A 144,179-nucleotide genomic window follows, 5' to 3' on the forward strand; every position below is an offset into this window, starting at 1 on the left:
CAGAAGTGATGTGCTGAGTCTTCATTTATTCACTCTAATTTAAGGTTTCGTGTGCCAGTAATACATTTTAATGTTTTTAGAAGATCTCTTTCTATAAGTCTATAATATATAACTAAATTATTGTTGTATGTAAAGTAAATAAGGTTTTTAAAATGTTTAAGAAACTTCATTTAAAATTAAATTAAAACGCATAGCCCTCCAGACTGGTGGCCAGGATCCAGCAATGTGAGTGCCACTAACAATTAACTTGCATGCTGCCTTTGGCACACGTGCCATAGGTTGCCTACCCCTGGTCTAGGAATACTTGGCAGTTCCAAAAATAAGGAGAATGGTGGAGAATATTGGAGCATCAGGGCAAAATTATTTTAAAAAATATATTTGAATTACATCCTTCTATTAGTTAGTTGTTTTCCTTGGAATGCTTGAGAATTTGTGATTAAAAAATTGATAGTGAAGTAAAATAATTACTTGTTGAAAAGGCAAATTAATTACTTGATCAAAATCTACAGAAGGGAGAACCCAGGGCTGATCTTAGGCAAGAACCAGTATAAATACGTATATGCAATATAGGGCTTGATTTTTCTCCATTAAATCAATAGACATTTGGATTCAGTGTGCACCTTTTTCATTTTTAAAATAACACTTGTTTAGTGCCCTGCCAAGGCTGATTCCCCACTCTGGCACGTCACAAGGATTCTAAAAATTAATGTTTGACACTCCAGGCTTGTTTTAAACTCCCAAGGTTACAGTATTTTTCTGACCTTGGATTGATAGATGCTGCCACCACCCAAGGGCAGAATTCCTTTGAGAGACCAGGAAGGCTCACTTGGGAATTCCTTCCTATGTGGTATCCTCAAGCCCTTTCAACAACCCCCTCCCCCCCTGCCACACCTCTCCATGAAAGAGCTGAGAAAAGGGAAAAAAAAGAAATCAGCTGTTGCCACCAGCTAATTAAACAACGTGCACAAATCTCTTAAGACACAAAAATCCAATTCTATTCTTAAAAAAGGTGCATTTTATTAATAAAAAGAAATAAAGAAAATGCATCTGGGAATTTAGGCATTTGCTAGATTTAAAAACAAACAAACAAGGATTAAGCACCAAGAATAGCTTTCTTGAGGTCCAGTTTAAAGGTTACAAGCAAAACAAAGAACACCTGGGGTTAGCTCAGAGGAATCCACAAGCCATAACAAAATAAAATGAATAAACCTAATTGCATCTTCCTAGATTTTTCCTTTGACTTATGCATAACAGTGAGACTTTTTAACCCTTTACAGGTAGAGCAATTAGAGAACAACTACTAAGAGGGATTTTATAGCTACTGGGTGGGTGAGTGTCCATAAAAGGGAGCTACCCCTCCCCTTCATTTATCACAGGCCCCAATTCAGCAAAACATTTAAATATATGCTTGCAACATGTTAGCTCCTTATGCTTAACAATCTGTTCCACCTATGCTTAACAATCTGTTCCATTTAGCTGTTACATTGGTTAATTTTCCCAAACCTGACGAGGAGCTCAGTGTAGCTTGAAAGCTTGTCTTTCACCAGCCAGAAGTTGGTCCAGTAAAAGATATTACCTCACTCACATTGTCTCTCTCTTGACATGAAGCACATGCATATGTGCCAGTCCTTTGATAGCCTGTAAGCGCATGCATAAGTGCTTTGCTAAGTCAGGGCCTAAGGGAGCTTCAGTAATAGTATCCCTAAAGCAAAAGCTGGTGGGTTTTTTTGCTTTTGCTTTTGTTTTTGTTTTTTTTTTGGTTGTTTTTGGTTGTTGGGGGGAGGAGAATTTCTAGGAGTAGTCTTCCCATGAAAAGATACCTAAGTGTGAGGAATCCTGTCTGAGCAAGGGTCCTTTAGAACAGCAACCTCTGGCACGTGGCTCGCCAGGGTAAGAACCCTGGCGGGCTGGGCCAAGGGGGTGGCAGAAAGCCTCCGCCAGCACATCCCTCACCCATGCCGCTTCCCGCTGCCCCCATTGGCCTGGGACGGCAAACCACAGCCAGTGCGAGCTGTGGTAGTCCGAACCTGCCAATACGGCAGGTAAACAAACTGGCCCGGCCCACCAGGGTGCTTACCCTGGCGAGCCGCATGCCAGAGGTTGCCATCCCCTGCTCTAGAACCTATTGGTTGAAGAAATCCTGATATCAGGCACCTGTGAAATGACTGTTTCGGGATGGTGGTTGCTCATATTCTGAGAAAATACTCTAAGAGATCGGTGAGGTTGCACCACTTGAATAATAGGTTAAGGTGCCAGATGACATTACATTGACATTCAAACAATTCTCTCTCACATTCAATCTCTTACTAAACCCTACCTGGCCCCTGTGATTAAAATAGGTTCAGCTCCCCCTGTGCCAGAGCAGGTGCTCCTCAGTGAGCTAGTTAAGGGAGCAGGGGCTGCACTTCACTATAAAGGACCCATGGGAGTTGAGTGAGGGAAGAAATAGAAGAGTAACTGAAGATGGAGAGAGAAATGGTCTGCTTCAGTAGTCCGTTAAGAAGAGTGTTGGGGCTGGGAAAAAGACTCAACTGAGACATTACCTCAGGGAGGAGGGGCTGTGCCCAACATAAGGCTGGATGGAAGATTTGTTTTACATTTGCTTCTTTTTGTAACTTTGTAAGTAAAGAAACCAGACCTCACAGAAGAACTTGATTGCATGAGGAAGACTGTGTGAGATTTGTTTAAAGTGCCCTGAAGAAGGGGGGGAAAAGGGTGAGACAGAGGCACAGCTGGCCATGAGAGGGCGCTTAGGTGGGAACCACCATGTTACAGGGGTAAACACCAGAGAGGGTGAAGAGCTATGTATGTTAAAGCTCTATTAATGTTTAATGTTATCACAAGAACAAATTGTTATAAACTAGCCATGAATACATTTAGACTGGGAAATTAGAGAAGGTTTCTAACCATCAGAGGAGTGAAGTTCTGGAATAGCCTCCCAGGAGGAGTTTTTGGGGAAAATAACCTAATTAGCTTTAAAATGGTACATTTATCAAGGTCTATAATTGGGACTGGAAGATGAAGTTGGCTGCAATGATGAGACACTAGGCTTTATGTTCCAGGGGGTCTGTTCCAGGCTGATGTTTTGTATTCCTAAGGGCTTGTCTTTACTACCGCACTACATTGGGGCCACTGCATCAATCGAGTGGTGCCAGTGTAGCATGCCTGGTGAAGATATGCTACGTCAACAGGAGAGTGCTCTTCCATTGACGTAATTACTCCACCTCAGGAAGAGGCAGAAACTATGTCAGTAGGAGAGCATCTCCCACTGACATATTACGGTGTAGACATCGCTTTAAGTTGATGTAACTTACATCGCTCAGGGATGTGTGTTTTTCACACCCCTGAGTGATGTAAGCTACATCGATTTAAGTGGTAGTGTAGGCAAGCCCTATGTGTCATGCTTCAGTCAGTTACCTGAAAAGGTCAGGAAGGAATTTTTTTCCATCTTTCCTCTGAAACATCAGAGGTGGACACAACTGGAGATGGGAAAGCAGATGGGATAGGATGGTGCTCTAAGATAGTAAAGAGAATTCTCTTTCTCAGATGGTTGGCTGGTGGATCTTTCCCACATGCTCAGGGACATACTGATAATTAAGTTTAATATCAGGAAGGAATGTTTCCCTCAGTCAGATTGGCAAAGACTTTGCAGGATTTTCTGCTTTCTCTGCAGCATCAGACACAGGCTGCTTCCTAGGATCAATTTGGATATATCTCACCAAATCAACTCCCTGCCATAGCAGGAGCCTTGAGTATTGGTGCATCTTGGTCCCTCATTCTCACGCTACAGTTTATTCTCCTGAGAGCTGTAATATTTTGTCTAATTCAAGGTATTGAGCTCAATCCAGGATAGACATTGTGGAGGTGGTTAGTGGTCTGAGATGCGCAGAAATTCAGATTAGATGATCTGGTGGTTCCTTCTGACTGTAAATTCTATTAATCTACATCTCTCCTCTGACTCCCTGCCACATCTTGTCTTCATACTCTTAGTTTCATTCATTCTTTCATGTATCCCTTATGCTTGGCCATCTCCCACTGTTGCACTTTCAGTTAACTCTAAACCCTCATCCCGCATCAGTCCTCCCTGTGTAGGTCTTCTTACCAATGAGTTTTCACCACCTCCCTTATATGAATTTTTAATCTGTCTTAATTATGAATTCTTATTAAACATTTTTATGAAGTGTCATGTTCATTTATGATACTATTTAAATGCTTAGGGCCAGATTTTGCCAACCATACTCCAACTGAGTAGTACTCAATTCTGCAAATAGTAACAATGAAGAATATTCAGGAACTGTCCAGTACAAGTAAAGGGGACAGAAGGTAGCCATTACTAAATTAATTAATAAAATTTAAAGACTAAGAATTATAAAACACTGTCAATACTGTCTATGAAAATCATGAAAAAAAAGGAGTGAAATTCAGATTTCAAATCCATTTAAGATTGAACATATTTATTTTGACTCTACCAGCTTCAGTCTCCTCATGGGTACATTGCAGTCATCTTAATGCTGAGTGGTATTGATGGTTGACATTAGGGAAAAAAAGCAATTAACTTGTATCTTAAGGGGTGAAAAGAAAATGTTCTTTACACTTCAATGAAAGCCACATTTGTGATGTTCAACAAGCTCCCGTATCTAGGGTATATGTTTAATAATGTACCATCCTCCAGTACCTGGAAATAATGTTTTGTTTATTTAGTTGCAAGAAAATAATTTTTTAAAACATCCTCTTGGTAATTCTAGATTACATGCACAACTATATCAATGCAATGCAAGCAATTTACAAATCTTCAAATCATTGAAATAAAGGATTTCCAAAGATGGTAACTAAATCAGTATTTCACATCAGAAACATCTGGTCTGATTTAAGTAGAACAATGATGTGAGATTTACTCACCTTGATGAGGTACAGTAAAGCATGATAAATGAATATTAGTGAAGCACTTCCTAGTTTTACAGCATTTTTCACCCTTGACACTAAAGGTATTATTATGAAGAAAAGCAAAACAATATTATTGTGTATCAAGAGACGAGAGGTACCTACTGACTAAAAATAAATAAATATTTGAATGAAAGCCATGCAAGTTTATGTCTGAAGTTCACTCATCTGTTGTCACATTGTTACATATTCTAGATGTTTTAATACATCTTTACACACAAGTTTAGTAATAATCTCTGGCAACAAGTAAAACTTGCATTTTTAAAAAGTTAGGAAAACACTTTAACAGAGAAAATTAAGAAAATTTTTAATAACTGGTGTTGTTATCCCTTCAGTAACTGAGAACCTACATTATATATAAATTAACTATCCTAAGCACACCTGTGGGCAAAGGTCTGAAAAAGTATGAGTGTTACCCCAAAAAACCCTTCAATAAGTAATGGAGCATCCATATGTACTCCTAGTTTATAACTAATTAAACTAAGTTGCATTTTAATTAACTTCTTGGAGAAATATACTCTGGTATGAACCCCTTGCTTTTTTTTTAAGAACATCCCATATATCCATTTAAATAGTTTACAGGATCAAATTTCAAAAATCATTGCTTTGTTTTATTGGCTTCTTGAATTAATTTAATCATCTGCTTTGGGGAATTGTCTTTGTATGTGCCTTTTGGACTACAGAGCAGTGTAATCCACTAGTTGGGAAGGGCTGATTAGCAGGCCATTACAATTTTATTGGCATGTAGTGGCATTTAATAATACAAATATGTGTCTTCATTACCTTGCACCTCACATTAACAGCTGACAATTTCATCACCTCATCTGTCTTACATTTGGTATATTGTACTGTCATCTATTTTGATCAGTGTTTTTCAAGCTGTAAGCCCAGCCTGTCTGGGGAACCTGGAGGTATGAGCAAGTCTAGGAAAGATGAAGGAAAAAAAATATTTTCTTTCCTCCTGGATAGTTTTCACTTTGTATTCAGAAAAAGTAGAAGTACTAAATATTCAGTAAATATGTAAATACTTGTTTTTATGGAGTCCTTTGTGGAAAGCACATAAAAAGGAGAGACTTGCCATGTGGACCTCCAGGATAGCCTATGTTTTCATGCCTTCCAAAAGAGTAGCTTTGGGAGTCTGAGAAGATTTGGGATAAATGGGCAAAAAAAGAAAAAAAAAAGAGAGAGAATGTATAGGTCTCAGCCCATTGTCAAGAAGATTCCAACCACAGGCATATAGCTGATGTAACTAATAATGAAAAGCATGTAAGCCTGTAAAATTTGAAAGCAATATATGAAAGCACGCTAAGGTCAAACTGTTAGAAAATAGGGCAGACACCTCAAACTAGTGGTATATTTTGTTAATAGTTTTCACCAAACCAGTAAGAAATGTGAACTCCTGGATCACTATATTTGTCTTATCATGGAGCCACAGACAATCTCCCTGAGGCTCTCAAGCCCCACCCAGACAAACTGGACTTTAAGATGGAGAGTCATTAAAACCAAAATTCACCACACATTAGGTTACTTCCAAGCCCAACGGGCCAGTCGCTTACTCCAGGACAATGGATACTCTTCATCTCATCAAAGACAACGCGGTAGCCAATTTCCCTAATAAACTAACTAAAAATGTATTAGCTAAGAAAAAGAAATGAATGTTATTGAGAGTTTAAAACAGGTATAATAGACTCACCTGTAATGTGAATTTGTAATGCAAATTATAGCAGTTATGAAATGTCTGCTAGTTCTCCAGGAATCTCTCAGGGATACCCAAAATGGCTTTGGGGACTTCTGCCTGATCACACAGGATTACTCCTGTCAGAATTGAATCAGACTAGAGATGCAGGATCATTCCCTTAAGCCAGTATATGTAGACTCTGCTCACAGAAGACAATCTAACAGATGTTTTAACCACATGGGTTCTGCCTTTGAGAATGAATAAGCAATGCCGATAGTCTATGAATTCCCATTGTTGAACTGAACAACGCTTACCTTGAAGTTACTCTTCTACTTCTTTTGGATTCACAAGTAACTTAGTTACAGTAGTATACATAATGCAAATGCCTGCCATTACATTATTATAGAGATAGATAAGAAAAAACAATACAAGTATCATTCATTAGTATTCATGTTCTAGCACTTGACTATACCCACACTTTGATCTAGGCTTATTTAACTACAGGGCCATACATAATATAATGCAATAGCAATCAACAGACTTATAGATAAGTGAAGATCATGCCTTTAACATTTTATTAGTTTTCATGAATTTAGAGAAAATGTACTTATCTGGGCATATGCCATGTAAATATAATGTGATAACGCCCCCCTTTATTCTATTTTAACAAGTGAATTGGCTTGAACACAGTATGACCTTTTAGCATTTCTTTGATATACACACATAAATGAATTGCCCAATTGCTCTAGCCTGAGCTAGCAAACTGTTACAGCATCACAGTATGATTTCAGCTTCACCTCAATGTTTCAACATCACATAAAGAAGCTCTGGCCCTCTGAAAGTACATGATTAGCTTATGAAGTTTTCTACTGTCCCTTCTACCCTTGTCAGTTTTTCACATGCTGGAAAGATGAACACTAATCTGCCTGATATGTGAAGCATCCTAAATGACATATATAATAATGTAAAATTGTATTGACTGGAATATGTGAAGCATTTAAACAATATGTGAATGAGGTCATTCTGGATCACATCATAAATTATAATGCGGAAGCAATGATCATTTGTTGAAGTTCTCACATACAATTAGTGCTCTGCTGTTGAAGAGAGTAGAATTTGATTTTTTAAATATAGTTTACTAGACACATAAAATACCTTTTATACAATAAAATTCTCTAAATCCAAGATAAATTCCTTTAATGGCTCATTAATTTGTTCCTCTGCTCATTTCATAACTGAATAGGTAATGGATCTTCTGGAAATCTTTGAAATATTCTCAGTGTCCTGGGTATGGAGCTAGAGAAAGATCCATCAGAACCGTAATCCTAATAAAACTTTAGGGCCATATTCTGCATGGGCCTTACACTAGTGTGCACTGAGAGGGGAGGGACTTGGTCATCTCTGGGCCTTGCATGACATACATAAGGTTCAGGCAGGATTCCAGTCCCTGAGCTCAAAAGACTGTTTCTATCCTGATCCCTGCACCTAATCCAGAAAGGGGACATGATGAGAAGAAGGCAGAACTATGGCTGCATTCCCTGACATGGAAATGGACGAAAACCCTAATGAGCTAGGCGCTGTACAAACACAGAACAAAGACTGTTCATGGCCCAAGGAACTTGCGATCTAAGCATGAAACAAAAGGCAAGATATGGACGCAGATAGACCAGCCAGAGAGAAAAAAGGGAGCATTAGACTTTACTGGTAAACAAGATAGGCAGTGATCAGAGCACAGCAGCTGCCTAACTCTTGTCAAGATTTTGTCATCACGGCAAATGAATGATCTAAGAAGAGTTTAGAAGGAGATATGATTGAAATATGACCATTTATATCATTAATATTGCTACTGCTAGACAATTGCAATAAATCTTATGATTTGTTGATTATGGTTATCCTATGCATGTTGTTGTTATACATAGGATATGGTATGCATAGGATATGGTTATCTTATGCATGTTGTTGTTATGGTTATCCTATGCATACTGTTGATCCTATGCATTTTGTTGATTATGGTTATCCTATGCATGTATCATTTTTGTATCTGAAGTTATGAATATTGACTATTTACCCATATTTCAAGTGTGTTTGTTCCTGGGGTAACACCCAAGACTTAGTTTACATCCAGTCTAGCCAGCACATAGTGAATGGACCATTCAAGTTGATGGCCCATTAAGGAACATTTAGCTCTCACAATGGATATAGAAGCTTGTCCCCACCAGGTGAGCCTTCCTGTGGATGCTTTAGCCAGGATATGGGTAATGGCTACTCCTATGAGTCATCAAAACATGCAAAGGCGTGTGACAAGCTCATGTGACCACGGACTCCATCTTGTAATTTCCCACAAACTAAGACTGAGAGCATCCCTCCACAGGAGTGAAGGTATCAAAAACCCTGGAAATGTCTCCATTTTGCATCTTTCCTACTTTGATCCTTTAACTATGGACTTACACTAAAAGGAGCATAGACTGAGGACCTTCCAATCTTTTGGAAGTTAACAGAGGCTTGACAAGTTTATTCTATCACTGCTTCAAACCTGATGCAAGAACTTTGTAATGATTGTATGTATTTGATTTCCTTAACAATTTTAACTATCTCCTCCTTATTTTCCCGTATAAATAAGTGTTTAGATATTAATTATAAAAGGGATAGCAAATAGCATGATTATTGGGTAAGACCTGAGTTATAGATTGACCAAGCCATGTGGCTGATCTCTTGGGATTAGAAGACCCCCTTGTTTGTGTCATAAACAGATAGCTAAGGGTTAATGTCTCTTTCACCTGGAGCACCTGACCAGAGGACCAATCAGGAAACCGGATTTTTTCAACTTTGGGTGGAGGGAATTGTGTGTCTGAGGTCTTTGTTTTCTGGCTGCCTGCTTCCTCTGAGCTTTGGAGAAGTAGTTCTGTTTTCTAATCTTTTGTTTCTAAGTGTAAGGACAAAGAGATCAGATAGTAAGCTATATGGTTTTTTTTCTTTGGTATTTGCATGAATATAAGTGCTGGAGTGCTTTGATTTGTATTCTTTTTAAATAAGGCTGTTTATTCATATTTCTTTTAAGCAATTGACCCTGTATTGTATCTTCTTAATACAGAGAGACCATTTGTATTTTTTCTTTCTTTTTTATATAAAGCTTTCTTTTAAGACCTGTTGGAGTTTTTCTTTACTTCAGGGAAATTGAGTCTGTACTCACCAGGGAATTGGTGGGAGGAAGAAATCAGGGGAGATCTGTGTGTGTTGAAGTGGCTAGCCTGATTTTGCATTCCCTCTGGGGGAATAGGAAAGTCCTTTTTGTTCCAGGACTGGGAACAGAGAGGGGGAGTCACTCTGTTTGGATTCACAGAGCTTGTGTCTGTGTATCTCTCCAGGAGCACCTGGAGGGGGAAGGGAAAAAGGATTATTTCCCTTTGTTGTGAGACTCAAGGGATTTGGGTCTTGGGGTCCCCAGGGAAGGTTTTTCAGGGGGACCAGAGTGTCCCAAAACACTCTAATTTTTTGCGTGGTGGCAGCAAGTACCAGGTCCAAGCTGGTAGCTAAGCTTGGAGGTTTTCATGCTAACCCGCATATTTTGGACGCTAAGGTCCAGATCTGGGAATAAAGTTATGACAGTTTGATTAAACTGTTTCTAAATAACCACTCATAATAAAGTCTCGTGTCTGATAAAAAGGGAGATGAAATGAATGCTGGAATACCTAAGGAGACTGATTTTTTTGCTTATGTCTTACCACACTGGTTAACAAGAAGTTTACATTTGTTACTTGCATGGTATATCTTATGGAAGAATAACCACCAGTCTGGGTTGTTTCTGCCCTATTTCTCAACAATTCATCCTTAATTTGGCATCCTCAGCTGTGACCCACTAAGGCCCCGTGACCGTAGCTTGCAGATGTCTATGAGCTCCTCCAAGTATGAGGGCAGCATTGGAGAAATCGTGAAGATTTTTGTTTGAAATCCCATTCCCTCCTTCACATTAACTACTGGTACCTCTGACCATCATTTTAAAATTTTATAATGAGATAATATATATAAACTGTCTTCTCTGTCACAAAGAAATGGCCAATACCTCACTGAGGGAAGAAGAGAGTAGACCACAGAATACACTGCATGTCTTATGATACTGGCTAGTATCTGTAAACCCAGTCATTGAATCTAGGTGCAAGATGTAACTAAATAATATTATGCATATCTAAACAAATATACATCAAGAAAAATATTGTCATTTCATATTCAAGATATTCCCTTTTACATAAGCCGATTTTTCTGCCCTTTTCTATCTAGATGGCATATTAAACTAATATGGATTACTGTGACACTGTAGCTCAGTAGAGGAAGACACTTTTGAAATGGACCAAAACACTCAGTATACAAATTCATAAAATATCCTTCAGAAAGGGAGGCAATACTTTTAAAGCAAAAGCACAGGAAAAGGTTAAGGAACCTGGTATAATGATGACATTCTTGTCTATTCCTATATGGGAACATTTGGTTCATGGGAATGTCATCATTATATATACAACTCCAAAAACAAATCTTGTCTCCAAATATGGTTTCACATGAAACTAGACTCTTATTTTCTGCCTTCCTCATCAATTATCCTTCCTGGCCTTTCATCTTAATCACAAGAAACATGTAAACACAAAAGAGCTATTACACAATAGTACTAAAAATCCCCACGGTATTGGAAGGATGGTTTTATGTGACAGGCACAGGCCTGAAAGTCACTAGGCTTGTGCTGTGTTCTTGGCTTTGCTACAGTTTCTCCATGTAATATTTTAGCAAGTCATTGTACCTCAGTTTCTTCACCTACAAGATGAGGATACTACAACTACTGACCTTCTTCAGAAGGATGTTATGAGATTGAGGGTGGGGTGGGGGTTGCAGTCACTAGGTTTTAGGGGGGAAAAAACATCCGTGGCTCATCCACTCTGTGGCATTTTCACAAACCTTTCACCCAAGAACAATGTAACAAGAATTGTGTAGAAAGCAGAAGAGGAATATCCAATCAAAACCCAGCTGGTGATTTTTAAGTTCTCTCTCTTTTTTTTCTTTTTCTTTTTTTTTTATGAAATATATGCTCGGTATTCTTGATATATCCCAGGCTAAGAAACATCAGCTCTGAAGTCAGAACACTATGCTCAGGTCAAGAATGTAAGATGTTTTTAATGCCTTCCCTCCATCAAACACATTCCTCGTGCCACATTTCTCCCATCACCTATGTTGTGTTCATTTCAATGGAATAAATGGGTCTAGAGAGTCAAAGATGTTACCATGACCCTTTGCTATACAATAGCAATTAGGTTCAGGGCTTTGAGTATAGAGACTATAGCCTTTTAGTCTCATGACAACCATCACCACTAAAAAAATCTTTTAAACCTTTGATTCAAAATACAGAAAGAGGAAAAAGCTAAAGCACTTTAAAACAAAAGCCTTACTAGATTCATAGAGTCTAGGGCCAGAAGGGGGACCATTATGATTATTTAGTCTAACATCCTGTATAACACAGGCCATAGAACTTCACAAAATAATTCCCAAAGCATATCTTTTAGAAAAAAATATTCAAGATTGATTTAAAAGTGGTTTGTGATGGAAAATCCACCATGACCCTTGTAAATTGTTCCAATTATTAATTAGTCTCACCATTGAAAATATTTGCCTTTTTTCGAGACTGTATTTGTCTACTTTCTGTTTCCAACATCGGATCATATTATACCTTTCTCTCCCAAACTGAAGAGCCCATTTTAAAATATTTGCTCCCATGTAGGTACTTATAGACTCATCAAGTCACTCCTTAACTTCTCTTTGTTAAATTAAATAGTTTGAGCTTCTTGATTCTATCATTACAAGGCATGTTTTCAATCCTTTAATTATTCTTTTGACACTTCTTTGATTGCTTTCCAATTTATCAACAGCCTTTGATTTTGGGCACCAGAACTGGACCCAGAATGCCAGCAGTGCTTGTACCAGTGCCAAATATAGAGGTAAACTTAGCTCTCTACTCCTACTCAAGATTGCATTTCCAGGATTGTATTAACTCTTTTGGCCACAGCATCATACTGGGATCTCATGTTCAGCTGACTATCCACTATGACCTCCAATACATTTTCAGAATCACTGCTTCCCAGGATAGAGTCCCCCATTGATATCATCTGTAAATATGGCCTAAATTCTTTGTTCCTTTGTGTTTACATTTAGCCATATGAAAACTGATCTTGATTGCTTGCTCCTAATTTACCAAACAATCCAGTATCAGAGGGGTAGTCGTGTTAGCCTGGATCTGTAAAAGCAGCAAAGAATCCTGTGGCACCTTATAGACTAACAGACGTTTTGGAGCATTCGCTTTCGTGGGTGAATACCCACTTCGTAGGATGTTACATCCGACAAAGTGGGTATTCACCCATGAAAGCGAATGCTCCAAAATGTCTGTTAGTCTACAAGGTGCCACAGGATTCTTTGCTGTTTTTACAAACAATCCATATCACTCTGAATCAGTGACCATTCCTCTTCCCACTCTCCCAGTTTGGGGATCATCTGCAAACTTTATCAGTGATGATTTTGTGTTTTCTTTCAGGTCATTGATAAGTGCTAAACAGTGTAAGGGCCACTCCCTGCAGGATCCCAGTGGAAACAGACCAAATCAATGACTATTCCTGTTCACAGTTACATTTTGAGACCTATAAGTTAGCCAGTTTTTAACCTATTTAATGTGGGCCATGTTGATTTTATATCATTCTAGTGGTTTAATCAAAATGTTGTGCAGCGTCTTACAGAAGTCTAAGTATATTATGTCAATTTTATTACCTTTATCAACCAAACATATAATTTAAATATGTATATACTTCAAGTTACTTTGGCAGGATCTATTTTCCATAAACATGTGTTGATTTGCATTAATTACATTACTCCCCTCTAGTTCTTTATTAAACGAGTCCCATAACAGCTGTTCCATTATCTTGACCAGTATTAGTGTCAGGCTTTGTCATAGCATTCTTTCTCAGATCTGAACCTTAGAGTTCAGAAAATGAGATACTAGCACCTGAATCCTCTAAGCTTAATTACCAGCTTAGATCTGATAGCACTGCCACTACCCAAAAATATAGTGTTTTGGGGCACTCTGACCTCCCCAACCTTCCCTGGGGACCCCAAGAACCCAGATCCCTTGGGTTCTTAAAACAAGGCGAAATAAACCATTCCCTCACCATTCCCCGTCTCAGAATTTCCCTCCCTGGGCTATCCTGAGAGATACTGATCCAACCTCTTAAATCACCATACAGAGAAGCATCTCCCTTCCCTTCCACAAAGAGGCAAACAGATTCAAGGAAAACAAAGAGAGATTCTATCTCTCCCCCTTCCGTCTCCCCCCCCACCCGTCCTGGTGAGTTATCCCAATCCCCTGGAATAACACAAGGGAAAAAAGGAAAAAAAAATCAATTAGGTTCTCTAAAAAGAGAAATCTTTTAATAAAAGAAAGGAAAAAGTAAAGAATTATCTCTGTAACTTCAAGATGTAAATATACAGGGTCCTATAGCTTACAGACAACAGAAAGAGACTTTCCCTCCAGTACCAATATAAATCAAAATATTCTCAGCAACTACACATATAAAAGTTAACCAGCCAGATCCATAATTGCAAATAGAGTAAAACAATTAAAAAGTCTAAACCGCCTGTTTTTACTTACTATATGAAAAGAAACTTAGAGAGCCTGTAGTAATGTCTGGTCTCTCTCAGACCCTCCTAGAGAAGAACACACAACGCACAAAGAACACACACAAAAGCTTCCCCCCGCCCAAGTTTAAAAGTATCTTGTCTTCTGATTGGTCTTCTGGTCAGGTGTCCCGTTCCCTGCTTGTAACCCTTTACAGGTACAAGAGACATTAACCCTTAACAATCTGTTTATGACAGGCTTACAGGCCCATAATTATCCAGGTCATTCTATTTACCCTTTTTAAAAAATGACACAACGTTAACTTTCTTCTAGCCATCTGGAACTTCCCAAGTGCTCCAAAGCTTTTTTTGGGGGAAAAAAGTTAATTTACATTTAACAATCTCCCATATACCTTTAGCTATAAAGAAGTTTTTAAATGGGGGGAACCTCTTGTCTGACAGTATTTTAGATGTTATTAAAGATCATAGAATCATAGAATATCAGGGTTGGAAGGGACCTCAGGAGGCCATATAGTCCAACCCCCTGCTCAAAGCAGGACCAATCCTCAACTAAATCATCCCAACCAGGGCTTTGTGAAGCTTGACCTTAAAAACCTCTAAGGAAGGAGATTCCTCCACCTCCCTAGGTAACCCATTCCAGTGCTTCACCAAAATAACTATGCTAATAACTATTCATTTACGGAAAAGAAAGAGACAGGTAAGATGGGTTAGACCTGTTGATAAAGCTCAATCATGCTCCTTTTAAGACCAAAACAGACAACAGCACACAAAAAGGGGAAAGAAAAGAACAGCAGTGTACGCAAACATTCATAAATTGAAGCCATTTTGTTGGTGGCATTTCCCATATTCTGCATTGTAGTTTACCATTCCAGCCCCAGCAATACTTCTCTTATCAAATAAGAGGCTCCATCTAAACTGAAGCTTCAGAAACATGCAGAGTTTTCAAAAAGTAAGTCTTATTTTTAAGAGTGGTGTTTGATTGAATCCCCATCATTCTCATGTATTACTTCATGAGCACTGGCTATCAGCTCAGCGCTTTACAAAACAGAGACAAACTAAGGCCCTTACAATCCAAGTTTGAAGGAACAGTTAACAACCATAAGACACTGCTCATTATTGCTTAATTGCCTGACTGATTAATTGCTCATTATTTGCCTAATGAGCAATATGAAAAGTGAGCAGTTAATTGCCTAATTGCTTAATTGCCATATTGCTCATAATTTGAACATCTACTGCCATTTGTGTCAGTGTCTGAACATTTTTCTATACTTTCTTCCTTTTTCTTGACCTCTTTGCTGTCTTCACTGCTTCCCATCATCTCTGCTCACTGTCAATGACTCAGGCAACCACTGCACCCCAATCTTAATCTCTTGTCATGCTTCTTGCTGTCTTCCCCACCATTTCTCCATTTCTCTTCTTTCGTGCTCCTATATTGCCACTTCTGTTCAATACTATTTATACTCTCTGACCTTCTCCCCATCCCTTCTCTTTTCCCATTTACTTTCCTACATTCTCATCTGCAGTGCAGAGGTCTATACTGCAAAGTGTCCAAAGTAACAGAAATCTAACTCAGACTATTATATAACATTGTTCGCAAGAGTCAGTAGAAGTTGGAGACAAATAGATTGGTACAAACTGGCTTGTTTAAGTTAAAAGAACAGTGATAAGGGGGTGGTTTTCAAGACTCCAGGTGAAGTTATGAATTGGCATGAAAATGAGCTGAAAGAGTCTAGAAATGGGAGGAAATGTGCTTTCACGACTGGTTAATTTTAGTGGATTGAGGTTGCCACCACTGCTTCAGCATTGCTTATGTGCATCACAAAATGAAAGCTGGCCAGAATGGAAGAAATAAGCTTTACCATAGTTGCTGTTTCCATCATCTTGTGGGACCCACTTCACTAGTTTGGGCCAAATCCAGAATAACATCTAGAACAGTAGTTTTCAAACTGGAGTATGCGTATCCCTAGGGGTACGTGAGATTTCATCTGGGGATACGTGAGAAAAACCCTGGCAACACTTCTTATATACTAAGACTAAATGCATGGTACATTTTATTTAGTAAGACTCAGATGGGGGGACACAGTAGACTACATTATTTGGAAAGGGTTACAGAGCCTAAAAAGATTGAAAACCACTGATCTAGAGTGTGACACTTGTGTTCCTCTTATCAACTCTCCCTCACCTGCCACGTTATTTGTCCCATTTTTTAGGTCTCTCCTTTTTGCCTTATTTCTAATAAGAGCCTGACTTAGTCACCAAGACAACTCCACCTATGGCAACACTGCTGTGAGCCTATGATGGGAAAGATGGCTAAAAAGAGTGCTTTACCCAACCTGATATTGGTGCACGTTTGCCAGGTAGCGAAGCAGTGTTAAGATCATAGGCTGGGCCTGTGTTTCTCCAACAGAAAAGCTGCAAATGAAAGTCAGCACCAGCAATGGAAACTACATTTTCTAACTTGACTATTTTTTCTTTCCCCTATTGTGTGCACAACAGCAGCAACTCAAGGCCATCTAACTTTCTCTTTTCCACCAGAAAGTATATTAACGCCAACTAAAAGATTATCACTGAAGTGCTTTCCCCTTTAGAAAACTCTGTATAGCTAAAAGGAAAGACAATAGGCATATTGTTAGATTGAAAGTCGTACTTAATACTTAACTCTTCAAATCTTGTAACTGTTTGTCTTTTCCTGTACCTGTAATAAGAAGTTGGAAGAGAGTTTTAGTGGTGTTTTTTATAATGAGAGTCACCAGAAAAAACTGACAAATCTCAACCACACTTAACTGTTTTGGGTTTTAACAGTGAACAAGGGTTTCATTAACATCCTGTCCCTTGCTGGGCCTGAGATGTTCCCTGTTCAATACAATAGCCTTGTCACAGCTTCTTCTCCTCTAACATCTTCACCTCACATCTTTCTCTCATTGCTGGTGAGATCTCCTTTAACTCCTCGCGTCATTCACAATCCTATCACCCCTTCTTGATCTATTCTCTTCCTATTTCCTCATTTCCAATCCTGTTCACTTCATTCCCAGCCCCCATTTCCCATACTTCCTCTGAAGTTCCCATTCCTGTTTTAACAAAATTAATGCTGTTTGCAGTCCTCTTCATGTCCCCTTCCCTCCATTTCCTCACAGCGCCCCAAGACTGGCTTTTTCTTTCTCTCATTAACTTTGCTGTTGTATTCCTTTCCTTGAGGAACTCTTCTCCCACATCCATATTCTGTTGGCCTTTTGTCATGCTGCCTTCAATATTTTTTTTTCAGTCTCCCATGCCTCACTGAGATTTCCAAGCACTCTACTCTCTTCAACTTGCATTTTTTAAAGTCTAGACTACTGATCTACTTCAGAAGGAATTTTTGTGAAATTATATAGGAGATCAGACTAGATTATCACATTGGTGCCTTCTGGCCTAGGAATCTGTGGGTATGTCTGCACAGGAATTAGACATCTGTGTCTGGCTCACGTCAGCTGCCTCACACTTGTGGGGCTAGGTCTGTGGGGCTGTGTTATTGTGATGACAATGTTTGGGCGGTAGCCCGGATCCTGGGACCCCATGAGGGGGGAGGGTCCAGGTGCCTCGCCTTCATCCCAAGCGTGCATATCTACACCACGATTAAACAACCCCACAGGCCGAGCCCAAGTGAATGACACAGGGCAACAGTGGGTATATAATTGCACTGTAGGCATATCCCTCCTGTGGCTAACTTTTCTTTTAACATCAGTTATAGTGTTTGTATTTCCTCTCTCTACAAATCCCACCCTGATCTCATATTATCTTCGTGGGTAACTGCATTTGTTTCCAAAGGTTTACTTATTATCCCTATGCTGATGACAAATCTATACCCAATCCCAAACTTCCATCCAGTCCCTTTTTGCTTTTCCAGTATTTCCCTTAGTATTATTTCCCTACCACCTTGTACTCAGTAGGCTACATTCTGCCCTGGTGTAAGTCCAGTTTAATCAACATATTTAGAATTCAGTCCAATATGATCAAGAGTATGTCTACACAGTAAGAGTTATGTATGGGCTAGCCTATCCTAGCCAACTTGAATCCAGCTAGCACAGGTAAAGGGGATGATGAAGACAATGCAGTGTGGGCTTTAGAGCGATCTAGCAAGCCAAACACATATCCAGGGCCAGTGCTAAGTTTTACTACCTATGCAGAAAACCAAACTATGCTGCTTTCATTGTAATTATTACCCATACTATACACTAAGACAGAATTTGTTCCGCTAAAGCTCTTCCATTGCTCCTTTCTCAGTCAGGCACTACTGAAAATATCACCATCCTTTCCATTATCTCATATCAAAAGCCAGGTTAAATCTTGCCAATACACATTCCACTCAATACTGAATCTCAATCCAAGCCCACACTCAAGTTTTAAGGTGTTTTACATCAGTAGGTGTCTCCTGCTCTCCAGTGGAACCTCATCCATAAGGAAGCCATGAAGAAAAATAGGCATCACTAGTCTGTGAAAGATATGGGGATGCTTCCCTCAAAATAAACCCTAATTAAGTTAGTAGTTTGCTTGAGGCCATAAGTACAATTTCTTTCTTTGAGTTGGGACTCTGGAGAGGGTGGTGGGTACTGTGCCAGACCTGACAGCCCGAGTTCACTTCTGTCAATAAGATATGTAGTAGCAGACATATCTAATTCCTGACCAGTTTTCATTGAAGTTTTCAATACAGGAGGCAAATTAGCATGTCGTGTATTAAAGCATGACACTCTTTGCATCTGACTGGGGTCACTGGGTGCTCAGTAAGTTTACTGACTCGGTTAACTTAACCTTATATATAGGATGTGTGTGAAGAATTTATAGGTGGGATTTTCAAAAGGGCCTTAGGGTACATCTAACTGTAAATGAAGGTGTAATTGTGGCTCAGATAGCTTAAAATTAGTACTGGTCTATATAAGTAATGTAGGTAAGAATAGCAAGGAAATTTCAGTTACACAGATCCCGGTGTGGGGGAGCAATCCAAGTAAATATCCAGAGTCATTCTTGGGCTTTTACTAGGACAGTTAGCCTATGCCCAATTTGCCACTTCCTCACTACCACTATTATCCACACCAGCTAGATTAAAGATAACAAGTATGCTTGCCCGTGCTGCAATCAAAACATGAATTTACGGTATAGATGTATCCTCTCTGATTTAAGGTCAATGAATGGGAGTTGTGTGCTTAAGCTACTTAGGGCCTTTCAGAAATATCATCCTAAATATCCTAAGGCTACTAAGCCTATTGGTTAAAGCAATATAGTTCTCTACATCTATGGTTGCTGCTTCTAGACTACATATTTAAGTTATTACTCAGTGGAGAAATAATTAAAATACAATTACACCTCTACCCCGACATAATGTGTCCTGATATAGACTCATTGACTCATAGACTCTAGGACTGGAAGGGACCTCGAGAGGTCATCGAGTCCAGTCCCCTGCCCTCATGGCAGGACCAAATACTGTCTAGACCATCCCTAACAGACATTTATCTAACCTACTCTTAAATATCTCCAGAGATGGAGATTCCACAACCTCCCTAGGCAATTTATTCCAGTGGTTAACTGCCCTGACAGTTAGGAACTTTTTCCTAATGTCCAACCTAAATCTCCCTTGCTGCAGTTTAAGCCCATTGCTTCTTGTTCTATCATTGGAGGCTAAGGTGAACAAGTTTTCTCCCTCCTCCTGATGACACCCTTTTAGATACCTGAAAACTGCTATCATGTCCCCTCTCAGTCTTCTCTTTTCCAAACTAAACAAACCCAATTCCTTCAGCCTTCCTTCATAGGTCATGTTCTCAAGACCTTTAATCATTCTTGTTGCTCTTCTCTGGACCCTCTCCAATTTCTCCACATCTTTCTTGAAATGCGGTGCCCAGAACTGGACACAATACTCCAGTTGAGGCCTAACCAGCGCAGAGTAAAGCGGAAGAATGACTTCTCATGTCTTGTTTACAACACACCTGTTAATGCATCCCAGAATCATGTTTGCTTTTTTTGCAACAGTATCACAGTAACACAAATTCGGATATAATGTGCTAAAGTAGCACTCTGGGGAGCTGGGGCTGAGCTATCCGGCGGATCAAAGCAAGTTCGATATAATGAGTTTTCACCTATAATGTGGTACGTTTTTTGGCTTCCGAGGACAGCATTATATCGGGGTAGAGGTGCATGTCATTTTTCTTTGTTATAAGCTCAGAAGTCTTTAGTAGTCAGCTATTATATAGAGAGGGAAACAATTTTTTTCAGCATACAGCATATTCCCTCTACAATAACATAATAATGATTCTGTGTAGAATGAGAACCTCCACAGTTACATTAAACTAGGATTTAAAAAAAATATAAGGATCATAAGCCGTCATTCTTCAGGGCATAACCTGACCACTAATGAATAGTTATTAGGAAGATATTTTCCTTATAGTGATATTATTTCATTATGGGGTTCCTTTTATTTTCATCTGAAGCATCTGGTTCTGGCCAGTATTGGAAACTGGAAACAGAACTACTGAGACCACTGCTGTGTCCAAGTATAGCAATTCCTATGCCTAAGGCCATGTCTACATCTAAAATTTTGCAGCGCTGGTTGTTACAGCTGTATTAGTACAGCTGTATAGGGCCAGCGCTGCAGAGTGGCCACACTTACAGCAACCAGCGCTGCAAGTGGTGTTAGATGTGGCCACACTGCAGCGCTGTTGGGCGGCTTCAAGGGGGGTTCCGGGAACGCGAGAGCAAACCGGGAAAGGAGACCAGCTTCGCCGCGGTTTGCTCTCGCGTTCCCGGAGCCACCCTGCAAACCGCAGGGAAGGAGATCTGCTTGCTCGGGGTTCCGGGAACGCGAGAGCAAACCGGGAAAGGAGACCAGCTTCGCCGCGGTTTGCTCTCGCGTTCCCGGAGCCACCCTGCAAACCGCAGGGAAGGAGACCTGCTTGCTCGGGGTTCCGGGAACGAGAGAGCAAACCGGGAAAGGAGACCAGCTTGATTACCAGAGGCTTCCTCCTTCCACGGAGGTCAAGAAAAGCGCTGGTAAGTGTCTACATTGGATTACCAGCGCTGGATCACCAGCGCTGGATCCTCTACACCCGAGACAAAACGGGAGTACGGCCAGCGCTGCAAACAGGGAGTTGCAGCGCTGGTGATGCCCTGCAGATGTGTACACCTCCTAAGTTGCAGCGCTGTAACTCCCTCACCAGCGCTGCAACTTTCTGATGTAGACAAGCCCTCAGTTATTTTTCCTGCCTCAGTCTGCTTACTAAAGCACACTAAGTCTCCTCCCTATCTCCCCCTTCAGGAAACTTCAGAACAGTAGTTATTGGTTTAATAAAGTACACTGAACAACATATTTCACCAAAAATGTGAAAATTTGTTAATAAGTTGTTTGATTAATACTGCTTACATTTTTGGTCACCTCCGATAAAACTCGTCTCTCCCATGATAAGCACAAGTTGTAATGGTTAAAGGGCTAGCCCCTAGTCGGTCTACATTGTGTTGTGATTTGTGTCTCCTTTATGACTTTGGAGCTCAATCCAATGGCAATGGGAGTCTTCAACTGACTTCAATGAGTGTTGCATCAGACCATTATATTGTAAGCCTGGCAGGGCATGGTCTGTCAGTTGTCAACAGAGTGCTTACAAAAACATCAGCATATCAGACCAGCTGATCAGATAGTCCACAATGGTGCAATCATAAAAACTAATTTTAGACCATTAGATAAATCCTTCCTAGAGGCAGCTAAACTTTGAGCCCAAACTGCAAAACTAATTGATTTCAAGGAACTCTGGAGTTGTGGAGAAAGGCTGTCCTGGGGGTTGGTATACAGACGTGGAACTTATCACCCTTATCACCATGTAGATCTACACGTAAATTATCACTCTCAAAGTCAGCTTGCATATCATGAAATGTTAAGGCAAATGTCCTTTAGTCCTGCCCTATGTTTCCCACAGAAATTCTTTTTTAGAGCTATAATTAGACGTTCTGTGGGTTCTTTGGAGTAGGTTTAAATGTATTTCTAGTTTTATATTGCAAAAGTGTAAGATATCAAGTCATACTGACAGAATGTAAAGCATCTAAAATTTTATTTCAAAATCCCATGAACCAATGTGTCACCTCGCCAGTACTTCATTACATAAATAGAACTCTGGCAACCAACTGAGGCATTTTGTGTAATCGCTACACTCCTCTCTCTCACTGCATTGCATTTTAAATATCAGGACAAGATATTTGTTTACTGCCTTGAAATAAACAAACATCCCTAATCCTCCCCATGGGATATGGGGCAGCAGTTTAGACAAATTTTAGTAAAACTTGATATCTGCAAACCTAGAGCAGACCACACACACACCTGACTCATTTACCATGAAGGAAATAAATCCCCCCACTGAAAATATTCATTTTGCTGTAGTCAGTCCCCATCTGTTTTGTCAGACCTGCTGTCTGAAGAGAGAGAATCTGTTCTTGCTGAAAGCTAGTGTATAACGGTAGGAATGTTTCTTACAGAGAGCTGGCATTTTATCATTATGAGAATGCTGCTGCATTTAAAACCTCAAATCACTTCAGACCTACAGTATTTCTTGCTAAGAAACCTGAATTTACACAGTAATTTTTCTTAGTGAAATAAGTGGTGAATCATGGAAGCTAGGGCTCAGGTAGAGTCATATGTAATAGAAAGCAGGAAAGGTTTATCAGCATCTGAACTGTTAGCCCAAGAGTCTTTCTGCTCACATTCCTTTAAAATCCATTTTACCAAGAGTTGGGTGAACACTAGACAGTTTGACTCAAATGGTTTGCACATTGCAACCTACAGCTTTGTTTCAAAGGGGCTGATACCAATCTAACCTCTGCTTGTTCAGTTGGAGATTTAAGTTAAGCCTTTAGAAGTTCCCTCGTGAGCTCACTAGACACTTTGGTCTCTCAGGAGGAGCTCTGTCAATGAACTAGCTACAGTAAGAGTTGAAGTGTTTGCCTGCTTTTACCACCCTTTATTGGGATTGCTTGCATCTCACCATTCCCTCTCCCACCGAAGAGGACATTTGATTAATTAGGAGCAGCAAACTCTTTTTGGGTGATCTTCTAAAGAGTCAGTGCAGGATGAAAACATTCAAAATCTCCTGACAGTAATCTGAATAAACCCATAATGGAGCAAAAGGGAGGCAGAATATCGAAAGTTCCTTTGAAGGTAAGGGGAGGATGCCTGGGCTCTCTGGGATAAGTTGATGGATGCTTAGAGAGGATGAAAGGGCAGCTGGGAGGAGGTGGGTTGTGCACACACAGAACTCTCAGCCTATGCTAAACTTGATAATGAATTTTGAACACAGGCTATATTTCAGCATGTGCAAGATTCACTGTAAGTATTTTACATAGGTTTCAGTTAAAAGTAGGCCACATGTGGATGCATGCAAGGCAGGAGTGACAAGACATTTGATGGGTTAATCATATTGGTAAGTTACTTTAAAAAAACTACTTGTATAAACTAAGCGCCAGTTTTTCTGGGTCCAGCCAAACTGAGGGCTTGTCTACACTACAGAGTTGCAGCGCTGGTGAGGGGGTTACAGCGCTGCAACTTAGGATGTGTACACATCTGCACGGCACTACCAGCGCTGCAACTCCCTGTTTGCAGCGCTGGCCGTACACCCGGTCGAGCCTCGGGTGTAGAGGATCCAGCGCTGGATCACCAGCGCTGGTCATCAGGTGTAGACACTCACCAGGGTTTTTGTTGACCTCCGTGGCATAAGCAGGTATCCCAGCATACCTGAAGAAGCCTCTCTGGTAATCAAGCAAACTCCACTGCCCTGGGCTCACCTGACCCCTCCTTTAAATGCCCCAGGAAATTTAAAAATCCCCTTCCTGTTTGCTCAGCCAGGTGTGGAGTGCAATTAATCTATCAATCACTCAGCGACCATGCCTCCACGCACCAAACGAGCCCCAGCATGGACCAATGCAGAGCTGCAGGACCTCATTAGTGTTTGGGGAGAGGAGGCTGTGCAAACACAGCTGTGCTCCAGAAGGAGAAATTATGATACGTATGGGCAGATATCGCAGTCCTTGATGAGAAGGGGCCATGAACGGGACGCCTTGCAGTGCAGGGTCAAAATAAAAGAGCTGAGGAGTGCGTACTGCAAAGCCCGTGAGGGAAATCGCCGCTCAGGAGCTGCCCCCACAACCTGCCGCTTTTACAAGGAGCTGGATGCCATACTTGGGTGTGACCCCACTGCAAATCCTAGGAGCACGATGGAGAGTTCAGACCAGGAAGCAGTGGGGGATGTTGTAGAGGACGGAGACAGTGAGGCTACTGGCATGGAGGGAGACACCCCAGAGTCCCAGGACACATGCAGCCAGGATCTCTTCTCAAGCTCGGAGGAGGCTAGCCAGTCGCAGCAGCTGGAAGCTGATGTTGAGAAGGAAGCTGAGGATCGTGCTCGGGGTAAGTTGATTTCTGTTTTGGGAGAGGAGGATTTTGGTTATGGCTGCCTGCATGCATGCCTAAACGTGGAATAGCCCATTGATTTGATCTATCATGTCTCTGTAATCTGCCTCGGTAATCTCTTGAAATGTTTCTGCAAGAGCGTTTGCAATTTGCTTTCTCAAATTGATCGGGAGAGCCACCATGGTCCCTGTCCCGGTCAGGCTAACTCGTCCGATCCACTGTGCAGCGAGGGGTGGGGAGACCATGGCTGCACACAGACAAGCTGCATAGGGACCAGGGCGGTATCCACAGTCCTGTAGAAGACCCTCCCTCTCTTCCCAGGTAACACGCAGCAGTGATATGTCTGGCAGTAGGAAACCCTGTTGAGAGTTTAGGGGTAATTGAGTGCAGGGCGCCAGATTCATGGTTCCCCAGCCCATGGCGCTCTGTTTTCCCCCCCACCCCCTTCCCAGCACGTAGGCAGCCACGCGGTGTGCTCCGGTGTTCCCCGACCCCCCACTCCAAGCAGGCACCCAGCCCCGCGGTGTGCTCTGGTGTTCCCCGACCCCCATCCAAGCAGGCACCCAGCCTCGCGGTGTGCTCTGGTGTTCCCCGACCCCCATCCAAGCAGGCACCCAGCCCCGCGGTGTGCTCTGGTGTTCCCCGACCCTCATCCAAGCAGGCACGCAGCCTCGCGGTGTGCTCTGGTGTTCCCCGACCCCCATCCAAGCAGGCACCCAGCCCCGCAGTGTGCTCTGGTGTTCCCCGACCCCCATCCAAGCAGGCACCCAGCCCCGTGGTGTGCTCCGGTGTTCCCCGACCACCCCCTCCAAGCAGGCACCCAGCCCCGAGGTGTGCTCTGGTGTTCCCCGACCCCCCCCTCCAAGCAGGCACCCAGCCACGCGGTGTGCTCCGGTGTTCCCCGACCCCCATCCAAGCAGGCATCCAGCCCCGCGGTGTGCTCTGGTGTTCCCCGACCCCCATCCAAGCAGGCATCCAGCACCGCATTTCCACCCCCCCCCCACCGTCAGGACGGCGTGAACGCGGACCAAAGAACCCTCCCCCCCCAAGCAGCTAGCTCACCACCTTCCTGTTCACTACTGACCCTTCTTCAGGACACCAGCTACCCCCTGTACCCATTGCTGAGAAACCCCAGGACCCAGTGGTCAATTCCCACTTCCAAGAGGAAATCGGGGCAAAACCACTCACCCCATTTCTCGCCATGACTTAGCTTGCCTGCCCTCTCTGTGTTATGTGAGGTATGTGAGAAGGATGCTACCAAAAGTCTCAAAAGTCCTTCAAACTGTGATCATAAACAATGATGCCTCTGTGTATTACATGGTTCTATCTCTGTTTCCTAGGGACCTTGACTACTGCAGCCGTATCACCGGCCTCACGTAGGTTGCAGAACTTGAGACGGAATCCTAGGAAATCAAAAGACGAATTGATCAAGTCTGTTATGAGCCACTACAACAGAGAAAGTAGGAATACAGAGGAATGGAGAGAGAAGACGTATGAATGGAGAAGCAATGTACAGGACTGGAGAAAGAGTGTACATGAATGGAGGCAAACAGAAAGCAGGAGAAAGGAATTGTCTGCCAAAAAAAACACAAAGCAGATGATAAGCCTCCTGTCTCGCCAAACTGAGTCTTTCGAGTCTCTTGTAGCCATGCAGACAAATATGTACCGTGGTAACCCACAGCCCTCCCAAAGACCTCTTCCTTGTTTCCCAGTCTTTCCACAAAACAGCTTTCTCCAGCAGCCAGTTCCATATTATCCCCAGCTGCCCCCAACACCTATAAGATCACCTACCAGCCCTGATAACTATAATTCTTCCCTGTTCACTCCACCCCCACTGTTCTGCAGCATAGTAATGCTGAAGTGCAGCAGACAGTGAATATTGATCAAAATAGGACATATTAAAACCTGTAAATGTACAGTCCACCACCCCTACCCCCTTGCCTGTTATGTACTGTTTGTTGAATAAAGTTTTTTCTTTCTATTTCTTTCACTACGTTTTATTGTTGCTGGAAGTGGGAAATATTACACAGCAAGGTAAAGCAAATGCATCAAACATTACTGTTGGCTCTCATGATCAGATTGCTCCCTTAAAGCATCCCTAATCCTTGAAGCCCTTTCCTGGGCCTCCCTATTAGCCCTGCTCTCTGGCTGAGCAAACTCATCCTCCAGGCGTCGAACCTCGGAGGTCCATTCCTCACTGAATCTTTCACCCTTCCCTTCACAAATATTATGGAGGGTGCAGCACGCGGATATAACTGCGGTGATGCTGCTTTCCATCAAATCTAGCTTCCCATAAAGACAGCGCCAGCGAGCTTTCAAACGGCCAAAAGCACACTCCACAGTCATTCTGCACCGGCTCAGCCTGTAGTTGAACCGGTCCTTGCTCCTGTCAAGCTTCCCTGTATATGGTTTCATGAGCCAGGGTATTAAGGGGTAAGCGGGGTCTCCAAGGATCACAGTGGGCATTTCGACGTCCCCTACTGTGATCTTGCGGTCTGGGAAAAAAGTCCCGGCCCTCAGCCTCCTGAACAGGGCACTGTTCCGAAATATGCGTGCATCGTGCACCTTTCCAGGCCATCCTGAGTAAATGTCAGTGAAACGCCCACGGTGATCCACAAGCGCTTGCAGAACCACGGAGAAATACCCCTTGCGATTAACATACTCTGATGCCAGGTGGGGTGGTGACAGAATAGGAATATGAGTCCCATCTATTGCCCCTCCACAGTTAGGGAACCCCATTTGTGCAAAGCCATCTACAATGTCCTGCACATTCCCAAGAGTCACAGTTCTTCTTAGCAGCTGAAGGAATAGCTCCACTGCCAAGTGCGATGTGCTGGCAACATTCATCAATAAGGTCGTCAGCTGCTCAGGATCCATTTATAAAAAAAATGGCAGAAAAAGCGCTGTACAATCACAATGCTGCCACACTGCTCCGAATGTGTACCAAAGCACCACGGGGCGTTGGAACAGGAACAGGAAGCGGAAAGACAATCACACTTCCTTCCCCTTCCCACAAGCCACAGCACCGATATGGGACGAGGTGTTCTGTGGGATAGCCGCCCACAATGCACCACTCCCAACAGCGCTGCAGCGTGGCCACATTTAACACCACTTGCAGCGCTGGTTGCTGTAAGTGTGGCCACTCTGCAGCGCTGGCCCTATACAGCTGTACTAACACAGCTGTAACAACCAGCGCTGCAAAATTGTAGATGTAGACATACCCGGAGTATGACCTAAATTGTGGGGGCAGAAAAGGTAGCCATAAGATACATTTACACACACCCTTCTATGTGAGTCTGGTGTTATTTGGTCATCAGTCCGATCCCTGAAGTAATTAAGAGCCTAAGGCTATTTACACCTTCAGGAATGATCCTGGATGGTACACTCTGGGTACGATGGAGCACAGGGCACTTTGGCTACAACCTCTCTCGTCCCTGGCCCTGACAAGCCCCTGTGGGAAGAGAGGCAAGTGGATCATGTGGAGGGAGTCTGCCAGTTTTAGCACATCAGCTGCCAGGTTAGAGCAGCTTTCTTGTTGCATTGCAGGATGGTGGCCAAGGAGCTGGCCTAAAGTTTTGAAGACTCAAACACCAATATAGCTTATATTAAAAACAAACCCTACATCACACACAAAACACACACATTTAGGTTAGGTTGCAGAGCCTGTAGGTACTTGGACATTTGGAAGTGTAAGATTTACTGTTGCCTGTGCAACCTTAAATCTGGCTCTTTGCTGGAGTCTTTTATAACAGCAAGCATTCAGCAACATAAATATACGGGTCGACCAGCTCCCTCAATATATTAGGAAACACTTGATTTTAATGTACAGTATTGTAGAGCAATTTAATGTGGAGGCACAGAAAAATGAAAAGGCTTCATTCTGGCATTGATCTCTGAATATCCCAGGTGAAAGACTTTGCTTGTTATGCTAAATCTAACACTAGTGTCAGGCAGGCTTTCAGACTCCCTCACTTTGCTCATCATGGTTTAATTAATTTCACTCGGGACATTCACTAGGAAACACTGGAACAGAGTTGTCTGCCTTGTGTAAACAAACTCTGTTCAGTTACTCCCAGTTCTCTAACGTTTAGAAAATATGCTGCATAATTCTGTTAAGTAGGCAGCATGGCTGGCAGCATAACACAGCATAAGATGTTTAAATAACCTTTGAAATGTCTGTTCCTAGCAAGGCTTGTGGCATTGGTGTTTATATATATGTTGAGTGGGGTGGGATGCTAACACAAACCCTCACTGTTTTAATATCACAGAATAGGGCTGGTCAATAAAAAAAAATCCAACAACAAAACCTTGTTTTGTAGAACCACTGAGAAAAAAAATTCCACATATAATTTTACTTATGTATTTACTAGACTCGTATTTAACCTCCATTGTCTTAGGCAGGGATCTGCAACCTTTGGCATGCAGCCTGCCAGAGTAGGCAGGGGCTGGGGGATGCTGCGGCCAGAACATCCCTCGGCCTGTGCTGCTTCCTGCCTCCCCCATTGACCTGGAACAGTGAACTGTGGCCACTGGGAGCTGCAATTGGCCAAACCTGCAGAAGCTGCAGGTAAACAAATCGGCCCAGCCTGCCAGGGGCTTATTCTGGTGGGCCACATGTCAAAGGCTGCCGATCCCTGGTCTTAGGGAACTCATCATCTTTGAAAATTTTTCCATGTGCTGCTACTTATCCATCAAGTTATATAATTCCATATACCAGGCCCTCAGTTGATTATTTGCTATTTGTGCTTCCCAAAATGTGCTAGATGCCTCACAACAAGTAAAAAAAACCAACCTATTTCTGCTATGAAAATTTGTAACTTATTACCCTGTCACCCTCCACCGAGACACCTCTTCAACTCTCACATCCAGGAAGTTACTAAAAAACCTGTTTTTGTTTATTTTGTTCTACTCTGCAACATTTCCAGAATTCTTCTTTTTCTCTATTGCTACTGCCAAAACTGTCTTCTACCTAGACTACTGCAACCTTTTCCTCTAGAACTTGCACACTTCCAATCTATCCAAAATGCTGTTGCCAAACTTGTTTTCCTCTTGGGTTTCAATGATTAATCAAACCCTCTAAGGGTTCCTTCATTTGTCCTCCCTCTGCATCAAATTCAAATGCCTCATCCTCATCTGCAAGGTTGCACTAGGTTCTATCACTGCTTGAATCTCACCACTTGTCTCCTGCTCAAGCCCTGCCCTCTACTAATTCTGCTTCATGCTATGCCAATTTCATAGCCAATTTCTCTCACAACACACTCTGCCTTTTCTATTACTGCCCCTGTCGCTGGAAAGCCCTTCCAAATCTTGTGCAACAGGTAGCCCCATATTCCTCCTTCTAATCATTGCTCGGAAATCGACCTCTTTAAACAGATGCTTTCACAATGATCCATATTCCACACCACTCTAAATTAACAGAACACAACAAACTAAAGGCAGAAAAGCAATTAACATAATGCAAGTAAGTGATCTCACCAACTTATTTTGAGTAAGCCTCTTTCTTTCTGCATCTGGTCATATCTAATCTAGACTATTTGGTATAGATGTAGGTATTGAGGAATTAGACACAAATGAAAGTTAGACACCTTTGAAAAAAATATCACCACCAGACTTCATTCTCTATAATATATGCACATCTGTGGCAACAGAGACCAACATTTAATAGTTTCCACTCTAAAATCCTTTTCAGTGTTCCATTTCTCTTTCCTATAGTCCAAAAAATCCCAACCATAATGTAAGTGCATGATTACTGCTGCATGCTGCACACACCTACAAAATGAACTTATTCTATACATTTCTACTGCATATTTCCTCCATTTAAAAAAGTGTACAGGAGCTAAAGGTGTACACTGATAACTGATCAGAAAATGGGACCACAAGACACCAGACTCCAGATATATTGCTGCAACATTATGCAGTATAGCTGAGTTCTCTATTACTGGCACAGATTAAGTCTTTATCTGTGTTAGAGATGAGCAAGTGAAATCTTTCCTGAAGTCTACTTTTCACTTATGTTTGATGGTGAAACATTTTCACTTGGGAAAGTAGGGAACACAAGCATTTCATGTCATCTGCATCACAAAGATATTGAAGGAAAGAAGCATTTGCTCATGATATAGAAAGTGCCAATGATGGTGTTATAATAAATGATAAGGACTCAAAGTAATTTACAGTGGTCACCATTAGAAAGTACATATTTATCTATAGCTATTACCAGTAGTATGTGAGATATAATTTAAACAGAAAACAACTAACAAATACGAGAGTATATTTCATGCCACTATAGGATAATTGTAAAAGCTTACTTCTTTATGGTAACTACTGAATATATCATATTTTGTTATAGAGTATTCCAAAGTTATCTACAACCTTTGATCACTATATTAATGATGATAAAAGTATAAATTAAAACCACATCCTAATAAGATCTATTAGGATCCAACATTTTAAGTGATCTGTTTAGCAGCATTATAAGGGCTTGTCACATAAACCTTTAACAAATATTTGTTTGCAGGTAGTACTATGGTAAATTTTCTGCTGCTTAGAGATACAGTATAAAAGAGTGTCCATGGGAGTGTCCATGGGAGTTATTAAAATAACTACCAGTGTTTAAAACCAGAATTCCCTGGGAAGCACAATTAGTTTTAGGAGATGAATGACATGTACACAACAGTTGGATGTGACTCATCCTATGAAAATTTGGTATGGCAAATTAAACACAGAGAGAGAGAGAGAGCTGTATGAAGAAGAGAGAAAAGGAAAACAAAATCAGGTGTCTTGTGGATTACTTACGTAAAACTACTAGTAATCCCCCACGAAGGATAAACAATATGATGTAAGAATAGGAAAGTTAACGGCTTTTAAAGTAAATATAATTAAAACAGAACATCTATTTATTAGCTTAAACATGAAAGACAGAACTCACATTAGAGTTTCAAGCACAGAGGGCAATGAGATACATAAAAGTTACCTGAAAGGCTTAATCTCTCCATTAGTTGATAGACAATATTACAAATTGTAAAATAAATACATATTAGAATGATTACATGAACATTTAAGGGTCTTTAATGGCTTTGTCTGGGTGTTCCTGTGCCAGACATCACCCTCTTGTGGCTGTGCATATCACAGCAACTCTACCTCAGTCTCCCCCATTCTGCCAAGAATCTTTTAGTCCCATGTTGGGTGGTTTCCTCTGAGGACTCCAGCCAAGTCATTCATAGTGTATCCCCTTCTGGGGACAAGTGAATCTGATAGACCAGGTGAATGGGTGATAACAGAGATGACCCATACTTGCCGATAGTGTGTGTGTGAGGGGGAGCAAGTGAACTCAGCCTGTGTAAGCATGCTCAGTACAAGCCAAGCAGCAAATCTATGGGGGCACATGCCACTCCTCCCCAACATGTTGCCTCTGGGTGATAATCCCAAATCCCATGGCATTGTGGTCCCTTTGCTCCAAGGGATTTTACTATCCTCTTTGCTGACCATGGAAGAGGAACACAAGCCTACCCACTCCTCTGAGTTCCAGTCCAGGGACACTGTATTAAGAAGCTGGACTGGTGATTCACAATCCTTTGCTGCTTTCTTCCTCACCTCTCTTGTAGGCTTTTTCCAGACTCATGTTCTATGATTCTTCTTCTTAGAAGCCTAACTTTCTGGTGACTTCCTCCAAGTTTGCTGTTGAAGGAGTCTCCTCTAGCGGCCCCCCTCTCCTCTGATCTGCAGCTTTCCTATCTCCCAGTGTTGCTGGCCCAGCATTTAGGTGCAGGTGAGGAGATAGCTAGCCTATTTGTTACCCCTTTAGTGGCTGTGATAAAATGGGGTCTATATAGCCCATGACAGACTCAAGCTCACATTGCTTGGGAGAATGAGTCTCAGAGTAAAACTATTACATCCCTTAAAGATGCTGCCTTTCTATCTCAACAATAAAAAGAGAAAAGAATTAGACATGCCCTGCAGAGGCTTTAGCTCTGATCCTATAGTAGAATCTGTGCTGGTGTAAGTCTCTGCCCATACAAATCCCATATCTGGGTTGGGGCTTTGTTTGGATCAGGTTGTGGTCCAGGATCAGTGACTGCAAAATTACAAACATAAAGCATAAAGTTATGTTCGGGCTGCAGTAAAGTCTGGGACACAAGCAAAAGTAGAGTCAGGGTGGATAGCAATTGATAAATCTATTATATCCCAAGTCACTTAATATTAACTCAGGGGCAAAATGTTCTCTGAAATTTTCTTCTGAATACTCGATAACTTCACTTTTCTTAACCTCTGAGAATTTACTTTTGGCATAAATAATCCACACTGGCACAGATAAAGCTTCCAATTATGATGATTTTAAGATGTGTTTGGTTAACGTGTCATGTTAGTTATACTATGCTCAATTAGCTATGCTCAATATATAAAATACTCTTTCTCTCTTTATACACACGCACACACACACAGAGACACACAGCATTGACTTCATAGTTACATTAAAGTGCAACTGCAGGGTGTTGATACTAATTTCTAAAGTCCTCTATTATCTAAGTTCTAACTACACCTTTCAGTCAGTATGGCTGGATGTAAGACCACCCAAAGGAAGCAGTGCTTTTCTGCTGACCTTCCAATTAGAAGTTAGAAACTTAGAATAAGAGTAAATTCTTCTGGTACATTGTGATAAGTGTAGTTTTTTAACTCCAGAGGCAGAGAAATAGGTCTTGCATGAAGACTTAGGAACAGCAGCAAAGCAAGGTTTACATTCAAAGAGTAACAAATAAAGCCAAGTCCCTTGGAAGGAAGTGAATTTTTCTTTAAATAAAGTCAATAGAAAGCAAGTGGGAACACCAACTATTCACATGACTTCTCAGCTAAGTGGATTCCAAACTTAGGAAATTGGGTCAAGTTATTTGGTAGAGGGTCTTCAGCTCTGAAATTTCCTTTCAAGTTTATAAATATTTCAGTGTATTGGGCATATTGTCAGGCCTATCCGTCACCTCAGGAAAAAGTCAGGGTAAGGTCAGAAGTGAAATGTTGGGTTTTCATGGTCAGTTCAGCTAACTGGTTAGATGTGCACTTGCTGGCAGTTGTGTGATATTTTGAAGGATTAAAAGTAATAATCCCCATGCACCATGTCAGAGTATGTCTCACCTACCCAAGTGTCATTGTAAAGAAACTATGTTAATTATGTAATAGTGTACAGCTGCCATATGAAATTATTGCCTAGTGCCACCTATGCATACATATATACCAGAGAGAGAAGATGGGTGAAGTAAGACCTTTTATTGGATCAACTTCTGTTGTCTCTAAAAGATATTACCTCACCCACCTACAGCTACAAAACCACTACATACATAAATACCATGATACCAAGACTCCAATTATATAACTCCCTCAACTGATATCACAAAGCCCATCTGTGTTAACTTATGCAAGGTACAAGGTACCCTTTCCTTAGATGGGCATCTGAAGGATATTTGTATAGATATGATGTACATCTGCTCTGAACTATGCATTTGGGCAAGTTTCATAAGTCAATCCATAGATAGATTTTTTGTATACTTTACCAGTTCCTTTTATTTTTTTTTGGCAAGCATTGTTCATATGACACATGTGCATAGCAATTCCTATGGTATATACAAGCAGTGGTCTACTAATTGCAGTATCTTGTCTGAAATAGTGGCTAGCACTAGATGCTTCAGAGAAAGGTACAAAAACAAAAGAAAAAACCCACAAACTATGCAGCAGATGGTGTTGGAAAAGCTTCCTCTAGGGGTGTCTAACAATTAATCGTTAGAATTTGTCATAAGCCCAGAGGCACGCATTTTTTAACATTCTTACTATTTTTTTGACCGTTTACTATGACAACTCTGGATATTTTTGTTAGCCACATAGATGTCCAATATTTTTGAATCCTCTTAAAGTCTTGGCCTCAGTGACACACTGCAGCAATGTTTTCCTCAGTCTAATTATTTGCACTGGGGGAAGAAAAGTATACTTTCTAGTCAATCTGGAATTTGCTGCCTTTAAATTCCATGAATATCCTTTTGTTCTTGTGTTATGAAACAGGGATAATAGAATGTCCTGCCTTCCCTTTTCATTATCATTTGAAATTTTGCATACATTTATCACTGTTCCCTTCGTTCATCTTTGCTCAAAAATAAACAACCTCTGAATCCTCTCTTCACCCAAGAGTTTTTGCATGCACCTAATCATTCTTTTTTTCTGAATTTGAACTGTCACTAATTCTACAATACTCTTTTTGAGACGCAGAAGCCAGTATTGCATACAATATTCCAGAGGATGCTGAACTATTGATTTATATAATGCAATAATATTCTCCATCCCAATTTTCATACATTTAAACTCTCCACCACTTCTTTAAATGCAGCAGTTCTTCACTGACTTGTCCACAACGGTGCCCAGGTCTTTTTCCTAATAAAGGCTGGTCTACACTGGGGAGAGGGAGGGATCGATGTAAGATATGCAACTTCAGCTATGAGAATAGCATAGCAGAAGTCGACGTATCTTATTTTGACTTACCTCTCGTCCTCACAGTGTGGGATCAATGGCCGTGGCTCCCCTGTTGACTCCGCTTGACTCCCTGTTGACACCTCTCACCCTGGTGAAGTTCCAGAGTCGACGCGGAGCGTGGCAGGGATCAATTTATCACATCTAGAGGAGACATGATAAATCGATCCCCAATAGAGCGATTGCTACCAGCCGATCTGGCAGGTAGTGTGGACGTACCTAAGATGATACAATTAATTTAGACCCCTTTAAGAAGTACAAGTATTTTTTCCTCTGCAATGTCCATTACTTTGCATTTAGCAACATTGAATTTCATCTGCCTATATGTTCCTCATTGACCTAGCTTGTCAAGGTCCTTCTGAAGTTCATCCCATTAGCCAATTATCTGATTATTCCAGGCAACATTGCTGTGACACCAGCAGACCAGGTGCCAGCTAATGTCAAATGCCCTAGGCTTCAACTGAACATTAACCACTACATGGATAGAAACCAGCCTGGCTCACCTGAGTGTTAGTATTGTTAAAATAGGTATTAGGTTTATAAAAATATGTTTACTGTTTAGACTTTATGAAAAGCTTGTAAATTGCTGCATGCATTAATCTCACTTATAACATCTGTATCCATGTTATAAAGTAATATTTAAGTGTTTGCTCTGAAACTGTAAAGCATAAGTCAGGAGAGAAGCATTAGCAGTTTTAAATACTGATTTCCCCCAGGAGGTATCTGCTGCCCATCAAAAGGCAGCCCATAGACACCAGACAAACCACTGAGGAACATCAGAAGACAAAAGAGTTTACTGATTGCTTCCACATCTACCCATGAAAAGGAGACATGCACGTGAACTCGTTACATCAATTTGAACTCTGGGGCAAGGGAATCAAATTCCCTAACAAGGAGAAATTGTATCTTTTTGCTACTTGGAGTTGGAGGGGCATGGATTACTAAGCATAGGCAAGAGATCCTCACTGCTTGGCCTGGGTTAGCCTTGAAGGACATATAGAGCTTGCTTATTATAGAAATTTCCATTACCTTTTGAAACTTAAGAATAATTCATTTGTGTGTGTGTGCATGTGTATGTGTTTACTTGTTTTAACCTTGTAAAGAGCACGTTTCCTTTTCTTAGTTAATAAGTCTTTAGGTAGTTTATTATAGGGTTGGTTACAAGCATTGTCTTTGGTGTGACATGTAAGGTGCAATTGACCTGAGGTAAATGACTGGTCCTTTGGGACAGGGAGTAACCCGAATATTGTGGTGATTTTTGGAATAGGGGACCATCTATGTTAAAGACAAGCTTTCCTAGGTGGCAAGATAGATTACTCTACGGCAGTGGTTCCCAAACTTGTTCTGTTACTTGTGCAGGGAAAGCCCCTGGCAGGCTGAGCTGGTTTGTTTACCTGCCGCATCTGCAAGTCTGGCCGATCACAGCTCCCAGTGACCGCGGTTCACGGCTCTGAGCCAAACGGATCTGCTGAAAGCAGCGCAGGCTGAGAAACGTACTGGTGGCCACCTCCAGCAGCTCCCATTGACCCAGAGCAGTGAACTGCAGCTGTTGGAAGCTGCGATGGGCCAGACCTGCAGACATGGCAGGTAAACAAACCGGCCCGGCCTGCCAGGGGCTTTCCCTGCACAAGTGGCGGAACAAGTCTGGGAACCATTGCTCTAGGGGACTGTCTGTGAGTCCATGTTATGGCTCTTATAGTGCTTGAGAAGTTCACACTTGAGGCTTGGATGGTGAAATTTAAGTCTAGAACTCACAACCAATTTGGGGTTTGTGCCCTGTTTCTTAACAGTCTGCCTTAAGGTTGGTACTCATGCTCTTGAGCCATTCCAGACACGTCGAAAATTGCAGATTAGTTTGTCAAATGAAAGTTTTTCACCTAATCAGCATGGAAACAATATAGAAGTATAGCAATTTTGTGCATTTGCATACATACACACTTAAGAGGGGAAATACCTATGGCCAGAAACATTCTTGGACTAAGCCTTCAAACTACATGGAGACAATTTTAGCTTAGGGAAAAACAAGACCATACCCTAAAAGTGCCTTATTCAGTACATCTGACTGCCACACATACCATGTATTTTGCAAGTTATTCTTCCTTAGCACCGTTGAGGAGACGGTTAAGGTTTTGCATTAGATACAATTTGACAAAACTGTGGTACATATTACTTTCAAGATATTTTGAGGACATAAGTGAAAGACTTCTGAGATGCATTACTCCCTTAAAATACAGAGGTAATCAGCTGGTCAGAAGTGTGATCTTGTACTGTGGCAGCTTTCTTATCAGATTAGTATTTAGTAGGTCCACTGTAGTGCCCATGTTTTTCACTTTTGCTAAAAAGTTAGCATTTTCTATGAGCAAACATTAATTATGTATAACTGATGTAATAGGAACCAGCACATGAGCAAAAAACAAGGCCAAAGCAGAAGTATCAGAATGCATGTACCCCTTTTGGAAGAAATCTAAAATTCAAGTGAGACAATCCATTGTGGGGGATGAAGGAATTGCCAAAAGGGGAGATTTTTTAAACTGATGTCTCTTTCTCTATCAATTTGGTTTGATGAAATGATGGAGTATTGATGAGAAAAAAATCAAATAACACTCAAAGTTTCAATTCTGTGTTTTAAGTTTTTGCCATTTTAATGTGATTTATTTATTTATAGAAACTGCCCTATAATCCATCCTTAACTATGGAGCAGCTACCATTATAAAGTAATGATGATGGAGCAATTGTAAGGAAATACGGTAGATCTAAGATTCCCTTTCATCAATATTTTAAAATACGGAATTATTTTACTAATGCCACTTAGAAAAGCATGGTGTTGCAATTGTCCTATAGTCTCTCTCCACCCCAATAACAAAGCCTGTGTTAGTAAAGGTTTCAAAAGCCCCTATGTGACTTACAAGCCTACATCCCATTGATATCAATGGGAGTTGGGTGTCTAGTGGGATTTTCAGAAGTGCATACATGTTTACCTTTAAAAATCTATCCCTGTCATTTCTGAAAATATGAGAAGTTCCTACATCACTTGGATGCTTTTGAAAATGTTACCATTCATCTTGACTGTGTGATATTGGCCTACCTTTCAAAAAGTGACTCATGATTTCAGGTACCCAACACAGATACCTTGAAGAGATCATATTTTCAGAAATATGAAAAGCTGAACAATCTACCTCTGAAAAATCTTTAAGAACTTCAAATGAAGCACACACAAATTAAGACCCCCTCTCCCTCTACCCACTTCGAGATCACCTGTAAACTTGTGTAAGTCCAAGTTATTTTTAAATATTGTGGATAAAACCTATATCCCCAGCACAGAAAGGCATAGAGTGCAGGTTTTGCTTTCTATATTTAAACCAGGCTGGGGGAAAAAATAGACATCTATTAAATCTCACTTCCTCAGCTAACATGGAAACCCAGTAGAAAATCTGTAATATTTGCATCCCACTCTGAAAGGCCTGTTGTATATCAGTTGCCCTGAATCTGATTTCCCCTGGAGTAAATGTGACAGTGTGTGTCATTTCCTCCGTGCATGGTGGTTGTGTGGTATAATTGTTAGTTTCCAGAAAAGAAGTTTACCAACAACTGAACACACACAGATTCTCCATTAATCTGGGACATGCAAACTGGTATTCTGCCATTTGGTGTTTGGTCGACAGAAAAGAATACTATTTACCTGGCCCTAACCCTCACTCAATTTCTGTTACAATTCACCAGACTAGTACCTGTAGCATAAAAGAATTTCATATATCATCTTAAAAAAGCAACTGGCTCCAGAATTACAGGATTGCCATGAATCTTACCATGGATTATGCTATAAAAGTCCATGGAACCAGAAAATCAACATCTGTTGCTACTGTTCCACCAGTTTATAACTCCATTTGTGTTCTCCATTCTGTAGATAGTAAAGGGATTTTGCCCAAAGTCTAGCCTGGGTGTGAAATGATAAAGGTGACATTGGAATTCTTTTATTTTATTTTCAATATCCTTCTATATACTTCTAATAAATATAGTTATTGAAGTCAATGAGGCTCCACTGTGGTTTAGCCATGCATAGCTTATCTCAGGATCCAGGACATGTATTCTAATCTTTTTCATTCTGCCATCATGTTCTGTAAAAAGGATGGGTCAAAATTGGTTCTTGTATTGGTGGTTCACTCCCATTTCCCCATCTTCCGACCATTTTAAGTTATGGTTAAAAAAGAAGCCTTTTCTTTGGTAACTGTCTTCCAAGTGTCAATGGCCTCTTTTTTTTGTAAAAAAAAATAAATAAATAAAAAAGCTGACACATATAGTTATGCGTCTAGCTATTTTGATTATAATTAAAGGTATCTCCATGAGCATCTGACAGAGTTAAAGGTACATTTTGTTTAGCCAGGGCAGGAAATACAAGTGTATGTGATGCATATTATTGTCTGCACAGCGTAATGATAAGTGTCACACAAAGTACGTCAGCCTACATACAAAAAGTAACACTACGCAGTTAAGTAAACCCCTTGATCCTCATAGAATACTTAGCATTTTGTTCATTTGTGATGTCTTATTTATAGTCTCCCTCAGTTCAGATGAAATCCTGTCTTCAAATTGTAAACAAGGAAAGAAAATTTACAGTGAGTAGCACCAGCTTTCCTATCTCCCTCAAACAATTAAATGTGTAATTTACAAAACTTTGATTGCTAAAAATTTCCAGTAATGCACCCGAACATGAAATATTGTGGAAGTCATTGATAAATAGATCACTATAAATTGAAACTACATGTGTGCAAATGAACAGACTCTGAAGATAGATGCCAGCTTTTGGTTACCAAAACAAGATACAGTTAAACTTAAGTAGTACTTAAGTACTTTGCTTCATGATAAATAAGAAGTACAAAGAAATGAATATTCCTCCATGGAGATGAGGCATCAAAAGTGCCCTGTGGGAAGTGGGGAGAATAAGTGCAAAATCTGGCCCTTTGCTTCATGGATGTACCCTGAGGGTAAAGTAATATATTGAATTCTTCAGTCTCCTGCATGGGCTGTAATCAAGGTTGAAATTTTTAAATCAGTCTTAGGGAGTTAGGTCCCCAATTCTAATTGAATTTCAATGAGAAACTGGATGCCTAGCTTCTTTCAAATTCCAGCCCCAAGCACTCAAGAGTGTGCTAAGTAAGGGAAGTGTTTCAACTAGAGCACTTTGTGGGGGATGGGGAGAGGAGGATGTGGTGGGCATGGTCACACACCCAGTTATCCAGCACACACATAATGGTTTGCAGCAAGGGGTAGGCAGTATGAGGTACAAGTCTCCTTATGAATGAATTTTTAAAACAGCAACAAGTTTCCCTGCTCCCATATCCCCCTTTCCCCATGATAACAAGCTGGCTGCACTCCATACTGTTGAGTGACTTACTGCTCTGCTCACACTAGACAATAACTCAATTTACTAAGGACAAAGTCTTCTTTTCTTAGAGAGTTTTCTTTTACCACTCAAAGACAACTTGGCAGAGAGGAAAACTTGTGCACTTATGATACATAAGAGCCCCAAAGTTCCCCATCCCATCCCATTTCTTGGGTTTTTTTAATCTTATTAGAAGTGGATCATGTATAATATGCAGCAAGAGAAGCTGATTTCCAAAGTGGCATGTGCTTTAAAATGAAGATGCTTCACCACAGAGGCAAACAGTAGAAACAATCTTCCTCTTTGTTGTGGACTATATTTAGTTGAAACAAACCCACAAAACCTCTCTAACAAAATCAGTACTTGATGTGGCTACTCTTAAAATCCAAATTGTTGTTACAGAAGCCCGGGCATCCTCCGGTTCAGAGGTGAGTTTTTGATCATCTGGCGTTATGATCACCAACTCACAGTATCTCACCAAGGCGAAGGAGGTGTATGGCTGGCTCTTGCTGAAGGGCCATGGGCACTTCACGATTGTTTGTACTTACCTCCTTCCCCTCATTTAAATATTACCTTTAATTCCAACATACTACGAGTACACCATTCTACTACACAAGAGAACCATGAGGTGGCAATATCACATCTCCACTACTTATTTAAGAAGAAATCTTTAGTTTTCAAAAGCATACATAAAACTGTGGTAGTGGAACAATGCTTTTGCACATATTGGGGATTTTCACATAAATATATCCACACAAAGACCTGACATATAACCATGCATACTAGATATTATCACCCAGATCCTCAAAGGTATTTAGGCACCTAACTCCCATTGATTTCAGTGAATGTAAGGTGCCTACATACCTTTGAGGATCTGGGCCTATGTGCCTGTTGTGAGTCAGGCCTGCGGTCATGGCTGTGCACCCCCAGCTGGGGCTGCTTGGTCTAGCGGCCAGAGTCAATCACTGCCCCCAGGCTTGGGGCTGCAGCTGTAGTATCCTGCCAGGCCCAGGAATTAGCATACCTGCCTTTTTGTTGAAGGTGTTGGGCAGTCCCATAAGGCTTGTATTTTGTCCACCAGGGGACGTAAAGTCCCTTGGCACACCATATACCGCAGATATGTTACCTCTTGCTGCCCATGGTGGCACTTGGCTGGGTTGGCGGTGAGTCCAGATTCTCCTAGGGCTTGCAAGACCACTGCGAGGTGCTGAAGATGTCCTTCCCATGTGTGGCTGTACACCACTATGTCATCTATAATGGCAACTGTGTATGGGTGGTGGCGTTGTAACAGTCTATCCATCAGTCGTTGGAATGTGACCACGGCCCCGTGAAGGCCAAAAGGTATGGTGACGAAGTGGTACAGCCTGAACAGGGTAGGGAAGGCCCTCTTCTCATGGGATGTGGGCACCCGGGGTATTTTCCAGTACCTCCTTGTGTTGTCTAACATTGAGATAAATGTCTCGTTACCCAGCTGTTCCAGTAGTTCATCCACTCTGGCCATTGAGTATGTGTCAAACCAGGATATTGCTTTGACCTTGTGAAAGTCTGTGCAGAATTGTACAGTCCCGTTGGATTTAGAGACTAATACAATAGGACTCCGGCATTCACTGCTTGATTCCTCCATGACCCCCAGAGTTTCTTCTGGACCAACCCCCACATCTCTGGCAGTGGCTGGTAGTTATTGTGGACCTTCTTGCCAGGTAGGATGGTGATGTTCTGACTCAGCAGTTCAGTCTTCCCCGGGTGAGGTGACAGCACAGGGGCAAAGGCCCTGACTAGCTGCCGCAACTCCTCCGGTTGCCCTGCGTCCAGTCCTACTCCAATCATGGACTTTTTTCCATCTTCCTGGCAACCACACTTCATAGACCACAGGTCCCACCTGCCTAACCACCTCAAATGGCTTGTCCAGCAGTTTGGATTCTGTAGAGGGTAGTAGTAACAGGACACTATCTCATGGTTCAAAAATGTGCAGTCGCATCCCTCAATTGTAGTGATGTGCCTGGGACACTGTGCCCATAGAAGGTTTTCTCTTTCAAATGCTCTGAGCTTCTGGAGCCGCTCCTGGGGCTGCAGTATTTAGGGGACTGAGCCTGAGGCCCGTGACTCCTGCTCCTCCCAGATGTCCTTCAGTAGGTCAAGTATTCCCCAGGGTTGTTGCCTGTACATCAGTTCAAAGGGTGAGAAGCCCATAGAGGCCTGGGGAACCTCCCGCACCTCGAACAGCAGGGCTGGCAACAGTTTGTCCCAGTGGAGTGGGTCATCCTCTAGGAACTTCCTAAGCATGGACTTCAGCATCCTGTTGAATTTTTCCATGAGGCCGTCCATCTGCGAGTGATATACCAAAGTCTTTAGCACTTGAATATTCAGCAATTGATATAGCTCTGCCATCAGTTTAGATGAGACATTGGTCCGCTTATCAGTTAGTATCTCCCTGGGTATTCCTACCCAGGAGAAGATTTTCAGGAACTTGGATGCTATAGTCAGTGCTGTGGTGTTCTGTAGTGGGACTTCCTCAGGTTATCGGGTCGCATAATCCACCACCACTGCTGTTTTGGCAGCCTGATCTGCTTTACTCCAGAGGCCCAACCAGGGCCAGGCCAATTCTTTCAAACGGAACCCCAACTACAGGATGGATGACCAAGGATGCCTTTGGTACATCCTTTGGGCCAGCCTGTTGACATTCTGGACAGACCACACAGAAGTCCTGCACTTCACGATGAATGCCAGGCCAGAAAAACCTTTGGGCCATTCGCTGCAGGGTCTTCTCTCTTCCCAAGTGCCTAGCCCAGGGCACAGAGTGTGTAGGTCGTAACAGGCCCCTCCAGTACTTACGCAGGACTAGTAGTTCTCATAATTCTTCCCAGGTCTGGGGTTCCTGGGACACCCAGTATAGACAGTCTTTGCGGACCTCGAAGTGGGGTCCCTGCAGAGTCTGTTTCTCCCCATCCCCATCCACATCAGGGCTTGTCATCTGCTCCCAGACCCTACTCAGTGTTTGATCCTCCCATTATTTCTTCATAAAGTCCTCCCCCGCCCCCTGCCCCCAGTGTCTAGTTATTCAGGGCCTCTCCGGTGGGCCTGGGATCCTGTGGCTAATGTGTGGCCGTAATTGCAGTCCATAAAAGGACAGTCATCATGGAAATGCCATTCCTGGCCACACTTGTAGCACTTCCCCCATCTTGCCTTGGACGGGGCTTCTACACCTGGGCCCACTGGCTTCCCAGGCAGCCCGTTCCTCCTGTGACCAAGGGTTGGGTCACTCTGTTGTTTTCTCGTGGGCACTCCCCCCAGCTGTCATGAGATGTGGTTGGGGACTTACACCCCTTGACTCATGCAGGCAGGTGACTTACTCCGGAGGTTGGCCTGAGTGCCTGGCGGTCTTGGAACTTTTACCTCGCACCTCCAACAGCCAGGTAGCCTTCCATCAGAGTGACAGCCTCCAAGAGAAAGAGCAAGGCCAGGCAATGATGTTTCACCCACTACCTTTCTCCAGAGAGGAGGATCTCTATGAATTGCTCCAGCACTACCACTTCAGCCACCTGAGCCCCTGTACACTTCTCTGGCTCCAGCCAGTGCCAACTGTAGTCCAGTAGCTTCTGGGCCATGGCCCTGGGGCAAGCCTCTGGTGGGCACCACTCCCAATGGAAATGTTGTCTGTAAGTTTTGGGGGACACGACTGTCTGGTCAAGGATAGCCGCTTTGACCTTCTGGTAATCTAAAGGATCCTTCAGCTCTAGATTGTGATAGGCAGCCTGCATGGAGTCAGTCAAATATGGTGCCAGAAGAGTGGGCCAGTGTTCCCATGGCCATTGCACATGGGAATGTAAAAAATGTAAAAAAAATACAGTACTTTTTTGTTCATTTAAAGTTAAGATTTTTCTGTACATTTTTTAAATTTACATTTTTTATACATTTTATAAACTTTTGTATAAGTTTATAAAACTGAAAGAATATAACATTTAGGAACTTACGTCACCATTCACATCTGCACATCCTAAAAAGATGTTTACTTCTACAAACATTAAACTTCAGCGTGTCATTTTTTTTGCCCCTTCATTTTTATGTTGCACATGGGGCCATGGTGGCGACCCTTTCAATGGTGACCAGAAATGCCTCAGGGTCATCAGCAGGCCCCATCTTGGTCAAGCGTAGAGGTAACCCGTCAGATCCAGTGCAGCCCCCAACCCACTGGCATGGGCATCCAGTGGGGAGGTGGGCCTCCATAACGTCACCGCCTGTTGCATCAGGCGCTTCTGTTGGGCCTGGTGTAGGACAGACACCTCCCACAGTAGCTGTTGTTGCTGTTCCTGCTGCTGGGCCAAATTGCTGCTGCTGCTGAACTGCCATCTGTTGCAAAAGCTGCATTTGATGATGCTGCTGGACCTCCTGCTGTTGCTGGCTTTCCAGCAGCCATTTTAGGACTTTCTCGGCTTCCATTCCAGTAGGTCACTAGGGCCAGAGTCAATCACTGCCCCCAAGCTCTGGCCTGTGCAGCATAGTGGCCAGAGTCAGTTACTGTCAGGATGGGCTGCCACCTCAGGGTGGGCAGCAGCCAGGATAGTGGGACCCAGGTCCTCCCTCTCCACTGGGTCCCAACCCAGGGCCCTGTCAGTGATAGGATTGTCTGCCACCAGCTCAGCGGGAACTGGCTGAAACTCACCGAGCTATCCTCCGGTTGTTCCACCAACTCCTCACAAAGACTTTCTGGATTACTTCCTACCCACTTCTCTGCATCTCTTAGCTTCCTAGTTCCCCTGTTTACTTCTCCCTCAGTCACATCCAGCACCTGGGAGTTGAGGGTTGCTGTCAGCTGGCTGGCCTCTGCATCGTGAAGTGCCCATGGCCCTTCAGCAGGAGCCAGCCACACACTTCCTTTGCCTATGGCAGTCTGCCCAGATTGAGCCAGGCTGCTTCCTCTTATACTGGTGTTGCACTTTGAGCATGCCCAGTAGGGCTGTGGGGGCATGGCTTCTTCAGCCCACAGTGAAGGGTTAACCCTTTGCAGTCCCAGTGCGGGACATGCACACCCTGCTACAGTGCCTATAAACAGGTTTGCACAGTTTTGCTGAGGCAATTTAAGATTTGGACCATAATGTTTTAATTCTGCTGTATTTGTGAACTTGTTTACTTTGTGAATTAGGCAAATGAAGCTTGCTGACTGTGGTAAAGAATTTTGTGTGGCTTAAATTAAAGGAGGAGATTAGTGCTTGTTTCCACAATCAGGACTAATTTATAATTAAGTCTAAAACTGTTGTATACGCAGTGTTTATGGATGCTGTGTAGGAGAAAAAGAATCTGAAGTAGCTACAAGATGTGCTGCTGAGTTATGGCTATATTTATTTGCTGAGTGTTGATAAGAGAAAATAAAGATGCATTGGAGTTTAGCCCATGTTACTAGTCATTGTATGTTGGCTGAAGAATGATAACATCTGCCACTAACACACACACAAAAAATACTGCCATATTTCCCATTCTTGCAAATGGTGTCTTGAATAGATCTCTTCATGTAATACTTGGCATTTTCCTCAGCTGTGATGTGTCTCAGCTTCAAGACATCCATGTGTCCCATTAAAAGTGTTCCAGCTCAAAAGCATTTGATATCCATTGTAAGCTGATAAACAGCCACACTGCAATTCCCCCATTAAAGAGACAAAGATAGCAGTTACAATATGGTTACATGTGTATAACCCCACTGTAAAGACAGATAAGTTGGAAACATCATTTATCCATGAACAATTATTATCACAGCATTGTAAACAATATCGATAAGCAAGGATGTGCAAATTGCTGTAGCCCCAAGGCATCAGTAATTTGAATGCTGACAAGAAAGACAGGTTGTACCTCCCTATTTAGTCTAAGTTAAATAAAAATGGTTCATTACTGTAGCAACCTCTGAGATACAAGAAAAGCCATGGCTCCTACTAAAAGAGAAATACTGCTTTGGGTAAAGTGTAAGAAAATTCCAAGTGTCCTATTGATTTGAATAGGTATTTCTGAGTCTTTCGCATGGGCTGCTGTTCAGCAGTCTGCACCATACTTCTGTATGAAGAGAAGCTGAAATACATGCCAAGTAAACTTCTGCACACAAGTCACTAAAATTAAACATTTAAAATCATTACCTTCTCTTCCTGAGTATAAGAGCCTGGAAGATTCCAGTTGTTTGTCAGTTGATCAGCTGACTTGAAAGGATGTAGGATCAGAACCTAATGCTGTAAAAAGATACTTTGAGGAGGACAATTTACTAAAAGAAAGATTTCTGTGAACACCAAGGAAAGTTCCTCAATTGGTGAAAGTTACCATATCTCCGCTATAGTCTATTTACTCAAATTCCAGTCAACAATCTAAGGAAAGTTCCTATTTGTTTCTTAGATATATGTAACTACCTCTTCTAAGCCCTGATCTACACAACAAACTTATGTCCGTATAACTATGTTACTCAGGGGTATCCACACCCCTGAGCAACACAATTATACGCACTGAACTCCTAGTGTAGACGGTGCTACGTTGACAGAACAGCTTCTCCCATCAACATAGCTACCGCCTCTCAGGGAGGTGGAGTATTTAGGCTTATGAGAGAAGCTCCCCCATTGGTGCAATTAGCATCTTCACTAGGCACTAAAGAGACGCTACTGCACCAGTACAGTTGAGCTGCTTAAATTACTGTCAGCAGCACTGTCACTGTAGACAAGCCCAAGTATCTTGGTTCCTACCATCCAACACTTATTCCAAAAGACTGATCAGGCTGGCTCAAAGAGAATAAGAGATGAACATGTCTGTGGATAGAACACAAGTAGTCGTGTTATCCAACAGTAACGTTCTATAAGCGCATCTTTGGGGCAGGAAACATTTGTACAGTGCCTTGTATAATTGGATGTGCTCTAGCCAACACTAAAATAGAAATAAAATTATCCATAATAGTTTATTATGTTTAATAGTGTTATTAAATGTAGTTGCTGGCCACATAAACTGGAAAGCCCTGCATGTTATAACAGTGATTCATTCGTCCACCAACACTCAACCTGCGGCTGGGTCAAATGCTTATTGAACTAAATGGGAGCCTTCAATTTCCTTCTGGCATTCCAAAGACCATACTATCTTATTATCCCCGCTACCTTGCTATACTGAACAGTATGAGCCTAATAAGTGCTGGAGACACCCCCTTACCCCCCAGGTGAAATATTTATTCGCCATACTCAGTTTCAGCAAGTACCTTGAAACTTATTTTCCTTTGACTCTTAATGAACCCTTGCATCAAGTTCACCACATCAGTATCTGATATTTTTGGACCATGTACTCGTCACTTAATTCAAATATCACCACCTTGAGCTAGACACACATGATCTAACATCTTAGCCCCTTTCTACTGCATTGTCTCTTGTAAAAAGAGTTGTGGGTATACTGAATGGAATGTCCATTCCAAAATCAAAGCTAAAGAAGAATTCTTTAAGTCAGTGAGCTTGTCTTAAGGCCATTCCAAATAGTTTGCTTAGCACAAGATGGATTTTTTAAAAGCTATGTTTGATTTTTCAGCTTTTGTTTCCCCTTTGTTTCCTCTATTTCCCTACATTTCCCATCTGTCAGTGGCAAAAAGAAAGAAAGAAAGAAAGAAAGAATTGGATGCAGATCTATTGATTCTCATTCAAGTGCCCTTAATTATAAGACCACCCTTCCAAGGGTAAGGATAGAGGGTTGGTGAGAGTCATTAATGGATTTTTTTGTTTTAAACTCCCCCTCTTTAGCTTGAGTACACCCAAGTCATTGTGTAAGCAGCCAAAGGCTGTTTTGGTAATCCTCAACTTTATGAGTAATAATGTACATTAACTAGGTGTGGACACGTCTCTTGTAATTTTCTCTTTCTTTACTGTTTATGAAATAAGTACATAACATTTCTTATAAATTGATTACTGAGTTACATTTCACTTTCTGTCTAAGAAATGTCCCCAAATATCTTATATTGCACAGCTTAAATGCCAACTAAATGTTGGTTGAATTATAATGTTTCTCTTGGCATCCCTGCAACTACAATACCTATCCTGTCACTATAGAAACTGTGGCACAAGTTATTTGCTATGCCTCTTGTGCAAAAATATAACTTATGAACCCTCTACAAAGGAATACAGCTAAGTCAGAGTGGAGAAACATCATTAGAGTCCCAGGACTGCATAATAAAGGGAACAAAAACTTGTTTACAAGCCTGTATAGTTTGCCTTTCAAAACAGAGTACGTGAATTTTGCTTCTAAATAAAAGAGATGCCATATATAACTCTTTTTTCCTAGATAAAGAATGTAGGAAATAATGAAAAGCAGAATCTTACTGTGAAGTAGCATATGAGCCATATACTCCCATCATTCCAAGAACAGATCTCTTACTCTAACCTACAACAAAAAAGCCTAGTTTGCAGATTAGTGTTGGGAACAATTTTATTTCACAGCCCAGCATAGAGGTTGTGGATTTAATTGTCATTTTGTCACAAGAGTTACAGAATAGATGGAATACACAGTGAATCTGCAAGAGGTTGAATCTAGGAGAGATTCAAGCTTCTGGAGAAGATAAAATTATGATATTCACTTTATAAATGAGATTTCATGTCTCAAGAATATTTCTATTGTGGGTCCAATTCTGAAATATTGAAATTGCAGACCAAATTAGGCCCTCATATTTTAATGTACAGCACAGTCAGGTCTTGATTTTCGTGAGTCTGGTCAGCTACATTCATCAGGAAAGCAAATAACAGGAAAGTCTGTGAACAACTTGAGTGTGATCCATTGTTATTAGTGGGATCATACAAGCCATTATTCAAAAGTATTCAGATGATTGTCAGTTGATCCTGATAATACTCACAAATGCCAAAAATTTCATTCGTTCGTATCTAAGGGCTTGGCTACACTCGAAACTCCAAATCACTGCCATTGCAGCGCTCCCACAGCAGCGCTTTGAAGTATGAGTGTAGTTGTGGCACCAGGGCTGGGAGAGAGCTCTCCCAGCACTGCAGGTACTCCACCTCACCGTGGGGATTAGCTGGGGCACTGTTTACACTGGCGCTTTGCAGCGCTGTAACTGCTGCACTCAGGGGGTGTTTTTTCACACCCCTGAGCGAGAAAGTTGCAGCGCTGTAAAGCGCCAGTGTAGCCAAGGCCTTAGGGTATGGCTACACTGGCAGCTGTACAGCACTGGGAGTTACAGCTGTCTTCGTACAGCTGTGTAGGAAAGTGCTGCAGCGTGGCCACACTGACAGCTACCAGCGCTGCAGTGTGGACACATTTGCAGCATTTGCAGTGCTGTTGGAGGTGGCGCATTATGGTCAGCTATCCCACAGAGCACCTCATCCCATTTTGGCACTGTGGGTTGTGGAAGGGGACGGAAGGGTGCTCATCATTCCGCTTCCTGTCCCAATGCCCCGTGATGCATTGCTTCACATCCCAGCAGTCACTGTTTTTCTGTCCAGTTTGGCGCCACAGTGACTCTCCCACCGGTTTCTGTGCAGCTCGATTTCTGTGGGAAATGGAGCCCGAGCTGTCTGAGGAGTATGCTGATGAGTCCTCGCCAGCATATCACGTTTGGCAGTTGAGCTATTCCTGCAGCTCCAAAGTGACAGTGAGGAGTCAGACGATGATATCGAGTTGCCTTACACGTATGACACTAAATTGCTTGTGGCATTCACAGAAATGCTCAGCACCATGGACGCCGCTTTTGGGGCTTGGGAAACAAGCACTGAGTGGTGGGATCACATCGTCATGGAAGTTTGGGATGACAAGCAGTGGCTGCAGAACTTTCGGATGAGAAAAGCCACTTTCATGGGACTGTGTGCTGGAGCTCGCCTCCCACCCTGCGGCGCAAGGACAAGAGAGTGAGAGCAGCCCTGCCAGTGGAGAAGTGGATGGCTATTGCAATCTGGAAGCTGGCAACTCCAGACAGCTACCGATCGGATCGCGAACCAGTTGGAGTGGGAAAGTAGACCGTTGGAATCGTGTTTGATGCAATGTTTGCAGGGCCATTAATCTCATCCTGCTAAGAAGAACAGTGACTCTGGGGAACCGTGCAGGACATTCTGGATGGCTTTGCACAAATGGGTTTCCCTAAACTGTGGAGGGCGATAGATGGGATGCATATTCCTATTCTAGCACCACCCCACCTAGCATCTGAGTACATTAATCAGAATGGGTATTTCTCTATGGTTCTCCAGGCGCTTGTGGATCACTGTGGGCGTTTCATTGACATTAACACAGGCTGGCCTGGAAAGATGCATGATGCACACATATTTTGGAACAGTGGCCTGTTCAGGAAGATGCAGGCCAGGACTTTTTTCCCAGACCAGAAGATCACAGTAGGGGACATCGAAATGTCCATTGTGATCGTTGGAGACCCCACTTACCCATTAATGCTTGGCTCATGAAACCGTATACAGGGAAGCTTGACAGGAGCAAGGACCTGTTCAACTACAGGCTGAGCCGGTGGCCGAATGACTGTGGAGTGTGCTTTTGGTCCATTTAAAAGGACGCTGGCAATCTCTATATGGGAAGCTAGACTTGGGGGAAAGCCAGCATCCCTGTGGTTATATCCGCGTGCTGTACCTCCAAATATTTGTGAAGGGAAGGGGTGAAACATTCCGTCAGGAATGGACCTCCGAGGTTCAACGCCTGGAGCTGACTTTGCACAGCCAGGGAGGCAGGGTTACTAGAGAGGCCCAGCACAGGGATACAAGGATTAGGGATGCCTTGAGGGAGGAATTTGAGGCTGAAAACAACAGGAATGTTTGGTGCCTTGCAAGGAGTGAAGTGCAGTGGTTACAGTATTAATAGGAATCTGTTTTTCCTAAAATGATTTGCAGTGCTGTTCTTTCTTGGGCTACGGTATCTTCACTTCTGCAATAATAAGACTGGTTTCATAGCCAAGAATTCATTTATTGAAAACAAAATAACTTTCTTGACAGACACACAACATTTTGGGAACCTAAAAGGGCAGGGGGGTGGGGTGGTGAACTGCACAGTCACAGGTTTGAAAATGTCCTGTCTGGAGTGCTGTGCAATGACTGCTGCACTTCAGGATGAAAATGCTGCATAGCGATGGGGGTTGAGTGCAGAGGGTAAGGGTCGTAGTTCTCAGGGCTCGTTGGTGAACATACAGGTGTTGTGGGCAGCTGATGGTGGTAAGAACCTGGATGCTGGGGAAGGGGGTTTGGAGCTGACATTGGGGCACAAGGGAAAGAGCTTTGGGATGGGAAGGGGGCCGGGACGGTAGTGCTCTGCCTGCATGGCTACGAGTGACTGGACAGAGTCCGCTTGGCGTGCCAGGATGCTTATCAGCTGCTTTGTGCTTTTCTTCTTAGCTGCTGCTTTTCTCTGGTGGATCCTGCTTTCCCTTTCCCTCCAGTCCTGCAGTTTTTTCCTCCAGTCCTGCAGTTTTTTACTCTCTTTGGCAGAGTGATCCATAACTTCTTTCAGCTTGTCTTCTTTGCTTTTTCGTAGCTTCTTCCTGAGGTTTTGTAGCCTCTGAGCAGTCGATGATACAGGCAGTTGAGCAGTCAAGGACACTTCAAAAGGCAAAAATGGCAACAGTTAACAGAGGCAGCATTGTTTATAATCTCACCCAGACAATTATTCCCACACAGTGAAGGAGTTTACAGTCTTCACTTTAGCATACTTTTCCCATACCAAACAGAGCACACATAACCCACAGGAGCCATGAAATGGTGAGTAAGGGGGACTGATTGCTTCAGGGATGTGCAGGGGTTTCTGTGCGTTGGGGAAAGCAAACTGCTGCAAGGGGTATCTACACTGAACAGTCTCCCAACATTTTCCACAGGAGTTAATCCTGGAAGATATCTCGCTGCTGCTGGTCACCTGGGAAGAGCGGGAGGGTCTTCTACAGCAATGCGGATTCCGCCCTGGCCCCTATGCAGCTTGCCTGTGTGCAGCAATGGTCCCCCCACCCCTCGCGGCACAGCGGCGCAGACGCGTTAGCCTGACTGGGACAAGGACCACAGTGGCTCTCCCTATAAACTTGCGCAAGTGCATTGCCCACTCTCTGGCTGAAACTTTTGAAGAGATTACCGAGGCCGATTACCGTGACGTGATAGACCACATCAATGGGCTATTCCACATCTAGGCATGCATGCATGCCTAACCCCGCCTTCTCTCCCAAAACATTTCCATCCTGAAAATAAATGCCGCTTACCGGTAACCCGCTCCTCTGCTTGTCCTTCACCAAGAACTGACTGCTGCGACTGGCTGCCTTCCTCCTGGCTTGAGAAGAGCTCCTGACTGCATGCCTCTTGGGACTCCGGGGTGTCTCCCCCCACCTCAGTACCCTCAGTCTCGGTTTCCTTCGCTCCTCCCCCTCCTCCTGCTCTCCCCCCTCCACCCCTGCTCTGAAGTGTCCATCGTGGTCGTCGGATTGGCAGTGGGGTCACCCCCAAGCATCACGTCCAGCTCCTTGTAAAAACGGCAGGTCATGGGGGCAGCGCCGGAGAGGTGCTTTCCCTCGCGGGTTTTGCAATAGGCACTCCACAGCTCCTTCACTTTAACCCTGCACTGCACAGTGTCCCAGTCATGGCCCCTTTCCAGCATGACCCTTGAGATCTGCCCATAGGTATCGTAATTCCTACGGCTGGAGCGCAGCTGTGGCTGCACAGCTTCCTCCCCCCAAACACTAATGAGGTCCAGCAACTCACCATTGCTCCATGCTGGGGCTCGTTTGGTGTGTGGAGGCATGGTCACCTGGAAAGTTTCACTGATTGCAATCCACACCTGGCTGAGCAAACAGGAAGGGGATTTTTAAAATTCCCGGGGCATTTAAAGGGCGGGTCACCTGAGGCAAGGGCAGTAGAGTGCAAACTGATGAGCAGAATGGCTGAACAGGCATTCTGGGATACCTCTGAATACCTCTGGAGGCCAATTACAGCACTTTTGGTGGCCACATTGGCATAGCAGCGCTGCATCACCAGCGCTGCAATCGTTATACCTCAGGAAGAGCAGGAGTACAGCCAGCGCTGTAGCCAGGAAGATACAGCGCTGTATGTGCCTTGCAAGTGTGGATGGTGAGTAAGTTGCAGCGCTGTAAACCCACCACCAGTGCTGCAACTCTCCAGTGTAGCCAAGGCCTTAGACATTTTTTTCATATCTGACATCCATAATTTTATCTCTTCCTGGTAGAATTCTCCAACAAAGAAGCAAAAATACATGTGACCAATATACACCACAAATGCTGAAGAGTCAAAGTGAACAGTTCATTAGAAACCTGTAGTCAAAAATTAGTTGTTCCATAAAGAAAGGTCCACAAATGATTCATGAGCAATGCCCATCCCTTCCTAGAAGGGAGGAAAAAAGCATAATTTTCCAAATTGTAAGAAGTTTACTCAATTCAAAAAAATTACAAGAAAAGATCTAAGGTCCAGGCCATTAGAAGTTAAATAGTTCTAATTCTGTAATTTTAAATTAAACAAACAAATACATTTCCCTTTTCAACTTCACTCCTTCCAACTGTTTATCATGTTACCTCTCTTCTCTGTAACAATGTTATATCTTCTTGGACCCCCCCCACACGCACCGTAGTTGTGGCTACTATATCTGGGAGGTTATTGCTATTGTTAAAGAGGAGGAAGATCTCTCTTCCTTTATTGTTTTCTTCTGCTCAGTAAATTGACAGTCCAGCTTGTCTAGCCTCTGTAGAGTGAGAACTGTATAGTATATATATCAGAGTAAGTGCAATGTACCCAGCCTTCTGATAGTGTTGTCATCAGCCAAGTGGAGAGCTGGTAGCACCATCAAAATAAATAAGTGGCCACTCACTAAGGATACTCTGAAGTTGACTGCAGCTGCATCTTGGGTCATTAGAAAAACCCCATTTAAAGAAACTGGTTGTACTGTTGCCCTGTCCTGTTCAAAACTGATTCAGAGATAACCACAGGTGCCTTGGAAGATCAAAATCTAGTGGACAGATAGTTGGGTCAATGACAAGAGAGTGATTAACAACCATCATCTCTGAGTCCACTCATTGCACCAAGCAGATTCTACCGTCATGTCGTATGGTGGCTTAAATGACCATAAAGGGCATCTAGAAGACAGACAAGTTGGCAGGTGGTTGAAGAAGTCTGTGTACAAATATAGGTCACTGTTCTCATGCATCTTGGCCAGCAGCATGACAGAGGCCTTCTCATGGCAGATATGAGGCAGTGTTTTGTTATTAAGTATCAGGAGCCATGGCAATGGAGTTGCCCATAAACTCCCTATAACAATACATAAAGCTTTGTTAAGCACTATATCAACCAGCCTTGTGTGAAACAAGCAACTACAGACAGGAGCACAGTACTCTGCTGTTGAGTAGCAGAGGGCCAGGGCTGATGCTTTAGGAAACCAAGTGCTTGCACTCCAGGTTGAACCAGCCAATCTTCTGAGCAGTTTGTTCCAAGTGCTGACTTTGGTTGCCATCTTCCTCAAATAGTTGTGGTACGTTAAGAACGTATTCAATGTCACACTGAGGTAAACTGGGTTGGCATCATGCTGCAAGTGTTGGCCATTGAGGCAAATGTTTACCTTGTGGCTTGTGCTTGAATTATTCAGAGGGAATATACCAGAAACCATCTTGGAGAAGCTCAACTGCAGAGACCATTGACTACTATAGTCTGCTATGAGCTGCATATCATCATTCAACACCCTGTCAATTTTTGAGAAGGACTGACTTTGACAACTGCAGCATATGGCATCGAGATAGATAAAATTGTGCATGAGTGGAGCTGGCCAGGTCACTGAGCCTTCAGGAAGGCTGTTGCCCATGTGTACTCTAAACTACCTCTTTAGAGAAAGAGCTCTACTACTTTGACCACATAATGCAGGGAAATTCAATAGAGTTTATAAACAAAAGACCTTTATGCCAAACTCTGTCATAGGTGATGATCAATCCAAGAAGATGGCTACCATTTTAGATTTTGTTGAAAACCACTTTTGAATAAGATGGTCAAGGCCAGGACTTCATCACAGGTGCTGCATCCTTTCCTGAACCTGCCTGCTCAACCTGCAAGACATTATCTAAATCTGGAGCAATTCATTGCAGGATCAAATGCTCAAACACTTGAAACACGTTGACAACAAGACAGTAACTTGATACATTGTAGGGGTCCTTGCCTGGCTTAAGAATGACAATATTTTTTGCTGATGCCAAGTTCATGGTAACGTCTTCTCATTAATAACCATTATGTAGAAGTTAGTAAGCCACAGTGCCACCTTTAATCCAAGGTGTCATGGTACAATTCCCCACTCTGAACCTTAGCGTCCAAAAGATGGGGTACCAGCATGAATTCCTCTAAGCTCAATTACCAGCTTAGAACCTGTAGCGCTGCCACCAACCAGGAATTTCAGTGCCTGGTACACTCTGGTCCCCACGAAAACCTTGCTTGGGGACCCCCAAGACCCAGACCCTCTGGATTCTTAAGACAAGGAAAGTAAACCCTTTCCCTCACCATTGCCTCTCCCAGGCTTCCCCTCCTTGGGTTACCCTGAAGATCAGTGTGTGATTCAAACTCCTTGAATCACAAAACAGAGAGGACAATTCACCTTCCTCCCTCCTTCTTTTTCCCCTTCCCAGACCTCTTCCTGAGAAAAGTAATCCTGGCACAGAGAGAAATCAGCCTCTCTCTCCCTCTTCCCTCCTTTCTCCCACCATTTCCCTGGTGAATCCTAACCCAGTCCCCTGGGGTCTCACCAGAATAAAAAAACAATCAGGTTCTTAAACAAGAAAAGCTTTTAATTAAAGAAGGAAAAACTGTAAAAATTATCTTTGTAAATTAAAAAAAATGGAATAGGTACAGGGTTTTTCAGCTATAGACACTGGGAATACCCTCCCAGCCTAAGTATACAAGTACAATTAAAATCTTTCAGCAAAATAGCAATTTGAACTCCTTTCAGCCAAATACACAGTTGAACGTCTTCCAAGCAAATACACATTTGCAAATAAAGAAAACAACCATAAGCCTAACTCACTTTTATCTACCTAGTACTCACTAGGTCTGAACTTATAAGAGCCTGTATTGGAGAGATTGGAGAGAAACTTGGTTGCACATCTGATCCCTCTGAGCCCCCAGAGTGAACAACCACCAAATTCTAACAGCACACATAGAAACTTCCCTCCCTCAAGATTTGAAAGTATCCTGTCTCCTGATTGGTCCTCTGGTCAGGTGACAGCCCAGGCTTACTGAACTTGTTAACCCTTTATAGTCAAAGAGATATAAAGTACTTCTGTGCTATTAACTTTTCTTATCTGTTTATGACACAAGGTGTTTGAGGAATTCCAGCAAGATGTTGTCATAGCCCTCTGCCATGCTTGGCTTGATGGACGTTAAAAGCCTTACCTTGCTCATCAGCCATGAATGTCTCTGGTTGACTCCTATCCACATTCTGATGTTGAAGTTGTCAGCATTCATCATATACTTCGCCTTCGGATGGTTTCTCCGGTGGACCTTTGCTACCTGTAGTGAAACTTGTTCGGAGTCCAGGCCAGAAGGCCAGAAGTTACATCTGTTTTTATTTCAGTTGTATCTGGGTTCAGTACCATGGAAAGATGGTAACAATATTTTTAATGTATCAGCTTTTTAAAATTGATATTACTTGTGTTCCAGGACTGGACTAGACACTAGTCTTTAATCCATGCAGCTTATTTGTCTCTCATTTTATCTGAAATATCCAACATTACAGATCCTCTCCTCCCCTAAAAAAAAAACTGGGCCATCTATAGCTTTAATCAAAAGAATCCTGTTACTCAAATTCTGCACCTGATATTTCTAGGGTATTTTTGCACATTGATTATTTCCAAGAATTCAGGAGAAGACAAGAAACTGATCTTAGATAACTGGAATCTATACTGCAGCCTCATTGGGCTTGATCCCTGAGTGGCAGTGAAACCCTACAGCTCCCATGGACTCCAACATTCCTCCAAACCAAGCCCATTATTCTGGACCCATAAACCCAAGATTGACTACATTTCAAGAAAAGCAGTGAATGTATATACTCCTCTCACATCTTTATAACAGAAAAAGGTCTTAGAAGTCTAATTTGAGGTAGTTTTGTAAGCTATACTGTCTTTGAATTAAGTTGCTTGAGAAACTACAGGCATTTTTGCTTCATTCCCATGTTTTAAAGTAGCTCTTCACCTCCCCTAAATACAATTTCCCCATTCTCTTAGAAAAAAACTGGAATGGAAGGGGAATTCTACTTCTCTAACCCATCTCCCCACCTTCTCATTTAGCTATGAGGCCTCAGCCAACTCCTTATTTTATTTTATTTTATTTTATTTTGTTTTATTTAAGAATTGATGAGTTACACTCAGCACTTGCACCTGCAGCTCTTTTGTGTGCACAATGCACTTTCTGACTAAGGTAATTATGTGACTCTTAGTACTTTGGCATCTTTATTTTCAAGCCCACAGCCACAATAAGTTGGGCCCCACCAGATGGTAGGCACCGTAAAACAATGTTTATTGTTCTGAGGACATGAATCAATGTTTCTAACAGTGAAAGTATATAAACATCCAAAGCATAGAATTGGCAACATTGTTCAGAAACAGCTCTCACAATCTGTTATTGGGAGGAGGAAGTTTGTGATATCTTTAGTTAAAAACTATATTGTTTTTGAAGATCTGGAGATAGAACTATATCCCTTTAATATGATATAATTTTATACATAATATTTTATCATAATTATTTTATATAGACATGCAATACATGTTGTACATAGGAAATTATTCTATCTATAGAACATTAAGAACGGCCCTACTGGGTCATACCAAAGGTTCTCTAGCCCAGTATCTGGATTCTGACAGTGGCCATGCCAGGTGCCCCAGAGGAAATGAACAGAAAGGTAATCATCAAGTAATCCATCCCCTGTCGCTCATTTCCGGCTTCTGGAAAACAGAGGCCTAGACACAACGTTCCTGTCCATCCTGGCTAATAGCCACTGATGGACCTATTCTCCATGAATTTATCTAGTTCTTTTTTTTAACCCAGTTATGGTCTGGCCTTCACAACATCCTTGGCAAGGAGTTCCACAGGTGTTGTGTGTTGTGTGAAGAAATACTTCCTTTTGTTGTTCTAAACCTGCTGCCTATTAATTTCATTCCGGTGACCCCTAGTCTTTGTTATGAGAAGTAATAAACAACACTTCTTAATTCTTACTTTCTCTACACCAGTCATGATTTTATAGACCTCAATCATATTTCCCCTTGGCCATCTTTTACAAGCTGAAAAGTCCCAGTCTTATTAATCTCTAAGCTGTTCCATACCCTTAATCATTTTTGTTGCCCTTTTCTGAACCTTTTCCAATTCCAATAATCTTTTTTGAGATGGGGCGACCACATCTGCACTCAGTAATTCAAGATGTGGGCATACCAGGATTTATATAGAGGCAACATGATATTTTCTGTCCTATTTTCTACCCCCTTCTTAATTATCACCAGCATTTTGTTAGCTTTTTTGTTTTCAGAGATCTATCCACAATGACTCCAAGCTCTCTTTCTTCAGTGGTAACAGCTAATCTAGACCCATCATTTTATATGTATAGTTGGGATTTTGCTTTCTAATGTGCATTACTTTGCATTTATCAACATTAAATTTCTTCTGCCATTTTGTTGCCTAGTCACCCAGTTTTGAGAAATTTTTTTTTTTTTTTTTTGCTCTTCGCAGTCTGCCTGGGTCTTAACTATCTTAGTAATTTTTTATCATCTGCAAATTTTGCCATGTCACTGTTTACCCCTTTTTCCAGATCATTTATGAATATGTTGAGTAGGACTGGTCCCAGAACAGACTCCTGGGGACACCACTATTTATCTCTTCTCCATTCTGAAACTGACCATTTATACCTACACTTTGCTTCCTATCTTTTAACCAGTTACCAGTTCATGAGAGCACCTTCCCTCTTATCCCATGGCAGCTTACTTTGTGTAAGAGCCTGTGGTGAGGGACCTTGTCAAAGGCTTTCTGAAAATCTAAGTACACTATATCCACTGCATCCTCTTGGTCCACATTCTTGCTGATCCCCCTCAAAGAATTCTAGTAGATTGGTGAGGCATGATTTCCACTTACTAAAACCATGTTAACTTTTCCTCAACAAATTATATTTATATATGTGTGTCTGATAATATTATTCTTTATTATAGTTTCAACCAGTTTTCCCAGTACTGAAGTCAGGATTACAGGCCTGTAATTGCCGGGATCAGCATTTTTAAAAATTGGCGTCACTTTAGCTATCTTCCAGTCATCTGGTACAGAAGCTGATTTAAATGATAGGTTACAGACTACAGTTAGAATGGTTATATGTGTTCAATACAATATAATAGTGTCTTAAAAATACAGAGATAGTTTCTCTAAAGACAGCTTCTCTTTCATTAATATAATTCAATACAGAGAGAAAACAAAGCATCTTGAATTTTATCAGAATTAAATGTATTATATTTATATTAATTTCTATTAGATTTGAGAGTTATATTTCATGTGTGACTTTTTCATGTCTGGATTTTAGCTGTAACTAAACACTAACATATCTGAAGCTTTCAGAGGGAGTGGGAACCCACACAGATGTCACATTTTGGTACATGGCATAATATGTTTTTGAAGGATAACACCAAGTCATCACATATATAGGGAGAAGAAAAATACCTTCCCTGGTTTTAAAATTATGTAACTGGAATAAAGGAGTGGCTCCATTGCATGTGGGGAATACACTAGTCATGCTTTTAAAATGGGGTATATGGTTTGAACCAGTAATCTCTCCTATAATGGAAGATTGTTTCCCTTTATGCACTTAATAATATAACTCTTAATCCTCCATAAATCTTAATCAGATTAATATTTATTAAAAATATTCAAATTGGAAAAACAGCATCAGGTCACACCTATGGTGCACTCAATCTCAAATTTGCATAAATACTTCTAAAGTGGGGGTTGGGGTGGGAGGAAAGCCACGTTCAATTACAGGACAATCCTTTTTCCACTATTCAAGAAATTAAAGATAATATAGTACACCTGAAGAAAAAAGCCAACCCTACCCCACCCAAAATGTCTTTTGCCATTAGAAAAAAGTTATAAATTAACCTGATGAAATTCTAATCATTAACAATGTAAAGAGTGAAACAGTATAATTACAGCTGGAGTCCATAGCTTTGGGATAGCCTTTTCCACCAAAATATTCTTCATTCTAAGGCAAAATATTCTTCATTGTATCTCAAATAATGGCATACAAGTTGGTGGATAAGTGTTACCAATGTTGACTTGTTTTGCTCAAAATTACACGCCTGGTTAAAATGAGGTAAGATTATCAGACCTCTACCTCATTTGCTATATACCCGTGTATATAGATGTTGCTAGTAATTATTAGAACTGGGAGCACTGGCTGTTGGGAGTCTAAAAGTATAGGAAACAGGAATGAGGGGGGAGGAGTTGAGGAGGCAGACTGAGAGTTACAGAGGGTGCAGCAGCAGCTTGGTAAAGAGGTTCCCCTTTAAAAAAATAAAGTCCTGTTGAAGTTTGTTAGTACCTTGCCTGGTTGTTACAACATTTTGGTGATGAGGATGGGATCTTCTGCCTCTGAACCCACCTGATCCTTTCTGCAAAGCCCAGGTGAGCCTCTAATTGTTTTTACTGCCTGGATCCATATGTTTGAGACTTATCTGCTTTCAATCAGTGCTACAGAGATTTCTGAAGTAAGAAAGCGTATTCTGCTAATCCACTGCATTGGAGCAGAAAGGCAGCATATATTTTACACTTTTCCACTTGCAGATGAAAAATATGAGACTGCACTCACTGCATTAAAGAACATTTTTGTGCCCAAAAGTGAATGTAGTAGCTAATCGCTACAGATTTCGCCAGCGTGAGCAGAAACCGGGGGGAGACTATGATGCTGTATCTGGCTTCCCTGAGGAGTCTGACTGTAACTTGTGACTTTGAGAATATGGCAGATGAGATGATTAGAGACCAGCTCATTGAGAGAACAACCGTGCTTCATGTAAGAGAACGCTTAGTTCTAGAACCACAACTTAGGCCTTGTCTACACTACAGAGTTGCAGCGCTGGTGAGGGGGTTACAGCGCTGCAACTTAGGATGTGTACACATCTGCACAGCACGGCCAGCGCTGCAACTCCCTGTTTGCAGCGCTGGCCGTACACCCGGTCGAGCCTCGGGTGTAGAGGATCCAGCGCTGGATCACCAGCGCTGGTCATCAGGTGTAGACACTCACCAGGGTTTTTGTTGACCTCCGTGGCATAAGCAGGTATCCCAGCATACCTGAAGAAGCCTGTCTGGTAATCAAGCAAACTCCACTGCCCTGGGCTCACCTGACCCCTCCTTTAAATGCCCCGGGAATTTAAAAAATCAACCTTCCTGTTTGCTCAGCCAGGTGTGGAGTGCAATTAATCTATCAATCACTCAGTGACCATGCCTCCACGCCACCAACGAGCCCCAGCATGGACCAATGCAGAGCTGCAGGACCTCATTAGTGGTTTGGGGAGAGTTGGCTGTGCAAACCCAGCTGTGCTCCAGAAGGAGAAATTATGATACGTATGGGCAGATATCGCAGTCCTTGATGAGAAGGGGCCAGAACGGGACGCCTTGCAGTGCAGGGTCAAAATAAAGAGCTGAGGAGTGCTTACTGCAAAGCCCGTGAGGGAAATCGCCGCTCAGGAGCTGCCCCCACAACCTGCCGCTTTTACAAGGAGCTGGATGCCATACTTGGGTGTGACCCACTGCAAATCCTAGGAGCACGATGGAGAGTTCAGAGCAGGGAGAAGTGGGGGAGTTTGTACAGGACGGAGACAGTGAGGCTATTGGCGTGGAGGGAGACACCCCGGAGTCCCAGGGACACATGCAGCCAGGAGCTCTTCTCAAGCCCGGAGGAGGCTAGCCAGTCGCAGCAGCTAGAAGTTGATGTTGAGGAGGAAGCTGAGGATCGTGCTCGGGGTAAGTAGATTTCTGTTTTGGGAGAGGAGGATTTTGGTTATGGCTGCCTGCATGCATGCCTAACGTGGATAGCCCATTGATTTGATCTATCCGTCTCTGTAATCTGTCTCGGTAATCTCTTGAAATGTTTCTGCAAGAGCTGTTTGCAATTTGCTTTCTCAAATTGATTGGGAGAGCCCACCATGGTCCCTGTCCCGGTCAGGCTAACTCGTCGATCCACTGTGCAGCGAGGGTTGGGGGACCAGGCTGCACACCAGGCAAGTCTGCATAGGGGCCAGGGCGGTATCCACATTCCTGTAGAAGACCCTCCCTCTCTTCCCAGGTAACACGCAGCAATGATATGTTCTGGCAGTAGGAACCCTGTGGAGAGTTTAGGGATAATTGAGTGCAAGGTGCCAGGTTCGCGTTTCCCCAGCCCATGGCGCTCTGTTTTTAACCCCCCCCTTCCCAGCACGTAGGCAGCCATGCGGTGCGCTCCTGTGTTCCAGACCCCCCCATCCAAGCAGGCATCCAGCACCGTGGTGTGTTCTCGTGTTTCCACCCCCCCCTCCCAGCACGTAGGCAGCCATGCGGTGTGTTCCCGTGTTTCCCACCCCCCCCCCAGCACTTAGGCAGCCCCGCGATGTGCTCCCATGTTCCCCACCCCCCTCCAAGCGGCATTCCAGCCCCGCGGTGTGCTCCTGTGTTCCCCACACCCCTTCCAAGCAGGCATCCAGCCCCGCATTTCTCCCCCCCCCGTCACCAGAAGGAAGGGGTGAACGTGGACCAAAGAACCCCCCCCCCCAAGCAGCTAGCTCACCACCTTCCTGTTCACTACTGTCCCCTCTTCAGGACACCAGCTACCTCCTGTACCCATTGCTGATAAACCCCAGTGACCCACTGGTCAATTCCCACTCCCAAGGGAAATCGGGGCAAAACCACTCACCCCATTGCTCGCCCATGACTTAGCTTGCCTGCCCAATCTGTGTTATGTGAGAAGGATGCTACCAAAAGTCTAAAAAGTCCTTCACCAAGTGATAATAACAATGTAGCCTCTGTGTATTACATGTTTCTATCTCTCTTTTTTCTAGCGACCTTGACTGCTGCAGCCGGATCACCGGCCTCACGTAGGTTGCAGAACTTGAGACGGAATCCTAGAAATCAAAAGAGGAATTGATAAAATCTGTTATGAGCCACTACAACAGAGAAAGTAGGAAGACAGAGGAATGGAGAGAGAAGGACCTATGAATGGAGAAGCAGTGTACATGAATGGAGAAAGACTGTACATGAGTGGAGAAAGACTGTACCATGAATGGAGGCAAACAGAAAGCAGGAGAAAGGAATTGTCTGCCAAGAAACCACAAAGCAGATGATAAGCCTCCTGTCTCGCCAAACTGAGTCTTTCGAGTCTCCTTGTAGCCATGCAGACAAATATGTACCGTGGTAACCCACAGCCCTCCCAAAGACCTCTTCCTTGTTCCCCAGTATTTCCACAAACAACTTTCTCCAGCAGCCAGTTCCATATTATCCCCAGCTGCCCCCAACACCTGTAAAATCACCTACCAGCCCTGATAACTATAATTCTTACCCTGTTCACCTCCACCCCCATTATTCTGCGACATAGTAATCCTGAAGTGCAGCAGACAGTGAATATTGATCAAAATAGGACATATTAAAACTTGTAAATGTACAGTCCACCACCCCTACCCCCTTGCCTGTTATGTACTGTATGTTGAATAAAGTTTTTTTCTATTCTTTCACTACGTTTATTGTTGCTGGAAGTGGTAAATATTACACACCAAGGTAAAGCAAAGCACATCAAATGCATCAAACATTACTGCTGGCTCTCAGCATCAAATTGCTCCCTTAAAGCATCCCTAATCCTTGAAGCCCTTTCCTGGCCTCCCTATTAGCCCTGCTCTCTGGCTGAGCAAACTCCAGGCGTCAACCTCGGAGGTCCATTCCTCACTGAATCTTTCACCCTTCCCTTCACAAACTTATGGAGGGTACAGCACGCGGATATAACAGCGGTGATGCCAGGTGGGGTGGTTACAGATAGGAATATGCGTCCCATCTATTGCCCCTCCACAGTTAGGGAATCCCATTGTGCAAAGCCATCCACAATGTCCTGCATGTTCCCAAGAGTCACGGTTCATTCTTAGCAGGGTGCAAATTAATGGCTGTGCAAACTTGCATCAGCACCATTCCAACGGTAGACTTTTCCCACTCCAAACTGGTTCGCCAACCGATCTGAAGCAGTCTGGAGTTGCCAGCTTCCAGATTGCAATAGCCACCCACTTCTCCACAGGCAGGGCAGCTCTAAATCTCGGTGTCCCTGCACCGCAGGGTAGGGGCGAGCTCAGCACACAGTGCCATGAAAGTGGCTTTTTCCCTCATCCGAAAGTTCTGCAGCCACTGCTCGTCATCCCAGGATTGCAGGACGATTTGATCCCACCACTGAGTGCTGGTTTCCCGAGCCCAAACGCGCTGGTCCACGGAGCTGAGCACGTCTGTTACTGCTACAAGCAATTACTGTCTTCACAGTGAGGCGATTTCAATATCATCGTCTGACTCCTCACTCTCACTGTCTCTCTCACTGTCACTCTCACTCTCACTCTCATTTTGCAGCTGAAGGAATAGCTCCACTGCCAAGCGCGATGTGCTGGCAACATTCATCAATAAGGTCGTCAGCTGCTCAGGATCCATTTATAACAAAAATCACAGAAAAGCGCTGTACAATCACAATGCTGCCACACTGCTCCGAATGTGTACCAAAGCACCACTGGGGCGTTGAAACAGGAAGTGGAAAGACAATCACACTTCCTTCCCCTTCCCACAAGCCACAGCGCCGAAATGGGACGAGGTGCTCTGTGGGATAGCTGCCCACAATGCACCACTCCCAACAGCGCTGCAAGTACTCTTAAATGTGGCCACACTGCAGCACTGGTTGCTGTAAGTGTGGCCACTCTGCAGCGCTGGCCCTATACAGCTGTTCTAACACAGCTGTACTACCAGCGCTGCAAAAGCGTAAGTGTAGACATACCCTTACACTAAAAAAGCAATATCCATTGCTACTCAGATTGAGTCAGCTACAGCTGAAGCCAAAATAATGAGGACATTCCAGGCTGTGACTCCTTTGCAGAAAAGTTCACTATCACTGCAGACAAAGAATTGCAGGAGGAAAACTAATGAAAAAGCCACTGAATCAGCAAATTCAAAATACAGTAAAGCATGCTTTTGCTGTGGATCCCCAAAACACCTTGCAAGTTTACACAGGATATCCAGCAAAGCTAGCTCAGTGCAATCATTGCAAAAAGATTGGACGTTTTTGCTAAAGTATGTTGCAGTAGCCAGTTCAATCAAGAGGTGCATGCAGTTACAATACCAGAGGTTACTGTGCTGAGTGTGGACAAACCACTACTGCACATATTCCAGAACAGATAAAGTGCACTGTAAACGTTTCCGCCATACCCTCAGGCAAATCACACTCTGTTCAGCTACTGGCTCAGCAGTATCTATACTACCTGATTCCATCTATTTGCATTGCTTTAAAGATGTGCATCTTACTGAACCCAAACTTCAGTTGGTGTGCTATTTGAAAAACCATATTCCAGTACACGGCTGCCTGCCAGCAATAGTTACTTTTGGTGATTGCTATGTAACTGCAGAGTTTACATTGTCCACAATGGCACTCGTATCTCTGGCAGAGATTTATTGGCTGCTTTAAATCTCAAGGTAGTTAATGAACTAATTGATCTTCCTCAGCAAACCTTTCTTCTGGTACACACACCAGTTTCAGCTGGGACCCAACACCAGGTTGAGGAGAAACTCAATTGTGCTTATGGGTTTCTGCAAAAAGTTAAAATGTGGAATAATGTGAGGCCTGTAAGACAGAAATTACGGCACTTACCATTTTCAGTCAGGGAAGCTGTTTCAGAGGAACTTAGAAAATGGGTTCAAAATGACATTATTGAAGAGACTAACTCCTCGGAATGGATTTCATCTATAGTAGTGATGCAGAAGAAGGGTGAGGCATTCGTCTTCGTGTGGACTTAAGGGAGCCAAATAAAGCTATTGTGATTGACAGCCATCCTCTTCCTCACAAGAAGAAGTATTTGCAGAACTCCGTGGAGCAAAGATGTTTCTACTCTTGATTTGCAGAGCGCATATGACCAGGTTATGTTGCATGAAGACAGCAGAGACCTCACAGCATTTATTACAGATGAGGGACTATTTCGTTTTAAATGTGTTCCATGTGGTCTCACATCAGCCCCAAGTGCCTTCCAAAAAATGAGGTCAATGATTCTGAAGAATCAACATGGAGTTCAATACTATTTAGATGATATTATCGTGTTTGGAAATACTACTGAGGAGCAAGACAATAACCTGCAGTCTGTACTAAACTGCATCAGAAAAGCAGGCCTCAACTCAATAGGTCCAAATACAAAATTAAACAAACTGAACTCTCCCTTCTGGGGCATACAATTTCACAGGTTAGACTAAAACCTGATCCAGATCATATCCTGGCAATTTCAAATGCTCCTCCTCCAACAGATTTGCAAACTTTATGTTCCTTCTTGGGTCTTACCTCCTGGTATGCAAATTCATTCCCATTATGCTTCTGTCATTGAACTGTTAAGAGAATTACTATGGAGAAGTTCAACCTTAGTGTGGACAATGGATGCACAAGCTAGTTTCGAAACAGTGAAAGTCTTAATTGTACATAGTCCAGTACTTGCACTCTTCAATTCGCATTGCCCACAATTGTAACTACTGATGTTTCTGATTATGGACTTGGGGCTGTCCTCACACAACTTCATGAGGACAACACAGAAAGGACTGTTGTGTTTGCTTCAAGGACACTAAGTAATGCTGAGAAAAAATATTCTACAGTCCAAAAAGAAGCACTTGCTTATGTCTAGGCTACTGAAAATGGAGAACATACCTGTGGGGTCACACATTCAAATTGTGCAGAGACCACAGCCCTTTGATGACCACAGCCCTTACTGGCCACCGTTTCCAAGCAGCTCTCATTGGCCCGGAGCAGTGATCCGCGGCCAGTGGGAGCCGCAATCGGCCAGACCTGTGGGATGGGCAGGTAAACATAGTGGCTCGGCCTGCCAGGGGCTTTCCCTACACAAACGGCAACCCCTGTTTGAGAAACCCTGCAGTATAACTTCCCGATTCAGGGGGGCTGTGTTGCCTAGTGGCCAGAGTTCCTAAGGTCACCTTCTCTCAGGGCTCTGTGGCCCAATGACCAGAGTCAGTACTACTGCCCACTTCCATTGGGCTGTGCGGCCCAGTGACCAGAGTCAGTAAGGCCACCCTCTCTTGGGTCTTTGTGGCCTGGTGGCCAGAATCAATATAATGCTCCTTTCTGGAGGGCTGTGTGGCCTAGTGGCCAGAGTCAGTATAAATGTCCCTTTCTATATTGCTATGTGGCCTATTGGCCTATCAGGAGAGTGGGCTGGGGTGGGTGGTGGTCAGGTAGGGAGACCTGGGCCCTCACTGGTCCACTGGCTTCCAGCTCAGGGCCCCTTCAGTGGCAAGTATGGTTAGTGGGGAATCTGCCCTGAAACATACTGACTCTACTAGGCACAATAACTAGTCCTGCTTAGCTACTTCCTACCCTGTTTCTGATGCAGCAGACCAGAGTCTCTGGGGTCTCTGGGCTCCTCGGTCAATGCGGCTCCCAACAGCTCCATCACTCCTTGGGTGTCCCCTTGAGTCTCAGTGTCCCTGGCTTCCACCATATGGGGCTTGCACATTTCCCAGGCTGGAGCTCACACTGTGTCCTCCCTCTTCGGCTGTCAGCCCTGAATGAGTCGAGCTGCTCCCTTTTATACCTAGTCTCCAGCCAAAGCATGCCCAGCAAGGCTTCAGGGGCATGGCCTCCTCGGTACAGAGAGTAGAGTCAACTCTCAGAAGTGCTCCCCATCACACCCCCACACAGTTATTTTTTTCTATGTAATTTATAATTGCATACATAGTGATATTGTTAAGAATCCCGCCTTATAAGCCAACTTCCTGGAGTCTTAAGGGGCTGTCCTAGAGTAAATTCAATTACAAAATACAGTTCCGCTCCAACTGTTAGATGATTATGTCCAGTGAGCAATGTATTTTTATCAATTTCATGGCCACACAAGGAGAGAGTTATGCATTTGCTCTCTATTAATACTTTGACTGAAATTGGAGAAACCAGGAGGAAGAGCAGAAGAATGCATGCAGCTGAAATGTAGGGCTTGCTCCAACAAAAGGCAAGAGTTGAACTCCTGCCCTCACTAAAGTCAATGGCAAGACTCACTGAATACAGTGGGACCAGGATTTCATTCTAATTACTGCTGCTCCCATAGAGCCTGCTCTAAACTCATGTTTTTTTGTGTTTGTTTTGTTTCTTTTCCATATCTGAATTGTAATATTAGAAGTCACTAGCTTGTGCTATTACTGTAATGCTAAGTTGTTTAAATGTACACAGGTTGGATACTGGAGAAGTGCCGAATTTGACTGTGATGCAGTTCTTCTATGCTGAGAATATCACTAGTAAGATTTGTTAGGAGACTCTCTCTGAGTAAATCCAGGTGTCTATCAGAAGCACACTTACTTAACTTGAGTACCAAAGCTCTGAGGATGGCTCAAATGTGCTGAACTCTCATCACCTCTTGTGTTGAAACACAAAATAAAAGCCACTTGTTTAAGAGGAGGATCACTAATTCAAGACATTACAGGTGAAATCTGGCCCATTGAAGTCAGAGGCAAAATACCCATTGATGTCAACAAGGTCAGGATTTTACCCCAGAACTTTATCTTCTGCTGTTAAGGCCTAAAAGGGCATCTGTTATCCTCACCAATAATTAACTCTTCCTGTGGAATCTCAGCTCAGAAATGAATTTCAATAAAGGTATTCATTTCAATTGTAATGAGTGACAGGAGAAAGAAACTGCAAACTTAGACTAATCCAGTACATTTATGCCTAATGACAATGCGACCTAAGAATCCAAAAACTTATCTTTATTCATCTTTAATTGTTATGCTTTATTCTTTTTCCTGCCTCCCACATTTCTAAAATCCACTTTTTATGCAAATAATAAGGTTCTTATAATTACATCGAACACAGTAAATATGAGATTTCTAATTTCCCCAACATGTGGACATACAAAGAAGCCCTATAAATGCCAAAGGTAGAATTAAAACTCAGCAATAAATAAGATTTGGAATTTTTTTCCATCTTTGTCATACTTCCGCTGAAATGTCTTGGATGTACTTGCCTGCAGCACTTAAAATAACATGTAATAATATGGAAAGAAAGAACAAAACATTCAGAGGAGGTTTGGAGGCTTTACAGATATACACACAGGTAGTGAAATCATTTATAAGAACATTTTGAAGAAATGATTAAACAAGACTTAGTCTCTTTCAACTCAATAGAAGCTTTATCAGAAGCTCTCATATTGTGTTTTATAATCTTCTACTGGCATTGATTAGTGTTTTGCTGACTTAAATAATGTGCTTGTTTTTGAAAAAAAATACAGAAGTCACTTTGTATGGTTCAGAAATAGCATAAAAGTTTCTCATGTATTGAAGTCATTTCCCCCTCAACTTGCGAAGCTGAATAAGAAAGCCTAATGACTGTGTGAAAGAATAGACTGTTATGCTAGAGAATTCAACTAGTTAGTATCATCTCTTAATATTGGTTTAGATTAGGTAGTATTTTTATAGTGACATCTTTTCCTAGTTATTGTACTTCTGATTAAGAAAATAAAGTTTTTGAAGGAGCCTAAAGGAGTAAGACACTCATTTTCATTAAAATTCAGTAAGATCTGATTAATTCCCTTAGGCTCCTTTAGGAAATAAATCCTGATTACATCAGAATTCAGGTATGTATACACGAGTGATTTTATTATTTGAAGTTCTATGGATGGAAGAAAGACAATGACACTGGCCATCCAATTATATTGTTTATTTCAAGGATAGCTGTAAAATATTTGTAAGATTAGCACACTCGTCAAGCTACTCACACTCAATTCACCATTTCCCTATTGGTCTTAAAACGTTTTTTCTCAATTTTTTTTCTCCAAAAAATCCAGGTTGTCAGGTTTTATGATGGGCTCTGAGAAAGAATAAGGGAAGATGTTTGGACTACTGTATATGGTTGTCAGAGAGTCTCAGGTGTAGGACCACTGGAGATCATTGAAGTTATGAGAGAGAAGCCACTGAACTGGAGGAGTAGGTGAGAAAATAAGGTAATAATGAAAGCAGTCTGGCCTATTAAGGTCAGCTACAACCTAGGTATTGTAAAGTGTGGCTGACCAATAATGCTGTTCTTCATTCTCTTAATTCCTTGGTGGTATGATTTCTTTTACCAGATAACTGCAGCGAATGAAGAGGAAGCCCACAGCTGTTACTCTCTACCTTTCTTTGAGAGTGGAGAGAAGCTAAATGGCTTACCACCCATTTCTGTATTTTTTTAAATATAAGGTATGCGCATTAATAACTTCTAGTAAAAAAAAATTACCTTCTCCCCTCTCCTACAAGGAAGAGTATTACACAGTATTAGGAAGAAACAGAGGTTCTAATTTAATATTTTAAAGAGTAAAGAAGTTCACGCAAAAACATAGATTTCTTAGTCTTTGTTAAAAGTTAAAGTGGAATAGAATGATAGCCTTCTCCCATCTCAAAGTGAACTCATATTAATAACATTTGTTGGTTGGTTGATAGAGAGTAGAATTTGCACTATTTTCATGAAGTGAAATGAGCCCTTGCACTGAAGTGATCCCCAAGGGCTTGTCTACACCAAAAAAAAAATCACTAACTATACCTGAAAAATAAATGGTACCCCACTTCCAACCCCCCCCATCTGATTGTAGACACGTATCATGGTGATGGTAGTGGTTTCAGAATTTCAACAGATGAGATTATACACAGATACAGATGTTTTCATTAAAACCACCAATTACAACTGGATTTACATACTTAGGGTCTAAGAAAAAACAAAAGTTATTAGCAAAAGCTTATGAGTTCAATAGGCACATAATGCCATGGGAAAAGCAAAGTTAAACAAAACATTTTATATGAGGGCTACTAAATGACACAAAATATGTTTAGTTATTCATTCAAAGCTCTACTGATATTCAAGATGTTTGAAAATCAGACTTAATTTACTGTATTTGTCTATTTGGGTTAGACAAAATCCACAGGTAAAAGAAAAAAGGGTGATTTGCATGTTTTGTCATTAACTGGAAGACCTATTGTTTTTTTTTCAGCCTTTGGGATTGATACATTTTTAGAAAGAAAAAAACTGGAGTTTCAGTTTTGGGAGTTGTTCTGGCATAGAAGACTCACCCTTCTTGCATCATGGCTTGGCATGGCATAGCAGGAGCTCTTCCTCTAGATGCTCTTGATAACATTCCCCTCTTGTAATTCATCCCTCCAGCCAGGTCACTTATAGTTCCCTTCCCCCTTCTGAGATAACCAGAAGTCCACAAATAATAGGCTCATGGCCTCAATCTAAGACTTTGGCCCAAGTTCCAACTCATTAGTCCTGCCATCCTTGGTCTCTAGAATATTCTCATCACCTTTTTAGGTGGTTAATGGGGAAACCAGGCCCTACCTATTCTCTTAGTTCCATTCCAGGGGCCCCGTAATAAGCAGGCAAGGTCTCTCAGGCTCCCTCCTTCCTCCCTGAGTTTCTTTCTACATCAGCTCATCGGCAGGACTTCCCCCGCAGCTTCTTCCCAAGTTTACTCAATACCTGCCTTCCTCGTGTTCCCCAACATCTCACTTTCACCTATCCTATAGGGCCATCCCTTACAGAATGCCCCTGGAGTTCTCCAACAAATCTCAAGCCAAAAAGTACCAATTTAAGGCACGTTCACCCCTCCCAGGCTTGACCTTTAGTCCTTCAGCAGTCTTCCAGAACACTCTGCTCCTCAGCTGAACACCAGCATCCCATTGCTACCTCCCTGGAAGCTTACCTCTAGTTAGAGAGCATCCCCTGGAACTTTCTCCTCTCTTCTGACTTCTATCAGGCAATTTTCAGAGAACTCACAGCTGCCTACCTCCAGGTTCTTCTCAGCTTACCTTTGTCAGTCCTTCTAAAGAAATCTGACTCCTTCCAGGTGAAACTGTTAATTGACCTACTTAACACTTCTCCAGATCCCTTAGATGAATTCACCTCTCAAGCTCCTGTAATCCTCCTCTCTAAGGCTACACTACAGCTTACATTGGTGCTGCTAATGCAGATGCTCTAAGGTGAGAGGAGAGCTCACCCATCTATTTCATAACTCCAGCTCCTGCAAGCGGTGGTGGCTATGTTGGCGAGAGAAGCTCTCCTGTTGAAATAGCACTGTCCACACTGGTGCATCGGTCAGTATAACTTATGTAGCTCAGGGGGGGATGGCTTAGGGTATGTCTACACTATGAAATTAGGTCGAATTTATAGAAGTTGTTTTTTTAGAAATAGTTTTTATACAGTTGATTGTGCATATCCCATACAAAATGCTCTAAGTGCATTAAGTCAGAGGACTGCATCCTCAGTACTGAGGCTGGCATCAACTTCTGGAGCATTCACTGTGGGTAGCTATCCCACAGTTCCCGCAGTCTCTGCTGTCCATTGGAATTCTGTGTTGAGATCCCAATGCCTGATCAGGCAAAAACAGTGTTGCTGGTGGTTCTGGGTACATGTTGTCAGGACCCCCATCTCCTCCCTCCCTCCCTCCCTCCGTGAAAGCAATGGCAGACAATCATTTCATGTCTTTTTTCCTGGGGTACCTGAGCAGATGCCATACCCTGGAAAGCATGGAGCCTGCTCAGCCCACCCTCATCGTAAGTCTCCTGGGTAGGAGACAGATGGGACTGCATTGCTACACAGCAGCAGCTCATTGCCTTTTGGCAGCAGACAGTGCATTATGATTGCTGCCATCGTCGTCGTACTCCTTGGTGCTCTTTTAGCTGACCTTGGTGAGGTTGGTCAGGGGTGCCTGGGCAGACATGGGAGTGACTCTCAACCAGGTCATTCCCATCTTCTGCCAAGCACCCAGGAGATGACAATGGCTAGCAATTGTACTGCACCACCTTCTGGTGAGCACCCAGGAGATGATGATGGCTAGCAGTCGTAATGCAGCATCTTCTGCCGAGCACCCAGGAGATGAGGATGACTAGCAGTCATATTGCACCATCTGCTGCCAGGCTAAGGTTTAAGAGATAGATGAAGTGGATCAAAACAAGAAATTGACCTGATTTATTTTGTGAAATCAACGGCCTGCTAAATACTCAGTTTATTGCCTGGTTGGGTATTAATGTGATTTCTAACAAAGTACAGTACATCTCTGTACTCTGCTGTATTTCCTCTACTAAAGAAAATCACTAGTGTTTGCCAACTGTCCGATTATGTCAAAAGTAATTGCTGAGAGAGTGTAATATGGGGTATTGTAAGTAACACATAAAATGAGATAGAAATGGCAATGAGATGTTCTCTGTTTAAATTGGCATAGAGGAAAACACTTGTAAGGAATACCTAAGAGATACTAGAGTGATCTACTTTGTTTGTCATCATTTATCATGTGAAAGAGGAAGTAAAACATATAATATATTTCATATCTGATTCTCAACTAGGGAAGTTCTGAACACCTAGAAATACAAAGAATGTAAGATTAGAATACAAGCCAATATTAATTTAACTTGGAAAATATACAATCTAATTGAATAACACAGTCAATGGGATTTAGAATGCCAGGAAGTGGTAATATAGAAAAAGGACAGCAAATTAAACAACTTTGCAATAAATGCAAAAAGGCCCCATCACTTTTAGGCTGCATATAAGAGGGATATTGGCATGCAGTAAAGGGGCAAGTGTCTGTCTCTAAAGGGCTCTGGTTTGACTGTTCTGTGATGTTTGCATTTCATTTCTGGGCAGCAGTTTCCAGAACATGTTGAATGGGCAGTTCGGAATTTGAGAAGAAGCTGCCTCTGCTAAATAATGTTAGTGTTTTAAACGATTTCAATTATGTTTTGACATTTACACCTTACCCCCATGGATTACCGCTATGAAGAGATGGTCAAACTTTTTTATGAGATTTTTCATCAATTTTTTTTTTATAACTCCCTCAAAGTTCATGCTGACTTTACTCCTTTTTAAATTAGCTTTTGAGCTGATTGAAACTTTTCCAAAAAATTAAATTTCAAAAAAGCAGAAAAACATGACCTTACAAAAGCTTTTTAGTGAATTATACTGCTGTGTGTTCCCGAGCATAGCTTTTGGCCTGGTCTACACTACGCGTTGAACCGAATTTAGCAGCGTTAAACCAATTTAACCCTGCACCCATCCACACAACGAGGCCCCTTATATCGATATAAAGGGCTCTTTAACCAATTTCTGTACTCTTCCCCGATGAGAGGAGTAGTGCTGAAATTGGTATTGCCATGTCAGATCAGGGTTAGTGTGGCCGCAAATCTCTAGTACACTTGCCCCATATTCTAGGCAGGACTGACTCTATTTTTAGACAAAACATAAAGAAGGGAATGACCCGGGAGTCATTCCCATTTTTGTCCATGCACCCCCGTCCAACCTCAGCAAGGCCAGCCAGGAGCACCCATGACAGCAGCAGAGGGTACAGAACGACAGATAACCGTCATCTCATCGCCAATTTACAATAGCATGGCAGACGTGCAATAGGGATGGTAACCGTCTCTGCTACCATTGCAAAGACAAATGAATGTTGCTGTGTAGCACTGCAGTACCGCCTCTGTCAGAAGCATCCAGTACACCATACAGTGACAGTGACAAAAGGCAAATGGGCTCCATGGTTGCCATGCTATGGCATCTGCCAGGGCAATGCAGGGAAAAAGGACGCAAAATGATTGTCTGCCATTGCTTTCATGGAGGAAGGATTGAGTGAAGACATTTACCCAGAATCAACCGCGAAACTGTTTTTGCATTGGGATCTCAACCCAGAATTCCAATGGGCAGGGGAGACTGCGGGAACTATGAGATAGCTACGAGATAGCTACCCACAATGCAACACTCCAGAAAACGATGCTAGTCTCAGTACCTGGACTCACACGGCCAAATAAATGTGGTTATTATGGCCACGTGCACTCCACTTTATACAATCTGTTTTACAGAACCGGTTTATGTAAAATCGGAATAATACTGTAGTGTTGACATACCCTTCTACTAGTTTAAATTGCAATGTCTAAATCTTTTCAATGGAAGAAGGTAGATATTGGGAGCAGAGAGGTACCAGCACAAGTGAAATCATCACACGATAGCATCTGTGATTCTTCCCCTCATGCCTATAATTTTCTCCTGATATTAAAATGATTTTATATATTTATTTTATGTAGAAATATACTTTTTGTGTTCTCTGAATCACTCAATTCCCATCCTATACAAATTATAGGCAGCAACTCCTGTCCCTATCTCTCTCTCACACACACACATATATATATTTTGTTAAGCCAAGGCACTAAGGACTGATATAGGCACTAATCTCCACTCTGGTTTCTCAGCTGTGAACTCTCTCCTGAAGTTAGATGTATAAGCCAAGTCAGTTCTTTCTACTGAAAAATCAGAGAGAGAAAGACATCCCTCTGCCCAATCTTATTATAATCATCACCCAGGTGGCTACAACAGTCTCCTGAACTGTGGGAGACCTGTTTTCAAATCCCATTTCTGTCTGATTTGAAGCAGGGATTTGAACGCAGGTGTCCTATCTCCCAAATAAGTTCACTAACCACTGGGCTATTGAATATTCAGGGAAGGGGCGGGGAATGCAAATACACCAGATAACCTGAAAAAATCCTGCTCGCTGGTCTATGAAGATGTCTTATGTCAGTCAGGCAAGCTTGGTGCATGCCTCCCAGATCTGACCCTGAAGACTAGATTGGCAGAGAATGTCTAGTTTGAGTATCCCTCCAAGGGTCAGGCACAAGTTAAGCACGCAGCAGCCTGGAGGTGTCAGGACTTTGTGTATGACTACTGGTGGACACTTAGCTGCCTTTGGGAATTTAGGTGCTTACAGGGTTAGGCGAGAGCTGAATGGTGGTTTGAGGTTGTCAATAACATCTAAATGTTGGATTTAGGTGCTTAAATCCCTTTGTGAATCTAGTGCCATGTTACTCCTTCCCTCTCCCCAAAGAAAAATGTATTTCTGTACTGTCACCATTTTATAACCAGCTGAGGGAATTTTACTCAAACTCCAAACCCCGTAAACTCAAACCCCGTAATTACTTGGTGTCCCAGACCTGTTGGTCCTCCCCTTAGGCTGGGGGGAGGTCCTTTAGAAGTGTGCGGGCTTCGTCCGCCCACCCCCACTGGATGCCGATAGGACTCAAACTCCAAAACATTTTTTTTAAATGACAGCCTTTAAGCAGAGACCAAACAAGCAAAGTATTATTTAAAAGTATGATTCATAAAATTATGATCAAATGAGAAGGGTCAGATTATAATTCAAACGGCTTGGTAGCTAGCTGTAGTGAGTGCAGCCAGGTTCCCACTATGATAAGTACACCTTTAACGCATACTTGATATGAAATTGGCCTGTTTAGTATGTTATTTTCCATTTCTCATTTCTATCAGGCATTGAATCTAAAGATTCATGTATGTGTATATGCTGTAATCTGTGCTACTCATGATGTTTGCTCCAAACCTACACTTTTTAGTTTCCTCCAACAAGCAATGACTGCCTTGGTTAAGTGTACCTATGTAAACCTATGACAGACAGAATATTTTTTTTCCAAGTATAATCTGAAAGGTGATAGAGTATGTGGCTTGGATATTTTTGGATTTACAAGCGTAGTTCTTTTATGAAAGACCTCATATTCTCTAATAAAAACTTCGTTTTGCTGAGGACTGAGAATATAATATCTAGGCCTCAAGGTCTCTATTAAAGAAAACTATCTCATTTATAATATTTTGGCATGATCAAACATTATTAAAACTTTTTTAAAACATGAAATATAACAGAATTAAATTATCCTTAAATTAAAAGGCGGTAATATTGTGTGCTCACATCTTTTATTCTTCTCTGTTTCCGACAGAGTAATCGCCTGATAATATTTTAATAGATAGATTCCAAGCCAGTTCTTAGCAGAAAGTCAAAGTCTACATTGTAATTCAGATACATTATAGTTTAACCCCCTGGAGGCTTTAATTATCAATTTCTTTTTTACTGGATATCTATGTTCTACTTTGGTTCACATTTCCATTATATTAATGAATGGGTGACTAGATGCAGGGTATCAATTTGTTATATAAGAACTATACTTGAGAGACTTTTCAAGTTCACATAAAGCACATTAGGGAATCTTGAGGCAGCAGTAAAAACAGCACAAGTACAAAAGTGCAGTTTGGGATGTTTCCTGCACTCATTTTATCAACATTTTAGCTGCAGTGGTTAGCAAAGTCTTAATTTGCAAAACTGAAGGCCAGATAGTGTCTTTTTAACTCACACAGGAAGAGTACTTTGCCTGCAGAAGTCCGCCTCCCCGGGCACAAGGGTGTGAGCCTAATTATGCTCTGCCCTGTTTCCAAACCTCACATAAGACTCTCTGTGGATCCATGCCTGGGGAGGAGTGATAAGCTAGAGAAGATAGACCTAGAGCCTCTTATTCTCTCCCAGCATTCATTGCAAATACAAGAGAAAAGTCAACACAACCTCTAACTGCACTTCCTCAGGAGCCTCTCTCACAAATCTGATGGACACTTTCCAGATTGCAGTGAAGGAATTCAAAAACTAAATCCTATATGCCCTTAGTTTGGTGTTGGGTACAGTTTAGGCAGTGTGCCTGGTTTTGGACCTCTTGGCAGGCACTCCAAGTACAGACCTCATGTCTGATATCCCTCTTAGCAGTTCGGACCTCATGGACTCTATTGCCTAGGCCCTGAAACTAGTGCCCTCTCTGCCAAGGTTCCCCAGTAGCTCTTTCATGTTTCCAAGAATTCCACCAAAAAGTGTGAGCCTACTGGTTTACAGTGTACATATCCTCAGGGGTATGTGAGAGTGAGAGCAAACAAACAGATGTGCACAGGATTCTAAACACCATTACTCTTTAGTTAGTTGAGAAAAACTTCATTTTTTGTGCATCTGAAACTATTTGGCCTGACTTAGTGAATAATTTTAGTTCCCCAATGTCACATTGGTCATCAAATAAGAAATATTTGACTGAAATTTTCACCCAGTAATAGATAGGAGTATTCTTATGAGTAAAGGTTATAGGATGAGGACCTCAGTCTTACATAATCCCAGTTGCTCACTCAGCTGGGACAAGAAACAATTATGATCAACACCATCATCAACTTTAGCAGAATCTAGTTTCCATTTCTGAAAACAACATTACATTTCTAGTTTTATGTTCATGAAGAAAATCTTAAAGTCAATGTAACAGATAATGCAGCTGCTAGACCATAGGAGAGCAGATGTTGTTCTTACAGTCTCAAGCCTGCAAGTTCTACTCAGTCTACATCACTTCAGCAAACAAAAGAAGGAAAGGAACAGCTGCATACAACAGCCCCTGCTGAATACGATGGGCATCTGACTCTCCCTTTGCCAGGGCATTTGGGAGTGCAAGTGAAGATCAGCAGCTCCTCCCCACTCCCACAGCTGACCCTCTTCCCTTCCTTACCCCTTGGTCAGCTGAGGCAAGATAAAAAAAAAAGTGCTCTGCTCCCCTGCAGACTACTCCTAATGCAAGTCCAAACCTCGTCATTGTGCCCAGCTCCATTGGTCACTTCCCCATTCATAGAGAAGAAAACAGGAGGTATTCGGCTCCTTATATTCCTTCAGTAAGGTGACAGAGCTCAGCAGCTGGGATGGCCTCTTTACCTATCCAGCTGAGCATGCTTAGTCAATCCTTTGGTCTCTATACAAGAACTGGTCCTGCAAATGGAGTATCCAGTGAACAAGTGGGGCACCTGCAGTCAGGGGATGGCTTGAAATCTGACTGGGAGACAAGGGATGAGACAGCTGCTACAGCTTAGAAAATATGATGCAGCGACAGTAGATTTGGTGGGGCAGGGAAAGTTGAATCAATTAACTGTGTGTAGAGGAGAAAATAACTGTTTAAGTCGCTGTGTGAGAAAGAATCAATGAATCAGAGGATGCTGAGTGCAGTCAACTTTTGGAAATCCTTGCCAGAGGATGTTGTGAAGGCCAAGACACTAATAGGTTAAAAAAAAGAACTAGGTAAGTTCATGGAAGATAGGTTCATCAATGGCTATTAGCCCAGAGAGGCAGGAATGGTGTTCTTAGCCTCTGTTTGCCAGAAGCTGGGAATGAGTGACAGGGGATGTATGAGTTGATGATAACCTGTTCTCTTCATTCCCTCTGAGGCACTTCAGATTAGCCCCTTTCAGAAGAGAGGATACGAGGCTAGATGGACTATGGGTCTGTCCCCTATGGCTGTTCTTATGTAAACTCGTGTAAAGTAAATAGAATGGTGACTGAGTGGGTAGGATGTGATGGAGTGTGTGATGTGAACAGTGAGAGGTGTGGCTGCGTGGTTCATGTGAGACAGAGTTGTATGTCAGTGTGGCAGGCTGTGAGAGGGAGTGACCAGCGTAATGTGTTCATATATGAGTAGGGGGAAAAGTGGTGTACTCCTCCAGCTGCCACCTATGAACACACTACATCAATGTGAATCATCAAAATGAGACTGCGCACAGTAAATTGTGTGTAAATGCAAAATATGATTCCATGCTCTCTCAGGTCCACCGGGCTACCTGAGCTTGTCTCCTTCTTTGTGTGGCTCAATCTGCTAGGTTTCTTGGCCTTGTGTCCTTCTTGACTGGGAAAAAAGAGAGAGATTTCCCAAATACCATCCACTTGTGGCACCAAAATGAGACATCAGGTACAGTAAATTGTATCTGAGATCCCCCTTCACCTTTCTTACAGAAAGAATTCAATTGCTAACTCAGATAGCCAGTGATAATAACTTAGGTGTCAATACCCCATTGAAATAAATGGGGCAGTTCACACTTGGCAGAAAGCCTGGAACAATAGTTCTGAGGACTCACACAGACATCTCTGCATCAGTTAAAGTGTTTCAAATATTTGAGTTTTGTTCCACAGCCATAACGGCTAATGGCTTTCAATTTTTATTAAATTTATTCTGGAAAAGAAAGTAGCTTCAGAGAGGTACAGTGCGTGGACATGTATCATCTGTTTTCTAGTCTACTGTGTAAAAGCCCAGAGGTGTGTGTGCATTCACATATCAGTTTTTGTGTGTCCATTGTGATAGACCCAGGCCAGTTGGGAACAGCACAGTAGTCCTATTGGCATCCAGCAGGGGTGGGCGGGCTTCGCCCGCCCACTTCTAAAGGGCCTCCCCCCAGCCTAAGGGGAGGACCCACAGGTCTGGGACACCAAGTAATTACGGGGGACAACTAATGAAAAAAACAGGATCGGGAGTGAGGTCATAGGGCTAAACGAAGGGAACCTGATGGGGACAACGAGCAGAGAACCCCGGACAACGCCCACTGCTCCTCGAAGGCGTCAAGGGAGCCAGTGGACGCCACCCAGAGGAACTCTGCTCGGATGCGTGAGCAGACGGAGGAACGGAAATAGGCCCTACAGTCTCAGGAAACCCCGTCGGCCAACCTCCTCTCCCTGGTGTTGTAGATGGCCAGTTTGGCCAGGGCCAAGAGGAGGTTGAGAAGGAGATCCCGCGACTTCGTGGGGCCACGAAGGGGGAGCGTGTAGATAAAAAGGTGAGGGGAAAAGTGCAACCAAAAACGCAGGAAAATATTCAGGAGGAGCCGGAACAGGGGCTGCAACCTGGCGCACTCCAAATAAACGTGCGCCAAGGTCTCCTTCTCACCACAGAAAGGGCAGGTGCTAGGAACAGACGTGAACCTCGCCAAGTAAACGCCTGTGCTCACGGCTCCGTGAAGGAGCCGCCAAATGATATCCCCGGCGGGCCTCGGGACCAGGGCAGAGTACAAGCTGGCCCACCGGGGCTCCTCACCCTCTAGAGGCGGCAGGAGGTCCCGCCATTTGGTATCGGGGCGGGACGCGAGGGTGAGGTAGTGAAGGGTATGGAGCACGAGCGAGTACAGATGTTTCCGTGGCGCGGTCTGGAACAAAACCGGCTGCAGATCATGCAGCTGGCTGGCAGTGAAAGGGTGAGGGGGCCGATTGGGTCCACGGGGCAGGGGCCCGATAAAAATGTCCACGGGGCCTGGGGTGGAGGGTGGGCGGGGTGTGCCCTCTCGCAGGACCCGGTCAAGGTAAGCCCGAGCAGCAGGCAGTAAAGCGGTCTTCACCTCCTGAAGTATGTGCTGGGGAGTACGAGGTCTGGAGAGCCCCATGCGCTGAGCGAGCGTCAGGGGATCCAGCCAGTCTCCCCGGTCGTAGTCCAGAAGGTCTCCGACCCTGGTGACTCCCGCCGAGACCAGCCTCTGGCACACCATGGGGGACTCTGCCTCCTGCACACGAAGCTGGGGATTGTGTAGCAGGGGCTCCGCGAGGAGGTCAACCCCCACGGTGGCCGCCACGGACCTGGTCATTGAAAATATCTTCCAGGTCCGGAGGAGGTCTTGGTAGAAGACCGGCAGCCCGGAGAGGTCTCGCGGAAGACCTCTCGGATGGAGGTAAAAGAGCTGCCGGTCGTATCGGAGCCCTCGGAAGCGGCGGAGGAAGGCGTGCGCCAATACGCTCCACGCCGGACTACCCGCACCAAACAGGAGCCTCTGCAGGGCCTGGTGGCGGAAGACATGGACCTGAGCGTGTAAGCACTTCAGGCCCTGCCCCCCCTCCTCCAGGTGCAGGTGGAGGACCCCTGCAGAGACCCAGTGCGTCCCTGGCCAAAAGAACTCCAGAATCGCCGTCTGGAGGTTGGCCAGGAAACCCGGGGCCGGGACCAGGGTGTTGAGTCGGTACCAGAGCATGGATAGGACCAGTTGATTAAGCACCAGTGCCCTCCCCCGAAGGGAGAAGCACCGGAGTAGTCCTGTCCATTTCCGGAGCCGCTCCGTCACCCTGCCCTGCAAATCCTGCCAGTTCTCCAGCGGAGACGGATGCGTGGCAGAAAAGTAAACGCCGAGATAGAGCAGCGGACCCGCGCTCCACCGGATGGCCTGAAGCGCGGGTGGGAGGGAGTTCGCCTGCCACCCGTCCCCGACCACCAGGCCAGAGCTCTTGACCCAGTTGACCCGGGCGGAGGAGGCAGCCGAGTACACAGCCTGGCAAGCCTCCACCCGCGCCAAGTCGCCCGGGTCCTGGACCACGAGGAGCACATCGTCAGCGTACGCCGACAGGACCAGCCGCAGCCCCAGCTCCCGAAGCACCAACCCCGTCAACCTCTTGCGGAGGAGACAGAGGAAGGGCTCGATCGCCAGAGCGTACAGCTGGCCCGAGAGGGGGCACCCCTGCCGCACTCCTTGCCGGAAGCTGACCGGCTCGGTCAGGGTCCAGTTGAGCCTGACCAGACATTCCACAGAAGCGTACAGCACATGGAGAAAACCCACAAACTGGGGTCCGTAGCTGAACGCTCGCAGAGTGCCCAGGAGATACCCATGATCCATCCGGTCGAACGCCTTCTCCTGATCCAGGGACAAGAGGGCGAACGACAGGCCATCCCTACACCCCAATTCCAGAAGGTCCCGGACCAGATACAAGTTATCAAAGATGGTGCGGCCCGGGACGGTGTAGGTCTGGTCTGGATGGACCACGTCCGCCAGCACGGACCCTAGCCGCATCGAGATGGCCTTCGCAACAATTTTGTAGTCCGTGCTGAGGAGCGAGATGGGACGCCAATTCCGTAAGTCGCGGAGGTCCCCCCTCTTCGGCAATAAGGCCAGCACAGCTCGCCTGCACGAGAGAGGGAGGACCCCGCTCTGCAAAGCCTCGGCCCAGACGGTGACCAAGTCTGGGCCGAGGACGTCCCAGAACACGCGGTAGAACTCCACGGTCAGCCCGTCCAAGCCCGGAGATTTATTGGTGGGCATGTGACGGAGGGCCTCCGAGAACTCGGCCAGAGTGAGAGGCAGCTCTAGCCGGTCCCGGTCGCCCGTGCTGACCATCGGGAGCCCGTCCCAGAGCACTCTGCAAGCGTTAGGATCGGTCGGATCCGGGGAGAAAAGAGTGGCGTAGAAGGCCCTGGCCCTCTGGCACATCTCCGCCGGATCCGTGAGGGGGGTGCCGTCCTCCGCCAGGAGGCAGGTGACGTGCTTCTTGGCCCCCCTCCTTTTCTCCAGGGCGTAGAAGAAGCGGGAGCTGCGATCCATCTCCCGAAGGAGGTGGATGCGGGATCGAACAAAAGCACCCCGGGCCCGATGGTCTTCGAGGGCCCGGAGCTCCTCCCGCTTCTCCCGGCACGTTCCGCAGAGGGATGGATCCTCGGGGTTGATGGCCAGACGCCTCTCCAGCTCCAAGACCTCCCGCTCCAACTGCCCTATCGCCGCATCCCTCCGTCGGCTGGCACCCCGAGTGTAGTCATGGCAGAAGAGCCGGGCGCGCACCTTCCCCAGATCCCACCACCGCCGCGCCGAGGAAAAGGCGCGCCTCTGCCCTCGCCAGGCCAGCCAGAACTCCCAGAAGGACGCCACGAAGCCCGCATCCTCCAGCAAACTATTATTAAAGTGCCAATAGGCCGGCCCCGGCCTCTCCGCGCAGAGAGAGGCCGTCACGGTGGCAAGGTGGTGATCCGAAAAGGGGGGCCGGCCGAACGCTGGAGGAGTGGGCCCGTGAAAGGTGGAAACGTGACAGGTAAATACGGTCCAGCCGGGAGTGGCACGACCGATGGGCCTCCACCCGGACGAAGGTGAACGTCGAGACGTCGTCTGGGTGGTGGTCGCGCCAGACGTCCACCAGGGAGTGGCGGTCGACAATCTCCCGGAGGACGTCCGCAGCTGCCGGGCACTGCTCGGTCCCCGAGCGGTCCCGTTCCTCGAGGGTGGTGTTAAAATCCCCTCCCAGGACCAGGCACTCACGAGGATCCAGGGAGCCGAGGAAGGCGGACGCCTGCTGATAAAAATGTAGCCTCTCCGGAGCCGATGTCGGGGCGTAAACATTGACAAGATTAACAGCCCTCTCCCTCCTTCCTCTACAACAGAGCGGTCAAAGGAAGAGCCAGTACTGGCCTATTGGCATCCAGTGGGGTGGGCGGGCAAAGCCCGCCCACTTCTAAAGGGCCTCCCCCTAGCCTAAGGGGAGGACCCACAGGTCTGGGACACCAAATAATTACGGGGGACAACTAATGAAAAAAACAGGATCGGGAGTGAGGTCATAGGGCTAAACGAAGGGAACCCGATGGGGACACCGAGCAGAGAACCCCGGACAACGCCCACTGCTCCTCGAAGGCGTCAAGGGAGCCAGTGGACGCCGCCCAGAGGAACTCTGCCCGGATGCGTGAGCAGACGGAGGAACGGAAATACGCCCCACAGTCGCAGGAAATCCCGTCGGCCAACCTCCTCTCCCTGGTGTTGTAAATGGCCAGTTTGGCCAGGGCCAAGAGGAGGTTGAGAAGGAGATCCCGCGACTTCGTGGGGCCACGGATGGGGAGCGTGTAGATAAAAAGGTGAGGGGAAAAGTGCAACCAAAAACGCAGGAAAATATTCAGGAGGAGCCGGAACAGGGGCTGCAACCTGGCGCACTCCAAATAAACGTGCGCCAAGGTCTCCTTCTCACCACAGAAAGGGCAGGTGCTAGGGACAGATGTGAACCGTGCCAGGTACACGCCCGTGCTCACGGCTCCGTGAAGGAGCCTCCAACTGATATCCCCGGCGGGCCTCGGGACCAGGGCAGAGTACAAGCTGGCCCACCGGGGCTCCTCACCCTCGAGAGGCGGCAGGAGGTCCCGCCATTTGGTATCGGGGCGGGATGCGAGGGTGAGGTAGTGAAGGGTATGGAGCACGAGCGAGTACAGATGTTTCCGTGGCGCGGTCTGGAACAAAACCGGCTGCAGATCATGCAGCTGGCTGGCAGTGAAAGGGTGAGGGGGCCGATTGGGTCCACGGGGCAGGGGCCCGATAAAAATGTCCACGGGGCCTGGGGTGGAGGGTGGGCGGGGCGTGCCCTCTTGCAGGACCCGGTCGAGGTAAGCCCGAGCAGCGGGCAGTAAAGCGGCCTTCACCTCCTGAAGTACGCGCTGGGGAGTACGAGGTCTGGAGAGCTCCATGCGCTGAGCGAGCGTCAGGGGATCCAGCCAGTCTCCCCGGTCGTAGTCCAGGATGTCTCCGACCCTGGTGACTCCCGCCGAGACCAACCTCTGGCACACCGTGGGGGACTCCGCCACCTGCACACGAAGCTGGGGATTGTGTAGCAGGGGCTCCGCGAGGAGGTCGACCCCCACGGTGGCCGCCACGGACCTGGTCGTTGAAAATATCTTCCAGGTCCGGAGGAGGTCTTGGTAGAAGACCGGCAGCCCGGAGAGGTCTCGCGGAAGACCTCTCGGATGGAGGTAAAAGAGCTGCCGGTCGTATCGGAGCCCTCGGAAGCGGCGGAGGAAGGCGTGCGCCAATACGCTCCACGCCGGACTACCCGCACCAAACAGGAGCCTCTGCAGGGCCTGGTGGCGGAAGACATGGACCTGAGCGTGTAAGCACTTCAGGCCCTGCCCCCCCTCCTCCAGGGGCAGGTGGAGGACCCCTGCAGAGACCCAGTGCGTCCCTGGCCAAAAGAACTCCAGAATCGCCGTCTGGAGGTTGGCCAGGAAACCCGGGGCCGGGACCAGGGTGTTGAGTCGGTACCAGAGCATGGATAGGACCAGTTGATTAAGCACCAGTGCCCTCCCCCGAAGGGAGAGGCACCGGAGTAGTCCTGTCCATTTCCGGAGCCGCTCCGTCACCCTGCCCTGCAAATCCTGCCAGTTCTCCGGCGGAGACGGATGCGTGGCAGAAAAGTAAACGCCGAGATAGAGCAGCGGACCCGCGCTCCACCGGATGGCCTGAAGCGCGGGTGGGAGGGAGTTCGCCTGCCACCCGTCCCCGACCACCAGGCCAGAGCTCTTGACCCAGTTGACCCGGGCGGAGGAGGCAGCCGAGTACACAGCCTGGCAAGCCTCCACCCGCGCCAAGTCGCCCGGGTCCTGGACCACGAGGAGCACATCGTCAGCGTACGCCGACAGGACCAGCCGCAGCCCCAGCTCCCGAAGCACCAACCCCGTCAACCTCTTGCGGAGGAGACAGAGGAAGGGCTCGATCGCCAGAGCGTACAGCTGGCCCGAGAGGGGGCACCCCTGCCGCACTCCTTGCCGGAAGCTGACCGGCTCGGTCAGGGTCCAGTTGAGCCTGACCAGACATTCCACAGAAGCGTACAGCACATGGAGAAAACCCACAAACTGGGGTCCGTAGCTGAACGCTCGCAGAGTGCCCAGGAGATACCCATGATCCATCCGGTCGAACGCCTTCTCCTGATCCAGGGACAAGAGGGCGAACGACAGGCCATCCCTACACCCCAATTCCAGAAGGTCCCGGACCAGATACAAGTTATCAAAGATGGTGCGGCCCGGGACGGTGTAGGTCTGGTCTGGATGGACCACGTCCGCCAGCACGGACCCTAGCCGCATCGAGATGGCCTTCGCAACAATTTTGTAGTCCGTGCTGAGGAGCGAGATGGGACGCCAATTCCGTAAGTCGCGGAGGTCCCCCCTCTTCGGCAATAAGGCCAGCACAGCTCGCCTGCACGAGAGAGGGAGGACCCCGCTCTGCAAAGCCTCGGCCCAGACGGTGACCAAGTCTGGGCCGAGGACGTCCCAGAACACGCGGTAGAACTCCACGGTCAGCCCGTCCAAGCCCGGAGATTTATTGGTGGGCATGTGACGGAGGGCCTCCAAGAACTCGGCCAGAGTGAGAGGCAGCTCTAGCCGGTCCCGGTCGCCCGTGCTGACCATCGGGAGCCCGTCCCAGAGCACTCTGCAAGCGTTAGGATCGGTCGGATCCGGGGAGAAAAGAGTGGCGTAGAAGGCCCTGGCCCTCTGGCACATCTCCGCCGGATCCGTGAGGGGGGTGCCGTCCTCCGCCAGGAGGCAGGTGACGTGCTTCTTGGCCCCCCTCCTTTTCTCCAGGGCGTAGAAGAAGCGGGAGCCGTGATCCATCTCCCGAAGGAGGTGGATGCGGGATCGAACAAAAGCACCCCAGGCCCGATGGTCTTCGAGGGCCCGGAGCTCCTCCCGCTTCTCCCGGCACGCTCCGCAGAGGGATGGATCCTCGGGGTTGATGGCCAGACGCCTCTCCAGCTCCAAGACCTCCCGCTCCAACTGCCCTATCGCCGCATCCCTCCGTCGGCTGGCACCCCGAGTGTAGTCATGGCAGAAGAGCCGGGCGCGCACCTTCCCCAGATCCCACCACCGCCGCGCCGAGGAAAAGGCGCGCCTCTGCCCTCGCCAGGCCAGCCAGAACTCCCGGAAGGATGCCACGAAGCCCGCATCCTCCAGCAAACTATTATTAAAGTGCCAATAGGCCGGCCCCGGCCTCTCCGCGCAGAGAGAGGCCGTCACAGTGGCAAGGTGGTGATCCGAAAAGGGGGCCGGCCGAACGCTGGAGGAGTGGGCCCGTGAAAGGTGGAAACGTGACAGGTAAATACGGTCCAGCCGGGAGTGGCACGACCGATGGGCCTCCACCCGGATGAAGGTGAACGTCGAGACGTCGTCTGGGTGGTGGTCGCGCCAGACGTCCACCAGGGAGTGGCGGTCGACAATCTCCCGGAGGACGTCCGCAGCTGCCGGGCACTGCTCGGTCCCCGAGCGGTCCCGTTCCTCGAGGGTGGTGTTAAAATCCCCTCCCAGGACCAGGCACTCACGAGGATCCAGGGAGCCGAGGAAGGCGGACGCCTGCTGATAAAAATGTAGCCTCTCCGGAGCCGATGTCGGGGCGTAAACATTGACAAGATTAACAGCCCTCTCCCTCCTTCCTCTACAACAGAGCGGTCAAAGGAAGAGCCAGTACTGGCCTATTGGCATCCAGTGGGGTGGGCGGGCAAAGCCCGCCCACTTCTAAAGGGCCTCCCCCTAGCCTAAGGGGAGGACCCACAGGTCTGGGACACCAAATAATTACGGGGGACAACTAATGAAAAAAACAGGATCGGGAGTGAGGTCATAGGGCTAAACGAAGGGAACCCGATGGGGACACCGAGCAGAGAACCCCGGACAACGCCCACTGCTCCTCGAAGGCGTCAAGGGAGCCAGTGGACGCCGCCCAGAGGAACTCTGCCCGGATGCGTGAGCAGACGGAGGAACGGAAATACGCCCCACAGTCGCAGGAAATCCCGTCGGCCAACCTCCTCTCCCTGGTGTTGTAAATGGCCAGTTTGGCCAGGGCCAAGAGGAGGTTGAGAAGGAGATCCCGCGACTTCGTGGGGCCACGGATGGGGAGCGTGTAGATAAAAAGGTGAGGGGAAAAGTGCAACCAAAAACGCAGGAAAATATTCAGGAGGAGCCGGAACAGGGGCTGCAACCTGGCGCACTCCAAATAAACGTGCGCCAAGGTCTCCTTCTCACCACAGAAAGGGCAGGTGCTAGGGACAGATGTGAACCGTGCCAGGTACACGCCCGTGCTCACGGCTCCGTGAAGGAGCCTCCAACTGATATCCCCGGCGGGCCTCGGGACCAGGGCAGAGTACAAGCTGGCCCACCGGGGCTCCTCACCCTCGAGAGGCGGCAGGAGGTCCCGCCATTTGGTATCGGGGCGGGATGCGAGGGTGAGGTAGTGAAGGGTATGGAGCACGAGCGAGTACAGATGTTTCCGTGGTGCGGTCTGGAACAAAACCGGCTGCAGATCATGCAGCCGGCTGGCAGTGAAAGGGTGAGGGGGCCGATTGGGTCCACGGGGCAGGGGCCCGATAAAAATGTCCACGGGGCCTGGGGTGGAGGGTGGGCGGGGCGTGCCCTCTCGCAGGACCCGGTCGAGGTAAGCCCGAGCAGCGGGCAGTAAAGCGGCCTTCACCTCCTGAAGTACGCGCTGGGGAGTACGAGGTCTGGAGAGCTCCATGCGCTGAGCGAGCGTCAGGGGATCCAGCCAGTCTCCCCGGTCGTAGTCCAGGATGTCTCCGACCCTGGTGACTCCCGCCGAGACCAACCTCTGGCACACCGTGGGGGACTCCGCCACCTGCACACGAAGCTGGGGATTGTGTAGCAGGGGCTCCGCGAGGAGGTCGACCCCCACGGTGGCCGCCACGGACCTGGTCGTTGAAAATATCTTCCAGGTCCGGAGGAGGTCTTGGTAGAAGACCGGCAGCCCGGAGAGGTCTCGCGGAAGACCTCTCGGATGGAGGTAAAAGAGCTGCCGGTCGTATCGGAGCCCTCGGAAGCGGCGGAGGAAGGCGTGCGCCAATACGCTCCACGCCGGACTACCCGCACCAAACAGGAGCCTCTGCAGGGCCTGGTGGCGGAAGACATGGACCTGAGCGTGTAAGCACTTCAGGCCCTGCCCCCCCTCCTCCAGGGGCAGGTGGAGGACCCCTGCAGAGACCCAGTGCGTCCCTGGCCAAAAGAACTCCAGAATCGCCGTCTGGAGGTTGGCCAGGAAACCCGGGGCCGGGACCAGGGTGTTGAGTCGGTACCAGAGCATGGATAGGACCAGTTGATTAAGCACCAGTGCCCTCCCCCGAAGGGAGAGGCACCGGAGTAGTCCTGTCCATTTCCGGAGCCGCTCCGTCACCCTGCCCTGCAAATCCTGCCAGTTCTCCGGCGGAGACGGATGCGTGGCAGAAAGGTAAACGCCGAGATAGAGCAGCGGACCCGCGCTCCACCGGATGGCCTGAAGCGCGGGTGGGAGGGAGTTCGCCTGCCACCCGTCCCCGACCACCAGGCCAGAGCTCTTGACCCAGTTGACCCGGGCGGAGGAGGCCGCCGAGTACACAGCCTGGCAAGCCTCCACCCGCGCCAAGTCGCCCGGGTCCTGGACCACGAGGAGCACATCGTCAGCGTACGCCGACAGGACCAGCCGCAGCCCCAGCTCCCGAAGCACCAACCCCGTCAACCTCTTGCGGAGGAGACAGAGGAAGGGCTCGATCGCCAGAGCGTACAGCTGGCCCGAGAGGGGGCACCCCTGCCGCACTCCTTGCCGGAAGCTGACCGGCTCGGTCAGGGTCCAGTTGAGCCTGACCAGACATTCCACAGAAGCGTACAGCACATGGAGAAAACCCACAAACTGGGGTCCGTAGCTGAACGCTCGCAGAGTGCCCAGGAGATACCCATGATCCATCCGGTCGAACGCCTTCTCCTGATCCAGGGACAAGAGGGCGAACGACAGGCCATCCCTACACCCCAATTCCAGAAGGTCCCGGACCAGATACAAGTTATCAAAGATGGTGCGGCCCGGGACGGTGTAGGTCTGGTCTGGATGGACCACGTCCGCCAGCACGGACCCTAGCCGCATCGAGATGGCCTTCGCAACAATTTTGTAGTCCGTGCTGAGGAGCGAGATGGGACGCCAATTCCGTAAGTCGCGGAGGTCCCCCCTCTTCGGCAATAAGGCCAGCACAGCTCGCCTGCACGAGAGAGGGAGGACCCCGCTCTGCAAAGCCTCGGCCCAGACGGTGACCAAGTCTGGGCCGAGGACGTCCCAGAACACGCGGTAGAACTCCACGGTCAGCCCGTCCAAGCCCGGAGATTTATTGGTGGGCATGTGACGGAGGGCCTCCGAGAACTCGGCCAGAGTGAGAGGCAGCTCTAGCCGGTCCCGGTCGCCCGTGCTGACCATCGGGAGCCCGTCCCAGAGCACTCTGCAAGCGTTAGGATCGGTCGGATCCGGGGAGAAAAGAGTGGCGTAGAAGGCCCTGGCCCTCTGGCACATCTCCGCCGGATCCGTGAGGGGGGTGCCGTCCTCCGCCAGGAGGCAGGTGACGTGCTTCTTGGCCCCCCTCCTTTTCTCCAGGGCGTAGAAGAAGCGGGAGCCGTGATCCATCTCCCGAAGGAGGTGGATGCGGGATCGAACAAAAGCACCCCAGGCCCGATGGTCTTCGAGGGCCCGGAGCTCCTCCCGCTTCTCCCGGCACGCTCCGCAGAGGGATGGATCCTCGGGGTTGATGGCCAGACGCCTCTCCAGCTCCAAGACCTCCCGCTCCAACTGCCCTATCGCCGCATCCCTCCGTCGGCTGGCACCCCGAGTGTAGTCATGGCAGAAGAGCCGGGCGCGCACCTTCCCCAGATCCCACCACCGCCGCGCCGAGGAAAAGGCGCGCCTCTGCCCTCGCCAGGCCAGCCAGAACTCCCAGAAGGACGCCACAAAGCCCGCATCCTCCAGCAAACTATTATTAAAGTGCCAATAGGCCGGCCCCGGCCTCTCCGCGCAGAGAGAGGCCGTCACAGGGGCAAGGTGGTGATCCGAAAAGGGGGCCGGCCGAACGCTGGAGGAGTGGGCCCGTGAAAGGTGGAAACGTGACAGGTAAATACGGTCCAGCCGGGAGTGGCACGACCGATGGGCCTCCACCCGGACGAAGGTGAACGTCGAGACGTCGTCTGGGTGGTGGTCGCGCCAGACGTCCACCAGGGAGTGGCGGTCGACACTCTCCCGGAGGACGTCCGCAGCTGCCGGGCACTGCTCGGTCCCCGAGCGGTCCCGTTCCTCGAGGGTGGTGTTAAAATCCCCTCCCAGGACCAGGCACTCACGAGGATCCAGGGAGCCGAGGAAGGCGGACGCCTGCTGATAAAAATGTAGCCTCTCCGGAGCCGATGTCGGGGCGTAAACATTGACAAGATTAACAGCCCTCTCCCTCCTTCCTCTACAACAGAGCGGTCAAAGGAAGAGCCAGTACTGGCCTATTGGCATCCAGTGGGGTGGGCGGGCAACGCCCGCCCACTTCTAAAGGGCCTCCCCCTAGCCTAAGGGGAGGACCCACAGGTCTGGGACACCAAATAATTACGGGGGACAACTAATGAAAAAAACAGGATCGGGAGTGAGGTCATAGGGCTAAACGAAGGGAACCCGATGGGGACACCGAGCAGAGAACCCCGGACAACGCCCACTGCTCCTCGAAGGCGTCAAGGGAGCCAGTGGACGCCGCCCAGAGGAACTCTGCCCGGATGCGTGAGCAGACGGAGGAACGGAAATACGCCCCACAGTCGCAGGAAATCCCGTCGGCCAACCTCCTCTCCCTGGTGTTGTAAATGGCCAGTTTGGCCAGGGCCAAGAGGAGGTTGAGAAGGAGATCCCGCGACTTCGTGGGGCCACGGATGGGGAGCGTGTAGATAAAAAGGTGAGGGGAAAAGTGCAACCAAAAACGCAGGAAAATATTCAGGAGGAGCCGGAACAGGGGCTGCAACCTGGCGCACTCCAAATAAACGTGCGCCAAGGTCTCCTTCTCACCACAGAAAGGGCAGGTGCTAGGGACAGATGTGAACCGTGCCAGGTACACGCCCGTGCTCACGGCTCCGTGAAGGAGCCTCCAACTGATATCCCCGGCGGGCCTCGGGACCAGGGCAGAGTACAAGCTGGCCCACCGGGGCTCCTCACCCTCGAGAGGCGGCAGGAGGTCCCGCCATTTGGTATCGGGGCGGGATGCGAGGGTGAGGTAGTGAAGGGTATGGAGCACGAGCGAGTACAGATGTTTCCGTGGCGCGGTCTGGAACAAAACCGGCTGCAGATCATGCAGCCGGCTGGCAGTGAAAGGGTGAGGGGGCCGATTGGGTCCACGGGGCAGGGGCCCGATAAAAATGTCCACGGGGCCTGGGGTGGAGGGTGGGCGGGGCGTGCCCTCTCGCAGGACCCGGTCGAGGTAAGCCCGAGCAGCGGGCAGTAAAGCGGCCTTCACCTCCTGAAGTACGCGCTGGGGAGTACGAGGTCTGGAGAGCTCCATGCGCTGAGCGAGCGTCAGGGGATCCAGCCAGTCTCCCCGATCGTAGTCCAGGAGGTCTCCGACCCTGGTGACTCCCGCCGAGACCAACCTCTGGCACACCGTGGGGGACTCCGCCACCTGCACACGAAGCTGGGGATTGTGTAGCAGGGGCTCCGCGAGGAGGTCGACCCCCACGGTGGCCGCCACGGACCTGGTCGTTGAAAAGAGCTTCCAGGTTCGGAGGAGGTCTTGGTAGAAGACCGGCAGCCCGGAGAGGTCTCGCGGAAGACCTCTCGGATGGAGGTAAAAGAGCTGCCGGTCGTATCGGAGCCCTCGAAAGCGGCGGAGGAAGGCGTGCGCCAATACGCTCCACGCCGGACTACCCGCACCAAACAGGAGCCGCTGCAGGGCCTGGAGGCGGAAGACATGGACCTGAGCGCGTAAGCACTTCAGGCCCTGCCCCCCCTCCTCCAGGGGCAGGTGGAGGACCCCTGCAGAGACCCAGTGCGTCCCTGGCCAAAAGAACTCCAGAATCACAGTCCGGAGGTTGGCCAGGAAACCCGGGGCCGGGACCAGGGTGTTGAGTCGGTACCAGAGCATGGACAGGACCAGTTGATTAAGCACCAGTGCCCTCCCCCGAAGGGAGAGGCACCGGAGTAGTCCTGTCCATTTCCGGAGCCGCTCCGTCACCCTGCCCTGCAAATCCTGCCAGTTCTCCGGCGGAGACGGATGCGTGGCAGAAAGGTAAACGCCGAGATAGAGCAGCGGACCCGCGCTCCACCTGATGGCCTGAAGCGCAGGTGGGAGGGAGCTCGCCTGCCACCCGTCCCCGACCACCAGGCCAGAGCTCTTGACCCAGTTGACCCGGGCAGAGGAGGCCGCCGAGTACACAGCCTGGCAAGCCTCCACCCGCGCCAAGTCGCCCGGGTCCTGGACCACGAGGAGCACATCGTCGGCGTATGCCGACAGGACCAGCCGCAGCCCTAGCTCCCGAAGCACCAACCCCGTCAACCTCTTGCGGAGGAGACAGAGGAAGGGCTCGATCGCCAGAGCGTACAGCTGGCCCGAGAGGGGGCACCCCTGCCGCACTCCCCGCCCGAAGCTGACCGGCTCGGTCAGGGTCCAGTTGAGCCTGACCAGACACTCCGCGGAAGCGTACAGCACCTGCAGAAAACCCACAAACAGGGGTCCGAAGCCGAACGCTCGCAGAGTGCCCAGGAGATACCCGTGATCCATCCGGTCGAACGCCTTCTCCTGATCCAGGGACAGGAGGGCGAACGACAGACCATCCCTACACCCCAATTCCAGAAGGTCCCGGACCAGATACAAGTTATCAAAGATGGTGCGGCCCGGGACGGTGTAGGTCTGGTCTGGATGGACCACGTCCGCCAGCACGGACCCTAGCCGCATCGAGATGGCCTTCGCAACAATTTTGTAGTCCGTGCTGAGGAGCGAGACGGGACGCCAATTCCGTAAGTCGCGGAGGTCCCCCCTCTTCGGCAATAAGGCCAGCACGGCTCGCCTGCACGAGAGAGGGAGGACCCCGCTCTGCAAAGCCTCGGCCCAGACGGTGACCAAGTCTGGGCCGAGGACGTCCCAGAACACGCGGTAGAACTCCACGGTCAGCCCGTCCAAGCCCGGAGATTTATTGGTGGGCATGTGACGGAGGGCCTCCGAGAACTCGGCCAGAGTGAGAGGCAGCTCTAGCCGGTCCCGGTCGCCCGTGCTGACCATCGGGAGCCCGTCCCAGAGCACTCTGCAAGCGTTAGGATCGGTCGGATCCGGGGAGAAAAGAGTGGCGTAGAAGGCCCTGGCCCTCTGGCACATCTCCGCCGGATCCGTGAGGGGGGTGCCGTCCTCCGCCAGGAGGCAGGTGACGTGCTTCTTGGCCCCCCTCCTTTTCTCCAGGGCGTAGAAGAAGCGGGAGCCGCGATCCATCTCCCGAAGGAGGTGGATGCGGGATCGAACAAAAGCACACCGGGCCCGATGGTCTTCAAGGGCCTGGAGCTCCTCCCGCTTCTCCCGGCATGCTCCGCAGAGGGATGGATCCTCGGGGTTGATGGCCAGACGCCTCTCCAGCTCCAAGACCTCCCGCTCCAACTGCCCTATCGCCGCATCCCTCCGTCGGCTGGCACCCCGAGTGTAGTCATGGCAGAAGAGCTGGGCGCGCACCTTCCCCAGATCCCACCACCGCCGCGCCGAGGAAAAGGCGCGCCTCTGCCCTCGCCAGGCCAGCCAGAACTCCCGGAAGGATGCCACGAAGCCCGCATCCTCCAGCAAACTATTATTAAAGTGCCAATAGGCCGGCCCCGGCCTCTCCGCGCAGAGAGAGGCCGTCACGGTGGCAAGGTGGTGATCCGAAAAGGGGGCCGGCCGAACGCTGGAGGAGTGGGCCCGTGAAAGGTGGAAACGTGACAGGTAAATACGGTCCAGCCGGGAGTGGCACGACCGATGGGCCTCCACCCGGACGAAGGTGAACGTCGAGACGTCGTCTGGGTGGTGGTCGCGCCAGACGTCCACCAGGGAGTGGCGGTCGACACTCTCCCGGAGGACGTCCGCAGCTGCCGGGCACTGCTCGGTCCCCGAGCGGTCCCGTTCCTCGAGGGTGGTGTTAAAATCCCCTCCCAGGACCAGGCACTCACGAGGATCCAGGGAGCCGAGGAAGGCGGACGCCTGCTGATAAAAATGTAGCCTCTCCGGAGCCGATGTCGGGGCATAAACATTGACAAGATTAACAGCCCTCTCCCTCCTTCCTCTACAACAGAGCGGTCAAAGGAAGAGCCAGTACTGGCCCCAGGAGAAGCAGGCTTCTGTTCCCTGAGGGACCACAGCAGGGGCTGCTCCAGGCTACTGAGAACACCTGACTCCAATTAACCTGCTAAGAGTCAGGTGAGGCTGTTAAGCACCTGACTCTAATTAAGGTCCCTCTGATGCTACAAAAGGGCTCAGTCCAGTCTGGCCAGAGGAGAGGAAGTGAGTGTGAGAAACTGGGAGCAAGAGGTGTGCAAGAAGCTGAGACTGCTGGAGGACTGAGCAGTACAAGCGTTAACAGACATCAGGAGGAAGGTCCAGTGGTGAGGACAAAGAAGGTGTTGGGAGGAGGCCATGGGGAAGTAGCCCAGGGAGCTGTAGCTGTTGCACAATTGTACCAGGAGGCACTCTAGACAGCTGCAGTCCACAGGACCCTGGGTTGGAACCCAGAGTAGAGGGTGGGCCTGGGTTCCCCATAAACCTGTAGGTGGCAGGTTATATGGGCTCCAGGTGCCCCAGTTCTAGGAATATTCAGGGCTGGGGGCTGTGTTCCACCAATATCTGGAGCTGGATTTTTCCCCTGGCCCTGCCAGGAGTGGGCACCGGCCCCTGCCACCACCACTACTCCCTGCCCCAGAGCATCCCTCCTCCCACCCAGTAGCCTAGTGGGGGGAAGCAGCTGCTCCCCTCTGAGCACACTTCCAAAATCAACCTCTTTCCAAGCAGCCAGCACTGGGCTCCGGACTTGGACTCTGGAGCCAGGTTTTATGTGTGGCTGCCAGCTGGCTCCTGCTCGCTGGCTCCGGGGCTTCAGGCAGCATTGGCTGGTTGCCTGGCTCCCCAGGGGTAAGGAGGAGGCACCCACCTGCAGCTGCCCGGCTCCCTGAGCCAGGGTGGACCCTGCTGGGAGGGGAAGGGGCAGCAGTGCAGCCCCCTAGTGTGGTGGGGGACTGAGGAGCAGCAACCCAGTTGGTCCCAGGGTGCCCCATGCAGAGCAAGGTGGCCACACAGCAAGGAAGGGGGCTTTGAAGCCCAGCTGGTACTGGCGGAGAAGGAAGGAAAAGGGGGGGGGATGTTTTTTTCTCGTGATCTCTCTTCAGTGGAGAGAGCTGAGGGAGCAGCAGGACCAGAAGGCAAAGGAGTGACTTTGGGTTATTGCCCTCCCACTGTACTTACCCCCCCTCAGTGTTGCGCCCGGGGCTGTGAAACTGTGCTTAGTGCAGTTTGTGAAGGAGGGAGGGGTAAAGGTGCTTTAAGGTGCCAGTTATGTCTCCTCAGTCTCACTGCTGAATAGCTGCAGACCCAGTGCTCAGAATTCAGCAGTGTTCTCAGGGACTGTACTGTGCTCTAACTGCACTGTGCTCTATACGAGTTCTCAATTGCCTGCTAAATGCTTCAGCAATGCCACCTTTGCACTTAGCTATCTCCTGAATAGTGGTGACTGGGGGGCAGGGGGGTGGGGGGAGTGTAGCAGATGCCAATTTGAGGTGAATAGTCTCTTGGCCTGATTCTACTGGGTTTATGGTTCTTTTTGCTATGGACTGGAGCAGTGGCTGGTGGATAACCAGGAATCTGGTTAATTGTTCTCTAAATTCAGCTTTCTTCTTTCTCTCTTTGTGAATTATCACTAATTCAAAATAGTAGTGTGCAAGCTGACTGGATAACGGTAACAGCAGATTCTCTTGTTATAGCATTGTAAACCCTACTACCTGATTAGTAATTGGATATGTCGGGTGGCACCTTTTTTTGTGTTTGCTCCCCCTGATGTTAGAACCTGGCTACACCACTGGGGAGGGGAGCTTCCTAGACCTAAGCAGCTGGGGCTTGGGTGAATTTTGTGACACCCTGCCCCCCCCCCCCCCAGCCACCACCCTGCAGTCCCCTCTCCTGCACCATGCTGGGCAAGGGGCAGCCCCATTGCCAGTGAGGCTATGGTGAGGGGCAGCAGCAGGGGAGGCCACATGTGATGGCAACCCCCCCCCGGTACTCACCATAGGGGAGGCGAGTGAGCTTTCTGGACCTGAAAGGGGCCCTAGGAGCATGTGCAGTGACTTGGGGTGGGGGGAGAGGAGGGGTCCTTCCCCTGGAGCTTGCTGCTGCCAGTGGGGGGGTGGGGAGGTGTCCTCTCTGGCCCTAGCCCTGGGGCAGCCTGTCTGCATCCCAAGTTCCTTATCCCCAGCCCTGTCCCACCCCAGATCCTGTGCCGTCAGCACCCCAGCCCTGAGCACCCTCCTGCACTGTGAACCCCTCATCCCCAGCCCCACCCCAGAGTCCTCACCTGAGGGGAAAAACACACAACTTAAATTTGGTGGTCAGTTTAGAGTATCATAGAATATCAGGGTTGGAAGGGGCCTCAGGAGGTGATGTAGTCTAACCCCCTGCTCAAAGCAGGACCAATTCCCAACTAAATCGTCCCAGCCAGGGCTTTGTCAAGCCAGGCCTTAAAAACCTCTAAGAAAGGAGATTCCACCCCCTTCCTAGGTAACCCATTCCAGTGCTTCACCACCCTCCTAGGTGAAAACGTTTTTCCTAATATCCAACCTAAACCTCCCCCACTGCAACTTGACACCATTACTCTTTGTTCTGTCCTCTGCTACCACTGAGAACAATCTAGATCCATCCTCTTTGGAACCCCCTTTCAGGTAGTTGAAAGCAGCTATCAAATCCACCCTCATTCTTCTCTTCTGCAGACTAAACAATCCCAGTTCCCTCAGCCTCTCCTCATAAGTCATGTGCTCCAGCTCCCTAATAATTTTTGTTGCCCTTCACTGGACTCCTTCCAATTTTTCCACATCCTTCTTGGAATGTGAGGCCCAAAACTGGACACAATACTCCAGATGAGGCCTCACCAAAGTCGAATAGAGGGGAATGATCACGTCTCTCGGATCTGCTGGCAATGCCCTTACTTATACAGCCCAAAATTCTGTTAGCATTCTTGGCAACAAGGGCACACTGTTGACTCATATCCAGCTTCTTATCCACTGTAACCCCTAGGTCCTTTTCTGCAGAACTGCTTCCTAGCCATTGGGTCCCTAGTCTGTAACAGTGAATGGGATTCTTCTGCCCTAAGTGCAGGACTCTGCACTTGTCCTTGTTGAACCTCATCAGGTTTCTTTTGGCCCAATCCTCTAATTTGTCTGGGTCCCTCTGTATCCCATCCCTACCCTCCAGAGTATCTCCCAGGGCATCCTGTCCATCAGTTCCCTGAGGGAGTCAAAGTCTGCTTTTCTGAAGTCCAAGGTCCATATTCTGTTGCTCTCCTTTCTTCCTTGTGTCAGGATCCTGAACTCGACCATGACATGGTCACTGCCTCCCAGGTTCCCATCCACTCTTGCTTCCCCTACTAACTAGTATCATGTTTAGCACAATACTTGATTATTTTACAGCCTTTAAAGTATATAACTAGTTGTATACAGGCGTTACGAAGTGGGAATGTTCTTAATGTTTTCTCTGAATACTGTGTGAGTGCCTCAGTTTCCCCTATGCATTTCTTAACAATCTAGATGGTGGGATAAGGGGGTGTGATTGTTGTAGAGCCCTAGAGGGCCAGTGTGATGCTGTCTGTACAGAGAATGGCCAAAACCCTGTGTCCGGGCAACTGATGGCCTGGGCCACTCTCCTGCAAGGTGCCAACTGAAGATGTTGGAGAACCAAGAGATCATGTGGCCTCCTAATGCCTGGAAAAGAGACAAAGGCCAGAGGAGGGAGTATTAGTGCCTGTGTGGACTTCCAGGAAGCACATGGTGTGGAAGGGGATGCTCTGGAACCACTCCTTCAAAGCCAGTCAGGACTCTCTGGGGGAGCCTCCTCTCTCTGAGCATACTGTCTCCAGGGCAAGAAGCTGACACCTTCCTGGGTCTGTCCTCAGAGCATTCAGCATGCCCTTCCACACTGTGCACTTTCAACAGTAAGTCCGCCCAGGTGGGGTCCTGGGGCAGCCAGAGGTCCCTGCACCCCAACTCTGCAGTCAGACATGACTCTCAGCCAGCCGGTAAAACAGAAGGTTTATTACACAACAGGATCACAGTCTAGAACAGAGCTTGTAGGTACAGAAAACAGGACCCCTCAGTCAGGTCCATCTTGGGGGGCTGGGGAGCTCAACCCAAGTTCTGGGCCTCTCCCCACTTCTCCAGCCAGCTCCAAACTGACACTTCCTCTTCTGGCCTTTGTGTCTCTTCCGGACAAGGAGGCCACCTGATCTCTTTGTCCCCAACACCTTCAGTTGGCACCTTGCAGGGGAAGCTGATGCACCCACACAATATTCAGAGAAAACATTAAGAACATTCCCACAAAATATAATACTGTATATTGAAGCAAGCAAGTGCTGCTTCTGATTTTCCACTTTTAATTGACGCTTGTAATCTTGTGGCGCCAACGCTTTGTAGATTCATTTTATCCCAGCAGCAAATTCTTGATTTGTAGGACTACTAATAATCATCAATGGATTTTTCTGATAGTGATATTGTGCAATAAAGAGAAACTTAAATGCTTACGGTTTCCAGTCCATGTTTACACCATTTAATAAAATATATGTGTTGGCTTACAGGGTGGGAGTGGGGGGGAGGCATCACCATTTTGGGCACCACCAAAAATTATACAAACCTGCCGCCTATGCACAAACCTCCAAACTCTTGATCAAACACAGGAGAAATTGACCTGGACTGTGGTTTCTACCAGAGGGGAAGGACTCTGGGCTGTTTCCAACCCGCAGGGTGGCTCTGTGAGGTGAGCAAATCCACCAATAAGCACGGGACCCACGAAGGTAGAGGAGGAACTTTGTCACACCATATATGTGTGAAAACAAGTGTATGGGCACTAAATATGCAGAAGTTGCACATGTTGGTGTTTGTAACAATGGTGGTTTAGGGAATTTTTTCCTGAGCTGGTGATTTTTACAAATTTTATGCATCTATTAAGACCTGCTCTCAGAGGTGATCAGTGCGGTTACATAGAAGTAAAACTTCTGTATAAAAGAGCATGCCTATTATGCAGTGCCCCCTGGTGGTCTAATATAGCTCTGTGGTGCCTTTCCTTGATTTCTCCTTGACAGGGTCCCTGAAATAATACATAGGTTTATGTTCAATCACAAACCTCCTTCTTGAGGAATGGCTTATCAACATAAAAATAAACCCAAAATAAAATCAAACCCACAGTAAAGTATTTGGCCCCTTGTCTCCCATTCGTCACAGTCTCTTTCCCTGGATATCTGTCTGGCTCCAAGCATCTTTGCTATGCACAGTTGTCAGCCCTCCTTCTAGGTCCTGCTCAGTATCTCTCCTTGAGGTTGCACAGGTCTCCCTCTTGAACTTGTGATTTCTGGACTCTCAGGCTGGTCCTCCAACAGCTTCCCCAGCTGCTTACTTCCCAAGCCTTTTTGAACAGCTTCGCAACTGTTCTTCTGCATCTTTCCTAGCTCTTCATCCACTCTAAAAAGGACCACGACTTTAAGGAGGACACAATAGAATAGGTGTTGACTGACCATAAGTCCTTGCCTCCTTAAAGGGACAATCACTGCTACATGCAATGGCAAATCAGACCTGCAGCACTTTTTCTTCCAAAACCAAGATTTTAAAAACTCAGTGTTTAAAATTAAATGTGAATTTGAATATAATTATAGGAAGCCATTTTATAAATCTTGGCCAGTAGCCTATGCACTTATGATGCTGCAGATAAAGGAATGGCAATGCTATAACAGAAAATCTCTGGACATAGCTACAAGTTTGAAAGAAAATCCAAGATAGTCTTGTGAATCATCAGTAACATTTGTACTTTTTAGCCTGGCATTATTTCTTTATAAAGTGTTGCTCCACAAAGAAGAAAATAAGACTATGACATACCTATTGAACATTGATAATTGCAGAATAGAAAGTAACATTAAACTCAACTGGCTACTCACATCAGACAAGTTACTTATATGTTAAGTGTGTGCAATGTTTGATTCAAAGTAGAGGCCTAATACTGAAAATACTACTAATGTGAGCTATCCTGTTGATTCATGAATTAGTGTCAAAGTCCTTCAATCTTATCTTTCTCCCTCACAAACACACACTTTGGGCCAATCCTGATCCAAAAGAAATCAAAGGGGAGTTTCATCATTAACACAAATGGACACAGAAATGGAAGCTTAGCCTGTAAGCACAGAATGATGGAATAGGAGAAATGAAAACATTATTGTGGTGCATCAGGAAGAACATCTTAAAGGATATAACTTTCCTCAGGAGTAGTTATGAAGTACTGTAGTCATACAAATTTGGAATGCTGAAAGCCTTTTTCTTATCATTCAAATATGCAAAAAGGTTTGTGTAATATTTATGTTATTGAGATACCATTTTATACAAATAAACTACAGATTTTACTGACCATATGCAAACTTGAGGTTTTGTACTGATATCAATTACAAAATTAGGTAAAATGACAATATGATGTTAAAAAGCCAGAATAGGTTAACTCCTACAGTCTAGGGTCTCTATCAATAATTTTAATAATAAAGACAACAGTTTCATAATCCATAAAGCATACAGTTTCAATTCAGTTTGCCACTGACAAAAGTGGACTACATGTAAATATGGCATACTTTTAATTATCCAAATTCCCATTATCTGAAAATCTGAATAAACAGTGTGTTCCCAGTGTAGTCCTATGCTAGTTAATACTACTTCCATTTATATAATTGTCCAGTTAGTCAAAACTTTTGAATGTCTCCCCAGGTCACTTGGATGAACTGGAATGTACTGTAGAAATGACCTAGGAAAATACATAAAGGCTACATCTACACTTGGAGCTAGAGGTGTGATTCCCAGCTTCAGTAGACATAAAAGTGCGCTACTTCTCATAGAACTAGTGTTCTAAAAATTGTATCAGAGGGTAGCCGTGTTAGTCTGGATCTGTAAAAGCAGCAAAGAATCCTGTGGCACCTTATAGACTAACAGACGTTTTGGAGCATGAGCTTTCGTGGGTGAATACCCACTTCCTCATGCATCTGAGGAAGTGGGTATTCACCCACGAAAGCTCATGCTCCAAAACGTCTGTTAGTCTATAAGGTGCCACAGGATTCTTTGCTGCTAAAAATTGTAGTGTACCCATCCATGGTAGCATGGGCTAACCACCCTAAGTATTTACTCATGAAATCTAAGAGGGTTTATGTTTGGGAACTCCACCAGAGAGGTCCTTTGGGGCCATCTGCCTGTCCCACATCAGGATAAAGGAGGAGGGTTGGGCGTGGGGCTAGCAACTCCACCTCATAAAAAAAAAATCAACCTGCTACAGAAAAGCCAACAATAGAGACAACAGAGACTCTTACCCTGGAAAAAGAAGGGTCTTCAATTCGAAGATTCATGACTCTGGGTGGTAAAAGCTGTGAGGAAGCCAGTAAGCCGATTACCCTTCTTGCAACCAAGAGGATTACCATAGGCAAATGGAACGTGAGGACCATGTACAAGTCAGGAAAGACGGTGCAGGTTGCAGCAGAGATGATGAGCAACAACCTGACCCTATTAGGCATTAGTGAGACAAGATGGACGCAAGCGGGACAGAGACGACTGTTGACAGGAGAGCTGTTGCTGTATTCAGGACATGAAGAGAGTGACACACCCCACACACAGGGAGTAGGCTTCATGTTGTCCAAGCAAGCACAGAGAGCACTGATTGGTTGAGAGGCACATGGTCCCAGGATCATCACAGCATCCTTCAGAACTAAAATGAAGAGGATTAAGATGAATGTTGTTCAGTGCTATGCTCCAACTAATGACAGCAAAGAGGAGAACAAAGATTATTTTTGCAACAGACTCCAGAAAATATTAGAGATTCTCCCAGACAAAGACATTATCATCCTTATGGGAGACTTTAATGCCAAAATTGGACCTGACAACACAGGATACGAACAAGTCATGGGAACCCACGCTCTGGGAGAGATGAGTGAGAATGGAGACAGATTTGTGGATTTGTGTGCACTTAACAACCTGGTCATAGGAGGTAGCATCTTTCCTCACAAGCGGATCTACAAGAGTACCTGGGTATCACCAGCAGGCAAGACAGAAAATCAGATCGATCATGTCTGCATTAGCAAGAAGTTTAGAAGATCCTTGCAGGACGTTAGAGTTAGAAGAGGAGCAGACGTGGCCAGATTGAAGCTGAAGCTGAAAAAGAACTGGATAGACACGTCAGACAGAAGAGTGAAGTACAACGTCAGCCTTCTGAAGGACCATAAGACCAAGGAAGATTTTTGGACTGAGGCTGAAGAATAAGTTGTCAGTATTACAGGATCGGTCTGAGGAAGAGGAAGACCGTGTACTAAACAGATGGCAGAAAGTGAGAGAGACACTTAGGTCAGTATGCCAGGAAGTGCTTGGAATTAAGAAACACCAGCAGAAAGAGTGGATCACAGCACAGACCTTGATCAAGATAGACGGAAGAAGGCAGCAGTCAACAACAGTAGGACTAGAGCAACAAAGGCCAAAACTCAAAAAGAGTATGCTGAAGTCCACAGAGCAGTGAAGAGACATCAATGGGACTACTCACCAGATCCTCAGCCTCTGCTGTGGTTGCTTTGTGCTCCTCTGGAACAAATAGAAAAACATCAGTGCAAACAAACCCGTATTAATGCAATATCTGCTATGAAATAATGCACACACAAGTGTGCTGTTTAGATGTTGCTTGACATTATTAGAACTGGGAGCACTGGCTGTTGAGAGTCTGAAAGTACAGAAAACAGGAAGGAGGGGGGAGGAGCTGAGGGGGCCAGGTGAGAGTTACAGAGGGCGCAGGAGAAGCGTGATAAAGAGGTTTCTACTTTAAAAATAAAGTCCTGTTGAAGTTTGTTAGTACCTTGCCTGGTTGATACAAGAACAAGGAACTTTATGACTTAATGAAAAAATCTACTTGAAATCTATAAAAGCAGCAAAGAGTACTGTGGCACCTTATAGACTAACAGACATATTGGAGCATGAGCTTTCGTGGATGAATACCCACTTCGTCGGATGCATGTGGATATTCACCCACGAAAGCTCATGCTCCAATACGTCTGTTAGTCTATAAGGTGCTTTTACAGATCCAGACTAACATGGCTACCCCTCTGATACTTGAAATCTAATCTAATCTTTTTTTAAAGAGTTTAGATTTACTTTCAGATACTTAAATAAGTCTTTATGCTTATTTATAATTTTACAATCACATTTTCCTCTTTTTTTAAAAATGTTTCTCTATACTCAGACAGAGAACAGTGGGGAAAATTAACTAAGCATTCCAGGAAAAACAGTGAAACTAACTATGCATGTGGCAAATAAACTAAAATTTTTTTTTAAAAAATGGAGAAATTCAACTTCTCTCTAGTCTCTCCCAGTTATAGGAACCAGAGACATCACTTGCAACAAATGGTAGATAAGAAGTTTAACAGAAGTGTGATTTTTAAAAGTGATAGTGTCCCCTTTAAGTAGTCCATTAATATTGTAGGAAAACACTAAAAAGTAAGGTGTTATTCAGATAAGTGTTGCTGTAAAAGATACATGCCATTTTTTATCCCAGAGTTTCTCAAACAGGGGTCACCGCTTGTGTAGGGAAAGCCACTGGAAGCGGCAGCCAGTACGTCCCTCGGCCCACGCCGCTTCCAGCAGCTCCCATTGCAGCAATCCGTGGCCAGTGGGAGCCGCGATCAGCTGGACCTCTGGACAGGGCAGGTAAACACACTGGCCTGGCCCTCCAGGGGCTTTCCGTACACAAGCGCCAACCCCTGTTTGAGAAACCCTGTTCTATTCCTATTTCCTTATCAAATGTCCCATATTTGCTATTAATGAAAATAATTAAACATACAGGTTGTGTAATAAAGGAAAGTTAACATTCTTGGAGACTTTCACTTTTGGAATTTTCAGATGTGAGGGTTTTTGTTGTTGTTTTTTTTTTTCCATTTCATATATATAACTGACTCTTTTTGAAGCATTTTCTGATGCTTCTGTATGCCAAATTCTATAAAAATAAGTTATTTTGCATGGCATTACGCAGATACATATCTATGCCCACCTACTGTTAGACTTTGACATCAGTAAGAGCAATTTTTTTCTATTATGGAGTTATAAATGAACTAGCTGCTCTATTAAATGCTACTCACTTAGTTACCTAAATTGCCCACTTTGAGCACATGTAAGAAATTGTAGAGGACACAGAATACTTCTATTTTTTTCCTTTTTTCAGAAAATTGTTTCCAGTAGGTCACCTTGATTAGCTCTTCCTTTTCATTCTACAGCAGTGATCTGGTTCTTTTAGCACTCCAGCACCAGAATCCTCTTTTTACATATGTTTTGAATTAATTGCAGAAAGTTTCAATAGATTGTTTTACATATGCAGTTTAAGACCTTTAGTTAGAACAGTGGTATTCTACCTGTAAGCTGACTTCTGATATTTTTGCTCATATAGAATAATGTGTTATTCTATCTGTGGTCTCAATTTCAGTGGGACCATTTGTAGAGTAAGGGCCTGTCTACATTAACAGTTAGTCCATGGCAAGCTGGAATGTAAATTTACTTCTTGCTATACTACTGCACATTGTCCATATGGACTCTGTTGATGTGCATCAACAGTTCCTTAGTGTGCTTTTACTTACCTTGCTTTGAAATGGGTCAATGTGCATTAAGGAACCATTAGGGTATATTAGCAGGGTTCACACTGATGCTTAGTGCATGCCATGCTAATGTGAGGTAGATTTGCACCCCAGCTTGTCGCATACTAAATATTTGAGTAAACAATTCCTGAGTTATTATACATCACAAGTGAAGATGCCAGACTCAGGGCTTTTAAAAGGAAAAGCTCAATGTTATTGAAAGGCATTGCATAGTGGTTGTGTTGCAATGTTTCTGACAGGATGTTTCACCCACAAATGACACTGAGTCTGCACTCTGATTCCATTCAGTGGCAAATTGTCTCTTAAATTCCTTTCTCCCTCCTGGCTCTTGTTCATTTCTCTCTCTCTTCTGCTTACAAAGAGGGAATATGGCAAGCCATTTTTCTGCTGGTTGCTAAAGAGGCGGAAGATTGGTTCTGCTGGGAAAGATACCTGAAGAACCCTGGAACTTGAGAATTAACTGACTTAGAACCTCACCAACATGACTTCTTCAGCAGCTGAGCTAAATTAATCTGAACACAGTTTTACTTGGTGTCTACAGAAATCTTTTATCCACTGATAGTTTTAGCAGCAACAAGATGAATGAGGTAATATCTTTTAGTGCACTAACTCCCGTTTCTGAGAGGGACAAACTTTCGAGCTTGCCCAGAGTTGTTTTTCAGATCTGAAAAATTACTGTGTATCACAGCTAAATACAATATGAAAGAGATTGTTTAGCATAAGTAGTTAATGCATATTTCAAGTGAACGTTTGAGGTGAAGTGGCCTGTTAACACCTTTTCAGTCATAGGGAGGAAAGGAATTGAGGGGGAGGGGGAAGCAGCTGGAGGCAGGGGTCATCAGAGAGTTGTAAACTGTTGTAATAAGACATAAATCCAATGTCTCTATTCGGTCCATGATTTTTAGTGTCTAGCAAAGTTATGAATTTAAGCTTCCAGGCTTGTCTTTTGAAAGTTTTGTGCAGGCTTCTTTAGAGGATGAGCACTGAGAAGTTAGATATAGAGTGATCACTTTGTGAAAAGTGTTCACCCACATATGATATGGGGGTTTTGTCATTTTCCTGTGTGAGTTTATTCGAGAGCATATGGATTGTCTGGGTTCACTCACATAGTTGCTGTTAGGCTGCTGACTGCACTGGAGGAGGTACTCTACATGTTGTGATAATCATGTGTAGGAACCATGGATCTTGAAAAGTGTGTTGTGAGGGGTGTTGATCACTGTAACAATGGAGATAAGTCTGCAGGTTTTGCCTCTGTTGTTCTGGCAGGATCTGGTGTCACTTGGAGTTGGTGTGTCCTGGTCTGTGGGGAGGTTGCATCTGATGATTAGTTTGGAGAGGTTTGGGGTTTGTTTGAAGACCAGAAGTGTGGGGCTCAAGAAAGACTTCTTTCAGGATGGGGTCCCCACTGAGTATGGGCTGTAGTTGTCTGATGATAGCCCATATGGGTTCCATTGCAGGATGTGCAGTCAGAGAGGGTTGTATTTTTGTATTGAAGCAAGTTCTCTCAGTGCATTTGGGTGGCCCTTTTCAATGATGTGATGTCCTTCTCCGCTGGAGTGTCCTTATACAGCAAAGGGGATTTTGAATGTGTTAAGGCAGGGGTAGGCAACCTTTCCAAAGTGGTGTGCCGAGTCTTCATTTATTCATTCTGATTTAAGGTTTCGCCTGCCAGTAATTTTAATGTTTTTAGAAAGTGTCTTTCTATAAGTCTATAATATATAACTAAACTGTTGTTGTATGTAAAGTAAATTTTTAAAAATGTTTAAGAAGCTTCATTTAAAATTAAATTAAAATGCAGAGCCCCCCTGGACCAGTGGCCAGGACCCGGGCAGTGTGAGTGCCACTCAAAATCAGCTCGCGTGCTGCCTTTGGCACCCATGCCATAGGTTGCCCACCCCTGTGTTAAGGTATGTATCCCGGACTTTCTACTCAGAGCATATTCTGTGGTATCGGAGGGCCTGGTTGTGGATAATAGTGTCTTTGTGATAGTTACTGGACGTATGAAGGTAGATGTCATGATCTGTGTGGTTAGCTGCAGTGATCTTGACTACTATTGAATCATCTTCAATATATTCCACTTTGGTAAGGTGTTCAAAAAGTTTGGACCCATTGCCTTTGTAAAATCAGCTAAATCAATCCACAAAAAAAGATATAAAAGGGAATAAACATGAATAAAAACATCATGCAAACAGAATAGTATGATTTTAAAGTTCAGAGTCTTCAGGGCAGATTACTTAAATTTTTAGGAACTTTTATCGATATCAAATACTTCTATAAGACTTCCTTGCAATGGAAGAGGTAAAGGAGCAGATTCCATTACCATTTATTTATGCTGAATAGTTAGTTTCTTCATGAGACTTCATTAAAGTCAATCAGATTAAGTTGATAATCACTGTAAGAGCATCAGAATGAGTAGTGTTTAGGTGTACAAGTATTTTTATATTACTAATCTGAGTCATGTTGCTTATCAAGGACAATTTAGATAGTTTAATAACAATTTATTCTCCAATCCTATTCTTTAGATGAGAGATTTTCTTTAAAGAACAAAAAAAATGCCCATGAGATTTTAGCATTATTGTCAAACATCCATTATTTGAGGCAGTATGGGCTGCTTGAAGTGGAAGTACTTTCTTTATCTGTAACTATAAAACCCTATTTTCAGACCTGTGAGTCTATCCTGATAAAGGATATTTCATCGCCACAGTAACACTTTATTTCAGTGTGCTTTGGTTGTGAAGGATTTAGCTGCATTTCATCTGTTCAAGAGACATGTAGTTCTTATAAAATGAATTATTCCCAACATAATTAAGATTTCTAAGTGCTTCAGATGCTTTTGGTTATTACTTCAACTATGTCAGGTGTTTCTTTCAATAACAAAATTTAAAAGACTCATTGGAAAACTTGATTTTTGTTTTCTTTATTTGCTACTTTGCTTTCCCAAAAAGTCTATTTCATAGAGTTGGTCACAGTAACATGGCCTGAAAAAAGATAAAACTATTTTTTCTTATGATAGAACTTTACCATAGAGAACATTTTTCCACTGGTTTTTGGAACTGCAACCACTATATTTTATCCAACTTTCGAGACATATATTTTGAGAGAGAGACATATATTTTGAGCATCAAGATTTACAATTTACTATCATAATTTTCTTCACATTCCTAACAGGGATTTAATAAAGCAACTGTAAATTTGTTAGGCATGAATTGGTTCCCAAATGGATTGACTCAGTCCATGGACTGAAATAGTGACTCACAGAGTTTAACATAAAATCCAGATGAATGTAGACAGAGAAATTTCAGAAATACAGGCATTCCCATCAGGTGCCATTGATTTCAGTAGCTGGTGGTTGTTCAGCAATTTTGGGGAAAAAAGTCAGGCCACTTACGTAAGTGCCTAAATTATGGACTCCAATGCCCAGTTGAGGCACTCAGTTTTGAAAAATTTGGCCAGCGCATACAACTTAAATTATATTATATTTAAGAAAAGATCTTAAGTTTGGATCCTACATTGAAACACAAGTGATCTGGAAAAAGAACCAACTAATGGTTCAGTGTTGACATTGGTGGACATACAAACTGTCAAGGAGGATGGAAAATTTTTAATTTGGTGGATAAGGAACATTTTGTAATCTTTTGGCATTTCTCCATTCTCCAAATAAGGACATCAAGGTCTGAATATTGGAAAATGCAACAAAAGGCTACAGAGAACTAGTGTTTTTATTACATAATGTTCCCCACTGTGGGTGGTTGGCTTCAACTGTACAATTTCAAGAAGAAAGGGCTTGCAGAAAAATAATTTACATATTATACAGGATTCCTAGAATAATCTATAAATTAAAGGATGATGCAGCTAGCACTATGCAATACGACATTAAGTACAGTATCAAAATATCAAATACAAACTATCACTGTATTTTGAGACCATTTTAAGAATAATATTAAATTTAGTAATGTAGAAGGCTGAGCAGGTGCAATGCAAGATATCAAAAAAAAAATAAGAAAAACAAATGAGAGGATCTTGTGGGAAGAAAATAGTATTAAACAATAATAGAAGAAAACCTGGGCACATCTCTAAAGGTTAAGGAATCATCAACCATGGTAGAGTTTGCTGTTATTATTCCAGTAATCCTGATACTTTTTCACTTATGTGGTTTTTGTTTCATTTTTTGAAGGACAGCGATCTCCACAGCCTGCAATTTGCATGTATTTATTTTAATTAGTTAATGTACCATTATTTTACTAATTGGAGTTTGAATTAAATATATAAAAGCAATGGTTAGCAAAACGAGAGCTCATTTTTAGACAGAGATAGAAACAGGAAACAGGATAGTGGTTTTATGTTCTATAACTCAACTATGTGTGGCATAGGCCCACTACCAGTTAAAGTAGATGACCCATTTGTTCATGTAGTAGGGAGGTTGTACTTTTGAATCAGGAGGATCAAAACATGACCACTGTCACTGTGAAGTTCCAAGTAGACCTCTCCTACAGAATAATGGTAACCATTACTTTTTTAGCTGAGCATGGATCCCGTATTCTCTCTAACCACTGTCTCTCTCTCTCTCACACACACTAATTATGTTAAAAGAATGTTAAGGTTGCAAAACAAAATCTACAAATGTTAAAGTTAGGGTAGAGTGTGCATCTCCCCAACTCTCCCCACTGTGTGAATACATTACCATTGTCTTTAATTACATTAATATTACCACGTGGCCCTTGCCTTAGTCAATGCACTACTGGAGAGTGGTCAGTGTATTTTTATATGCATTTTTATCCCCACTTCTAAATGAATGAATTACTGCCTAATCCTCTACATGCCATCCAACCTCTAAGCTGAGGACCAAGAACTAGTTTAAGCAGCATCAGTGCAAATTCGGAGCAATGGCATTGACTTCAATAGATTTTACAGTGTGGTAATTACAAAGAGAATTTAGCCATCCATGAAGGGGCACACCCTCACACTGGTGGATAGGATAACAACGAGCACCTTTGGGTACACCTGCAAGTCTTGTTCTGCCTGGACTGGGGTGGGGGTGGGAATGGGGATGGGGGGAGACACTTAAAAGAGAACCTGCCACAGGAAGGAGTGCTGAATAGGAACAAGACTGCCCTGTCTCAAACAGCTATGAGGAACATAGCAGCAAGCCTCACTGCTCCTGAAGCTGCATGATGCAGCCTCAGAGCAGTATGCCTCATGAGAAGGGGCTGGAGGTAGACCCCCGTTTAGACTAAGCCCAAAGAGTTGACCCAGGAAGACTACGTGATACTCAGGTCACTATTCCCTCTCTTTATTTTCCTATGGACTCCCCTCTCCCATAAGGGAAGAAAGAGGGAGAGGACTTTTATTTTGTTTGTTTCCTCCAAGAACCTCCTTGGGTGTCAGATGGAGGGATGAGACTGGGGGAGGGGGAAGAGAAAGACAGTATAAGGATCTGAAGCAGATTCTGGAGGGGACTTGAGGGAACCCCTGCCTCCCACACCATCTTTTTTCCTACCATTGCCTTTGGGCGTACATACAATTCAGAGAATCTGACTGGTTTTCTGAATATGATGTTACGGCCTAAATCTGCAAGGTGTTGATCACCTGTTGGCTGCATTGCATGTTGTCGACTCCCACTGATTTTTAAGAACATATGCCTTTATTATTTCTTGGCCCAAAAAGGTTAAGCATGGGTTTATCAAAGGTGCTTAAGGGGTCAAAACATTTTCCACAGGTGCCTGGAAATTGTCTGAAGATTTAGCAAACATCAAACATAACTCCACAAATCAGACACCAAATGTGGCACAATTCATGTACTATTTGTCAGTTTTTAAATTATACACAAATATCCAAACAACTCTACTATTTGAGAAATAGTAGGAATTTGGTATTAAAAGCTGTCGTAATATGAGTTCAAGGGCCATAGTTATTCTTGCATGATTACGCTTAATTCTGGCATTCCTTCACTTCTAAGCAAAGCTGTTTTGATTAAACAGTTGTTGGGTTTTTTGTCAAAAGTGCCAATTAGTCAAAACTAAAACTTTTGGAAAGGATCGGTTTTGACAAAAATTTATCAGGAAGATTTCTCAGTCCAGGATGGAATTTCTGTTGTCAGAGAGGACATGCTGTCCCAGGATAGCTAATAGGCATATGGAGACCCATGTTGAAGTTGCCGCATTGCCTGATTTAAAGCAAGGACTTGAACCTCCCATGTGAGTGCCTGAACCACAGGGCTATTGGATAAAATTGGGTGTGGGAGGTCTGTTTCTCAAATATTTTTTAACAAAATTTTTTTTAGAAGGTTCAGCCTTTTCCCGATGCAGAATGGGAATAACTTTGAAATCATGAGAATTTTTGTGACACAGGAAAAATGTTTCCTGCCCAATTCTACTTCTGAGTATGTAACTGTTTTACCATAAGTGTCTGCCTACATAGGTTTTTTTTTAATGGAGTTATTATAAAAGCTTCATCTCTGATTCAGCAAAGAACATTTTCGATATTTGTTTTTTTAATTGGGTCCTACATGCAACATACAAATGTCTTAACTTGACCTCAAAGGAAACTGTCCCGAGACAAAAAACAATGCAGCACAGTGCTGCATATGTTTCCCTTCTGGGGCAGGAGTGCAAATTGCAGTATTTAGCATCATGAATCCCCGTCCCTTCAGTCTAGACTTTGTTTTGATCCAAAAATTGGAATGGGGAGGGTGTCATTGGAGCAATTAAGCCTCCCAGGCTGCTGTTCTGTGGAGACTTGTGAACACCAGCCTGGGAACATCCATATGCATGGTAGAGCTTGCCTATAGAAGCGCCTCCACGGCTTTCCTCAAAAGGAGTTGTTAATGATGATATGAAAAGATAAAAAAGCCTCCAAGTTTCCACAAAGCCACCCAAAATGCTGCACTTCCCAATGTACAGCATGTCAGCTAGGTTAATTCACACTCCCATGTTTAACAGAACCTGGAGCTGTTGCTTTTCTCACATCCATTATATAGAGAGTGAATAAAGGAAAAATGCATATAGCAGTGCACGAACATGATGTGCTACTGGTGCAAATGTGCAGCATGTCCAAACTCTCTCAATTTGCATAGCAATAGTATATGAGAACAAGCTGTCAAACTGAACACAGACAAATCTGATATGAAAACAAATTTCATGCTAGGGTTATTAAGGTGTTTTTCACTTAGCTATGTTTCTAATAACAAGATTCTAATGCAATATTGAGCCTGATCCACCACTGTTCCTTCAGCTTTACACTGGTTTACTGATTTCAAACAGATTGCACCAGTAAAAAAACTAAATAAGTAGCTATAGTGAGAATTGTATCAGGTTGGAGGTATCCCTTTCAGCTTCAAAAGGGAAATTGGCTAGAAATCTCACAGCTGCCTGAAATGACATCCTCTCCAGCTCTTCACACTCTACCGGAAGCCATGCCCCTCCCAGGGCAAACAGAAGTTGTGGTGCAGGTGAGAACTAGTAGAAGCTCAGGTAAAGGGAATGTAACAATATGCTTTTTAAATCCTGCTCTCTGCTTATTCTTCCCATGTGATTTTGGCCATCGTTCAATTTGACTGCAATGCTTGGAATTTTCTTTCCGGTTGGGCTTCAAAGGATGTTATGGTAGACTTGGTTGGCAAATAAACATATGTTTAAAAAGTACATGAATATCTGGTAGAACTTCTCTAGCTAAACTGCTATTTAATATGCATGGTATTCTGATATATCCTGGGACTTTCCTAGAAAAAAATATTGTTATGGTGAGCAACATTTTTAACTAGAGAAAAAGTGTTATTGCTAATCAGAACAGACATAGGAAACCTTTAATGTAAATTACCATTTCTTACTAGCATTCAATGGGAAACTTCATTCTAATGTCAGGTTCTATGTGATGGACCATTATAAAAAATTAACATCTGAATATTAAAATTTCAAAACTCAATATGTAATTTTGATGTCAGAGAATGTCATCTTGTTTTTATGGGTTCTCTCTATATACTTACACATTTCATGTATTTTTAGGTGCATGGGGTCCATTCTATCCGTACAATGTACCCGGGGTCCCATGCACCCATGTAAAGTTCAATTGAAGTTAATGGGGCTCTGTAGAGTGTAGGAGTCCATCCGTGTGTTCTATACTGCAGGATCAGGACCATATTCTGTTCTAGGCCGCATAAAAGGTACATTATTTCACCAAAAGTTTGTAAACTTTTTTACAGTTCAAAAGAAAACCAAAAATATTTGATTTGAAAGACCGTATGACACCCTATTTGTCACATATTGCTAAGGAAAGTAATCACACCATTCAAATCAGTTGAAACTTTTTTTTCCTCTTGGGATTCAACTAGCTTTGGGTTATTTGAATAATGTACGGTAAATAATACTGATTATTTTCTTAAATATGTTCTGTTCATTACTCACTTCTGCATAGTTCTTTAGCTTGGTGGAGTGGGCTTCAAGTAAGTACCAAGGGTGAATCCAGACCTCGCTGAAGTCATGGGAGCTTTGCCACTTCAATAGGAACAGAATATCAACTATTTGGTTTGAACCATTGAATGAAAACAATTATATATCTTTTGGAGGACAGAGAATTAGAAGGCCTAGTCATATATTGATCCTTCTTCAGCAGGGCCAGGATTTCACTGCAAAAAGATAACTGTTGAACAGAATCATTTGAAATTGCTAGTAGACTGAGGTATTAATTCTATGTGTGTTGCTGTTTTGTTTTCTTAACTGTGTAAAAGAAAATTCCAAATAAGAATAGAATGTAGTCATTAGGAAGCTATGCAGCTAAGCATAGATTTATTTGTACTCACTGTTTTGCTGGAAGAGAATAAGAGTTTGGGTTCAGTATTTAATTTTTGTAACTATATAATTCCTTGTCATTAAAGTACAGGGTATTATAGGCATTACAGGTAGTAAGAGGACAGTGAAGTGAAGGTAATCAATGCTCTTCCTGAAATCAATGCAAGCCAAACCCCCTATAATTTAACTATAATTATTCTCTGTGAACCATATTATTATTAGATATAGAAGCCTGTAACAGGCATATTTACATTCTTATTATCATTCCACATTTGAGATCACAGTAGGAAAGTGCAGAATGGTATGGCTAGAAAGACCAAAAAAAATCACAGAGGAGGAAACCTAATAAATAAACAGAAGTGAGGAGCCAAAGACAAAATAGGAGTAAGAAAGTTAAGCAGACTATGTAATTAAATATAACTGTGCTCTTACAATGTACATAAACTATACACAAATTGTTCTAAAAAGATTAACTAATACATAGGAATGCATGAGACATAACAAAGATGGACTATTAAGGGCCACAGAGAAAGAGGACAAGTGGAATTCTCTGTCACGATGTCTGGAGTGGTTCATGACAACGAGTGCTATCCTCAGAGCTGACTGTCAAAAAGCAGGGAAGTGTTGGTAGGTGGGTGAGGTAATATATTTTAAATGGACCAATTTCTGGCTGGTAAAGGAGACAAGCTTTCAAGCACACAGTGGTTAGTAGGGTGTAGATTACAGGGGAGTACATGCAATGAAGGGGACAGCTAAGTAAGGAACAACATACAAGTGTCACATCACTGTGGGTCATGATGAAACTAGTTTTCAAAGCCTCATAAAGATGCAGCATGCCTCAGTGTGCTCTTCTTGTTGCCCTGGTGTCTGGCTGCTCAAAAATTGGCTGCCAGACAATCTGCCTCCACCCACCCCAGCCTGCCGGACACTTTTCTCCCTTTATTTCACAGATATTATAGAGCACACAGAACCAACAATGGGGATATTATGTTCGCTGAGGTTTACTCTAGTAAGCAAACTATGCCAGTGGGTTTTAAAATGTCCAAAGGCACATTCCACCATCATTCTGCACTTGCTCACCCTATGGTTGAACTGCTCCTTATTGCTGCCCAAGCTGCCTGCATACGGCTTCATGATCCATGGGATCAAGGGGTAGGCTGGGGCTCCCAGGATCATGACTGGAATTTCAACATCACCAATGGTTATTTGCAGTCTAGAAAGAAATTTCCTGCTTGCAGATTCTGAAAGACTGGAGTTCCTAAGAAGTGCGTGTCATGCATCTTTCCTGACCATCCTACAGTGGTGTTGGTGAAACAGTCCCTGTCATCCACTAGCGTACTGTACTCTTTAGCAAGGTGGTCTGGTGCCAAGATACGGATATGAGTTCCATCTACTACCACACCACAGTTAGGAAACCCCATCATGGCAAAGCCATCCACTATCGCTGCACGTTTCCCAGAGTCATTATCCTTCTTAGCAGAAGTCTTGGGGATTGGCCTGGCAACTTGGATCACAGCAGACCCCACATTAGATTTACTCACTCCAAACTGATTCCCCACACCAGCAGTCTGGCATTGTAAGCTTCTACAGACCTATTACCACTTGCTTCTCAACTGTCAGAGCAATACTCATTTTAGTATTGCTGCACTTCAGAGCTGGTAAAAGCCCTTTGCACAGTTCCATGAAAGTAGCCTTATGCATCTGAAAGCTCTGTAGCCATAGCTCATCATCGCATAGCAACATAACTACCACCAGTTAGTGCTTTTTTCTTGGGCCCAGAAGGGTGCTCTAGTATGTCAAGGTGATGCGCAACAGTTGCCAGCATCTGCAAATTGCTCCGCTCCATGGCTTCCAGAAGGACTGTTTGCGGTGGCATCACATTGCTCTGTGTGGTAGTTCCTGCTTTGCTTCAGCTAAGAAAATACTTCAGGATAAGGCATGAGGGTTTATAATGCTCACAACAGTGTACAGCTGAGTGCTGTCCATGCGTGCCATGCTATGGCATCTGCGTGGGTAACCAGGCTTAGGGAAAAAGGCAGGAAAAAGGCTTGGTTTGTTTGCCACTGACTTCAGGGAGTGAGTGAGGGAGATGCATCATGGGAGGCTAATGTCACATTCCCATAACCACCTGGGCAAATGTTTTGGTCCCATGAGGCATTGCAATTCCAACTCATCATTCCACTCAGCTTCATACACTGTGGGATAGCTACCCATAGAGCAGTGCTCTGTGAGTCAATGCAAGCCCTGCTAGTAAGGATGCACTCCGCCAACACAATGTGCATAGTGTGGACATGCAGAATTGACTTGCTTAAATCAGAGGGTCAACGTCAACTTAAATAAAATTGACCTAAATTTGTAGTATGGACATACCTTAGGATGAGTCAGGTAGAGCAGGGACTTCAGTCTGACTCTCCAAAGTCCCAAGTGAATGCCCTAATCTCTAGGCTATCCCTCTCTCTCAATCTCACCTGTTGGAACTGTTCCAATGAGTAGAAATACTTAAATGTTCACAGAGCTAGAGAAAAATGATTACATGGCCAGAACACTCACCTGTGTTAGAGGTGAACGACATACAAAACCCTGCTCTGAATCAGGGAGAGCAGGGACTTGAATGTAGGTCTCCCACATTCCAAGTGAGTGCCTGAACCATTGAGCTATTGGCTATTCTAGGATAGGGTACTCTTTCCCTGGGAACATTTCACAGGTTGAGAGAGAAAGTTTTGCACAAACCAATACATTTCTATTGAAACATTTCATTTTCAATATATTGGCATTTTCTGCCCTCCCCTCCCCCGAAAAAGTTTAATTGAAAATTCTCAACCAATTCTACAGTTAATGCACTGATGGCTTGTCATCAAGTAATTTAAGAAATATATAGTAGTTGAAGTCAGTAAAAATAATGCTGTGTGCTTCAGACCTCAGTTGAGCAAGATACTAACTCAAAAGTAGACCTGCAAAGTCATTTACTCCCATGCTTAAAATTAGTGACATAATTAAATCACGCACAGAATCAGTGTTTCACACGGCACTTTCATTAGAGGAGCTCAAGGTTTTTGGAAAGCAGAATAACATCCTCCTTTAGAGAGAGAGAAAACGAGGCACAGAGTGTAACTGACTACCTATAGTCACATAGTCAGTGAGGGCAAGGCTGAGAAGAGTGCCATTCCCTTGCTGTAATCACTAGACCACACTCCCTCTCCAAGATAGATTTAGACAAATCTTATAGAAAATGGTGACATAAGCATACTGACTGATGATGCACACTGGAATCAATTGAAGTGAATCTCCTTATTAACATATTGTAAAAAAAAAAAAGGTCTCTGCTCCTGTCAGTTGTTTAAGAAGTTAATGTCTCCAGATACCCTTAAACTGCATAATAAAAGACAGGCAAAGGACATCAAAATAGGGTAAAATGCATTGAAAATTTAACACTGTAAATTATATTTAGTTACAGCAACAAAAAGGCTGGAGTTTATAAAAACAGCTGTGCTGGTCAAGTACTGGCCGATCACTCCTCCAGAGGGAGAAAAATAATCTGAGAAAATCATTTTCTGCTCTGTCTCCCTTAGGCAAAGCTTCAGCATTTAAGTGAACTCCACTAGTTTATGGGTTTGTTCTAAACTAAAAACAAGGAAAGCAGAGCAAAAACACCCTCAACTTAATAGTAGCTCAAGCTGGAAATCTTAAGTATGTCAAATGAGTTAAAAAAAAAAAGAGAGAAAGTTGAGTAGATGGAGATTGCTGATGAGAAAGGAAGCAGTGAGATTCCAGAATGACTAGGGGAAAGGAAGTGACAGTTCAGAAGCTACTTGTAGATGAAATATGACAGAACACTTTGGTTGCTAATAAATCTACAAAAATGGATAAGACAAGTAAACAAAAGAAAGCAAAGCTCATGGAACTGCAGATGCAAACAGAAACAATGGGATTCAAAGTCACTTCAGGAAACTAAGGGTATGTCTACACTATGAAATTAGGTTAAATTTATAGAAGTCGATTTTTTAGAAATCATTTTATACAGTCAGTTTGTGTGTGTCCCACTGAAGGCCATTAAGACCATTAACTCCAGTGGAGTGCCTGGTACCAAGGCTAGTTGTCGACTTCTGGAGCGTTGCATTGTGCGTAGCTATCCTACAGTTCCCGCAGTCTCCCGCCGCTGTCATAAACAGATAGCTAAGGGTTAATGTCTCTTTCACCTGGAAAGAAGTAACCTGAAACACCTGACCAGAGGAACCAATCAGGAAACAAGACTTTTTTCAAATCTGGGTGAGAGGGAAGTTTGTGTGTGAGTCTTTTGTTTTTGGTCTTTTGTCTGTACGCTCTCTCGGCTATGAGAGGATTTTTATCTCCTGCCTTTCTAATCTTCTGTTTCCCAGTTGTAAGTACAAAAGATCAGATAATGATTTATATGTTTTTTTTGTATTTACATGTGTGTAGTTGCTGGAATGTGTTAAATTGTATTCTTTTGAATAAGGCTGTTTATTCATAATTCTTTTAAGCAATTGACCCTGTATTTGTCACCTTGATACAGAGAGCCCACTTTTATGTATTTTTTTCTTTCTTTTTATATAAAGCTATCTTTTAAGACCTGTTGGAGTTTTTCTTTAGTGGGGAACTCCAGGGAATTGAGTCTGTACTCACCAGGGAATTGGGGGAGGAAGAAGTCAGGGGAAATCTGTGTGTGTTAGATTTACTAGCCTGACTTTGCATACCCTCTGGGTGAAGAGGGAAGTACTTCTGTTTCCAGGACTGGAAATAGAGAGGGTGGAATCCCTCTGTTTAGATTCACGGAGCTTGCTTCTGTGTATCTCTCCAGGAACACCTGGAGGGGGGGAGGGAAAAGGTTTATTTCCCTTTGTTGTGAGACTCAAGGGATTTAGGTCTTGGGGTCCCCAGGGAAGGTTTTTTGGGGGGACCAGAGTGCCCCAAAACACTCTAATTTTTGGGTGGTGGCAGCTTACCAGGTCCAAGCTGGTAACTAAGCTTGGAGGTTTCATGCTAACCTCCATATTTGGACGCTTAGCGTCCAAATCTGGGAATAGGTTATGACAGCCGCCTATTGGAATTCTGGGTTCAGCTCCCAATGCCTGATGGTGCAAAAACGTTGTTGCTGGTGGTTCTGGGTAAATGTCATCAGCTCTCCCCCCTCCCCTCTGTGAAAGCAATGGCAGACAATCAGTTCTCGCCTATTTTCCTGGGTTACCCATGCAGATGACATACCACGGCAAGCATGGAGCCCGCTCAGCTCACCATCACCATATGTCTCCTGAGTGCTGCCAGACATGGTACTGCATTGCTACACAGCAGTAGCGCATTGCTTTTTGCCAGCAGACGGTGCATCATGATTGGTAGCTATCAGCGTCATCTCCTGGGTGCTCTTTTAGCTGACCTGCTGAGGTCAGTCGGGGGCACCTGAGCAGATATGTGTGCAACTGGCTGGCCTTGGTGAGGTCAGCCAAGGGCACCTGGACACAAATGGGAGACGACGATGGCCAGCACTCTTACTGCACCATCTTCTGGCGAGCAGCCAGGAGTTGACAATGGCTAGCAGTCGTATTGCACCATCTGCTGCCAGTCTAAGATGTATAAAAGAGATAGAGTGGATCAAAACAATACAGAGACCAGATTTGTTTTGTATTAATTTGCTCCTCCCTCCTTCACTAGTGGTGGGAGGGATAGCTCAGTGATTTGAGCATTGGTCCGCTAAAACAAGGGTTGTGAATTCAGTCCCTGAGGGGGGCATTCTGTGTGACAACCCTGTAAGCCATTACATCAGTCGCCCCTTGCAACAGCAGACAATCGTTTCACACCTTCTTTTCAGCACAAGATGCCATAGCATGGCAAGCATAGAGCCCGCTCAGATCACTGCCGCAATTATGAGCACTATAAACACCACGCGCATTATCCTGCAGTATATGCAGAATAAGAACCTGCAAAAGCAAAACCAGGTGAGGAGGCAACTGCAGCACGGTGACAAGAGAGATGAGGACATGGACACAGTCTTCTCTCATAGTACGGGCCCCGGTAATGCAGACATCATGGTGTTAATGGGGCAGGTTCATGCCGTGGAACACCGATTCTGGTCCTGGGAAACAAGCACAAACTGATGGTACCACATAAGGTTGCATGTCTGGGACGATTCCCAGTGGCTGTGAAACTTTCGCATGTGTAAGGACACTTTCATGGAACGTTGTGACTTGCTTTCCCCTGCCCTAAAGTGACAGAATACCAAGATGAGAGCAGCCCTCACAGTTGAGAAGTGAGTGGCGAAAGCCCTGTGGAAGCTTGCAGTGCCAGACAGCTACCAGTCAGTCAGGCATCAATTTGGAGCGGGCAAATCTACTGTGAGGGTTGCTGTGATCCAAGTAGCCAAGGCAATCAAAGAGCTGATGATATCAAGGGTAAGGACCCTGGGAAATGTGCAAGTCATAGTGGATGGCTTTGCTGCAATGGGATTCCCTAACTGTGGCATGGCAATAGATGGAACCCATATCCCTATCTTGGCACTGCAGCACCAAGGCAGCAAGTACATAACCAAAAGGGGTACTTTTCTGTGGTGCTGCACGCTCTAGTGGATCACAAGGGCCATTTCACCAACATCAAAGTGGGATGGCCAGGAAAGGTATATGACGCTCACATCTTCAGGAACTTTGGTCTATTTAAAAAGCTGCCGGTAGGGACTTTCTTAAGGAGAAGGTGGGGTTGGATAGGACATACACTACGTAAGCAGCCAACTAACATCACCAGACTGGCACTGCGGTGGAACCCCTAAGGCAAGCGGAAAAGAGGCCGTCCAAGAAACACCTGGCCACGTGACCTTCAGGCTGATAGCAAAAAAATGGACTATACCTGGAACCAGCTAGAGCGAATGGCCCAGGATAGAGGACTCTGGAGATCTGTGGTTGGCGGCCCATACCCCGATAGGGGTGACGGGCATGAGTGAGTGAGTGAGGGACTTTCTTCCCAGACCAGAAAATAACTGTTGGGGATGTTGAAATGCCTATAGTTATCCTTGGGGACCCAGCCTACCGCTCAATGCCATGGCTCATGAAGCCATACACAGGCAGACTAGACAGTAGTCAGGAGCTGTTCAACTATAGGCTGAGCAAGTGCAGAATGGTGGTAGAATGTGCATTTGGACATTTAAAATCATGCTGGTGCAATTTACTGACTCGGATAAACCTCAGCGAAACCAATATTCCCATTGTTATTACTGCTTGCTGTGCACTCCACAATATCTGTGAGAGTAAGGGGGAGCCGTTTATGATGGGATGGGAGGTTGAGACAAATCGTCTGACCGCTGATTACGTGCAGCCAGACACCAGGGCAGTTAGCAGAGTACAGGAGGGCACGGTGCACATCAGAGAAGCTTTGAAAACCAATTTCATGACTGGCCAGGCTACCGTGTGAAAGTTCTATTTGTTTCTCCTTGATGAACTCCCACCCCCTTGGTTCATTCTACTTCCCTGTAAGCTAACCAGCCTCCCCTCCACCCTTCGATCACTGCTTGCAGAGACAATAAAGTCATTGTTGCTTCACATTCATGCATTCTTTATTAATTCATCACACAAATAGGGAGATTACTCTCAAGGTAGCCCAAGAGGGGCAGGGGAGGAGGGAAGCACCAGGTGGGATGGGGGAGGAGGGAAGGACAAGGCCACACTGCACTTTTAAGCTTACTGAATGCCAGCTTTCTGTTGCTTGGGCAGTTCTCTGGGGTGGAGTGACTGAGTGCCTGGAGGCCTCCCCAGCGAGTTCTTGGGCGTCTGGGTGAGGAGACTATGGAACTTGGGGAGGAGGGCAGTTGGTTACACAGGGGCTGTAGCGGTGGTCTGTGCTCAAGCTGCCTTTCCTGAACCTCAACCATATGCCGAAGAATATCAGTTTGTTCCTCCAGTAGCCTCAGCATTGCCTCTTGCCTTCTATCACCAAGCTGACACTACCTAACATCTTCAGCCCGCCACTTATTATCTTCAGCCCACCACCTCTCATATTCATATTGTGCTTTCCTGCACTCTGACATTGTCTGCCTCCACACATTCTGCTGGGCTCTTTCAGTGTCGGAGGACTGCATGAACATGCATGAGAACATTTTATGGTGAGTGCGTTTTTTCCCTCTTCTAATCTTTGCTAGCCTCTGGGAAGGAGAAGATAGTGTGAGCATTTAAACATTTGCAGCTGGTGGAGGAAGAAAAAGCGAGAGTGGTAGTTAAAAAGACACATTTTAGAGAACAATGCGTAGACTCTTCCACGGCAAACCTTGCTGTTAACATTACATAGCACATGTGCTTTCAGTACAAGGGCACATTTTGCCTCTTACTGAGGGTATGCCGGGTTGGTGTGAGAGACCTTCATGCAGGGCCAGGCAACAGAATTTGGCTTGCAGGTAAGACACAGTCTTCAGGCTTCTTTAACCCTCATAACATGTGGGAATGGTTTCAAACAGCACCGCCCTCATTTCCCATACCAAGCATCCGTTGGGTTGGCCATTTAAAATGGGTGGCCATTTAAAAGGAGGAGGGGCTGTGGTTTTCGAGTTAACATGCAGCACAAACCCAACTACCCCCTCACATACACACCTAATTCTCTGGGATGATCGCTTCACCCCTCCCCCCACCACATGGCTAACAGCAGGGAGCATTTCTCTTCAGCCACAGGTAAACAGCCCAGCAGGAACAGGCACCTCTGAATGTCCCCTTAATAAAATCACTCTATTTCAACCAGGTGTCCAGGAATGATATCACTCTTCTGAAGATAACACAGAGAGATAGAGAAGGTATGCTGTTTGAATGCCAGCAAACACCAGGACCATATGCTGCCATGCTTTGTTATGCAATGATTCCAGACTATGTGCTACTGGCCTGGCATGGTAAAGTGTCCTACCATGGAGGATTGAATAAGGCTGCCCTCCCCCGAAACCTTTGCAAAGGCTTTGGGAGTACATCCAGGAGAGGATTATGGAGATGTCCCTGGAGGATTTCCACTCCATCTCCAAACAACTTTAACAGACCATTCTTCAGTATCTGTATTGGCCGCGAATGCCAGGGCAAATTAATCATTAAACACACTTGCTTTTAAAATATGTATATTTAGAAAGGTACACTCACCAGAAGTCCCTTCCCCACCTGGCAGGTCCAGGAGGCAGCCTTGGGTGGGTTGGGGGGGATATTGACTCCAGGTCCAGAGTTAGAAACAGTTGAGGCTGTCGGGGAAAATGGTTTCTCCACTTCCTTGCTGTGAGTTCTCTTCAAATTCCTCCTCATCATTTTCCTCATCCTGAAAACCTGCATCCCTGTTGCATGCTACTCCATTGACGGAGTCAAAGCACAGGGGTGGAGTAGTTGTGGCTGCACCACCTAGAATGGCATGCAGCTCATCATAGAAGTGGCATGTCTGGGGCTGTGTCTGTGGCTCTGAGGCATGTCTGCTTCTCTTATTTTTTTTTTTTTTTTTGTAGGCTTGCCTCAGTTCCTTAAGTTTCTTGTGGCACTGCTGCGGGTCCCTGTTATAGCCTCTGTCCTTCATACCCTTTGAGATTTCTTCAAATGTTTGGTCATTTCATCTTTTGGAATGGAGTTCTGATAGCATGGATTTGTCTCCCCATACAGCAATCAGATCCCATACCACCCCGTTCAGTCCACGTTCTTTTGTGAGTCTGGGACTCCGTCACGGTCACCTCTGATGATGAGATCTGCACTCACCTGCCGATTGCCATGCTGGCCAAACAGGAAATGAGATTCAAACATTTGTGGGCCTTTCTCTGTCTACCTGGTCAGTCTATCCGAGTTGAGAGTGTTGTCCAGAGCGGTCACAATGGAGCACTCTGGGATAGCTCCTGGAGGCCAATACCGTCAAATTGCGACCACACTACCCCAAATTCGACCTGGCAAGGTCGATTTCAGCCCTAATCCCCTCATCGGGGAAGGAGTACCAAAATCAATTTTAACAGCCCTTTAAGTGAAAAATAACGGCTTCATCGTGTGGATGGGTGCAGGGTTAAATAGATCTAACGCTGCTAAATTTGACCTAAACTCATAGTAAAGACTAGGGATAAGTCTAATGAGATGACCTAGAGTAGTGGACCTCAAACTTCCAGTTCAAGAACTCTTTTAAATATGGTTCCAAAATTTGCAACTCATCTCCCCCTACTTACTCACGTAGTAATTTTAGTTAAAGTGCCCTGCCCCTCCTCTCCTTGTACACATTTGCTGGGGTTACTTTAGTCATCTCAGCATGGACTGGGCTTTTCCCTCAAAAGAATAATCTAAAGAATATCCTCCATTGGGGAAAAAAAATTGAAAAAACACATACTATTTTGTGCAATAGTATGAGAAGGAGGAAAGAATCATATAAAAATTCAGAGATAACGTTAACTCTTGTAGGGACAGTGTAAGCAGCAGCCATGGAAAAGGATGACATTCACCAGAGGCTGAGAAATGTACATAATCACAAGAATTTACTGTATGTAAGAGACTTTACATAAATTAATTATTTTTAAATTCCAACACATTATAGCAGACATCTTACTAGTCCATTTGTTCATTTTCTCTTCCTTCTTGCCATACTACTCCCTCATTCTGTTTTTTTCTATTGTATATCTTGTATTGTTCCCCCTTTCTTTCAGTGTCTGTCATCTCATTTTTCCTTTAATCTTCCTCATTACCCTTTCTTTTTTCTTCTGTACCCTTTGTGGCACAAAAGGAGAGGCTAATATATGGCCCTATATGTTGAAAAGGCTATAATGGCCATATTATCTATAAACATATTGTAGTAAACTCAATTTTGAGTTCTCTCTGCCTGAGGCTACTTTATATATCACACTCTGAAAACTCTGAGAACCATGAGATTACAAATTTAAGATTGCAGTGAGAATAGGTCAAGTTTCCACCACATTACATGCTTACTGTAATCTTTTCTTCACAGGAATGAATCAGTGTTATGCCAGTTTCTTTTTCCTTTGAAATTTTGGTCACTAAAACAAAATATCAACATTTTAGATGTCTCATTCTGTGAAAGGTGCTTTATTACATCAGCCTTTTCAATAGTCCATAGCCCCTCCACTCCACATACACTTTACAAGCTCACTAAACAAAACAATGAAGATCAAAGATTAAAAAAAATCAAAAGTTTCAAAGCCCACTTTCTTATTAAACATAATTCTTGAGATTATTATTTTTCTCAGAGCTCTTTCCTTGTTAGAGAGTGTAAGGGATAGGGAAAGAGACTCAACGTGATTCAATGGTCTTCTAAATATTATTAGAAGAATGAGAAGCAGTTTGAGGATCGAGTGCAGACTCAATGTGTCTGCAGAGTTACAACATTTGGGCAACACTGCATGCAAGAACTCCGCTCTGTTAAATTACTGAACAAAACTGGGGATGCGTTGCTACGTGTTAACTTTTCTGATAATCTTTTTAATCACTGTGTATACGTGCTGAACATAACATTGTAGATTATAAATTAGTCTCACAAATTCAAAACTATTCTGCTCTCCATTTATATACAAAAGTTCTATTGCTGTTAATAGATGATCTGTACACACTGAGGGAAAAAGTAGACTAGTCCTACTTACACATCTGGTGTAAATCTGCATTACTCCATGGAAGCCAAAGGAGCTACACCGAATTATGCCAGCTGAGGATCTGATTGAGAGAAACAAAGACAGAGGTTATTGATTCATCCGATGTCACAGAAAAATCCATGGAAATGTAGGGAACGGAAGTCAGGTCTCTTGATTCCTATACCCCTGTCCGTTCTAATCATTAGAAAATGCTGCCTCAGGTTTCCTTCAGTAATAAACCTATAACAAGCCAAACAAATGGTAGGAGGCTATGGAGAGGTATCAGAAGTTAAAAAAATAGCAAGACAGGTTCCAGGATTCTCCCTGATATTTTGTAATATCAGGAACAATGTCCTTCATTTTAGAAGTGGAATCATAATTCAATGGGTGAGTTTCTAGTGAGGTCCTGCAGATATCAATTCTTGGTCCTACACTTATTAATATTTTTTCTCAATGACCTGGAAGAAAACATAAAATAATCACTGATAAAGTTTGCAGAGGACACAAAGTTGGGGGACAATGTGGTAAATAGTGAAAGTCACTGCCACATCTGGATCATTTGGTAAATTGGGCACAAGCAAACAATGTGTTTTTAATAAGGCTAAAGGCAAATGTACACATCTAGGAACAAAGAAAGTAGACCATTAATATGTTCCTGAATTAGGGATAAAATCCATTCCTGTGGCAACCACAAGCATAGGCTTAGGCACCACTTAAGTCCTATCTTAAAAGCTCAAATGGGACTGAAGTGGTGCATGGGCCTTGTGCTGCATCTCTGCACAGGGATGAGTGTTTCCCTATTTGATCAGTTCTACAGCTGGTCAGATACTACTCTGCAATTATTCATATTACATTCTATCTTTTCCACCAATAAATGATTAGCTGGGAAATTCTCACATGCCCTACCCCCCTCTTACTTGATTTGTTCTAAAAGTTTCCTTTATCATCTTTTCTACTTACCCATGGTCAGTCTAAGGTACCTATCATCTGTCTATTCAGTGGATACATTCTGTGCAGCTTTGCTCTCTTTTGTATATTCATGTGAACTGTTTTTTCTTTAAAACATAAAGAAAAAGTTTTCATAGAAATCTTAATTTCCAGATTAATCACCATGAATGCAAGCAACAACAGGTGTAGTGTTGCAGCTGCTGGCCTCTTTTAAATTGTCCTTTTATGAAATAAATATGTGATGGCTATAAGAATGGGAGAAATGAGTGTTGTGTCCTCAGTCACTAAGTGTGCTTGACAAACAGAAAGCAAGCAATACTTAAATGGGAGAGTTATGTATTTTAAATGTTTACAAAGCTCTTGACTTGTTTCTCATGTTATTGCCTCTCTTGATATTACAGTTTGACACATTCAGATAGAAAGAGTAAAGCAGATCCTCCAGTCACAGCTGTTTTGTTTTGTTTTTTAAATTATTTATATTTTATTTGAAGGAATGAGGCATTAGTTTACTTTTTCTTTAATGACTACATCATCCATCAGTGAAAACTGAGATAACCACTTTTGATCCACTGTTGTTTTTGGCCTTTCTCTTGTGTTAAAATGGAGCTATTTCAGAGAAAGCAGGATAGAATGTGCCTACACTCTGTAGTCCTATGCAATATGATTCTCTCCCAGAGCATTTAAACATCAGTTTTACCTATAACTTTCTGACATTATTAAAACTAAAATACATTAGCAAACAGAGGGCTAGATTCAGCCCAGTAGAACTTTACTCCATGAGTAATCCATCTACTCACTATGGGAAAGGGTACTGGGATGTGATAGCAGGGATATTACATAAGAGCAAACAAATCTTTAACAAAAATGGAGTTACTCATTTTTGTTCATAAAGAATACTGGGTTGGATTCATCAGTTTGTTTTGGCCATTTGCTCTACTGAGCTACTGCGGTAGCATGAAGTGGCTGTATTCTGTCTGTAGCAGGCCAAAAGTAAATTTCCTTTGTTAATGAACTTTTCACTGGTGTAAAGCTGATGGAGATAAAGCCCCAAACACCAGTTTCCCCACCTGACCACTACCAGTGCAGAGAACGGGAGGAAGCATGTCTGAAACATTCTGGAGGCAAGGAAAAATGGAAGGGGAACATGACAGAGAACAGCTCCTCTATGCCCAAGTCTCTACTAGCATAAAAGGTCCCTGAGGGACCTTATGCCAATAGTTTAAGTATGACCTCCTCTTCAGGAGCATCTGTAAGTTATACTTGGGCTGGGCATTGCAGATTCTAGCAATAGCGTAGAATCAGGGAGCACTAAAGCACATTTGAAAATCTGGCCACTTAGTTGTTATATTTATGGGCCTTAGACACAAGTCATATTTCAAATGTTATTGCCTATGATAAGTGTGATATTACCACATTCCTACAAGTGTTCTATTCCCCAGCCAACTCTGGAACCCCAAAACCTTCAAATAATTTTAATGAAGAGTAATGTAGCTGTACCAATAATCCTGAATTTCATGAGACCTCCTCAGATTGGACAAATCTATTCTCAATCCCTCAAGTCTTGCTTGCCAAACAGTCAGTAGGACTCCAAATTATTTTGGGTTTATGAAGTAAATATTAGAGATCAGAAAATACATTTTTTTTCTCATGGAGTATTTCAAAAACATATTTTTAAAATAGTTTTAAATCAAAATCTTTTCACTTTTTCATTGAAAAGACATTTTTTCCACAGAAGCCAGACAGATTTTGTGAGAAATGTTGGTTACTGAAAAATCCAATTTTCCACCAAAAAGCAATTTTGATGAAAAGTTTCTTACCAGAACTATATGATATGTTATTGCATTTCTTCAATATGGGCCTAATGGTTAACATTAGTGGAAATTTTGCCATTGACTGCAGTGGGAGCAGAATTAGGTTCCTTGTGCATCTGGGTAGCCACCTCAATTAGTTCAGATTAAGTACAGTTCTGTCACCCTTTAGTTATACAAGAAGGATAACAACATTTCATTATCCTTGCATCCAAGACTTAAGGGTATTTTAGCTCCAAAGAGCCAAAATATATCACTTTGACAAAGCATGCATGTCTATTGCTTATCTAGGAAAAGTAGGTGTGACAATGCAAATATGGTCTGTCCTTGAGGTCTTCCCCCCAATTTCATAAATAGATGGCAAGGAGAGCTAGTTCAGACCAATACCTTACATATTGTAATGCATTGCTTTATAGGTGTCATAATAATTTTCCCTGTGATGTGAAATTAAGTCATTACTTTTCATACCTCTACTTTTGTCAATAAGAGTAAATTATTTTACTGTTGAATAAGAATGCCTTACAGATATATGAGAAAGTGAAACCTCTCAGCAAGATTTTTTTTATGAACACATATTCATTACTGACCAGGCAGCACTGGCATTTAATACCCTGAATCCAGATTTGAGGTTTATCAGAGCCTTCAGTATCTGGAGTTCAGTTTGAAAGGTACAATATAGAAAATAAAATCCTAAATATCATACAAATTGACCTGTGCAGAGCTTCAGTCTTTAAGGACAGTTTTCCTGCCACTTACACAGCTGAGGGCAAAGATATGCACCATTCTGTTCTGTCTTAACAGACTTTGAAATATTGCTTGAACAGCAAAAAAGTGCTAAAGGTTATAGATATAATGAAACTATCTGAGAAGCAATGAACAGGAGTGAACAGATAATACTAGTATAGTTGTTTATGTCTTAGAGGAAATATTATAGCGGGTGGATCCATTTCAGCTCATTGGTAATTAAGGTCTTCTATAGACTAGAAGTAACAGAATATTTTCTTTTATTGCATTGTTGTTTTTTAAGACTAACACAACAGAGGTGATAGATATGTACTAGCTGCTATGACACATACAGTGGCTAATTCTGACAGTAATTCTTACCTGCTCAACAGTCAGTTACACTGTGTCTCAGGTTTCAGAGTGGTAGCCGTGTTAGTCTGTATCACCAAAAAGAACGAGGAGTCCTTGTGGCACCTTAGAGACTAACAAATGTATTTGAGTATAAGCTTTCATGGGATAAAAGCCACTTCATCAGCTGCATTGCAGTGGAAAATACAATAGGAAGATATATATACACAGAGGACATGAAAAAATGGGTGTTGCCATACTAACTATAACAAGAGTAATCAGGTAAAGTGGGCTATTATCAGCAGAAGGAAAAAAAAAAACTTTTGTAGTGATAATCAGGATGGCCCATTTCCAACAGTTGACAAGAAGGTATGAGTAACAGTAGGGAAAAAATTAGCATGGGGAAACAGGTTTTACTTTGTGTAATGACCCATCCACTCCCAGTCTTTATTCAAGCCTAATTTAATGGTGTCCAGTTTGCAAATTAATTCCAGTTCTGCAGTTTCTCATTGCCAACTCTGTCCACATATCTATTCAGGGAACACCATCATAGGACCTATTCACTATCAGAGACTTGGTCACCTGCCATCTACCAATGTGATATATGCCATTATCTGTGAGCAATGCCCCTCTGCCATGTACATTGGCCAAACCGCACAGTCTATACGCAAAAGAATAAATGGACACAAATCAGACGTCAAGAATTATAACCTTCAAAAACCAGTCGGAGAACACTTCAACCGCTCTGGTCACTCAGTTACAGACCTCAAAGTCACAATACTCCAACAAAAAACCTTCAAAAACAGACTCCAACAAGAAACTGCAGAATTAGAATTAATTTGCAAACTGGACACCATTAAATTAGGCTTGAATAAAGACTGAGACTGGATGGGTCATTACACAAAGCAAAACCTATTTCCCCATGCTAGTTTACGCCCCCCCCCCCCCACACACACACAGTTACTCACACCTTCTTGTCAACTGTTGGAAATGGGCCATCGCTACAAACATTTTTTTTTCTCCTGCTGATAATAGCCCACCTTAACTGATTATTCTCATTATAGTTAGTATAGCAACACCCATTTTTTCATGTTCTCTGTGTATATATATCTTCCTACTGTATTTTCCACTGCATGCATCTGATTAAATGGATTTTAGCACACAAAAGCTTATGCTCAAATACATTTGTTAGTCTCTAAGCTGTGTCTCAGTGTCCCTTGCCTCAATGCCTCACTTTTCAGTTGTTTCTGTGTTGCAAGCAATTCAGTGAAGTTTGCCTTACAGTAAATAGAAACAGTACCCTTGTTAGGGGTGATTTCACATCAATGGATAGTTAAGTGTCATTAAAATTATCGTGGAATTCTCCAGGAAAAACCTGTTTCCCCATGCTTCTCAACATTGCTCCCATTTAGGGCAAACAAACTCCCAAAGTCAAAGTAAATAGTGCACACGTGCGCGCACACACACACATACTTCAAACCCAAAAACTATTTCCTTCCATTAGGGTCTGTCTGACTTCTGCCCTTTCCAGGATATAACAATATTTCATCCTCAAGCAACTCCTTCCTTTCCAAGTGCTTCCCTTTGTAAGGTTTTTTTTTAAACAGCAGCACCAAGGGGTGCCATAGGGGATCCCAGACACACTCTCTACACCAGAGTTCATGCCTAGGGCCCTGTACTATAGGCAGCTGTCAACACTTAGTCTCCAAACTTGCCTACTTCTTTGCTTCTTTCTTTGTCTGTCTCTGTTTAGGACCTTCTCCTTAGCCTCTTCTCTACATTCTGCACCATACTCTTTTGTGGGTTCTATTCTCAGCTCCCAGTCACACTGGTCTCTGTTCAGACTCTCAGCCCCTTGAGATTGTTACCAACAAGTTGCAACTGCTGCTTTCATACCTCTTCCCTGGATTTCTCACTATTTTGAACCATGGGCAGCTCTTTATAGCTTGGTCCCCTTCCCCAGCAGGCCTCACTTCCATCCTGAAGGCACATGACCCTGCAGGGACTACAATTCCCCAAAGAACTGGTTTTTAAAGGGACAGAACATGGAGGTGGGATGCACTAGCACAGGCTGACCCTTAAAAGGGCTGTCTCATGTTGGCATTAAATTTCTGAACATTTAAATAGTTTTTATAGGCCATCTTCTGATGTTCTTACAAATTCAAAATGGTACTTGGAGTCAATGAGAATTTTGGCTGAATAAGGCATGAGTGAAAAAACAAGTAAACATCTCATTAGACCCTATACAGATATATTGTACTGGCACTCTTGAGGAAATAGGTTTCCCTAGCTAAACATGGCTGGGTACCTATCCAAATGTGTGGACTGGAAATCACTAGTACATCACAAATGTATTACTGACAAATAGAAAATCAGAAGTCTATGTGAAGTAATTTGAAATGAAGTTGCAGACACATAAAAAAGAGATGTATAGTCTGATGGAAAATTATATATAATGTATTAAAATATATATTTAAGGATTTACAATTCTCTGCAAGATACAAGCACCCCACCACCCACACCTTAATGAAAGGCTAGGTTTAGCTCTACTTGTTTCCTTAGCTCAAAGAAAGAATAACAATGTATTTTTACTTGTGAAAACTGAAGAACTATTACAACTAATAGCAAAGCAAATACTTTATTTCCGAAGGAAACTCCTATATTCACCATCCTCCTTTTGGAGATTCCCTATTATAACAATCTGGAAATTTTTGATCACATAATAAAGGCTGACAGTCACCATTCCTGTGAATATACTGAGGAGGGATAGGGTGTAGAAGAGGGGGGTGGCCATCCTCATCAGTGGCCCCCCCTAAATGTAATGAGTGGGTCATCTTTCTACCATCCAAGATCTAGAAGGCTGACAATGATCATCCAGCTGATGTGTGTAAAGGGACCACGCTGGTCCCATTGGAAGGGAATAGAGTACTGAAGAAGAAAGGAAATAAATGACCAATTTCACTTTGGAAAGAGTTAATAATATTATATTTTTTTTCAGTTTTGTTTGGGGGGGTAATAGGCAACTATTACCAAAATATTGTGTGTGGGGTGGGGAGAGCGAGAGAGAGAGAGAAAGTGCTAATTAAAGCAAAATTTCCAGAGTTTACTGTAACTTTTACAGGTATGTAACCATGATGTATTTTTAAAAAGAATAATTGATGCAACCGGATTAAGGGACTACATTTAAAACACTTCCTGCCCAAATTAATGCTTACAGTAAATATATACTTTTTTATTTCTTGTGCATAGAAAACCATGATTTAGCCACGGTATAGCTCATGTCAATGAGAGGATTTCAAAGCTACTCTTCCATGCCAGAAGTAGATGGCTCAATGAAAGTAAAAGGCATACTCTGAGTACAGGTTTTAACATTTTGCTCTTCCCTGAAAATAAGCTAAAATTAAACAATTGTATACCAAATACAACTAAAATTAACCTTCTTAAAACATAAACAGATGGAACAAAACAGGATGAGGGGAGCATTAAATGCCCTCTGAAATAAAAATGAAATGTGAAAGAGAATGAAAAGTAACAATAAATAAAGGGCACAACAGTGGTTATTTTAAAAATATCTTTAGCAATATAGCTCCCAAGATGCCTTGGCAAGACAATTCTTTATAATTAATATTATTATTGGTCTAGTATGGCAACTTCCTGTTTGTCATCTGTTTCTAAAGGTCACTTGGTAATACTCCCCTAAAAGAAAGATTGTAAATATTTATTTGTAAATAAATATATTCCACGATAATTTTAATGACACTTAACTATCCATTGATGTGAAATCACCCCTAACAAGGGTACTGTTTCTACTTACTGTAATTATAGTAAGTATAGCATAGTGATTCCATATGTACACCTAACCACTAAGTAAATGATAGGCTATATTGATAATTACAAACACTGCTGAGTTAACAAAATAAAAATGTTTTTCAAAGTTTCCTTATAATCTTCCCTGTAGGTAGTTCCTCTATTATATATGAGCTGTATAGGAACCTGAAGCAATTGTCATAATGCTGAACTATTGGTTAGAATTGTTCCTACTGCCAGCAGCAAACAATAACACTGCTCTACAGCCAAAATGCTTCTGAAATAAATGTAGTCCAACTTTACTAATTCTGGGTCACTGAGAACGAAAATGATGCTTAAAATTGTTGATTGGCTCTAGTTTTCAAGATATGCTATTGGGTCAGTATATACGACCCTTGACTTGGGAATGGCGGAGGATAAGTGAGTTATAAAGGGAAGGGATCTCAATTTAAACCAGAAATGACTAAAATACATCTTTGACTGGATCTATGAATAAATCTATGACTGGGTTTGGACAGTACTTGCTTTTGAGGCAAAACAATGAATGATGCAATCTGAAGCTGGTGTTGCGTCATACATGATATGAATTGCATCATGTTATTCCTAGAAGTCATGGATGATGCAATCATAACGAAGCTTACATCACTCTGCTGAACAAATTGCCCTATATCAGCTCTAGAAATCATACAGTGTCTGTCATAAACAGATAGCTAAGGGTTAATGTCTCTTTCACCTGAAACACCTGACCAGAGAACCAATCAGGAAACTGGATTTTTTCAACTTTGGGTGGAGGGATTTGAGTGTCTGAGTCTTTTCTCTGCCTGCCTGCTTTCTCTGAGCTTTGGAGAAGTAGTTCTACTTTCTAATCTTCTGTTTCTAAGTGTAAGGACAAAGAAATCAGATAGTAAGTTCTATGGTTTTCTTTTCTTTGGTATTTGCATGAATATAAGTGCTGGAGTGCTTTGATTTGTCTTCTTTTTGAATAAGGCTGTTTATTCAATATTCTTTTAAGCAATTGACCCTGTGTTGTATCATCTTAATACAGAGAGCACATTTGTATGTATTTTTCTTTCTTTTTATATAAAGCTTTCTTTTAAGACCTTTTGAAGCTTTCTTTACTTCAGGGAAATTGAGTCTATACTCACCAGGGAATTGGTGGGAGGAAGAAATCGGGGAGATCTGTGTGTTGGATTGCTAGCCTGATTTTGCATTCCCTCTGGGGGGAATAGGAAAGTACTTTTTGTTTCCAGGATTGGGAACAGAGAGGGGGGAGCCTCTGTGTAGTTTCACACAGCTTGTGTCTGTGTATCTCTCCAGGAGCACCTGGAGGGGGGAAGGGGAAAAGGATTATTTCCCTTTGTTGTGAGACTCAAGGGATTTGGGTCTTGGGGTCCCCAGGGAAGGTTTTTCAGGGGGACCAGAGTGCCCCAAAACACTCTAATTTTTTGGGTGGTGGCAGCAGGTACCAGGTCCAAGCTGGTAACTAAGCTTTGAGGTTTTTCATGCTAACCCCCATATTTTGGACGCTAAGGTCCAGATCTGGGACTAAGGTTATAACAGTGTCGTGCTCTCTTATTTGTCAGTGTTTGATTTTGCAAAGGGACACATTTCCGGTTAGCCAAAGTGAGCAGAGATGCCTCGTACTTGTGTGAACAGTGCAGATAACGTCTGCTATGTTTGTGGTGAAGTGACTTTTGCATCACAAAAGTGCAGTCTAACCACTATGGTTAAGAAAGCCTATCACCTTTCTTTTGGCTGCAAAATTGGAGATCAGGACAAGAGGTGGGCCCCACACATATGCTGCAACACTTGGGCAACAAATCTTCGCCAGTGGTTGAACAGGAAAAGGAGATCGATGCCTTTTGCAGTGTCAATGATTTGGAGAGAGCCAACAGATCATACCAGCTATTGTTACTTCTGCATGGTGCCTCAAGTTGGGAAAGGTGTGTCAAAAAAGAAAAAGCAGACTGTGCATTATCCAAACATTCCATCAGCTATACGCCCAGTACCCCATGGAGAAGGACTGCCGGTTCCTGATGCACCAGAATCATTCTCACTTGAGTCAGACAAGGAAGAGGAAGAGGATGAAGCTTCTGGTCCTGGACCATCAATATCACAGAACCCACATTTTCTCCCATCTTCCTCCTCTGAACCACACCTCATAACACAAGGTGAACTGAATGACCTTGTCAGGGATTTGGAACTACCCAAGAGTAAGGCAGAGCTGTTGGGCTCCAGACTACAGCAGTGGAATCTCCTGGCAGGCTATCAGGGCAAATGGAGCCCATCAATGCTTGCAGACTATTGCTGGAAAGTGACAAGAGATGCTCCATTGAATGAATACAAGAGACAAGCCAAGAAGCGCTGAGTAGACACTGAATAGGACTAAACTATGCACATCATAGTTTTTTGCCTTTCATTTCATAATAAAATTTATTTATATAACCCTTTTGCTGATTTTTAAAGTGTTACATAAACAAGAGAGGTGAAATATTAACATGTAAAGCAACCATAAACACACAAAGACCTAGGCTTACAATTTATAATTAAAACTCTACTATCTGCACAATATACATAGACATAAAATGTAAAAACTTAAATATCTTAGAAATAATAGCCAATCAGTTGTTTTAATTGTCATATTTGAATTCAGCACATCAAAATACATAATAAATATCACATTTTATCTCTAAAGCAGACGACTTCTCAAAAATTGTAGACCACTGTAATTAAAGGACAGGGTGAATATTTTGGTAAAAGGATATTAGAAATCATTTCAAATCCCATTACAGAAGCAGTAGAGAATGTAGGAGCTTTGTTGTTGTCTCAGCAGCAAAGGTGAATTCTTGAGGATTTTTAATCAATGTGAGCGTACAAAAATCAATTGAATATTACTAACTCCGTTATAGTCATTGTGGTCTTTAATTACCCACATTTGGGAAAAAAAGGTCATGGGGAAAGAAGGAGTCAGGAATAAGTAAAGGAGGGCAGTATGCAAACATTAAGAAACCTCAGGACACAATAAATATTAAATTGTAGCAACTGAGTAGACTGTGGTTCTTATCCATATGGTATCATTAGCTGTAGATCTGCAAATGCATAACTAATTCCTTCCTAGAAAATAGAATATAATTGTCATGCTAACTGCACCGCTGTTTCTTTTCTTTTTCTCTGAGTTTGCTCAGCTCAGGTGTTTGGCATCTTGCCCTGACTTGTCTAAGAATGGAATCTCATGATTCTTCCATCAAGGACAAGGACCAGTATAGCAACCACTTATCACCCTGAAGGTCTGACTGGGTTTTGGAAGCTAGTGCACAATGATAGTGACCAACAGTCTTCTTAAAACAAAGCATTTTTATTTAATAGTTGAAACAGAGCATTATACACAGATTTTAAACAGCAAACAGCCTATAGGCATATTTAGTTTCAGTTTATCTTACATTTCACTACAAGCTAAATGAAATAGTTTTTTCTCTTAAGTTACAGGAACAGAACAGAACCAATTTATATTCTCCCAGTCAGTCCTGTGGGTCCTTCAATTTCGTCAGTAGCGAAGTAACACACAGGTCCAGAGGTATTGTGCCCAGGAGTGCTAGCCAATTTGGGGGCCCTGTCAGGAGTGCCAGAACCTATGTAGAATTGGGGGGGGGGCAGTGTCTCCGTAACTGTGTCCCCGTCCATTGCTTATCCTCTTCTCCCAAAGGCCCCGTCCTCTGGTCAGGCTGGAAGTTGGAACCAGGCTGTGGTGAGAGCCGCCCGTGGAACCTGGGCCTGGTGGGGAGCCCTGGACCCTCCACTTACCCTGGTAAGCATGCCCTGGTTTGCAAGGACATGGGCCGGGACTTGCTTTGGGGCCCAGGATAGGTGGGCTTTCTGTACAGCTCTTAGCATGGCCTGGTTCCAGCTTCTGACATGGCAAGGGCGTGGGGTCTCACGGTGGGGAAAGGAGGAATGGGGGTAGGTCCTCATGGCAAGGGGGGGCTAGGCCCATCTCTCTGCCGCACACCGGGAAGAGGCTACTCCACCCATGTTAAGAATTGGGCAGGCCTGCCCCCCTACTTTTAAAAGTGTTGGGGGGAGGGGTATGATCCCCCTAGCACTTCTGGTTCTGATGCCCCTCAGCCCCGTGGGTGTGCTGGGACCAAATGTTCTTTGTGCCCCGGGCCCCAATAAATGTAATCCATCTCTGGATCTGGTTCTGTTAGTGACACACCTTGTTTAAACTAGTTTGGGTGCTCCCTAGAAGAGGGGCTTAGGGTCACTAAAGCTACTTGCTCTAGATTGTGTCTTAGTGACTCTTAAATGTAAGCTGTTAGGCAACTATATTCAGTCTCTTGGCCGGGATGGATAGCCTTTTTCACCCAGTCAAACCTGTGGCAGAAATATGCGTTCTCACTTTTAGTACAGATACATCATGTTAATGACATCCAGTCCAGATACAATGTTATTAATCATCAAATGCACCCCCACATTAGTCACAGTCAACCAAAATGCATGTTTTCAAAATTTACAAAAGAATGTTTCTGCTGGACAGAGGTTGGTCCTCTGACATATCCCCATGCAACTCTTTAGGTTTCCAACCCACACCCTCAAGGTGCAAATTTCCCCCCAAATTTACGGATGTCTGCCAGCAGCCAGGCTACTTGCTATTAGTATCATAGTGTCAATCTTTTAATCAAGCTTGTGCAGTTATTATTTTTATTTTAGTCTTTCATATAGAGGAAATGAAAATGACTGGGTTCAACTTTTGTCCCTGATTCATCCACTTCGTACTGCTCCAGGGAAAAACTGCTCCAAATGGTGAAATCCCCGGATTGAGGAAAGCTGGTGTAACCAGCTTTATGCCACTATCTCCTAAACATCCTCTCCCCTCCTGTGACTGCCCCAAGTGTAGGGGGCATGCCAGGCTAGGAAGGAAGCATCACCATGAGTTTCTGTTGTGCTACAATAATCCCTGCCTTGAATAACAGATCTCGGGCACAAAATCAGTGGAGTTGTGTGGCAACTGCCATCTTGGCCAATACTGGGGATTGAAGTGATAACTGCTAGAGCCAAACACAGGAGTCTCTACAGCCTGATTTACATAATCAGGCTCTCAAACTCTCAGTTGTAAAAATATCCCTGGTACTAGAGTGGAACATAAAACAGGCTGACCAATATGTTATAGTTACTCTGGCATAAATCTCGAGTAACAAAGTCAGTCAGTTCCCTCATAATCAAACTTTTCTCTTCGTTTTCAGATGCCACCATTGTGACTCGTTGGAACTCAAAGTAGCACCCTGTAGCCTCCCTATTCATCAATGGTATATGGTAATGCTATTTCATACAAGGTATGCCTTGCAATATACCATATGAAAGGTCATGATTTGCTGAAATGCATTTTTCTGTCAAAATATGTATATAGTTATTGTGTATGAAGTTATGAGATTTTGCTATATGGTTGTTATTGAAATATGTTGTGAATTTGGGAGTTGTCCACAGCTAGCTGTGCAGTGACAAGAAACCCCCAGCCAGGCGGACATTAAATGACCATTAATCAGCAGGGGAATTGTAAACAAGAGATTTATAATTCTGTAAAACACAGTTGCACAAGCACCACAATGAGGATTGCTCAAATCTGTGACTCAGCAAGACCCACCAGGACATGCGCAGGCCAGTATTTTTTTCAGGCACATAAATTTAGGGTATAAAATAAGAGACACTGGGATAATGCGACCTCCTCTGTCCTCCCCCATCTATTTTAAGGCAACAAGAACTAAGGAGATTGGTGAGGGTGAGAAGGCAATTCAACCTGTATATTAAACTGTAACATACCTGCAACATCCAGTGGGGTGAGAAAAGCTGTTTGATTCAACTCTTGCTTAGTCTAAAAGTTTAGGATTTAGAATGCATGTTTACTTTTTATTTTTTTAAGGTAACTAGCTCTGATCTTTATGCCTACCACTTATAATCACATAAAGTCTGTCCTTCTGAAGTTAATAAACTTATCGTAATGTGTTATCCTTACCAGTGAGTTTGTCTAAAGTGCTCGGGAAATCTCCTCAGGTTATCAAGACTGGTGCCTGTCCACTTTTCTTTGACGAAGTGGCAAACTAATGAATAAGCTTGCACTGTTCAAGAGAAGGTCTTGAGCAGTGTAAGATGTTACATTTTGGGGGTGCAAGGCTGGGGTTTGGGAAAGTTGCTGGTGTTTCCCTGTGTATAGTTCATGCGTGTCTTAGAGAGTATTCATGCAACTTAGCTGGGTGTACTTCTGCCTGCTGATGACTGAGTGATGACAGCCCATGGAAGCGTTTGTTGCTTGTCACTGGCAAAGCATTGTGACAGACAGTCTAAGATGGAGAGTTAAGGGGACACAGCAGTCCCATAGTTCTAGGTTGTACCTTGGTTGTACCTGTCACAACCATTCATTTGTAAGTTGGAGGAGTATCTACCCTGGTCCTAATAAAATATATATATTGTGGATCAGATTCTCTCATCTGGCAAGCTGGGGTCAACACAGGACCAGACAATGACCCCAAGATTCTGAGGCTGGTCAAGAATCAGCATGCTCCTCTGGCTAAATCAAAGCAGGCGAAAAATTGCTCTTATGCCTGGTTGCCCATTGTGGACCCATCATGGCAACTGGGAATCACTGGTGTTCAGAGGTCCCCTTGCCACAGCCCTTTTGTGATGTGCTGAGGGCCAGAGAAAGACCAAAAAAGAGGCCAGAATATGTCATCTGTATATAGGCAAATGTATCACTCTTCCTCAGATTTGGTTTTATTGATTATTTAAAAACATACACCTCAGTCTAAGCTCCTTCTCTGAGCTTGGCATTTCCGTTCATAACCTGTTCTCTGTTTTACACCCTAGCAGTTTCCTCTACATCTGGGTGGGGCACCTGCTCTTTCACATCTTATTTACAGACAAGCAAGTCCACCAACTAGTGGAACTGCTTTTGCATTTTGCCCAAAAATGTTTTTGGCCATTTTATTAACAACTTATTACCAATTTTTCAAATAGCTCTGCAAGCCAGTATAACTCAGCAGTTATTCCACTGAACCTTAAGGAAATTTTCAATCACCTTCTACCAAAATGTCTCTAAACAGCATCCTTGATTCCCTGTGTAGGGTTTTGGAGTTTACCATCTATTTAAACCAACAAATACCATGCTCTTTCTTAGAACTGAAAGCAGTGTCTGTAGTAATAATTCTTTATCTTGCTACTTTTTGTACAGTTATGATTCTGCCTCAGTGGTTGTCTTCAAAATGAGGCTGTGTTTTCATTTCAGTGTTGCTGTTTGATTAGAAAAAAAGTTTAACAGTCTTCTTATTGCTATACCTTGCTCTTTATTCTCACCTTGCTTTATATAATTATCATTTTTACCTTATTGACTATATTCATGTCTCTTAAGGTTGCACTCTTGTAGCCGTTTGGGAGAGCAATGCTGCCCAGGTGGCTTTTTTAAGTAATCTAGAGCAGAATCATGAAACAGAAGTTCACTAAAATGTGTTGGGTTTTTTATGATTAAGGAACTGTACTCCCAGCATTTTTAGCTTAATGCACTAATTATTTTTTTAGGTTCTATAGTTGGAGATTTGTTCAGCCCTTAGCTTTCATAGATTGCTACACCTTGGCTCAAAAGCCTGATCCTGGAACACTCTTCTGCAGCTGCTGTCACAAAGGATGTTTCCTGTCACAGAGGTCCTGACAGCAGCATTTTTATAATTGTTGGGTAGAGCTAGAATCAGCAGGAGAAACGCCTATTACACCTAGGCCACCTTTGCCTACCACCTTGTTAGAATTTGGTTCACGATTTTGATCAAATACCCTTTGAAGTCAAAAGGAAACCTGCCTGTTGCCTTCACTGGGGTTTGTTTCAGGCCTTTGCTCAGAGATTATACTTTCCCTTTCTTTTTGCTCCCAATAACCAATGGATATTTCCAAAAGAAGACATGGATGAAATGAAATTGGCATGTTACAGGAACTAGAAAAATGAAGGTTAACTTAATTCCTATAATAGTTCCTAAACACCCCACATGAGGCTCAGGCCAGCTGCTCTGGGTATCCTTTGGTGCCTGGACTTGGGACACCACTTCTTAATGGAGTTCCCTAGGACAGAGAGGACTGTGCAGGAACAACAATATATCTGTCTGCATTAAATTACTTTCTGTGCTTAGCCTGGTTCCAGGCAGTGACTAGTGTTGGTCAAATGACAGGGGAAAGTATTTGTGACTTTTAAACAAATATCCAGTCCCCATTCCACTCTCACAGAGTCATTGAAATTTGAAAGTTTGCAAAATTTTGGCCACTTTATATAGACAACAAGGAATTTCGTCTTGCTGGGTCCTTGGTCAGATCATTCCTCCCCTGACCTACCCACTCTCTGTTTGCTTGCCAGTCCACATTCTCTGCAGGAAACACTGCACTGAATGTGGCTGCAATACTTCCTTCCTTCCATTTAGATCCTCTGTGCACTGATTGCAAGCATACTATGTGGGCCTCACAATAATAATGAAAACCTAGTGCTGGTAGTAATAATGCTGAAATAGGAATCTAGGAACCATATGAGAGTGTTGTCAAGGTGTCACGCCTACTCTGATGTGGGTTCAGATGTGAGGACCTGAATGAGATAACCCCTAAGCTTATTCACCAGCTTAGGTTAACAGTAAGCTGCCACCACCAAGCATGTTCCAAATCTTAGGGGAGAGCCACTTGGAATTCTGCCTTCGCCCAAATATTTCCCCAGTCTTTATCCTCCTTTTCCTGGCAGGATTAAGACTGATTCACCTCCCACCAATTCCTGGTTAACCCAGATCCAAAAACCCCTTGGATCTTAAAACAAGGAAAAATCAATCAGGTTCTTACAAGAAGACTTTTAATTAAAGTCTAAGAGTGAAAGGAATACCTCTGTGAGATTAGCATGCAAGCTACTCTCACAGACAACAGATTCAAAACACAGAGGATGTCTCTCTGGGCAAAAGACTTAAAGTTACACAAAGAAACTCAATTTGATTTTCCCTCTCATGCAAAATGAAGTCACAAAAGAAAATAAACATAATCTAATACATTCTTTCTCTAAACACTTACTACTTTTAAGAAATGTTAGATGGCTGATTCCTGGATCCTTCACTCCAGCACAAACATTTCTGAACAGAGAAAAAATGATTTCCCTCCTCCCTCTTTGAAAACATCTTGTCCCTCCATTGGTTCCTCTGGTCAGGTGTCAGCTAGACTATCTGAACTTCTTAACCCTTTACAGGTAAAAGAGGAATTAACCCTTAACTGTCTGCTTATGACAAGTGTGCATTACCCAGTCATAAAAAAGCAGTTGAATAGGAATGAGGTCGAGATGGATTATTATGAGTGAATCTAACTGAAAAGGAATGAGGCCTATAACCCTGATTTAGCAGGGCACTTAAGCACATATCTAACTCTAAGCACTTGTATAGTCCCTTTGAAGTCAATGGCCCTGTAGTTGCATGGTTAAAGTGACATGCAGGCTTGTTGTGTAGGGGCCTAAATGGCCTTCCAGGTCTCCAGCTTTTATGACATTTTATATGTTGAGATGTGTATGGTACTTAGAAGTTTAGCCATTGGCTTCAATGGGGCCCTTAATTTGCAAAGTATTTCTTGTCTGTTTCCACTCTTTGTTGTGTCTCTTCCC

The sequence above is a fragment of the Gopherus evgoodei genome, chromosome 1, assembly GCF_007399415.2.
Source record: "Gopherus evgoodei ecotype Sinaloan lineage chromosome 1, rGopEvg1_v1.p, whole genome shotgun sequence".
NCBI lineage: Eukaryota > Metazoa > Chordata > Testudines > Testudinidae > Gopherus > Gopherus evgoodei.